The sequence below is a fragment of the Rhinolophus sinicus genome, chromosome 15 (genome assembly GCF_057876585.1).
Source record: "Rhinolophus sinicus isolate RSI-liver-muscle chromosome 15, RSI-T2T, whole genome shotgun sequence".
NCBI lineage: Eukaryota > Metazoa > Chordata > Mammalia > Chiroptera > Rhinolophidae > Rhinolophus > Rhinolophus sinicus.
This window is the reverse complement of record NC_142515.1, coordinates 26,994,376-27,135,654: the sequence shown is the minus strand read 5'-3', so window position 1 is coordinate 27,135,654 and position 141,279 is coordinate 26,994,376. Positions and strand designations below refer to the sequence as shown.

Genomic DNA, 141,279 nt, shown 5'->3' with positions numbered 1-141,279 from the left:
AGAAATGGGCATAGACCATTGTGTTGTTTGAGGGTAAGATACTGTTTGTTGATTTTCTCAAATATTTTTCTGATGATACTTTACATGTTGTTGGCTTTTCTGGCCACAGCAGAACACTCAACTGATTATCTCCAGAGAGCAGTCTATAATTCCTTTACCCCCTTCCTGGTTCTAACTGAAAGTACAGATTTCATTAGACATACTATAAATGTAGCTGGGATAATTTTAGTTATGTTACCTTACATTTGCCCACCCCAAAACTTGAACACTTTGCTATCCATTCACAGTTTCAAAATATCTTTCAATTACAGTTTTTCATCATTCATAACTCAGACACATTTAATACTGTTGGTACATTTGGAAGGATGGCATGCTTAATCACCTCCAGAATACTCCAAAATTTAATAAAGATATAACATTTTTCCAACTTTTGTTAAAATGAAAATATATATGAAACAGTGTTCCTATACTTTGGCCAGTTTGAAAAATAAAACCAGTTTGATTTCTTGTTAAAAAGTCTATATGCCAGTATTTCAATTTTTACTATACCTCTTCAAGGAACAAAATATACTCCACACTTGATGACAATCAATAAGTGAGCAGAAAACATAGGGAAAGAACTACTGTTTTATAACAGTACACTTCTGAATGCAAGAAATATTAGCTAATTAGTTTTGCACTATTGATATTAATTTTGTTATAAATTTAAGACAAAATATTATAAATTTAAGACAAACACAATTTTTTAAAAATGTTGTATCTGTAATATGAAATGATGATTTGTTTAATTCATTCAGCAAATAATTTACTGAGCATTTACTACATGCCAGGCATTGTTCTGGGTATTGGGATTCAGAGGTGAAAAAGACAGACATGGTGCCTACTTTTCCACTACCAAGAAGCTTGTTTTATTTTGAATAATTTACACTAAAAAATACATGAACCAACAATAAAAGGTTATAAAGTCACGTATGTCATAGAGTCAGGGTTGAAAGCTCAGAAATCACTTGCACATTATTTTACATTTTGACATCTCTGACATCAGCCACATCTTACAGTGAGGTCAGCCAGGCAGCTTTAGAGATGTGCATCAAAATTTATAGAAAGAGGAGCGGCCGGATGGATCAGTTGGTTAGAGCACAAGCTCTGAACAGGGTTGCTGGTTCGATTCCCACATGGGCCAGTGAGCTATGCCCTCCACAGCTAGATTGAAGGCAATGAGCTGCCGCTGAACTGCTGAAAGGGTGGCCAGATGGCTCAGTTGGTTAGAGTGTGAGCTCTCAATCTCAACAAGGTTGCCGGTTCAATTCCCGCATGGGATGGTGGGCTGTGCCCCTGCAACTAAGATTGAAAACAGTGACTGGACTTGGAGCTGAGCTGTGCCCTCCACAACTAGATTGAAGGACAACAACTTAGAACTGATGGGCCCTGGAGAAGCACACTGTTCCCCAATATTCCCCAATTAAAAAAACACACAAAAAACTTATAGAATGAGTGTTGGTGTTGGAAGACCATCTGGAAAACAATGGTGAAGGCCACCTTTTAAGGATTCTTGAGAGTCAAGACTCGATAAAAATATAGTAATTCAAAGTGTTCATTTCTCACAGGAGAGGAAAATGAAATTCAGAGAGGTTAAATAACTTGCCCTAATTCACAAAGTACGGTAGGTAGGCCTAGAGCCCAGGTCTGAGTTCCATGCTTATGTTTCTTCTACCAAAGTCTTCAGCACCTAGAAGGAAAGGCTCTAGAATGTGGCTCTAGTTTTGGGACCATGGGCTAGGAACTTAATCCATTTGCCACAGTTTTTCCATCTGTAAAACAGTGAGTTTAATAGATCTAACTCACGAGGTTACTGTAAGTATTGAGATAATGTATGTATAGGACTTAACACAGATTGACTTATGGTAAGTGTTCCATAAAAATTAACTTCAGGTCAAACTTTACATTTGGTAGGAAATAATTTAAAGTGATCACCAATTACCCCGCAAATATTGCTCACTACATGAAGCCTACATGTAGTTATTTGAGTAAAATACTGGAAAACTAAAAAGACTGGTCAAATGTTTGAACTGATTAATACAATTAAAATTTCCACCTTAACAATGTTTTATCCAGGTCCACATGGTATTGTGCTAAGAACCCAGTAGACCTACCTGCAAGAAAACATACAAAAAGTAAGAATCAAGGCTATCTATGACCATCAAATTACTATGTATTCCTATGTGTAAAAATGCATTTATAAGTGGAATCTCAAATAACACATCAAAAGAAAAAATATTTAAAATGTGTAAACAGATCATTTATTTTTGCTTTCTTTAAAATACTATTCCAACCTGTATATATTAATGCTAGTACAAGAACCACAAGTTTTGGAGGTTAAAATGTTATCAGAGGGAGACATGATTTGGCCAGAAGAGTAGTAAGTGTTCATGAGTAATACACTTATTACTTTATATATCGTAAAGCACTTTCTCATCCATTATCAACTCAGTGCTTTGCATAGTAGGTAATTGTATAAGCAAATTTCAGGTGTTTTCTAATTATTTTATTTTCTGTTTAAACAATGGAATGTGCTGTGAGGTGGTAAATGTCTACATTTTTTCTTTTTTTAATCCTTTCTAGGTCAGCTCTTCCAATTTTGAGAGTTTACGTGAAAATGCAAATTATAACGCACTATGTTATGTAGTCAAACTTGTTTTAAATATTAGTTCTGTATTTTTGTTTCTAGGAAAAAAAGTAACATCTGTATGTGTGTTTTTCATTATCATACTTAAAAATTAACTACTAGGAAATGTTAGTGAATCAACTCACATTTGTTCCTGTCTCACTCGATGACAAAACCTGTAGGACACCCTGCAATAAGAAAAACTGACTCAAATTAATATATTAATATCGACATCTAGAATTATTGTATTTTCAGAAGCTGCCAGCAAGCCTTATCATGAGGTACAACTCTGGTGTCTTCAAATTTTATTGTGAGGACTGCACAGTAGAAAAGTTCAACAATTTCCTCAGAATTTTAAATATTAGCTTATTTTCTCATACCAGTTATTTAAAAAGAATGCTTTTGGTAAAATCTCACCATTATCCAAATGTAAACCTTAAAAGAAAACCCACTGCATGACTCAAAAGCTGAGTTTTCCCAATTAATTCTGAAACTTAAAACTAACATTATCAGTTTGCAATTTTTTAAAAAACCCAATCTCATATACACTATACAAATCCTAGATATTTTCCAGGGTCAAAGTCTACTGTTGATTATGGTTGGGTCGGCTGGAACGAGCCCTATGGCCAACTCTGAGGCCCCACGGTGAGGGGCATCTCAGCGGAAATGACCAGGGACCAGGCTCGAGCCGCTCAGTGGGGAGTCCCGGGATCCTCCACCGCCCGGGAATCTCCAGCGCGCTCCACCTCTCTCTTGGTCCTGGCTGCCTGCCCCCCTTCCTTCCAGGTCGGCCATTCTACTGCACGACCAGCTCCAGGGATGGGAGGAGTGACGGTACAAAGACCTGGCACACAAAGAAGGTCCGGGTAGGAAGCGAGGCCCCACCCTGCCAAGAGGAACGACTCCTCTAGAAAAAACTTGGTGGCAAATTAACAGGAAGAGCGGAAGCGCAGTTCCTAGGACAGTTTGGGGACATCTTGCTGCCCAGCAATCTCATCGTTTAGTCCTTTGGACAGTCCCCCTTGAAGCCCCAAGCTCTGAGAGCTCTCCGGGTAACTCTTGACTCGGTCTCCATTGCGGTCCCTCACTGGTGGCAGCCATTATCATTGCATCCGGGTATTGGAGGAGCGGTGGCCGGATCCTTCCCGGAAGTGACGCGAGGGCACAGGGCTCTGCGATCGGCTGAGGGAGACTGAAGTGCAAAGATTCCCGGAAGCAGGGCCGGTAGGGACGCTGCCAGTGGCTGGGAAAGGTTCGGGACTTGATGACAATCAACTCGTTATAATACGTTTTTACGTATCAAGCATTGTGCTTAACACCAGCGTTGCCATGTCAGTTAATCCTTTTTTCACAACAACCCCAGGAGAGAGAGATTTCCATTTTATAAACGGAGAAACTTAGGCTAAGAGAGAGCCAGTGAGTGATTTGTCCAAGATCATAGAGTTAGTATTTGGTGGAGCTGGTCTAACTCTCAGTTTGGCTGCAGAACTTGTGCTTTCAACCTCCTCCGTGTGCTTCCATTTGGAAAAGTCCAAACCCCTGCTGCTTGGCATCCTGGTAAGCCACTTCTGCAAGGGCGGTTCACCTTCAGCTCAAAGTCCCGTTGCTCAGGGAGTGAGGCCAGGCCACAGCCCCTGTGCTCTGAACACAAGACCAAACTCTGCATGAGGCACCTTCCCTTAACACAGTGACCTGAAATTTCACTTGGTCTTCTGCCCCTTGACTCTGCAGGGTTCTTTCTTGCTGCCATCACAGCGCTGGTTAACTGGGGAAACTAGCATTGGCTGTCGTTGGGCTCTGGGAAACAGTTTTAAAGTCCTGTCAGACACTTGTAAAGAGAAATATTCAAACAACTGGGGGCCTGTCATTATCGTAAAATAAAGTCTTTGGCCTTAATGAAGAACTGACAACTATTATCTTGGACTTTTCTACCAAATCAGTTATGTTTCTTTTAGTTTCCATTTCTTTAGAATAACTGAGAACCAATCCTTTAATCCATGTCTACATTAACCAGTGTTCAAATAATGTGTGACTAGCTACTAAGGTTATAGTTTTGTAAAAACAAAAATTATGCATAGAAAAAAGTACTAACAAATACATCAGATTTAACAGTTATAATATTTAAAGAATGCCATTTAATCCTTTCATTTGTTTTCTTCTACTTTGTATTTTCCATATCTGCTATAGTATTTTAATATAGAAAATAAATTGACAATGATAAAACATTCTTAATTGCCTGCCATTATAATAAAGACAAAGGCATGGTGTCACATTTGACAAGTGACAATCCTTGATACAAATCACATAGAGGAATCCTGTTTGTTTGGAAAAGCATTGGGTTTTTTGTTGCTGTTATCAGAATAGAGTTTGGGATCAACAATCCTTACAGGAAAAATGAACAAGTGAGTAAAAATATTTTGGTGTTTAGCATACACTTTTGTATAAGAATATATGACAACCAAATGTTTTTCTAAGGAAAAACGGGGGAAGGGGATTTGAGGCACTTGAAATTCAGGATAACAAGTATAGAAAGATGTTTTTATTCTGCCTTCTTTGGGGTACAGCTATAAGCGATTTATTTTGAACAGCAAAATAAAAGTTACATTCTCTATTTTATCCCTATTCTATATGGCACTGCTTGTATTTATGATATTTGATGTTAAAAAAAAATTAGAAAGGATTGGTTACTCAGAAAAGGTGTCCTTATCCTTTTTTTAAAAAAAATTTTTATTGGGGAATATTGGGGAACGGTGTGTTTCTCCAGGACCCATCAGCTCCAAGTCGAGCTATTGTTTTCACTCTAGTTGTGGAGGGCACAGCTCACTGGCCCATGTGGGAATTGAACTGGTGATGTTGGTGCTACGAGCACTGTGTTCCAACCAACTGAGCCAACCGGCCGCCCTTCTATATCCTTTTTACAGATAATGAACCCAAGTAGTTGTAAGAACCCTTTGTGGCTTCTTTCACTTAGCATGAGATTCACTTAGCAAAAGGCCAGTACATCAAGAATGAAATGTAATCACTTCTTGGCCTTTTGGCTAAGATCAAATGTAAGAATAAAATGCTGTTTAAAAACAAAACGAAACAACAGAATTGGATGACTATGTCCGTAGAATTGGATGTTGGATCGTCATAAAATCCACTGAGCCCCTCCAGAAGGCAAAGCTGTTTTATAATTCCTTGAGGGCTTTAGTTATTGGAATAAGGTTCAACTGTGAACACACAGTAATAGCTCCAAAATAAAAGTTATTTAAATATGACATAAATTTATTTTTTTCTTTCAAGAAATCTGTATGAATTCAGTTTGGGGTTGGTATGGTGATTCGTGGGGTGAGGAATTCCAGACTCCTGCTATCTTGTTGTCCCACTATGTGTGGCTTCCATTTTCCAAAGTCACTTCATGGTCCAAGATGGCTACTAGACCTCTAGCCATTTCAATGAACAGGAAAGATGAAGGGATTCAAAGAATAGCACACCTCTTCCATTTAAGGACAATTCCAAAGGTTGTACACAAGTTTCTGCAAGAAAAGCTGGGAAAGGTAGTATATATCTTTTTCTAGTTCACCAGTACCCAGGTAAAACATTTGAGATTCTATTACTTTAGAACAGAGGTCAGACAACTATGGCCTATGGGCCAGCCACCTATTTTTATAAATAAAATTTTATTGGACAACTCTGTCCACTATGGCTACATATCTTTTAAAAAAACAGCTTTCTTGACATACACTTCACATGCCATACAATTTACTCATTTAGAGTATACAATTCAGTTGCTTTTAGTATATTCACAGAATCATACATCTAGCACCACAATCAATTTAGAATATTTTTATTGCCATGAAAAGAAACCCCATCTTCTTAGCTGTTGTCACCAAGTTCCTGATCTCCTCCCACACCCAAGACCTAGGCCATCACGAATCTACTTTCTATCTCTCGATTACCTATTCTAGACTTTTCATATAAATGGACTTATACAATATGTGGTCCTTTGTGGCTTCTTTCACTTAGCATAATATTTCCAAGGTTCATTTTAATTGTAGCATGTATTGGTACTTAATTTCTTTATATGGCTAAATAATATTCCATTGTATGGATATACTACATATTGTTTGTCCATTCACCAGCTGATGGACACTTGGATTTTTTCCCATCTTTTGGCTATTGTGAATAATGCTTCTATTAACATTCACCTACAAGCTTTTGTGTGGATGTATGTTTTCATTTCTCTTGGGTATTTACCTTGGAGCAAAATTGTTGGGTCATATGGTTACCCTATGTTTAACCATTTGAGAAACTGCTAGACTATTTTCCAAAGTGACTGCACCACTTTACATTCCCACAGCAGTGTATGAAGGTTCTGATAACTCCACATCCTCCTCAGCACTTGTTATTATCTATCTTTTGTATGATAGCCCTCCTGGTGATTGTGAAGTGATAACTCATTGAGGCTTTGGTTTGCATTTTTCTAATAACTGAAGTTACTAAGCATCTTCTCATGAGCTTATTGGCCATTTGTATATCTTCTTTGGAAAAATGTCTATACAGATTCTTTCCACATTTTTAAGTTCGGTTATTTGTCTTTTTATTATTGAATGGTAATAGCTCTTTTTATACATTGTAAGTGTAAGTACCTTATCAGAAATATAATTTGCAATTTCTTTTCTATTCTGTAGGGTGTTTTTTCCCCCCTTTTTTTTGGTACCCCTTTTTTTTTGGTACCCCTTGAATCACAAAACTTTGCAATTTTGATGATGACTATTTTTTCTTTTGTTGTTTGTGCTTTTGGTTTTGTGTATGGCTGCTTTTGTGCTACAGTAGCAGGGTTGAGTAGTTGTGACAGAGACCCACAGAGTCATATAACCATATGGCAAGCCTAAAATATTTATTATCTGGTCCTTTAAGAAAAGAAGTTGCTACCCCTGCTCCAGAGGTAGAAGAGAATGAATATATTGGAGAACTGCTAGCAGTCCGTGTTGTGAGGAACATATTTGTGTGAAAACCTTTTCTAAAGCATCTTATACAGTAATGTGCTAAATATTTCCAGTATGTCTTTTCACTTTCTAATAAAAAGCCCTATTTTTGCCTCATACTGTTGAAAGGGTGCCAACCACCTCAGAGATTCTAGATCTTCTATAGCTTCATTATTCTTCCAGAACTTTTAATCTTCTTTCATATTGATAGAATCATTTACTTTACCATGGTAACAGCAGAGAGAGAACTGGGACCCTCTTTATGGTGATGAACTGAAAAATTACTACCAGGGTAGCACATTATCATTTCTTCTCATCTCAATTCACATGGGCACAAGACCAAGCTCAAGGTTAAGAGGATCACACTAAATATTGGGAATGGCACCTGATTTATTATAGTCCATTTCTATCCTTTCTAGAACTAGAGCTGATTAGAGAGATGTTTGGATCTGAGCACATGTCTCCCAACACATGGACACAGTTTTAAAGATGGAAGCAATTACACACAGCAAAAAACGGAGACCAGCAACAAAGAGAGAGAACCCTACTGTTACTTTAATTATCTCCAAGATTGGCTCTATCCTTCCAGTATCTAAGGTTTGCTTATATGATTAAATAAATCCTTTTTATTTGACGTAGTTTGCCCTGGATTTCTGATATTTGCAATCAAAGGAGCATCAACTAATACAGAATGTGAGCCTGCTAAAACAGTTGTGCAGCCATTGTATTATTCATGCTAAAAGGAGGTGACTATTAGAAATAAGCATCTGAAAAGTACAATAAGCTGTTTATTATCAACTGTTACAGAAATTAATAGGAACTACTTATGTCCATTTTCTCCTATTCTAATTGGGCACATAGCTAGACTATATTTTCCAGCTCCCCTTGTTTCTAGGTGGAGTCACATGACTAGATGTCACCAACGTAAGAAATTATGTGTCATTTTCAGGTTGAGATAAAAAGTAGGTGTTGGGTTCTTTATTCTTTCTACTTTTCTTTTTATGAAGGCCAGATGTGGAGAATTCAGAGTACTCTGAGCCCCTCAAGGGAGGTAGAATCACTGGATTTAAGAAACCTCGGTCCTTGACAGACTGCGAAGAGCAGAAGAATCCCTTCACCCTGTTTGTTAATCCACGTTGGACTGGGACATGAGAAAGCAATAATCCTTTATTCTGTTAAGACAAGAAAGAAAACAAACTAGCAAGTAGCCTACTCTGACTAATACATCAACAGATTAAAACACTCCCTTACGGATTTTGATGAGACTGACTGATTTGAGCAAAAATATCAACCATCTAAAGAAATGTGATTAAGATTTAAAGAAGATTTATTGAGAAAAGACATAGTACTTCAGTTATTGACAGTCTCTGTTTAGTTACATGTCAGTTCCAAATGAAGTTTGTGGAAAGCTTCTCAACAGTGCTAAAAGATGAACTGTTACCTGAAGATTGTGTGAACATAAAGATATGGATGATCTAAAAGACAGCCGATTACCCTGATGACAACGTGAAAGTTTTCACTGTGTGTGTTTGCTGCTGGAATCTCTCATTATTCACATTATTCTAAATGTATTCTGTTGACGCAAGAAAACTCAGAGTATAGCAGTTTGAATGCCATATACGCGGTTCTTTACAAATCATTTCCCTTAGTACTTCCTCCCTCACGTAGGACAATCTACAGGTAAATGCACAGACTCTGGATGATTCTAAGAACCATCAATAAAGCTGCAGGGGACAACTTTCTCTAGTGTTTAGTCACCATCTCCAGCTCTAGATTTGGGTAGCAGAAACACAGCCGTGAGATACAGTGAAGCTGACATTCAAAGAGAGGCCAAGATAAGAGATTCATGGAAAGAGATCTGAAAATTTTGGTATCTCTCTTTCTGGGAGTTTCTGAGACCCAGTATCATTCCTGCCTTTTCAATAGTCATTCCTTTCCTTTCATTACAAAGGATACCATACCTTAGTAGTTTTCCAATATTTTTCAGACTAGTTTGTTTAAAACCAAAAGAAAGACTCAAGCATATATGATTGTTGCAAAAAAAAATTATTAAGCAAAAAGTAAGGAGTTTATTTGTCCACCTTAGTAATTCCCTTTATACTGAGTTAACTACTCTTAACAATTTACTTAATATCTTCCCATATTTTTTCTAGGCATATTACTCATATTAAATCATATCACTCTATAACTTACTTTTATTTACATTTTACTGTTTTACTCAGCAATATGTTGTGGAATTCTTTCTATATTAAGACATATAAAATGTACTTAATCTTTTTAATAGGTGCATAATATTCTTTTACATAGTTGTGCCCAATTTATTTAACTAATTTCCTATTAGTGGATATTTGAAAGATGTTCCCAATTGCATGGTATTACAAAACACAGATACAAAATTCTTTCATTCATTTATTAATTCAGCAAAACTTGTTGTGCCCATATTATGTGCCGAGCACTTTAATGGGCAAACTGATTCCTGCAGTTTCTGTTTGTGAGGAGGGCAAGAAAACACATAAATATGAACTAAATAATTTCACCTAGTGATAAGTTCTGTGAAGACAATAAACCATGGTGATTTGATCAAGAGTGAAAAATGTGGGTGTGGAAGAACTTCTTTAGATAGGTGGATCTGGGTCATTTCCACAGGTGACATTTGACCTAAATCCTGAGTGATACAAAGGAACAAGCCCCATGAGATCATGGCAGGAGGACCACCAAGAGCAAAGCTTCTAAGGTAATAACAACTTGGCAGTTTAGAGGAATAGAAAGGAGGCCAGTGTATCAATTTTAGTTCTCAGTTAAAATCAGTGGAAAACAGTGTAACAGTTTAAGGAGAAAAGGAATTACTGAAAAATACTTGGCAACTCAGAGAATCTCCTTGTGAAGACTGGCTTGCCCAGAAGCTCTCAAAATCCCACCACAGAACTGGTCTGGCGGGAACATCAGTGCTGTGACTGCTGGTTATAGACATTGTCACTTGCACCAACAACAACATTGGCACACTGGCTCTAAAATTCTAATGTATCACCATCCCTCCTATTCTTTTGCAACACCAGGTTCTATTTAAAGCCTGCAGAAATGCATTGTACAGATCCTCTCTATGTGTCTTTGCACATCTGTACTGATATTTCTATTGACTAAATTCCTAGAAGAACTGTTTGGTTTAAAGAGAAGCACATTTATATTTTTGACAGGTATTGCTAAATCATCCTCTCTAAAATGTAGTGATTTACACTCCCACAAACAGTATATGACTATGCCAATTTCCTCAAAGCCTTGTCAATTCTAGATTTGTGTTTTAGAGTAGTTTTGTAAAGCTGGAAACACATGGACTTGATTCTGGTTCCATGACTTAGTATTTGTGTGTTACTGAGTAAGTGAGTCCATTCTCTGGGTCTCATTTACCTTGTATATATGACATGGAAATGGCAACCATGTTGCTGACACTGATGGTTGTCCCTTAATATCCATTTCCCCCTTCTTCTATACTTATAAAATCCCAATTTTTAGTTAGATCCATAGCTGTCCAGAATCATTACTAAGTTATTGGTTTCTCTTAGTCATAGCTAGTATCAAAATGTGCAGACTGGGTGTCAGCTTTTGTAAGAAAAGCCTGGAGATAATAGTGAAGCACTTTTTACAGAAATGCTGCATCACATTGTTTATGCTACAGAGGATGACATTAGAAAAAATCATGTATTTATGCTTCTGAGTTAAAGTGACTGAGAATAGGACTCTGTGAAGAAAAAACATAAGTACCTTAAATGATTTATTTTGCTTACATGTTCCTTTATATATATATGCACAGAAGAGATATATAATTGAGTTTATGTCTAAATAAAAGGTTCTATTTCAATAAGTACACAATAAAAATCCTAAGTGATAAGAAAGCATTGTCACAATTTAATGGGAAGGTTTTTTTTTATATTCTTAGATTCAATTGAAAAATAAACAGTATTAGTCTCAGATACCCATTCCTGCCTTCTATAGTAATAGAACATTCACATTTAATGGGACACAGGGCTTCCAAAAATAAAGATTCAATCTCCCTTGCAGTTAGGTCATGCTACTTAGTTCTGGCCAATGAGACATGAGCAAAAGAGATGTGTGCAAATCCTAAATCGTCATGCCCTTAAAAGGAAAAGTTGTGCCTTTTCCTTTTCCTTCTCCCTTCCTTACTGACTGGAATCAAGATACAGTGGTATATCACTTTGGCCATAAACTAAGAGTAGCAAACTAGAAATGACTGATCAATGAATGGAAAGAATTTTGTTCCCTGACACTGTAAGTCTCCATACCAACCCTGCATTGCTTAAACCCAGTTTTGTTATATGAGAAAGGAGTAAATACCTATCAGCTATAGACCGCTGTATTTTTGGGTCTCTATAACAGTAGCTGAGCTTATATCCTAATGAATACAACCCAGTTCTATGAATTGAGATATGAAATGAGATAATGTATGTAAAGTACCTAGTAAAGGTGTGTAATAAATGTGTGGTGAAGTACCTTACCTTAAAGTCTCAAAACAAGCCATGGCAGATTTTGAAATTTAATTCAATTTTTCTCCTTTACGCATTCAATAAACACTTATTGAGCACCTACAATGTGCCAACTACGGTGCTGGACCCTAGGTACAGAATAGGGAACAGATATTAGGTTTGTGCAAAAGACATTGTGGTTTTTTCAATTTTTAACCTATTAAACAGCAATTACTTTTGCACCAACCTAATGCAAAAATATATAGTCATAAAATAGTCACAGTGAAAAGCCGGGTGCTACAGTACAGGTGTTTACTCTCCAGGAGCAGGTCTGGAGGTGGAGGAATATGTCTGATGTTACTGGGTAGCAGAGAGGAGCAGCCAGAAAATAAGCAATTCAGATACCCAGATTGGTAGCCTACCTTTGGCCCACTGCCCTCTGCGTGACACAGACCATACCCTGAGCAACTTGTTTTCATCTCTACCAAGAAGAAGGCTGCACTGAGGACTAGCAGGAAATCACAACCACAAAAATGAGTTCACATTCAATTATCATTAGCCATTTAAGGATTGTAAACTCTGAAAGAAAAAATAATAGTAAAACTCACATTCAATGAAATAACTAACAACTAATAAGTAAAATTAACATTCTCAGATAAGAGAGTATTTGATACAGAAAGCAAGAACAAATAATTTTTCAAAAAATCAAAGATTTTAGAAATGAAAAATATACTCATTGAAAATAAAACCTCAGAACATGGGCCAAAGAGAAGACATAGCTGAAGGATGATGTTGAAAATTGGTATGTTCAGCAGCAGAAAGGGAATAATAGGAAGAAAGATAAGAAGAATAGGTACTCTTATAGAGTGCTTACTATGTTCAAGGCATTGTTCTAAGCTCTTTATAGATCTAAAACTCATATCATTCTCATAACAAGCCTGTCAGGAATGTGCTATTATTATTCTTATTGTACTGATGAGAAATATAAGGCACAGAAAGGATTAATAACTCACTCAAGGTCACATATCTAGTAAATAGGAGAGTCAGGATTTGAACCCAGCATCTGATTCCAGAGTACATCTTTTAAACACTAGGCTATACTGGAATAATAGAATGTTTAAATGAAATATTGAAAGAGATAAAGGATCAATCCAAAAGCATTAGCATCCATGAAGAATTCCAGGAGGAAAGAATATAGAGATGGAGGAGAATAAATAACAAATGAAAGACATGAATTCTTAAATTGAAAGTATCCTTTCTAGTAGGAGAACTCTGACATATTAAATGTTTTACTGAAGCTTGGACAAAATGTAGTGAAATTTTAGAAAATCAAGGATGCAGAAACAATCCTAAGAGAGTACATAATAATTGTGCCCACCGATAAAAAAGTAACTAGTATGTGAGGCAATGGATATGTTAACTAGCTTCATTGTGGTAAACATTTCACAATGTATACATTTATCAAAACACCATGTTGTACACCTTAAATAGATACAATTTTTGTCAATTACACCTCAATAAAGCTTGGGAAAAAAGAGGCAATCCCAAAAGTTAGCCTACTAAAAGAGATAACCTACAAAAGAAATGAGAATCATTGAAGTCAGATTGTGATCAGCAATATTGGATGCAAGGAAAAAAAATGCAGCAATGTCTTCAAAATGTTTAAAAAAGAACTGTGAACCCAGAATTCTATTGTTAGTCAAAGCACCTTTTTTTCTTTTTATTAAATTTATTGGGAGTGACATTGGTTAGTAAAATTATATAGGTTTTTCAAGTGTACATTTCTATAAAACATCATCTATATATTGCATTGTGTGTTCACCACCCAGAGTCAGTTCTCCTTCCATCACCATATATTTGATTCCCTTTTTATTCTTCTACCACCCCCTCCCCCCTTACCCTCTGGTAACCACTAAACTGTTGTCTGTGTCTATGAGTTTTTGTTTGTTTGTTTTGTTCATTTGCTGCTTTCACTTATATCTCATATATGAGTGAAGTCATATGATTCTTGACTTTTTCTGTCTGACTTATTTTGCTTAGCATAATAATGTCAAGATTCACCCATGTTATGACAAATGGCAGTATTTTATCTTTTCTTATGGCCAAGTAGTATTCCATTGTGTATATATACATCTTCTTTATCCAATCATCTATCGAAGGATACTTTGGTTGTTTCCATGTCTTGGTCACCATAAATAGTGCTGCAGTGAACACCAGGGTACATATATCTTTACGGATAAATGTTTTTAGATTTTTTGGGTAGATACTCAGGAGAGGGATTGCTGGGTCATATGGTAAGTCTTAATTTTTTGAGGAACTTTCATACTGTTTTCCACAGTGGCTGTACCAATTTACATTCCCACCAACAGTGTTGCGGGTTCCTTTTTCTCCACAACCTCTCAATACCTGTTATTACTTGTCTTATTGATAATAGCCATTCTAACAGGTGTGAAGTGGGTGGAATCTCATTGTAGTTTGATTTGCATTTCCCTAATGGTGAAGTTGAGCATCTTTTCATATATCTGTTGGCTGTTTGTATGTCTTCTTGGGAGCAGTGTCTGTTCAGGTCCTCTGCTCATTTTTTAATTGGATTGTTTTTGTTGTTGTTATTGTTGTTGAGTACTTAAAGCCTAAAACCAAGATCAACAGTACTTCATTTTTGGGTGCTAATGTAAATAATATTATGTCTTTAGTTTCAAATTTCAATTGTTCATTGCTAGAATGTAGGGCAATTTAATTTTGTATATTAATGTGTACCCTGAAACTTTTCTATAACCACTTATTAGATAAAGGAGGGTTTTTTTGGTTAATTCTTTGGGATTTGCTACATAGACAATCATATCATCTGCAAACAAAGAAAGTTTTGTTACTTCCCTCCCAATCTGTATACTTTTATTTATTTGTATTTTTGTCTTATTGCATTAGCTAGAACTTCCGGAAGGATGGTGAATAGGAGTGGTGAGAGGGGTGATACCTGCCTCATTCCTGATGTTAGCAGAAAGCATCTAGTTTCTCAGCATTAAATATAATGTTAGTTACAGGTATTTTGTAGATGTTCTTTATCAGGTTTTAGGGAGTTTCCCACTATTCCTAGTTTGCTGAGAGTTTTTTAAAATTATGAATGGATATATTTTGTGAAATACTTTTTCTACATTCATTGATATGATCATATGATTTTTTTACCTTATTGATGTGATGGATAACAATTTTAGAATATTGAACTAGCATTGTATACTTGGCATAAATTGCACTTGATAATGGTGTATATTTCTGTTTTTTCTTCTTAATTCAAGTGGAAACTTGTTTATTTATTAAAGTTTATTGGGGTGACAATGGTTAGTAAAGTTACATAGGTTTCAAGTGTACGGTTCTGTAATACATCATCTATATATCACATTGTATGTTATATATTGTTTAATTCGATTTGCTAATATTTTCTTGAGGATTTTTGCATACATGTAGTGTTCTAGTCTTGTAATGTCTTTATCTAGTTTTGGTATTAAGGTACTTCTGGCCTTATAGGGTGAGTTGGGAAATGTTCCTTCTGCTCCTATTTTATGAAAGAGATTGTAGGGAATTGATATCATTGGTATCATTTCTCTCTTAATGTTTTGTAGAATTCACCAATGAAACCATCTTGATTGACTTTCTGTTTATTCATTATTGATTCAATTTCTTTAATATATATGGGCCTATTCAGATGATCTATTTCTACTTGTGTGAGTTTGGTAGATTGTACCTTTCAAGGATTGGCCATTCATTTAAGTTATCAAATTTGTAAGCATAGAGTTATTCATAATATTCCTTTATTTTTCTGAATCCCACAAATTTTAATGTTATGTTTTAACTTTCATGTAATTAAAAATATTTTAAAATTTCTCTTTAGACTTTTTCTTTGACCCATGTGTTATTTAGAAGTGTATTGTTTAATCTCCAAATATATTGGGGTTTTCCAGCTGTCTTTCTGTTATTGATTTCTAGTTCAATTCTGTTCTGATTTGAGAGCATACTTTGTATAATTTTTATTCTTTTAAGCTTATTCAGGTGTGTTTTATGATCCAGAATGTGGTCTATCTTGGTGAATGTTTCCTGTGAGCTTAAAAAGAAGAATATATATTCTGTTGCTGTTGGATTATGTTTTCTATAACTGTCAATTAAATCCAGTTGATGGATGGTGTTGTTCAATTCAATTCTATCTTTACTCATTCTTTGCTTGCTGGATCTGTCAGTTATTTATAAAGGTATGTTAAAGTCTTCAAGTGTAATAGTAGATTATCTGTTTCTCCCTCATGTCTGTGACACTCTGTTGTTAGTGTATACTAAGTGTTCCGTCTTCTTGGAGAATTGACCCCTTTATCTTTATGTACCACCTTATCACTGATAATTTTCCTTGCTTTGAAGTCTGATTTGGCTGATAATACTATAACTACTTCAGCTTTCTTTTTGATTTGTGTTAGCATGGTGTGTGTGTGTGTGTGTGTGTGTGTGTGTGTGTGTCTGTGTCTGTGTTCTAACATGTGTAAGTCTCAGAAGGGGAGGAGAAAATAGAATATTAGCAATGTTTGAGGACATATTGGCTGATATTTTTCCAAAACTGACATAAGCTATCAAATTTCAAAGGAGCAGTAATATGAGTGACTAATGACTTTAATGGAATCAAAGGAAGCCAGAAAGCGATAGATCAACATCTTTCAGTTGTTGAAAGAAACTATTCATAAATCTAGAATTCTATAACCAGCAAAAATGTCCTTCAAGAGTAAAGAAAATTTAAAAATTAAAGCGAATAAGGACATTTTCAGACAAAAAAGCTGAGAGAATGTATTTTCACCAGACTTTCAGTAAAACAAATAATAAAGGAAGTTGTTCAGAGAGTAGATGTACTTCCAGATGGAAATGTGAAAATGCAGCAAGGAATAAATACTTTTGTAGGTCCTTCCCACATTGAATATAGTTGGCCTCTGTAACCAAGAGGATATTGTGGAAATGAGGGAGTGTGACTTCTGAAACTATCTTATAAAAGACGATGTGGCTTACATCTTGTGTTCTGTTGGATTACTTGCTTTTGTGGAAGCCAGCTGCCCTGCCAGAGGGGCATGCAACCAATCCTATGGATAGGTCCATGTGACACTGCATTGAGTTCACCTGCTAATAATCAGCACTATTTGCTCATCAGGCTTGTGAGGAAGATACCCTGGAGGTATATCCTTAACTCTTGTCAAGCCTTCAAACAACTGCATTATTAGCAACCATGTTGACTGCTATCTTATGTGAAAACTTATGGCAGAAAAACATAGATAAGCTGCTCCTAGATCCTTACCACAAAAACTGTGTGAGATAATAAATGTTTATTAATTTCATCTGGTACGCTTTGGGGTAATTTTTTATACATCTATAAATAGCTAATGCATGAAAATTTTTCAACACTGAAGTTTTTTTGTTAAAAAAGGAAACCCACAAGCAGGATAAATACAAGAAAATTGTATTCAACACCTAAGAACCAAACTACTAAAGTCGAAGACAAAGGAAAAAATTTTAAAGCAAAATTGTCTTCTTACAAAGAATCTAAAAAGACTTAATACCTTCAATGGAACGATAAATTGGTAGATGGCTGTGACTTCTCAATAGAAACAGTGGAACCCAGAGATGACATAGAGATATCTTCAATGTGGTTCAAGAAAATAACTGCCAACCTAGAATCCCATATTAAACAAAAATATTCAGTAATGAAAGTAAAACAAACATATCTACAGTCAAACAAAAACTGAAAAAAATTGTATCAACAGCAAATCCACACTAAAGGACATAAAGGGTATTTCTTTTAGGTAGAAGAAAAAGGATCCCAGATGGAAGCTTGTAGTTGCAGGACATTAAGAAAACAAGCAAATCTGAATCAATTATGTCTGTATAAAACAGTAATTACAATGTCTTTTGGGGTTTAAAATATAAAGAGAATTAAAATTCATAAACAATAATAACACATAAATCAGGAGAGATGGGATTGAACTTAAAGTGTTTTTATTGTCCAGGAGAAGGATAAAATACTAATATATATTAGGCATTAAGAAATCAAAGGTGGATAAGGTAAACTATAGGTAAAGCACTTAAAGAAGAGGAACGAGCAGGTTCACTCCTAGGTATATAGCCAACTTTGATGGGTGTACATGTGTAACAAAAGACACATAATATGAACACTCATAGCAGCATTATTTATTATTACCACAGATTGGAAACTGTCCAACTGTCTATCAAAAATAGAAAGGATAAATACATCATGGTATAGTCATACAAGGTAACGGTTCACAGCAATTTAAACATAATTAATCTATTGCTACACAAGAAAATGATGATATAATATTGAATGAATAAATACACAAAAGCACACAATCATACTGTATGGTTTTGCTTATATAATGTAAAAAGAAAAAAGGCTGAACTAATTTATGGTGAATAGACATCAGGAAAGTGATTACCTCTGAGGAGGGGAGAGTGTGTAATGATTGGGAGGAGGCCTGAGGGTAGTTTCTGAGATGCTGGCAATTTTTTCACCTCTGTGGTGATTACATGGGTGAATTCACTGAGAAAATTCATTGCACGATACGTTTGTGATTTGTTCACTTCTCTATATGTTTTGTTGTATTATTTACTTAATAATTTAATTTATATTTTCTCATTTTTTGGAACTCATTACATGGATGTTAGATTTTAATTTTTTATATTTTTTAATTCTGATATTTTTCTATTTTGGGGAGACTTTTTTTACAATTTTATTTTCAAAACTGTTTATTGAATAATTTAGAGCATAGTTTTAATTTTCAAGAGCTTTTCTTGGCCTCAGGATATCCCCTTTTCATAGTACTTCTGGTCTTCTTTCATAGATGCAATATCTTTTCTTATCTATCTGGGGGTATTGTAGTTGTTTATTATAGCTTGCCTCATAAACTCTTTCTTCAGAGTTACTTTTCCTGTTTTTTTATTTTTTTTAATTTTTATTGGGGAATGTTGGGGAACAGCATATTTTTCCAGGACCCATTAGCTCCAAGTCAAGTTGTTGTTTTCAGTCTAGTTGCGGAGGGTGCAGCTCACTGGCCCATGTGGGAATCAAACCAGCGACCTTAGTGTTATGAGCACTGCACTCTAACCAACTGAGCCAATGGGCTGCCCCTTTGTTTTTTCTCACACAAAAAACTGTATTCTTACAGCCTTTTAAAAACATGTCTGGTTATCCTTGGGTCCCTAACGTTTATATTTAAGTAAGGCAATTCATTAAACATTTTTTGGGTTGGTTATTGACTTTATTGTGGCCTTTATTGTGGACTCTTAGAGTTTTATTGAAAGACCCCCTAAATGTTAATTTCTATGAGTGTTTTTATTAAGTTCTTCCATTTCACTCGAGATGGGGGAAAAGCAGTGGTGTAATTTCAGTCTACATGTGGGCATTTTTTCATTTACATCTATTGAATCTCTACCATTTGTCCTGAAGACCAGTTCCTTTTGCATATCCCTGGTTCCTTGTTTTTGAGAAACATTGACAACATTGGCAAAAATTAAAGTGAAGACCTGTGGTCTATAGATACAGGAGTATGTCTCATTCTCGGTTGATTTATTCAGCAAATGCAAAACTGATTCTCAGGATAATGCCTCCCTTTTCTTCTGTAGTCTGGCTGTTCCTCTAGGTTTCCTCTCCTGTTAGGAAATCAATGAAATAAAAAATGACTTTATGCAAACTTTGAAAAATATTTTACTATGGAACATGTAAAAATGTAAGGCATACATAAAAAGTAGACAGAATTTTATAGTGGTTTCTCTGTACCCATCTTCCAGGGTCAACAGTTATCAACTCAGGCCAATCTTACCTCATCTCTACCTTTATCTACACCTCTACCTCTTTACTTTGAAGTAAATCTGGGACTCACTATCAATTTCATCTATAAATCTTTCAGCATATATCTCTAAATGATAAACTTTTAAAACATAACAATATATTTATTTCACCTAAAAATTAAAAAGATAATTCTTAATATTATCAAATAGCCTCAGCCTTCCGATTTCCAACTGTCTCATATATGTGTATGTCATAAATGTGTTTTTGCCTGTTTGCTTGAATCAGGATCCAAGTAACTACCACATAAAGTGACTGAATGATGTGTACAAATATGTTAGGTCTCTTTTAATAAATTGGTTTCTCTTCTATCTCTTTTCAGTTTGGTTGAGAAAACAAATCATTTGTTTTGTGCAGTTTCCTAAAGCTCATTGCTGATTTTGTACCCATGGTGTAGTTTAATATGTTTCTCTGTATATTTCCTGTAAGATGCTAAGACTACTTTGTAGGCACCTTTTCTTCTTCCATGATGCCTGGTTCTCTCTCTCTTTTTGTGATATTAACAGATGCCAAACATCTTTACTTGCCAACTAAAAGTTATCTATCCTTCCTCCTTGCTAGTTATCTACTATTTTTTCTCAGGTGGCAGTTTGCTCAGTTCCAGGGTATAAATCATGGTTGGTTTAAGTCAATCACAACTATCCAGTGTTCCATTGCCATCTCCTTTGGTCTGGAAGAGAGTACATTACTCAGTTCTGGCCAACAAAATATAAGGAGAAGATTTTGGAACTGATAAAATTTCTACATCATTTCAATGATTTCTTGTTTTATATGCTATAATATCTTCCCTCCTCTTTTTAAGTGTATTTTGTATGTTTATTTTATTCTTTGATGTAATAATTCTTCTTTAGGTTGTATATGTGCTTTGGTTTGATATCTTTCGGTTGATTTTCCTTTGTGTGTCCTGGGAGCTTATGCTCTTCTTTCAGGTAATGTGTTATTTTGTTTTGTTTTGTTTTAATTAGCAGTACTGGTATTTATTTTTTAAGAATTTTTTTATTTTTCAATTACAGTTGGCATACAGTATTTGTTAGTTTCAGGTGTATAACATAGTGGTTGGATATTTATTTAACTTATGAAGTGATCACCCTGATAAGTCTAGAACCCATCTGACACCATGTATAGATATTACAGTATTATTGGCTATATTCCCTATGCTGTACTTTACATCCCCATGACTATGTTTTTTGTGTTTTTGATCAGATTGAAAACCAGGCCCTAGTTAATGTGTGTCCATTAGTATATGTTTCTTGGTGTGTGAGTTTAAGGAGAGAGGAATGAGACAACCCTAGAGCTAAGAGACTAGGTGTCCCAAAGCGACTGCTGATTACTGTTGCCAGTGCACTCAGCCCATCACATCAAGAGCAATTATTTCCTTTTAGCTGATTAGCTTCATGTTCACCATAATAATTATTGTTCCTGACTTTCTTTCTATTAAAGAAAGTTTAGTTTCTCTGAGCAAGAGCAAGACAGGTCAAACATTTCTGAGATTATTTGCTCTTAACAGGTAAGATTTCCAGTTTTCCTTTATCAGTACAGTGACCAAACAATTATTGTACGAACTGGGACACTTTTGACTCTGATAGAGTGAGAGCTAGGGAAAACAGGTATAAATCAGGGCTTTCGTGGGCAAACTAAATTGTATAGTCCTTCTACTTAACATTGATAAACTTTGTGTCTGAAAGTAAGGGCATGTAGTTGTATCATCTAGCACTTTCTAGTCATTCAGAAATGTTTATTGAATTCTGGGCCACTCTCGTAATTTATGTTGTGGTAGTATCATCATCTATCTCCTCCATCTGTCTGAATCTATTCTGCCTCTATTCTCATATGAATCCTAGATGTGTTTTTGTCTACCTTTATAGTCATCCATATGCTCTCCTCTGTTTTCAGCCTCCAATTGGATACCTCTCCATATATAGTATATTAATAAAGTTTTAGAATAGAGCTTTTCCATCTTTTTTTGCATTCTTTCCTCTTGAACAAGTTATGCTCTTCCCATTGATGTACAAGTAGTATACTCTTAAATCCTGTTCTGTCCTAGCTCTTCAGGGTTGTCTCACTGCCTTGAAGTTTCCTAATGTTAACAGGACCAAGGCATATAAAACTAAATGAAATGAGTTATTTGTTCTTTTTCATTTCATAATTGTTTTTCATTTATTCTGTCAGGCATTCTACAAGGATCTATCTCCCCCAACCCCTCCCACTTCCCCAACAAACAACAAAACAAAGCAAAACATTAACATTAACACAACTTCAAGATTTCTGATACATCATATATAGCAGTATTAAGGCATATGCTTATTCAAAACAAGAAAGTAATCTGGGTTTAGGTTTTTTTTTTAAGAAAAGAGAGAAATTTCCAGGTGGCTATAACTTGGAAATTTTAGAGTAATGAGCCATAATAGTCTTCTCTTACAAGTTCTTAACTGTAATTTATTGATATAACATGGTCCAGTGTCATTGGTCTCACAGAAATTAATTTATTCTTAAAAAATTTCCCCCAAATAATCAAATTAATTTAGTATTTGGTAATATTTAATCTCCATCACCACCACCACCACCACCAGCACCACCACCAACACACACACACACACACACACACACACACACACACACACGAGGGAAAAAAAGGCAAAAGAGAAGCAAAAGCCCTGTATTTAAAAAAAATTTTTTTTCCGGATGTATGTACATCTTTATTTAGTAGTTTTTAAAAATAGTGTCATTCAAATTTTTACCTTTGTTAAGCAAGTTAAAATCTCGTAGTATGATTGTATGCTTTTTAATTTCCCTTTGTAGGTTTACAAATGTTTGCTGTATATATTTTTCCTAGTTTTCTTACCTTTATTAAATTTATTGGGGTGATGTTGGTTAGTAAAATTATATAGGTTTCAAGTGTACATTTCTATAATACATCATCTATATGTTGCATTGTGTATTCACCAACCAGAGTCAGTTCTCCTTCCATCACCATATATTTGACCCCCTTTACCCTCTTCTACCACTCCTTCTCCCCTTACTCTCTGTTAATTACTAAATTGTTTCTGAGTCTATGATTTTTTGTTTGTTTATTGCTTTCAATTTTATATGCCACATATGAGTGAAGTCATGTGGTTCTCGCCTTTTTCTGACTTATTTTGCTTAGGATGATAATCTCAAGAACCATCCATCTTGCCACAAATGGCAAGATTCCATTTTTTTTCTTTATGGCCGAGCAATATTCCATTGTATTTATGTACATATCTTCTCTATTTAATCATCTATTGAAGGACACTTTGGTTGTTTCCATTCTTGGCCACTATGAATAATACTGCAATGAACGTAGGGGTACATATATCTTTACGGATAAATGCTTTCAGATTTTTGGGGTAGATATCCAGAAGAGGGATTGCTGGGTCATATGGTAATTCTATTCTTAAATTTTTAAAAAGATTTTATTGGGGAAGGGGAACAGGACTTTATTGGGGAACAATGTGTACTTCTGGACGTTTTCCAAGTCAAGTTGTTGTCCTTTCAATATTAGTTGTGGAAGGCGCAGCTCAGCTCCAGGTCCAGTTGCCGTTGTTAGTTGCAGAGGGCACAGCCCACCATTCTTTGCGGCAGGGAGTCCAACTGGCAACCTTGTGGTTGAGAGGACTCCGACCAACCAACTGCGCCATCTGGCCACCCGGGAGCTGAGCGGCAGCTCATTGACTTTATTTTAGTTGCGGAGAGCGCATGTGGGAATTGAACCGGCAGCCCTGTTGTCCAGGGCTTGCGCTGTAACCAACTGAGCCACATGTCCGCCCTATTCTTAATTTTTTGAGGAACCTTCATACTGTTTTCCATAGTGGCTATACCAATTTACATTCCCACTAGCAGTGGATGAGGGTTCCTTTTTCTCCACAACCCCTCAAATACTTGTTTTTACTTGTCTTGTTGATAATAGCCATTATAACAGGTGTAAGGTAGATAGCATCTCATTGTGGTTTTGATTTGCATTGCCCTAATAGCTAGTGAAGTTGAGCATCTTCGCATATATCTCTTGGCTGTTTGTATGTCTTCTTGGGAGAAGTGTCTGTTCAGGTCCTCTACCCATTTTTTAATTGGATTGTTTGTTTTTGTTGTTGTTGAGTTGTACGAGTTCTTTATGTATTTGGATATTAGCCCCTTATCAGAGGTGTTGTTTGCAAATATCTTCTCCCATTTGGTTGGTTCCCTCTTTGTTTTTTTGATGATGTCTTTTGCTGTGCAGAAGCTTTTTAGTTTGATATGGTCCCACTCATTTATTTTTGCTTTTACTTCCCTTGCCTTTGAGGTCTAATTCATTAAACCCTCTCTGAACCCAAGGCCCATAAGTTTAGTACCTATGCTTTTTTCTATGTAATTTATTGTTTCAGGTCTTATGTTTAGGTCTTTGATCTATTTTGAGTTCATTTGGGTATATGGTGACAGATAGAAGTCTAATTTCATTCTTTTCACGTGGCTTTCCAATTTGCCCAGCACCATTTATTCAAGAGCCTTTTTTCTCCATTGTATGTTTTTGGCTCCTTTAAGCTGATCTAAAAATTGTTTAAGTTTTAAATAAAGAAATGTACTATACATATAAAAGAGTATACAAATGGGTATATATATGTGTACCAGCTTTGTTCTTAAAAGAAATATAATTAATATAAGCATTCAATTTCCTCTTTTTATTTTTCTAGGGACTTGAATTATCTGTGCCATTTGTTCTTTTGCCCTTAGGGTACAGAGATCTTTGGAAGAATTTGATGTGATTGGGGACAGGAAGTGGTACCCTAAAATATTTAGGTTAAGGCCAATATTGTTTATGTACTTTAATGTTCTTTACAATTGGATATAATATCCATTGAAAGAGCTAAGAGGGACTATATATTTGATTTAAAAAGCAGCATATCCAAAGTCTTGGTCATCTAGAAAGTGTGAGTTGAGGGGAAACCGACAGGGATGCCTACCTTAAAAAATTATTTTTCGTGACCTGTCATGTCTGAAATCCCAGCTGTGGTATTGCTCTCTTGAATCATTAAATTTTTTAGCTATTTAAGAATCTCCCATTGAATTGGTGACTCCTTGAGAGATCATGCCTTATTTATTATAGCACAGTTTCTGACACATAATAGGTGTTCAAGAAAGAGTGTGCTGAATAAATATTGCATGAAAATGTCGCAAAGGACATTGGTAAGGATAGTACTTGAAGTTCATGTTCAACTAATACTTGTTTGATAGACTGTAGGGAGTAATAAACCTATAATATTCCTGACCAAGGAGTGTGCCAATTTAAGCTAGATCATCCAAACTCTTGGTATTTCTATTTTTCCAATGCTGGTTGCAGTTGATTACATGTTGGAGATAGGGAGTCTGGACTTGAGTTGAGAGATCAGCAAAAAGGAGAGAGCCATTTTTACAAGACTCTTGCTCTTCAGATTAATATAATTTAATTTTTTAATTATGAGTGTAACAGTTACCATTTATATAATGCTTGTAATATACCAAGCCATAGTTAAAAGCATGCTTACATTTTCTTTTTTTTGTAAATGTATATATGTTTGTTGTAACTTTATTATGGTATGATGTTATCTATGATTCAGAGGTGTGAATCCCTAGAGTGAAATGTAATTTCCACTAATATACCGTGTTACCCCCAAAATAAGACCTAACCGGAAAATAAGCCTGAGCATGATTTTTCAGGATGACATGACATCCCCTGAACATAAGCCCTCATAACGTCTTTTGGAGCAAAAATTAAGGTAAGACCTGGTCTCATTTTCGGGGAAACACGGTATTATATTTTAGGAAAAAATTTCACTGTCTTGTAGTGATCTGCTTTAGGACACAGTGTCCATGAATTATATATTGAAAAGCAGAAAACAGTTTGTAATCAAGATGAAATCTTTGTGACTATCATCATCATCATTACTTCTACCATTTGCACTGTGGGTACAATGGAGTTGATTACTCTCTTCAATCTATCAACTGTGTTATTTATGTATTGCATAACTCTGTGAATCTCAAAGCTTAAATGCCCTCAGCTAGTAAATAGTAGAGTCAGGTCTTTGGTGGAATCAACTATTTCAAGCATCAATTTAGCTGCCTTATCCCCATTAACTATCTTTCTCAAGTACAAAATATCCCAGAATCCTTTCTTAAGCTATAATTTAACTTTCTTCCCTTTGTATTCTTCCTCTCTCTTAATTATCTTATTTCCTTTCTTTCTGTTTTACTCCCTTTATCTGTGCTAACATCAATGTTCAAAATCTAAAAAGAGGGCAAAAGAGTGGGTGGAGGTTGTGTGATGCAGATGGAGGAAGGAGAGGGGAAAGATAAGGCTGGGGCCCAATAACTTTATTTACTTAAAAAATACACGCATTCCAATTCTTCCATAGCATATACACAGTTTGCAAGGTTTTGTAGGTGAATACATAGTATATGTGAATACTACAGAGGAGAGGGGTACAATGTCTTAATCTGAAAAACAAGAATCACATTGAAACACAAAACAACTCTGTCCACGTTTCCAAATATCACTTTTTGCTATTAGAAAGAATTCATATCCTCTGTGGTGTGTATGCATGTCAGACTTGTGTGGAAATAAAGACCAGAGAGAGGGGAATGATGTTTAATGAAAAATGAAATCCATTTGTAAACGTTTTTCATTCCATAATGGCATCCCTTTTGATATTTACGGAATATTTCTCCTGGTGTGTTTTATAGAAGCGTAGGAGCACAAGATACATGAAGCACCTCTAATGTGGATTACCTCTCAATTGCCTTTTCCAGGAGGACTCATAGACCAACAATGATCTAAGAACGCTTCCTAAGGACAAAGTGAGGATACGTCAGTGTACTTTTATTAAAGCAGAGAGAAAATCTTGTGTATGGCTATAGGTCAACATTTTCAAAAGCAGACTTTAAGACAGTGAAAAAATGCTTATGATAAACTTAAAATTTTCTTCGATTGTAAACCCCATGTGTACTTACTAAAAAAAAAATGGGGCATAAAAAACAAAAATTCTAATTTAGTTTCACTTTTAATATTTTGGTGTATCCCTCCGCCCCAGTCTTCTTTTTTTTCCCCTTTGTTTTCCTCCACATAGTAAGTAAAATAATTTGTGTAAAAAGTGAGGTGAATTAATAAGCTGGATTTCAGAAATGCTCCGAAGAAGACAGAAGGAGCTATACTGGCCTTTGGGGGAAACCCACTCATAATATTAATTGACCTCTTCGTTCAGGCCTGTCGTGTGATGGAGTCCTTTGATGCGGAGGGATCCTTTGGTGGGGATGGGACCCCACCTTTTAACGGTAGTTTTCACATGAATTATTAATATATATGTTTGGAGTTCACTATGTCTTCCAGAGCCGCTTGTGGCAGCTCCCTTCATTCAGATGGGCTGCAAAGGCTGCAAAAACCTGTGTGTCAAAAACAAGGGGTGGGGGGACGCCATTTGCAAAGCCGGAAATGACTGAAATCCCAGGATTAAGACCATTCCCAGTCAGCAAGGGCTTGCCCAGACCACAGTTCCTGCTTATGGTGTCTACTCTGAAGAGCATAGAATGGATCATTCCATTGGCAGTAGAATCTTTCCAGCTATTGGTGAGCAAAGGGGGAGAGTGAATCCATCACTGGCGCGGGAGGCACCAGGGGAAGTGCGTTAATTTGAGAGGTCAGCAGCGAACTCAGTTCAATGGCCTACCCTCGCCAGGCTGAGGCGAGGACCCTGCCGGCCTCCGTCCTCTTCCGCTTTGCCCAGGTGCAGTGCGGATCCATCCGCCCCAGCGAGAGCTCCCGGTAGCGCGGCGATCGGCTTTCCGGCAATACCCGGATGGAAATGTAATGGCCGCCATCAGGGACTCGCAGGCAATGGGGACCACGACAGGTATTCCCTGTGAGCGGGACCGCCCAGATCTGTTAGGATGAAGGGACTTCTAGAGGGTTTGCCAGGGGGCAAAGGGCGAGCTTGTGGGCCGTCAGGGTCCCCCCCAACCGGTTCAGGGATCCGCCTCTTGTGCTAGGAAGCCGCCTGTTAAATAGTCCCGGCCATTCAGCGCTTTCGCCTAACTTCCCGCAAACTTTTTCTAGGAAAGTCGGCTCTTTTACTCCGTGTTGTTGCACGCTGCTAGAGCTAACCTTCCGCCTCTTAGCCTGTGCTTGCTTTACGTCGGGGCTTTTTCAACTCTCCACTGTCCCACAGCCTAGGAGGTGCGACGGAAGCAAGGCGACCGTGTGCCTCCGCGCGCCCGAAGGGCAGTCGAACCCCGGAGGAAAGGGCGGATCGGGTGCGGTGTTTGGTACGGAGCTGGGTGCGCGGTGTTGGAAGTACCCACTCGGGCGCTGGAAGCACCCGCTCGGCTCATTCCGGGGCTAGTGAAGACAACATGGGCAACGCTCAGACCGCACCCCTCGAGCTATAGGTTCGCATTCCTACTGCAGCCCGACTCGACGGCGTCCCTATTGTGGGTCCAGTCTATGGCCTTTGGAGGTCTTTTCTTGCAGATACGCTCAGTTCTCTGACGCGCGCTCCTTTTTGCAGAGTTGGCCAAAGGCGCTCTTCCCTGCAAAACTCAACCACACCCAGTGCCAGATGGATTTCTTTGTAACTGGCTTTCTCACTAGTAGGGTCCATTTTGAGTCTCTTAACATGGTGTCCTCATTGCCAAGTATAGTCTCTTCCTAGATGGCTATGATGACAAAGTATGTAGGGTGAATGTATATAAGGTAGAATGTTATAACTCTTAAGTAGACCAACGAAACAGATGTGGTAGCTTTAAGGTGAAAAATGTAAAAGTTAAGGTTCAGTTTTCTTAGATTTAAATTTGGGGGCGTTTAATGTTTGTGAGCTATTTTAGCGAAAACATTCGTGGGGTATGTTTGGTTATCAAAAGTTTACAAATCCCTAGAAAAATAAAGTTCAGTGTTTAAGGAATTCATATGAATGTTAAAAACTTTGTACAGTTGTCACAATGATGAAACATGAAGACACCAAACTTCATCAGGGTCGGAATTTCATCAACTTGAGCAGTTGCGTCTTAGACCTAGTTTACTGATACTGCGAATTGTTTTTTTATGCAGCAAGGGATCTGTTTTGAGTGCACTCTGAAGTTAATACCCTTTAGTTAAATAGGTAGAAACCATTTAAGTTGATTCAGTGAAATACCCTGACATTTTTCAGAGTTCAATTGCCAGTCAATAGAAATGGATTCATTATCTTTGAGCAAAACTATTCTGAAATTCATTAAGACATTGCATTATTTTAACATTTTTAGGATGTTAGCATTTCATAGGGAAGGGCAGCATGTAGATCATGTTAATTTCTGTTAAAATTCTCGTAAATAATATGAGCCCCTTACCTAGAAAATTGTTAACAAAAGGGGAGGGAGGGATAAAAATATAGGTGTGTAACAACCTGTTTTGCACATTCAGATTTTTCCTTATTGTTGCCATGAAAGTAAGTGTAAATATCAATTCAAAGCATTTTATATTTGGTTTTATGAAAGGGTAAAAGGACAGCAACCACCATAAATACCTACTGTGCCCATTGATAATGTATGAGCTTTTAAATGCTTGAGAATTTTATCACCATCACACTTCGAATCCTATCCTATCCTCTCTGGAAATAGTATACTGTGATCCCAAAAGTTTTTATATCTTGAAACATTCCAGAGGGGATATATTTTAGTATAAATGTACAGCTTGACTTTAAAATATACTTTAAACATGCCCTTTTAATGTACTTTTATTGTTTACTTTTCGGCTTGGCATTGTTCTTATTGAAGAAGCATTTTGTGCTTTAGATTACTTAATACAACATTTTTTTTTTCTTTTTTAAATGATAAAAATCTTGAATCTTGTCCAATTTCCTTCAGGTACTCTACTAAGTTTTTTGGCAAAGAACTATATGCAGAAGAAAAAAGTTAAAGTTGAATTTTTTATTAATTGTCTGATCCAGGTATGTAGGCAGTGAGTATTTCAGTTCTATATGGCAGATTGGTTTCACATGGTGAGCAATTTTCATGGGATGGTAGGTATAAGAAGTGAGTATTAAGAGGTAGCGTTGTGGTGGTAGAATAGCTGGGTTGGACTCAAATCCAGATTTTAGTTCTAGGTTTGTGACTTTGGGCAAGACTCATTTTTCCTGTCATGTAATAACTGAAGATATTGAATTAGGTCACTTCTAATCTCCGAGTTTTGTGACTTTTGTAAATTCATGATCTTATCACTGCGTTTTAATAAGTTTTTTGCCTAAGTGCAAAGAGGTTTATTTTTCTAAATTTAAACACATAATTTGAATATAAAGCATAACTGAAATGAGGGTATAAAAACATTTTACTAACAGTTTTTGCAGTCAAAGTTTAAAAATTTTGATCTTCATTTCCAGGTATCATCTCTTTTGATCACTGTTCCTGATTGTGGCTTTGTCCAAGCATTAAATTGTGTGCCTTTTGTTCCTCGAAGAAAGAGGTATGGTAAAATTCGAGTACTACATTATATAGTCTATTAAGTACTAAGTTAATTATGTTTTAATCTTGGACAAAATAAAACAGTTAATGTGTATGAGTTTTCTTAAGTTACAATTTTATTTTTGGTATTAATAAAATACAACACACATGATGGGTTTTAATTTTAATGTAAGCAGCAAAGTAGTTTTTGGTTTCACTGTTTATTATTTAACATTTCATTAGCAATCTTAAAATGGTTTTAATTATTATCCTTCTAAATATAAAGGTGGCATAAAGGGCTTTTAAGTAATAAATGATGGAGATAAATATGGTAGGAAGACGTTTTGAAGCTATATAGATGGTCAGAAGAATGTTTGTGTTTTGCTCTAGTAAGCACAAAGTAATGCACCTAAAGAAAATTATTTATATTATGATTAATGGCATCTACATTCTAGGTCAAAAAAGGGACTTAATAATCACTATAGAGTTATGACTGGTTTTGTGGAGACAATCATTTAAATATCTTAGTGTGTACAGAAAGAAGGAAAATATCTGCCAAGAAATCCATGGTATTATAAGAAAAACTTTGTAAACTCAGTGGAAAATATTGTACCTTTGGGAAAAAACACCCTGAAACACAAGTGTCTTGAAGCACAAGAGTCTCTTGCTGTTTGTGCTGGACAGGACCTGGGATGCCACAGTACATTATGATTTCCCTCCTCAAATGCACTAAGTATACCCATAAGTGTAATCCTCAATTAGGAATAAGAATGTCTGTGTAACTACTAAAATAGCCAAAGTAGATAATACCAACTTAAATTATTACTTTAGTTCCATGAACTTTACCAGCAGATGGCTTTCTTTTCAGATCCATTTGTCACAAATGCATGATTTTTAATTCTATTAGACGTTAATGTCTAACAACTACCATGAGTTAGAGAGCAACAAAGCTGAATCAAGAGACCAGGTTATCATTTATGTTTGTTTACCTGTATAATTTCTTCCTGTATAACATTTGTTTGACTTCTTTCCACATGAGATTTACATGGGTATTGTGTTATTCTGGAATTGAGAAAGTAAATGCTGAGTGCTAAGAATTTTCTTTACTGTGTTTGATCCAAACTACTCAGAAAAAGTAATATGATGAAGAGTGAAAGCTTCAAATATAATGAAGTAAACAAGAGGCTGCTATATGATGACTGGCCAAAATGATTTGGATTATTCCATCTTGAAAAACTGTGAGCAAAGTCTGACTAAAAAGATAAAATTGTGATTGGTATGACTGCATGAAACAAGTGTCAGAATGTTAGAATGAAGGTGCATGACTTGAAGCTTAAGAAGATTAAGTGAGCTTCATACGGGTCTCATTTCAAGAAGTGATAGTAACAGCTGAAAACAAATGTTGGCTTTATAGAAAGTGAGATAATTTCAAAATGTGGTGAAATCAATTAAAATTGGGTTGTTGGAGGTTGTGGCTAGTAGAAGATACACACACACACGCACAGGTTTTGTCAACTCAGTATCTCTACATTTGGGGAACCATCTCTTCCCTATTGTGAATGGTTGGTGGGCTATTAGTCAGTCTTACAGTCTTATAACCCAAGCTTAGTCATCTCTATCGCAGTAGTGATTGCCTATTACTCAAGCAGACCCAATCAGAATCCTTTGAAAGTGATGTATGAATTCTAGGAAAAGGATGCTCCCTTCTCTCTAAAGTTGTTAATTAGAGAGGGTGCAAGTGACATTCTTTCTCACATGTATGAGAACCCATCTGTAGTAGGAGGAAGTAAAGCCACAAAGAAATGGGAGATGGATGGCGATAGATTGCCAGTTTCAGTTAGGGACTATGGTGTGATATATGAGTGTTTTTCTTTTGATTCTACCAGCTATCCTGGTATACCTTGGGCCAGGGTATAAATTAGTTTGAATTGGATGGCTGCAGAAAGGGTTTAAGATCTGTAACTTCAGGTTGATCGTTCACATCCATCTACAATTTGCCCTTTTTCTCTATCTTATAAAAGATCCCCTTTATTCATCATTCATGCATGAATGCAGTCCTTCTTTCATTCAACCTAACATTTATTAAGTGTTATTTATGTACAAGTATGTATACTAGGCTGAGTAGATGGTGGACTTTCTCTAATGTAGTACATTTTTGTATACGTAGGTTACACATACCAACAAGCATGTGTTGAGAATAATCAGTGCTGTGCTTAGGATTTTAGTAAAATGTAAGAATAAGCGAGTTGTTTACCTTCCAAGTGCTTCCAGTTAAAGCATCCAGATTACGTGAAACACAACATAAAGAGCCAAAACAGATAAATGAGAGCACTGTTGTATGGTATGGATGTTAAGTCTGAGTTCTGATAGGAAGGAAGTTAGTGAGAGCCAGCCTAGTCTAGGAAGATTTCCTGAAGGAACTATAATTTCAAATGCGTTTTGACTTCTAAGTAGCGTTTTGATAGACATGGAGAATAAATAAAGGACAGAGTTAAAAATGATTAAATCCAGTGGTCAATTTTCAGTCCTGATATAACTCTGCCTGATCTTGGAAGCACTTCCTTCATTTTACTTTCAGGATACCGCTCTCCTGATTTACCTTCAGTCTCACTGGTCATTCTTTCATTCTCGCGAGCTGGTTCTTTCTCATCTTTTTCCTCTAAATGTTATTGTATCGCAAGTCTCAAGCCTTGGACGTTTCTGTTTACTTACCCATTGGTGATTCATTTAGTTTTATATACATAAATACATATACACAGAAAGGTACACACCGATAACTCCCAACATTTTGTCTTACACCTAGACCTCTATTATACCCGTATATTTAACTACACATTCCACATTTTTACTTAGATGTCAACTAGATACCAAATTATGCATGGCTGAACTCAACTCTTTTTTTTAAATATTTCAAATGTTCATTTTTAAAATTAAATTTATTGGGCTGACATTGGTTAATAAAATTATATAGGTTTCAAGTGTATAATTCTATAATACATCATGTGTATATTTCATTTTGTGTTAACCACCCAAAGTCAGATCTTCTTCCATCACCATATAATTTCACCCCCTTTTCCTTCTTGTATCTCCCCACTCTCCCTTTGGTAACCATTAAACTGTTGTCTATGAGTTTTTGCTTATTTGTTTGTCTTGTTCATTTGTTGCTTTCAGTTTTATATACCACATGAGTGAAGTCATGTGGTTCTCGACTTTTTCTGACTTATTTCGCTTATGATGATAATCTCAAGATCCATCCATGTTGCAAATGGCAGTATTTCATTTTTTCTTAAGGCCGAGTAATATTCCATTGTATATATGTACCACATCTTTATCCAGTCATCTATTGAAGGACACTTCAGTTTCCATGTCTTGGCCACCATGAATAATGCTGCAGTGAACATAGGAGTACTTACATCTTCACGGATAAATGTTTTCAAATTTTTTTGGCAGATACTCAGAAGAGGGATTGCTGGATCTAATGGTAATTGTATTCTTAATTTTTTGAGGCATCTCCCTGCCGTTTTCCATAGTGGCTGTACCAATTTACATTCCCACCAGCAGTGTATGAGGGTCCGTTTTTCTCCACAGCCTCTCCACTGCTTGTTATGACTTGTCTTGTTGATGACAGTCATTCTAACAAGTGTGAGGTGATATCTCATTGTGGTTTGATTTGCATTTCCCCAATGGTGAAGTTGAGCATCTTTTCATATATTTATTGGCCATTTGTATGTTTTCTTGAGGGAAGTATCTGTTCAGGTCCTCTGCCTATTTTTTAATTGAACTTTTTGTTGTTGTAAACTCAGCTGTTGATGTACTTGCCATACCTACTACTCCCACATAGACTTTTCTATCTTAATAGTAAATAGCAACTCATTTCTTTCAGTTGTTGAGGTCAGAACTTTTAGAGTTATCCTTGACATGTTTCTTTCTCTCATAGGCCAAATTCAGTCTGTCAGAAAATCCGATGGGCTCTTTATTCAAAATGTATACAGAATCTGACCATGCCCCATTGTCTCCATCAAGACACTACCATCTCTTACCTAGGTAATTGTAGTGTAATAATCTCCAAACTGGTCTCCATCCTTCCGTTCCTCCCTCCCTCCCAAATACTCTGTTCTCAACTAGCAGCCAAAGTGATCTCTTTAAAAAAATAATACTGCCCATGTTAATTCTCTACCCAGAATGCTCTAGTAGCTTCCCATCTCCTTCATAGTAAAACCAAAGTCCTTACAGTGTCCATCAAACCTTGTTTAAGTCTCCTTGTTACTTCTTTGACCTTATCTCTTATTCCTTTCCCTATGGTGCTTTCTGCTTCAGTCATGCTGACATTCTTCTTGCTATTCTCCAAACATTTTAGGCACACTCTGCACTCAGGGTGTTAGCACTTAACTATTTCTTTTTTTGGAATGATGTGTGCTCCAGTCCTTCAGATCTTGGCTCAAATAAGACCTTTTCAAGTGGGGTCTCCCTGACTTCATATTTTAAATGGCAACTTTCTGGTTCTGCCTATTCTTCCCTGCTTTATTTTTTTCCACAGCACTTGTCATCTTTTACTATATTATATCATTTACTTTATTATCTAAATAACCAGTAAAATGTTAGCTCCATGAGGGGAGGGATTTTTGTCTGTTTTGCTCATTGCTGTATTCCCAATGCTTAGAACAAAGAGTGGCACAGATTTGGTACTAGCTACGAGCTCAGCTGTATGCCAGGTGCTGGTGATACAGCAAAGAAATGACAGATGTCCTGTGCTTATGCAGCTTTTGTTCCAGTGGTAAAGACAGAAAATAAATTGTCAAATAAATGCAATAATGCAGGAGAAAAAGTATTACAAAAAGAAATGCAAGGGGCTAAAATAGAGAACGATTTTTTTGTGTTTGAGGAGAGGATGGTGTATAGGTTGGAGAAGGCCTTTCTGAGGTGGTGACATCTGAGCTGAGACCTAAAAGAGAGAAGGATTAGCTTTAATGAAGAATGGGAGAAAGAATACTTCAAGCAGGGAACAGCAGGTGCAAAAGCCTGAGATAGGAACGATAGAACAGAGAGACTCTGGTAGCTTGCTGCAGTATATTTTCAGATGGGAGAATGGTGTGAGATGAAATTGAAAAGTCCAGGACTAGATGTCACTGTTACAGGCTTTAACAAAGAGATTAAATTTTATTTCAAGTGCTTCAGGAAGCCATTAAGGAGTTTTTAGCAGGGTAACTGTGATCTGCTTGTATTAAGATCATTTTTCTCCTGTGTGGAGAATGGATTCAGAAGAGGATGGTGGGCAAGAGGGAAGCATAGAATGCCAGTTAGCAAGACTGTTATTTTAATCCAAGATAGAGATGACAGTGGTCTAAGATGACAGTGGAGATGGAGAGAAGTCAAAATGAATTATGGAGATAGAATTGCAAGGACTTGCTTATGGATTCATGTGGGGAAGTAAGGGAAAGAGAAATCAAGAATAATTGCTTGATTTCTGGGTTTAGTAACTGAATGGATTGTGGTGCCATATATAAGATGCAAAAACCTGGGGAGTGGGATTTGTTTTCTCTCTATAGAGACAGGTGTTTTATAAAGCCAGAGAAAAATTGAACAGTTTATACTATTTTGGAAAGCTGAGAGGAAATTTATTACATGTTGATACATGTTCTCCCAGTCAAGTAGCAGTAAATCTTTTGATTCTTCCCCTCCCCTATGTGTTCCAAAATCTTAAGTAAAATCTCCCTGTTCTCCTAAATCACTGCCACAGCAAAATGACAAATGGAAGAAGAAGGAAATGAAATGAAGATAATCATTTTACGTTCAGTGGTCTTTATTTAACTTTGGACAGATTACTTCAGATTTCTGTCCTAAATCCTACAAATTAAAAATGTGATTTCTGACTCTGTGTGTGTGTGTGTGTGTGTGTGTGTGTGTGTGTGTGTGTGTTTTAAATTTCATTGCAACAAGAAAAGTTTACATGACTTGTATAGCATTTGCTGTAAAGTGATTTAATCTGAAATCACAGGAAGTCAGATATTTGAGTTGAAAATAAAGGAATAAATGAATTAAGAATGTGTTAGCAGACAATAGTTTAGTGGTTACCAGAGGGTAAGGGGGGTGGGAGGTGGGAGATGAGGGTAAGGGGGATGAAATATATGGTGATGGAAGGAGAACTGACTCTGGGTGGTGAACACACAATGGGATTTATAGATGATGTAATACAGAATTGTACACCTGAAATCTATGTAATTTTACTAACAATTGTCACCCCAATAAATTAAAAAAATAAATTAAAAAAAAAAAAAAAGAATGTGTTAGGTCCCTGAGTATCCATCCAGTCTTGGTTTTTGTGAGGGGTAAATGAGAAATATGACATAGAACTTGTCTTTAAGAAACTTATAAATTATCTTGGGAGGTAAAACAAGAAGTGAAATGATGTAATTATAAAGCAGTTTGTAATAAAGTGGTGCTCAGTGGCTATCCTTTAAATGGAAATTCAGAAGAAGGGAGAGATTAGTGTATATTACAGAAGGTTTCATATTCCTACAGGAGGTAGAGTTAGAAAGGAAGTTTGACCAGTATTGAATTAAGATAAAAGAGGATGACAAACCTGGTGAAAGGAAATGATGAACAAAGTTAAATAAAGGTGTATGAGTGCGGGGAGCAGAAAGCATCTTACATATTGGGGTGGTGGTGTGGTGGTGTGGTGTGTGTGTGTGTGTGTGTGTGTGGGGGGGGGGTAAGTAGTCAAAGTCTGAGAGAGTAATAAGACATAAGATTCACCTGAACCAGGAAGTGCTGTATTTTAATTTTCCTTAGTAATTCATACTCTTTTTGTAATTCAGCTCCTTCATAATTTTATACCAGTGTCACCTGCCTACCTGGGTGGTGTGTGGTTCATATGTACACTAGCATTTTGAACATTTCTAGATCTCTAATTAATTACATTTGCATACTTAACTTCCTTTCTTTTTTCTGTGTTTAAGGTGCTCATTATGCCACAATGGCTTTCATTGTATATATGTAAGTTCTACAAAATTTATTTTTTTTACTTGTTTAAGATAGGCATTAGCTCCCTAGGTAAACTTTTTAAAAACTTAAAACAGCTGAAAAAAAAAAATCTAAAATGTTTGTTCCAAGTCATGAAAAGATAATAGTTATTTTAAGGGCAGTAAAATAGGTTCTGCTTTGAAAATGAGAGTTTTAGGGGTTTTTTTTGGTGTGTTCTAGACTCCTTTTAGGCAGAACCTTTTATTTTTCAGTAAGCTTTTCCTGCCACATTCTGCTTTTGTTCCATATCCATTTATATATTCATGACCATTTTCCATTGAATTATCTCTGTAGAAAAAACTTGATGACTAGAAATATAATAGGTATAAAAGTAATGACTAATTACATTAGCTTTCCTAGCTCTGTATTGTGACCAGTTAAGTTACACAGCTATATGCTCAGTCACAAACAAAGAGGGGTAAGCTAAAATCAGAGTTTTTCAGTTCTTTGTTTAATGTTTAAACAACTAGAATGTAGTGAGTGGCACATAGATTCTTCCTTTTTATACCATTTCACTGAAGCTAAAGACTGTAGAACGTCTTTGCTTTTAAATCTGTTAATACTCATAGAAAGCAAACAAAATTCTAGGAATGGTACTTTTTCATGTTCTGTATTCCAGTCTTCCAATCCTTGGCATTTTACTTCGGGAATCGTCTTTTTAAAATTTCCCTGTACCTTCTGTGGGATTCCTAACCTATGTTTACAGTGCAGCTTCTCCGGATCCTCACTTTTTCTTTGGATTACCAATTAGTCCTCTAATTTTCTCACTATTATATTTCTAGTTTTTACTCTCTCTCTATCGTATCTTGCTTTCTAGTACCATTCTAATAATATTTCCAAGATATAATTCTAAAATAGGGCTTTTATAACTTCTCTCTGCTTGTGAAGTAACAGTGGTTCCTGGTTACCTTTCATTTCAAGGTTCAGGTCTGTCCTCTGCAGTCTGTTCTTTGCTTAACCTCCTCGTTATACAGTCTCTTTTTGATATAGATCCTGCAGTGCCGTAAAAGAAAAATGCTTTTCTTCCAACATTTCTTTATTCTGTTTTTCTGGTCTAGATAACCTTTGCTCCTTGTTACATGTTTAAGTCCCCCTGCTCTTTAAAGAATCATGTACTTTTCTGTGAAGTAAACACAGTCAACATTGATTTAGCTTTTGGTTACAAGTAATAGAACTAGCTTAAGCTAGTTTAAGCTGAAAAGGGAGACTTATTTTAAGGATACAGGATTTCCTAGAATTCAGGGGCAGGAATATACAGGCCTCAGTAAAGACTTGTAGTGACATTGCCCTGTTGGTTTCAATCAGGGTACCTAGACGAGCCGATGATTCTCTCCCTATTGTTTTAATTGTTTTGTTGCTATCCCATGATGTCATTCCTTTAAAAAAAATTAACCTGTTTTCAGTAGTTTGGAGGATATCTTTCTATGATTTGTCTATGTTTGTATAAACATATAGGATCTTTCCTCTGATATAAAAATAAGGATCTTTCCTCTTAATTTAAAAAGTATTGTCTTAATCTTCACTTCCTTTTTTTGAAGACAAAAAAATTCACAATATCTTTCTAAATCAATTCAATACGTATACCTCTTCATAGTTTTCATGTGGATAATTCTATAATTTACTTAGCCTTTTTCCATGGACATTTAAGTGATACTGCTGTGCACTTATTTTTAGGATAGATTGTGAAAAGTGATTGAAAGTATACTTAGAAAATGTGAAGGAAATTGATTATTTTGAAGGTAAATACAAATTGCCAAAAGTGACTCAAGCAAACCCGAAGAGCCCAGAAACCATAGAAGAACTTGCAAAGTTGTAAGGCCTAAAATCTAAAGAGCTACTGCCCCCTATGGTGGTGTTGGTGAAGTCTTACGTAATTTTAAGGAATAGGTAATTCTCATGTGTAGTCAAATATTCTAGAGCAAATGAAATGGTAGAAAGTACTCTGATTCTTTTTACAAAGTCTCCACAGTACCAATAGCAGAACTGCTAAAGATAACATCAAAAAAGTAAATTCTAAATAAAATTTTGTCAGATCAAAACCAGACTTTATTAAAGACTGATGTGCTTTAATTCAAAAATAGTTCAGCATCATGCTTGCTATTCATTTCTTTGTATAGTATATAGAAAAAAAGATTGATGTTATAATTTTTACTATTTCTTTTTCTTTTAACAATGTACCAAGATCATGAAGCATATTATTAATTGAATATCATTTGTTTTCTGCTATTCTGGTGGCACCCATTCCTTTTACTTACTTTTTAGGTAACATCATGGCTCATAAATTGTTAAGTAAATAAAAAATCACTTTTCTTGTATCATGAATTTATAAAGCATGAGTGATACCTAATAGCCTAATTCTTCATTCTCTGAGTGTTACACGTTTGCCATTAGCTTTGTGGCCATTGTTACAAGCTTTTCTGCAGTGGTGTAGTTGGATACCTACCTGTGTGTTGATTATGAGGAGTACATCGTTAAAAAACCTCTTTTATTTTGAATTCTTCTCCACCATAAATTTTGTACTGGCTCAGGTTTACTATTTTAAGTCTCTCCAGGAAAAACTCAGTTGGTTTACCACAAAAGTCACTTGCTTCTGTTTGAAAATTTCAAAATTTTCTTGGCTTCATGCCATTTTTGATAAAGTTTCATAATAGAGGCAAAGAGATTGTCATTCTCCTTACATCCAAATGTAGCTATTTGCTTGTACTATGATAAGGAAGTACAGTATGCCATTGTGGAAGCCATACATTGCTGTCCAAGGACAACATTTTAAAAAACACTGACCTAAGAATAACCAGTAATCACTATAAACACTTTTATGTGTGTACGCTGGATTGACTATTTACTGTGAGTTTTTTGGGTCCATATGTCTGTTTATCCATCCGTTCTCTATCCATCTATCAATAGTTGAATAAATTGAAACGTAATATATCTACTGTCTGTTTTCTGTTTTTTCACTTAATGCATCTTGGATATCTTATAAATGTGTGTTTATAATGCATTGTTTTAAAAAGTGAATAATATTCCATTGAATGAAAATACCATAATTTATTTTTTGGTGGACATTTATTTTTTTTTTTTAATTTTTAAAAATTTTTTATTTTAAGTGTGTTTTTCCAGGACCCATCAGCTCCAAGTCAAGTAGTTGTTTCAATCTAGTTGGGGAGGGCACAGCTCACAGTGGCCCATGTGGGGACTGAACCGGCCACCTTGTTAAGGGCACCGTGCTCTAACCAACTGAGCCAACCAGCCGCCCCACATTTAGTAAATTATTTTTAATTTTGTGATTTTGTAAAAAATGCTGCAGTGAACATCTCTGACTGTTACCTTTAGGATATATTTCTAGAAGTGAATTAGAAGTCAATGTACTTTCTCCCCAGGTACTTTAATATTTATATGTGTATACACACACACACACACACACACACACACACACACACACACATATTATTATTGTTATATTTATTTTATATATATGTGTATATATGACTTCTTTATAAAGGTTATGGCAGCTTATGTTCCCATCATTAGTATATCATAGTGCCTCTATTACTGGAAAATTAAATTTTAAAAATGAAGGCATATAAAAGAAGTCCAAATTTTTATCGTTAGATTCAATAGACATAAACTTAACTCTATAGAATTGCTGTAATAGTTTCTACATGCTTACTCTCACTGAATTTCTGTACATATATTGTTACAGATTAGTGATGACAAACAATTCATGGACCATCAATAGGCCGTATTTTTTTAAACTTTTTAAATTTTTTATTGGAGCATATTGGGGAACAGTGTTTTTCCAGGGCCCATTAGCTCCAAGTTGCTGTCCTTCATTCTAGTTGTGGAGGGTGCAGCTCACTGGCCCATGTGGGAATGGAACCGGCAACCCTTCCGCTCAGAGCTTGCGCTCTAACTAACTGAGTCATCCGGCCACCCCAATAGACCGTATTTTTAGTAGCACTGTTTTAGCCTAGGAAACAACCTAGGAGAAAAAGGGGGTTGGGGATGAGGTTTGGGTCTCATAGGTATATGGTTATGTAATACTCTTGCTTGTTGTATGGTACCCACTCTCTCAGGTGTCTGGTATCACCTATTTCAGAGACTGCTTTACTTTCTGCAAAGAATAAACCTACAGACTTTTGCTGTGGTGGTGGAATAGCAGTTACATAGTATGGAGTAGGGAAGGGAATCTTAGCATCTAACCAAAACTCAAGCACCTTTCTCCACATTTCTCTTTATTTTAGTTTCCTCCCCCTCTCCCATTTCTGTTATGTGTTGCTGCTAATTCCTAATCCTATTGAAGATTCAGAGTGTAAAATGAGTTAGTTCTTAGTTTTACCCACTGTCTGCCTGGGATTGTTTTCTGACCTGCTTTCCAGCATCTAGAATTTTGTTGCTATTGTCACCTCTCATGTTTCCCATTGTTAATTTTTCTTTAATGGCTTCTTATATATTTATTATATTGCAAATGTTCCCCTTCTCCCGTCTTTTCTCCTTTCTTAACTGTATTAACAAAATATTTACATTTATTTCTATTTTGTAGATTTTATTGTTGACAGATATTTCTTTTATCTCACATTATTTCTTTTTTCAGTTATTTTCTTCCAATTGAAATTTTATTTTGCTGAAGTATTTACTTAAAACTTTTCCCCAGAAAGAATACGTATGTAGTATATTCTCTGAATCTTTGCCTATTTAAGATTGTATTTTTCCCTCACATTTAAGAATTTTCCTGGGTACAGAGTTAATTCTTGCGTTAATGTTTTCCCCTCAGAACTCTATAAATATTATTTCATTGTCTCTAACATATAGAATTGTGAGTAAAATATCTGATTAATATTGCTGTCTGCTTAAAGTTGGCATTGCTGATGGAAATCCAAATACCTTTTTAGGTAACTCTCCTTTTCCACCTTTTTCTTTGTTGTTGTTGCATTTCATTTTTATCTTATAAACTCAAAAAAATTTCACTGGGATAAATTATAGATACTGAGTTTTATACTGAGTTTTCCCATACTAATAATCTTGCCAGGCATTTGGGGAGCCTTTGATTTTGAAAATTCAGGTCTTAAAAAACAAAATAGAAACTTGATGTAATTTTTTTCTCGTTTTCAAAATCAGTATTTCTCCTTCATCAACTTTGTTCTCTCTTTCATGGCAGTATGTCCTTTGGTGTTTTTTTTGTTTGTTTGTTTTCAGTCTGTTATCTCAGGTCTTAAGGAGATTGCCAATTATTGATTGATTTTTTTTTTTTTAAAGCTTTCTCCTTTTTCCTATAGTAAAACCTTCATTGTAGTTACTGTTTTTCACTGATGGGCCGGAGAATAGAAAAGAGGTTTCTTTGAGTGTTCCAAGTATTTGCCCTTTTTTGAGCAACTGCATCCAATGATGTTTCTGCCTACTTATGTTTCTTGATGGCATTGGCAGTTGAGATAAATTCTTAGAAAATAAACCAAGATTTTCTGTTTTTTACTTAGATGGAAGGAAGGGGAAGATAATGTAATGATTTTCTAGCAGCTTGGAGATAATAATTTACATATGTGAACAAGAAGGACAGAACTCTTAAGAAGAAGAAGATAGGGATATAGAAAGATTTTTCTTTGTTCAGAAATAATTGCCTCTTCACATCTCTCCTGACAGCTGGTGCTAGCAACTCCCAATTCTGGTGGCCCTCTGGACCCAGATCAAAGCTCTGGATTCATCGTCTCCCCCCCCCCCCCCCCCCAATACCTCAGCTAGAGCCTTCTGTCACCCCAGAGGGCTCCACGCAATCTTAACGCTGAAGCCCTCACTTCCTCTCCCAAGGTATGTTTAGGGGAGGGAGTAGGCTTTGGAATTATGTTACTCATTGCCTTACTGTGGGCAAAATAGATAGCTACTGATTAAATGTTGGTTGAATGAATGTCCCCTAGTAGTCCTCCTCTTTTAAAGTGGTGCTTGGCAGTTGGTCAACACTTGTTTTCACTCTTCTCTCTGGACCATTTCCTACCAAATACCTTGCAGTATGTGTATGGAATGTTTTTCTAGTTTCAAGACAATTTTGTAGGATTTTCTTTCTTTTTGGTTTGTGTTTCAATAGGCATTTGGGAGGGGAAGGAAATCAAATGGCTTAATTTTCCATCTTGATGCAGGAATCTTTCCAGGTTACTTTAAAGGGCCAGTCATACCTTATACAAACAGTATTATTTCAAGACTTGATGAGATGTTGGTCAAGTTTTATAAGGAAATAATACATATACAGGAGGCAGTAGTTTAAATAGGAGATTTAAAATCAATAATCCTTATTGATGGGGTAGAGATTAGACTATAGTGAGAAAAGTATTGGCTAATAAGTTGGAAGGTTAAAATTTAATAATATTTCTCTTTGCTTACGTTATCTGAGATGTTCACAACATACAATACATTTTGCCCCAAAGGTGGCAGTCCTGGTATAATTTGTTACCAGGTATCATCTTTAATTGCTTACACATACTACACAGGTTGAACATAGTTGAAGACAAAATAGATTCTCCAGATTTAAAATGTGAAAGCAAATAAACCCAAAACGGCCTAAAATACACGAACTCGCTTCATGCTGTGTTGTATATGCCATACATTAAATGTAAAAAATATTGACCTTCAACATTAATTACTTAGCAGTTATCAAACTTAAGTAATAGCTAAGTGGATATCTTAATAAGCAGATCCTTTTTATCAGCTTTGCTTTGCCTATGAGGAAAGGCCATGCACTTTAATGCATTAACTTTGTGGCATTTGGTTTGGCTGCCATGCATCCTACTTAATTATTTCATATTCTTTATGTACTGGAAGGGTGAGGTTCCTGGATGATCACCTCTGAATAAGCAATGTATTAATGTATGTGTCCTGCCTCCTTTTTTAAATTGTAAGCTGCAGTAGGGTAAGGACCATGTTTTTGAAACTCCACAGCTCCCATCAAAATGCTTCACATTCATAGTAGGTATTTATTAGTGTTAGTTGATTGAGTTATTTAAAATCATTTTTTTATATTAGTTGTCAGACTTTGGGATGTGTTTTTTCTTACATGAAAAAATTTTAGTTGTGTAGATATTTCAAAATGGAATGAATGGTATTTAGAACTATCAAAATCTGTAATTTTGTAGCATTATACATGCATATTTTTTGGAGACATATAATATATAGCAATTTGCCTTTTATAATGAAACTCATGATATAGTCTCCCTTAATTATATATAATAATAAAAAAGCTTGGTATGGGATAATCCAAGATGACCACAATATGGCATTCTGGCAAATGGGGAAAAACCATTATGGGTGTGCTTAAAAAGTTTCACATGTTTAAGTGAGAAAATTAATGCTACATATGTGTAATGGGAACTGAAGTTTTTGGGCTCTATTGTTAAGATTTTTTTAAGTCCTGTTCAAGAAGCTAGCATCAACTTAAGATAAAAATCTTGGAGCTTAAGGACACTTATCCAATTGTGATTTTCTTTAGATGAGGAAACTGAGGTGCAGAGAAGTTGAAGCTTGCCCGGTGCCACAGAGCAGAGCTGGAAGTAATGCTTGTATTCCCTGACTTCCAGTTTAGCATTATTTCTACTTCAAACTATTGCTTCTTGGTAAGCTGTTCTTAAAATACTTAACAGGTCTTTTTATTTATGTGTTTGAGCAACATTCCTACATTGTGTCAAAATGAACTTAAAAATATTAAATTTACTGATACTTTTGTGATGAAAATTTCAATTCTTTGTTTGGTTTTAGGTGAGTTAATGTGGGAAAAATCCTGGTATTTTGAAGATGTCTCGGCACAGTATTGTTTCCTGTTTAAATTACAAGTAATTTCAAGAGTTTTCAGAAAAAAAAGAAATTGGGATTTTTATTTATTTGTTTTTTTTGTTAAATCATGCCATCTGAACAGAAACAGTTATTTTTTGATAAAAAACAAGCTACTTTAAAAAAAGATTGTGATGTGAAAAATGAGATTGTTGATACTATCAGATCGGTACATAAACCAAAAATTTCAGAAAGTAGTTTTCATTATAAACTGAAAAATGCAAAAATTGATTTGCCGAAGATCAATATTCCAAATGAAGTCTTACTGAAGAATGAAGTTGACAAATACAGAAAATTATTTCAGTGTAAACCACAGACTGCAAGAAAATCTGTCAGTATAAAGACTGTAAGCTGTGTAGAGGAATGTATGTTGCTCCATAAGTCTGAGAAAGTTGAAGAAGAGGGTATAAAAATGTCTGCAAAAATACTCAATTTCAACTGTTTAAAATGCCGAGATAGCACTCTGTATAGCCCAAATGATTTACAGAAACATTTTCAAATGTGGCACCAAGGTGAATTACCTTCATATCCTTGTGAAATGTGCAGTTTTTCAGCAAATGACTTCCAGGTGTTTAAACAACACAGACGAACCCATAGAAGCACTTTAGTAAAATGTGACATTTGTAACAATGAGAGTGTATATACTTTATTAGACCTAACAAAACATTTTGTATCCACACATTGTGTAAATGGCAGTTTTCAATGTGAAAAGTGCAAATTCTCCACCCTGGATGTTGGCACATTTGTTCAGCACATTCATAGACACAATGAAATCCATTATAAATGTGGTAAATGCCATCATATATGTTTTACCAAAGGAGAGCTTCAGAAGCACCTTCATGTTCATTCTGGTACATTTCCCTTCACTTGTCAATATTGTAGCTATGGCACCACAAGGAGAGAGAACCTTGTAAGACATGTTATAACTTTACACAAAGAACATTTATATGCGAAAGAAAAACTGGAAAAAGACAAATATGAAAAAAGGATGGCAAAGACTTCAGTAGGACTTAAGCTAATACTGAAAAGATACAAAATAGGTACATCTAGGAAGACATTCTGGAAACGTAAGAAAATCAACAATGGAAGTGACCGAAGTATAGAAGAAAACACTGAAGTGCTTAAAAAGGTGACTAAAACACGGGCTAAGGCTGGAGACCGGAGCCATCTGATTCAAGAACGTTTAAATGAAGAAAAGGATGAACGACTACACTGTGAGAATAATGATAAACCTGCTGAGTCAGAGTCAGAAAAGCCAACTCTTCTGTCCACTGGGCATTGTAATAAAGCTGAAGAGGGATCCAGTTCTACTTCAGGTTTCTTGAAGACTGCTGTACAAGGACCTACAGTGTTAATGGTGAAAAATAATAGAATAACAATTCCAGCTAACTATAGTGCTAAGTTTATGGGCTTCAAGATGGTGGATGGAAAACAACATATTGTAATAAAATTGTTGCCTACCAATAAACAGAATTTATATTCACCAGGCTCACAGTCAGATGCTGCAAAGGACAGTACTACTAATTTGCAGTCCCAGACTTTGGACACCACTGGATTTTTAACAAGAGTAACAACTGTGTTAAGTGACACAGTTTACATGAAAGCAACTACTCCATTTTCATGTTCATCTCCTATACTTGCAGGGAAAGTAACTTCAGAAAAAGAAATGGCTTTGCTCTCTCCAACGAGTAGTACACTTCAAACAGTGGATAATGAAAAAAGTGTATCTTCTTTGCCAACATCATCAGAATTAGTTACAACATCAGTGAATTTGACCACAAAACTTGAAACAAGAGATAATGTTGACTTATGGGGAAGTCATATTACTCAGAGTCACCCTGAAGTTTCAGGTACTGCCATTAAAAGTCCAGATAAAGTCAACTGTGCTACCAAACCAAATGCATACAACAGTGAAGAGATGCATAACTATTGCATTAATTATGTCAACGCTGAGTTACCTATTGAATCTTCCAACCAAGGATCATTACCTTTTCATAATTACTCAAAAGTGACTAATTCTAATAAACGTCGTAGGTTCTCAGGAACAACGTGTGAAAGCCCTCAAAAAGAATCTTCATCAAGCAAGACAGTTGTTCAACAGCCAATAAGTGAATCAGTTTTATCACTCGTGAAGAAGGAGAGCTCAAACCCAGATAGCCTATTAGCATCTATTAGCCTTTTAAATACTAAAGATGAAACTTTAAAAATTCAAGCTGAAACTGAAGACCAGTGTATTTTAGAAAAAGGACAAAACATTGATGAACAGACCCTATACACGAATGAAAATCATTTAGAGAGCATGACTGAAACATCTAAATGGGATGACATTTCCAGTGTTGAGTCACCTATGATGCCTCGAATCACATCTGTATTCTCTCTCCAGAGTGAACAGGCTTCAGAATTTTTGCCACCTGAAATAAATCAGTTACTTCAAGACATATTAAAAATAAAACCTGATGTAAAACAAGACTCTGGTAACACTCCCGATAAAAGCCTGCCGCTTCATTGTGATCAGTCATTTCAGAAACAGGAGGGAGACGGCGGAATTGTTGAATCTTCAAAAGACTTCAAAATACAAGACATCTTCTCACTTCCATCTGGCAGTATGGGGATTAATGTGCCTACAAATGATCTGAATTTCAAATGTAGTGGCAAAGATGCACAAATGCTGTCAGTGTCACAAGACGTCAGAGATTCAGAGAAGACTCCTAGAATTTCAGGTATTGGCACACTACTTAAGACTCAGTCAGATGCAATAATAACACAGCAGCTCGTAAAAGACAAACTCCGAGCCACTACACAAAATTTAGGTTCTTTCTACATGCAGAGTCCACTTGTAAATTTAGAACCAAAAAAAGCTCTATTTGTTCAGACTCCAAAAGGCTTTTTTGTACCGTTGCACCTTGCTAACAGGCCTGGATTACATGTTGTTTCAGGACAACCACTGGTTAATACTCAAGGTGTACCTGCTTGTCTTCTTTTAAACAAGAAGCCTGGGATGATTTTAGCCTTTAATAATGGGAAATTTGAAGGTGTTAACACTGTCAAAACTGAGAGTGCTACAGCTTGTGGAACTACAACTAAAGAGACTTGCAAAACACCTTTTTTAAAGGTAGAACCAAGCAATAATTGTCTGACACCTGCACTTTGTTCCAGCATTGGCAGTTGTTTGAGCACGAAAAGTAACTCAGAAAATACTTTGCCATTAAAAAGCCCTTACATTATTAAAACATCAGCAAGTTCTTCCGTGAAAGCTGTTCCTACTCCTACTACAATATCTGAGCATCAGGGCACTAAGTCGAATATCTTGGATTCAGCAAAACAGCAGAATGAGATTTTTCCAAAACCACCTCTTTATACCTTCTTGCCTGATGGCAAACAAGCGGTTTTTTTAAAGTGTGTGATGCCAAATAAAACGGAGCTGCTTAAGCCTAAATTAGTCCAAAATAGTACTTATTATCAAAATGTACAGCCAAAGAAACCTGAAGGAACACCACAGAAAATATTGCTGAAAATTTTAAACCCTGTTTTAAATGTGACTGCCGCTAATCTGTCAGTAAGCAACTTTGCATCCTCATTGCAGAAGGACAATGTGCCATCTAATCAGACTGCAGGAGCAGAGCGGAAAGAGCCAGAATCTTCTAGAGATGCCTTACCCTTCTTACTAGATGATATGATGCCAGCAAATGAAATTGTGATAACTTCTACTGCAACATGCCCAGATTCTTCTGAGGAACCAATACGTATTGCTGATGGTTCAGAGGCTAGGGTATTGAGGTGTAAGACAAATTGTACAATTGAGAGAAGCTTTAATAAAAAAAAGACTTCCAAAAAAAATTTTACAAGAATGAAAACTCATGTAAGAAGTAAAGATTCTGAAACTGCCTTTGTATCTAGAAACAGAAGCTGTAAACGAAAGTGTAGGGATGGTTACCAGGAACCTCCAAGAAAAAAAGCAACATTACATAGAAAGTGTAAAGAAAAGGCTAAGCCTGAAGATGTCAATGAATCATTTGGATTTAGCAGACCTAGGCTTTCAAAAGATTCAGTTAGAACTTTGCGACTTTTCCCGTTTAGTTCCAAACAGCTTGTGAAATGTCCCCGGAGAAACCAACCAGTTGTGGTGTTGAATCACCCTGATGCAGATGCACCCGAAGTAGTAAATGTAATGAAAACTATTTCTAAATTTAACGGACGTGTACTTAAGGTTTCATTGTCAAAAAGAACTATCGATGCTTTACTGACACCCGTTTGTTGTAACCCTCTTAAAATAACTTACGGTGACTTTTCCAAGAGGCACAAAACATTTAAACCTGTGAGTTCTGTAAAAGAAAGATTTGTGCTAAAATTAACACTCAAAAAGACAAGCAAAAACAATTACCAGATAGTGAAAACTACCTCTGAAAATGTTCTGAAGGCTAAATTTAACTGCTGGTTTTGTGGTCGAGTATTTGACAATCAGGATGCTTGGGCTGGTCATGGGCAGAGACATTTAATGGAGGCTACTCGTGATTGGAATACATTTGAATAATTTACTGTAACTCCCAAGGAAAAGAAAAGTAAAATATTAGAAGAAAAGAGCGGATTGGATTACCTACATCAGACATTTTCTATTTCAGTATAGTACCTGAAATGAAACATTTAAAAGTTGGTTATATTTCCATAGGAGAGAAAAAGTTTGTGTGATATTTGAAAATACTGTCACTGCACACATAACTTTTGAAAGAAATTCATCACAGCACAGATGTACCTTGATTTAATTTTTTAAAATGTGTTCTTGGGAAGTTAGGGCTAAAGAAAATTTTGATAAAACAGTTTTCCAATTTAGTACTTTAGTGACAGTAGAGGGATAGCCCCATTCCTTCTCTTCTTCCACCAGCCTTGTGTGTATCTGGTAAGTATAGCTCCTCAGAAGATGGAGAGCTCTTTCACCATGGAACTGAAGGAGTTTCTCATCATTTGTGAAGATATACTAAGAGCTTAGGTGAAGAACTTACTCTACGTCTGCTAAATACAATTCTTTTGAAGGGTATAGATTCCTTTGAGAATATACTTAATTCACTACAGTTACACCTCATGATGCTTGAAAAGAGTTTTTGACCCATAAATCTTGTTTTTCCTCATAAGCTGTGTCCCATGTCAGAGATTGAGATACCCTCCCAAGGTAATTGTCTTTTTCTGAATGGCTGTGGCAAGGATTGCAGTAGATGGGTATCCTTCAAAGAAGAATTAAACTCTCTTGGTTTAGATTGAAGTCCAATTAAAGAACTTCAACATTTCTGAATTTGTGTTCTCCAGTGATCCCCTTGCATAGAACTAGGCTTATTTGATTTAAATTGTCCCCCGTAAACCAAATGGCCCATTTTTCTTGGTTGCCATCCCTTTAAAAAGAGTGGAATATAGAAGCACTTCCAAGAGAATGGCTTTTCTCGAAAAATAAAAATTATTCTACAGAAACAATATTTTGAAGCAAGATTAGCAAAGCACATCATTTTCACCTGTTTTAATTATTATAGTGTCGGAACATGTCCACATTGGGACAAACTGTTTTTGTTAGCAACTTTTTGGTATGACTGACAACCCAAAGCAGATTATTTACTGATTGTTGGAAATAAAGAAGCATTAATAGTGGACTCAGTGGTAGTGCATAAAACTTCAGGATAGATTCCTAAGGGACGTGCCCGACAGAGGAATAGTTTTAAAATGGATGTTTTCATGACAAGAGAATCATTAAACTTTTCACCTTTAAGTTTGGATCAAATTTTGTTGGATCATTGGATAATACAGTTCTTGTTGTATTGCAAAATTACATACTATATAATTTTTTTGTTACATGTTACTACAAGTGTTAATGACATTTTCATTGAAAACTTCAGGGCTTCTTTTCTGTATATAACAAAGAATTTAAACCTGTACATATTTTTGTACCTTTCAGTTTGTTATGTAAATTTTGCACAGAAAGTTTTTGACAAAAAGTTTATTTTTTTTTTTCAATTTAGTTCTGTGCATGCACTAATAAAACTGGTTGTTTAATTTAAAAGGACTATGTAAGACTTTACCCATGTTATTTTCTTGGTTTTTATTTCAGAAGTAGAATTTTTTTGGGGGGGTAAATTCATTTTTCAGGGATTGAACACTATTGTTAGCAAAGTGCCTAAAAGATGTGAAACAGTTTACATATGTCAACTGTAACAGTAGGTCCCAAATGGGCCCATTCCCCCAATAGTTTTATTTTAAAGAAAGCCATACATAGATGCTTCAAGCTATCTTGCTATGCATATTATACATGTACTGTGCAGTTTTGTGCAGTTTGTCTACTTTCTTAGTGAAGTATTTTTTTGTATAAAACCTGTTACAATTGTGTTTCTAAAATTGAGCCTAAGAATGGAGTTGATTGGAAGTATACAGTATATATTAATAATGTATATGGTGTTTAAAGAATGGCAAGCATTGTTAATTTCTGTAATGAATGTTTTCAATTAAATCTATCTTAAGTTTTGTGTTTACACAATATTTTTTTTACTGTGCTAAAATTGAATGGGAATTTTATTCTAATGGGAATTACTTAAGATTTCAAAGGTTTTTTTTTAATTTTTTAAAAAATTCTTAGTGAACTATGCAAAATAAAGTGGAAATTTTTTCCCCCAAAAAATCACAGGTGAAATTTTGTTTGAGAAGGGTAACATTTACCATAATTTAACTATGGTTGTGCTGGCAAGGAAACCATAAAGAGGCTTATGCTCTTCAGTACCCTAACAGCAATAAAATTGAAATACTCTGTTATTGATAGATCTATTATGATGCATCGTCATCTGTGAATAGAGAAGAGAGAAGGAACTTATCTTGCCAATCAATGTTTGCAACACTATAAAAATACGTTTCAGAATAGCCATTCCAGAACAAAATAATGTTGACATACATACTTTTTGCCTTAAAGTTTTAAAAGCCATTTAAAAATTACTTCATGCCCCAGATAACTCTAGTTAGTACTTTTTCTGACTTTGTTAACTTAGGTTATTCTGAAGGAGGCAAACCTGCTTGGGGCTGTTTTATTGCCAGAGCAGAAAATCTGAAAACAAAACCCTTTATCCTTTCTTTTCTATCAGCTGAAACTGAGCTAAAGATGACTTTCCAAAATACGTTTCTCAGTAGTTTGAGGTGCTTTTTACAACTGGAAGAGTTAGTTTTATTTCTGCAATCCAATTTCTAGGTTAGGAATTTGTTTCATTTTTCCCTATTTGTCTATCTCCATTGAAATAGGCTTCACTATTTGGCAGTCACTTACAAATTAGTTTAATTTTTAAAGAGTTTACCTTTTTATCTTACTAAACAATAAAAGATCGAAACGTAATGGTATTTTATGAAAATTTTTGGTTTTAAAGGGTCAGTGAGGTTATTCGGTAAAGGATCAGATAGTCAATAATAGGTTTCGTAGTCCATTTAAGTCTGTCATAACTAATGTCTGTCATAATGCAAAATAGCCATAAATAATTCATTAATGAATGAGTGTGCCTATGTTTTTTTTAACAAATTCATTTTTAAAAGTAGGCAGTGGGCCAAATTTAGCCCACTAGTTTATTGACCTTTGCTGTCTTAAAATTCTCTTAAAGTGGGATTTTTATTAAAAACACGTTTGAGTCTTGTGATGTACAGCAGCTATGTAAAAGTTACAAAGTTTAAAAACTGAAATGTATGTGTATAAAGTTACTGTGGGGACAGAGCCCCAGAGAGCAGTTTTCAGGCTCTCGGCCTCACGTGGAAAGGTGCTGGCTCGGGTAGTAGACGGCCATTAGCTGTGACCTGTTAGCCATTAGCCACTGATATAACTGCCTTGGCTAAGCTAGCAAGGGGGGATTGTGGGTTGTGGATTGCAGAGAGGCAGATTTCAAGTTAGCACGGCGGATTGCAGTTAGCAATTGAGGTTGGTTGGCAGAGAAGCAGAGGGCAGGTTGCGGGTCGTATGGCTCCTGTTTCCTGTTTCTCCAACCCAGCCGCCAGCGAGAATATAGTGGTGTGACTCCCCTAGCTATGGTTCCGTGAGTGTTCCTTTTTTGCCTCACCATATCCTGTGTTCTTATGTGGAGAGTGGGACCAGAGACCCCGCGTGATACCCTGGATGACAGTTACCAACTTAGATGTGTTTTTTCTTGAAAGTGAAGAAAGTGTAAGTATAATAAAAATGATGACTGGGTGAAGTAGATAGGTCATTTGTGTGCTAAGGGTGATGCAACTTATGGAGGGATTAAAGGTGAAACAGATTACTGTGAGAATTTATGATCAGGTTACATGAGAAGTAGATACTAGTTTTAGTGATTTGAATAGCTCTTAAGAAAATGCATAGGAATTCTTGGGATGGGGAGAATGGAAGTAAGCTGAAAGCAGAATATTGTATTAGTTCCATACCGCTAATTCCTGATTTATTATTATTGTTATTATTACTATTATTACGATAGTAATCACTTACTAAGGTAAGTGATTCTTTTCACCACTGAAATCTGCTTACTTAGGATATGTCCCATTTTTGCTGGGGTATTGGCTCTGTTCCTTGCCATAGCAATTTGTTAGGATCCTTGTTTTCAGCAAAGCTCTTGAGTTTATTGAGGATCTCATCTAGTGAAACTTGCTGGGGGAAATTTTAGGGCATTGTTTGTTGCTAGTTAAGAGTGTGGCATTGATTAGCAGAAAACGTTCCCTATAATGGAAAGTTGAAATAGAATCAGCTTGGTTGATTTTAGTGTTCATTGATTCAAGTATGCTTCCCTTAATAACTGGACAATTGAGAAGTAGTCAGTATCTTGGGAAAAGTGTTTGACAAAGTCTTATTTGAATTATTGTGTGACTAGTTCTCTAATAGGTCTTCTATTAATAAATACCCAGAATTTAAGAATCTTCTTTCTTTACAAAATGAACGTCATTACGACTGTAAACTTTGGCGTAAATAATGTTGGAAAAATGTTAACATAATGTTCATCAATTTTAAAAATCATGATTTTAGTCAATCCCAAGAATGTACTTACAAAAAAATACTCATTCCTGGTAAAGACAATTATAATATATTAAAAAGAATTCTTCCTCAGTACTTTAGAGCCCTTCAAAATGGAGGTTATGTTTAGGTTGAAACTCAAATTGCTGCTTTCAATTAAGGAATGAAACATAGGTACCTGCTATCATCTGTTATTTCATGCTAATATAAAAGGACAGGATAGCAAAATGAAAAACTTGGGGAGACCAATGTACTATTTGCAGATGATTTTATTTCAATATTTTGAAAATCCAAAGGAGTATGCTGAAAATTAGCTTTCCTGAATACTTAACAATAATCATTTGGGAAACAATAAAAAGACCCATTTATAAGAGTCACAAAATAATAAAAGTGAAGCTGCCAAAAGAAAAACCACAAAACCTAACTGGGAGATAGATAACACAGTATTTGGGTGTTAGGTTAAATATACCCATTTGGTAGATCTCATTTTCCACACCTGTGTCCCATAGCAAGCTTATATGGAATGGGTGGTGGCAGCTGGTTAGTAGTGGCTATTACTGTACTCCCAACTCCTGCAATATAGAGAATCAAGGCAGGACAGCTAGTGAATGGTACAGTCCCCCTTTCCCACACAGCTCTGTTGCAAGAGACCTGCCTGGGTGGGTTTGGCAGCCAAGTGGCAGCTTACATCTCCCAGCTTTCCTGGACAGAAGTGTTATTCCATATATATTTAGCAGCTGGTGTAATTGGCAGATTGCATCCTCCCTGGTTCTGGGCTATACTGGGAGGTGGCAGCAGATTCTCCCTTGTGCCCTCCCCCAACCTCCAACACATCTGTGCTGCAGGGAGGATCTGAGGTCACATTCAGTGAAGAGCCCAACGTTTTTCCCAACGTTCCATACCCCCACTCCCATCGCTGCAACCTGCTGCACAGCACAAAGGCATAGAGATTCTGTTCAGGGGAGGGGTGGAGTGAGTTTCAAAGACTTGACAGTACTCTGCCTACTACAAGGGGCCTAACTGGAACAGACTGGAACAATTTGTACCCCAGTGTATTTTGAAAACAATAGAGCAATTAGCTAGCAAATCGTGGAGGCTAACAGTTGCTGGTGATACCATGTTTCCCTGAAAATAAGACTTAACCGGACCATCAGCATGCGTTTTTTTTTGGAGCAAAAATTAATATTAGATCCGGTTATAGTAAAAAAAGACGAGGTCTTAATTTTTGCTCCAAAAGACGCATTAGAGCTGATGGTCTGGCTAGGTCTTATTTTCGGGGAACACGGTACCAATAAATATCAGCCAGAAGCTTAAAGACGAGATCAGGGAGAGACAAAGAATGGATAAAACCACAGACATTCCTTGTGATCAGAAAGAATGTGTGTATGCTCAATGCTGCAACCACATAGGAGCAACGGGAGAGGGAACTTCTGAGCTACATGTCCCTGGCTGATTGTAGGGCAAAACTTGTAAACCCTAGGCAGTGAAAGCAGTCTCCAAGCCATATACATATCCAATGATAAAGGGTGTAAATCTCTGATTCAGGGGGCTTAACCTATGATCAATCAGTGGCTGATCACTAAATGGTGCTGATTCAGAAGCAACCCCTAGGAAGTCAGGCTTAAACATAAAAATGAAGGGGGAAAAAGTTGAACGGTAACATCAGAGGCTGCATACTGTGAGGAGAAATGGACTTGGTAGATTAATCCAACTAAATCACTAAATAAAAACAAGTCCAGAGTTAGGGAGGAGGACCAGTATGCAGAGACCCTACAATATGTTACCTAAAATGTTCAGTTTTCAACACAAAATTATGAGAGATTAAAAACAAAACAGGAAGGTGTGACACAGGAAAAAGGTAGTAGAAACTTCATTTAAGGGGTTCCAGATATAGTATAGTCGTAAATATTAAGCAGCTATTATATGTCTGTTGAAAGACCTGAAGGAAACCAGATTGAAAGAAAAGAAAGCATGCTGACAATGTATCATCAAATAGAAAATATAAATAAAATTATTTTAAAAAGAACCAAATGAAAATCCTGAAGTTGAAAAGTAGACTAACCAAAGTGAAAATTTTACTAGAGAAAAAGACTCAACAGATTTGAACTGGTAGAGCAATCAGCAAACCTGAAGATAGATTGGTAGAGAATATGAAATCTGAAGCACAGACAGAAAAAAGAATAGAGAAAAGCAATCTTCCTCACACTACACAAAAATTAACTCAAAATGAATCATAAACCAAAATGTTAGCAAAAACTATAAAATTTGTAGGAGAAAATATACAGGTAAATAGTTGTGACTTTTTTTAGGCAAAGCCTTCTTAGATGTGACACCAAAATCACAAATGAAAAAATTAAAAATAGACAAAGAAAATACAGAATTTTTATTAGAAGAGGTCATAGAGCTGATCTATTTCATCTAGTTTGGATTAATATCAATTTCAATAATAAAATTTTTGCCCTATACAGCTTCTTTCTCCCCCCCTCCACACACACTTTATTGTCACAAATTATATCTATAAATTGTGTGCCTGTCAGCACAAATTTATAATTATTGCTTGATGTATTTGTCTTTTAAATTAGAAGGGGAAGGGAGTTACAAATAAAAAATACATTTCCTGTGTCTTTTATAGTTACCTATGCTGGTGTTTATATTGACCTTTATTCTGTATTTCTTTGTGTGGGTTTGAGTCATTATCTAGTGTCCTTTCATCCTGAAGCACTCCCTGTATCGTGTGTGTGTGTGTGTGTGTGTGTGTGTGTAGGACAGGTCTGCTGGGAATTACCTGGGAATGTCTTAATTTTTCCTTTGTTTTTGAAGGATAGTTTTTCTGAACAGAGAAGTCTTGGTTGGCACTTTTTTTTCCCATTCAGCACTTTGGCTGTGTCAGCTCACTGCCTTCTGGACTCCATGGTTTCTGATGAGAAATCAGCTGTTAATCTTATTGAGGTCCTTTGGTATGTGGTGAGTCACTTCTCTCTGGCTGCTTTCAGGATTCTCTCTTTGTCTTTTCAACAATTTTATTATAATATGTCAGGTGTGCATATCTTTGATTTTATGTTACTTGGAGTTTCTAGAGCTTTGTGGATTGGTAGATGAATGTTTTTCATGAAATTTGGGAAGTTTTTGGTTATTATTTCTTCAAATATTCTTTCTGATACTTTTTCTTCTCTCCATCTAAGACTCGCATTATATTTATGGTGTTATGATTGATGGTGTCCCACAGGTCTCTGAGGTTCTGTTTATTTCTCTTCATTTTTTTTTCTTTCTGTTCTTCAAACTGGACAATGTCAACTGACCTATCTTTAAGTTCATGGTTTTTCTTCTGCCTGATCAAATATGTTGCTGAGCCCCTCTAGTGATTTTTATTTTATTTCAGTTATTGTACTTTTCAACTCTATAATAGAAAGTTCTAGAATTAAAATTCTTTTCATAACTTCTATTTATTTAAATTCTGTAATTGGTTGAGACATCATTCTCTTACTTTCCCACTGTTCTTTAAACTTGGTTTCCTTTAGCTCTTTGACCATATTTAAAATAGCTAAATTAAAATCTTTGTTTAGAAAATCCAATACTGGGACTTTCTCAGGATTTCTATTGATTCCTCCCCCGCCACCCCCCCCACCCCCCCACCCCCCGTGTATGGGCAGTACTTTCCTCTTTCTTTGCATGCCTTGTAATTTTTTTGTTGAAAAGAGGACATTTCAAATATGATAATGTGGCAACTCTGAAAATCAGATTATCTACCTCTCCCCCTACTCCCTGACCCAGAGTTTGTTGTTGCTGCTTGTTGTAGTTGTTGTTTGTTTGTTAGTAACCTTTCTGAGTTAGTTTTTTTCAGTCTCTATTCTTTGTCATGTGTGGCCACAGAAGTCGATTATTTAGCTTAATGGTTAGCTAGTAACTGGACAGGGATTTCCTTAAACACCATAAATGAAAAGAATCTCCTAGTCTTTGCCAAGGGACTCTGTGTGTGTTTTTCTGGTGCACATTCAACACTCAGCCAGGTAGTTTACAACTCTGCCTTAGCCTTCACTTCCTACTTTGGCAGAGCCTCCAGGTCGGAGGAGATGAGAGCTTATGGCCTTCTCGAGTCTTTCCTTAGCACACACGCAGCCCTGGCATGCATGTGGCCTTCTAGATTCCCAGGAATGTGTTGGAGCTTTGCAAAGCCCTTTTGGACAACTCATCCCCCAGACTTTCCTCCCTAGCTTTTAGGTTAGTCTGTTGCTTGCCTTAAATGTTATCTATCATCTCAGGCAGCAGCGACTAAAATACTTGTCTGTTAATGTTTTCAGCATTGAGCCTAGGTAGCAGCTTTAGCTCTGGGCCAGCTTCAAGTCTGGCAAAAGCCTGTCTACTAGAAAGTTACCAGACTGGTCAAAACAAATAATTACAATTCTTTGTCAGTGAGGTGTGTTCTGTTACCAGGAATGGGGACTTTTATTTTCAGTGGTGTGGCCAACATCAAACTTAAAGGTGAAAGACTGAAAACTTTTTCTTTAAGATCAGTAATAAGAAAGGATGTTCACTTTTGTTGCTTCTATTAAATATTGTACAGGTCTAGTCATGGCAATTAGACAAGAGAAACAAAAGGCATTCAGGTGGGAAAGGAAGAATTTAAAATATCTCTATTTTTAGATGACATCTTGTATGTAGAAAATCCTAAGGAATCCACTAAAAAAAGCTCTTATAACTAAAATGAAATCAGCAAGAATGCAGAATACAAGATCAATAGAAAAATCAATTCTACTATACATTAGCAATGAACAACCCCAAAAATGAAATTAAAAAAAAAAAATCCATTTACAATGTATCTAAAGGAATAAAATACTTAGGAATAAATTTGACAAAAGAAATGCAAGACTTTTACACAGAAACTACAAATCATTGTTGAAAGAAATTAAAGAAAACCTAAATAAATGTAGAGACATTCCATGTTCATGGATCAGTAAACAATGTTGTCAAGATGGCCATACTACCCAAATTGATCCACAGAGTCAAAGCAATTTCTGTCAAAATTCTGGCTACTGTTTTTTTTCCTTCAGAAATTGACAAGCTGAGTCTAAATTTTGTATGGAAAAACAAGGGATCCAGAAAAGCCAAAACAATTTTGAAAAGAAGAATAAAATTGAAAAACTCATACTTTCCCATTTCAAAACTTACCACAAATCTATGGTAATCAAAACAGTGTGGTACTGACATAGAATAGACATATAGAGAATCCAGAAATAAATCCATCCATTTATGATCAGTTAATTTTTGACCATAATGCCAAATTCAATGTGGAAACTATAGTCTTTTAACAAATACTGCTGGGTCAACTGAATATTCGTGTGCAAAAGAATACATTTGGACACCTACCTCACAACATTCATAAGATTAACTTAAAATGGATCAAAAACCTAAATGTTAGAGACAAAACTATAAAAATATTAGAAAGAAACAGGTGTATACTTTTGTGACCTTGAATTAGAGAACAATTCATTAAGACCCCAAGAGCACAAGCAAAGAAACAGTAAATGCATTGGAATTTATTAACATGAAAAAACTTGTGTTTTAAAGAACTCAAGAAAGTGAAAAAAAACAACCACAGAATGGGAGAAAATACCTTCAAATAATATATTTGATATAGGAATTGTATCCAGAATATATAAAAATTATTACAACTCAAAAAGACAACTCAATTAAAAATGTTCAAAGTATTTGAATGCACATTTCTCCAAAGAAGATATACAAATAGGTAATAACCACATGAAAAGATGCTTACTATCTTTAGCCATTAGGGAAATGCAAATGAAAACGACAATGAGATACTACTTCATATCCTTTAGGATGGGTATAATAAAAACAGACAATCACAAGTGCTGGTAAGTATGTAGAGACACTGGAACTTTGAATATATTGTAGGTCAGACTGTAAAATGGTGCAGTCACTTTGGGAAACAGTTGGGCATCCCTCAAACTGTTAAACATTGTTACCATTTGAAAGTAATTTCACTTGTAGATATATACCCCAAAGAAATGAAAAACATTTCCACTCAAAAATTTGTACACAAGTGTTGACAGCACACTAGCCAAAAAGTGGAAACGAATGTTCATCAACAGATGGATAGACAAAATAAGGTATATCTGTATAATGTATTATTCAGCAATAAGAAGAAATGGAGTACTGATACATGCTATATCATGGGTGAACCTTGAAAATATGCTAAGTGAAAGAAGCCAGTCACAAAGGACCACATATTGTATAATTTCATTCATATGAAATGTCAAGAGTATGCAAATCTATAGAGACAAGTAGATTAGTGGTTGACTATGATGGAAGATGGAGAATGGAGAGTGTCTGGTTATGGATATGCAATTTGTTTTTGTGGTGAGAATGTTACAAACATTGTGGTGATGACTGCACAATTCTGAATGTAGTAAAACCCACTGAATTACATAGCTGTAAGTGGTGAATTTTACAGTACGTGAATTATATCGATAATGCCATTAAAATTGTCAACCAGTAAAAGTTGGTTAACTACTAGAAGGGGAAAATTAGATGCTAAGGAATCACAGGAATGGCAAATGCAGGAATCAGCTACTATTTCCAGGATTGAGAGAGAATAAACAAGGAAGAAGCTAAACACTTAGGTGAGGGCTCCCTACCCCCTAGTCTGAGACTCAGGCCATACTGAAGAAGTTGTAATTGCCACAGGGACACTCCGCCTGCTGATAGTGAAGAATTTTGCCAGAGAGTACAGACCTGACCTGGTCATTAGGAGGAGTCAGTTCAGTGGCTGTGAAACTCATTGGAGGGTCTGGTCAGCTAAAGCTGCTCTGCCTTAAAGAGCCTGCTGAGTGTAAGAGAAACACACTGGGAGCTGTGGGCAGCCTTGAGCTGGTCCACAAGAAGTTGCCCCACTGAGTGGCAGAGAAACTCACTGGAGGGTGTGGCCAAGCTGGAGCCTACAGGGTGGCTGAGAGAAATTCACTAGCATCAGTTAGCAGAAACTGTCCTGGAGGGTGGCAGAAAAGCTCAGGGAGGATGCTACAGCCAGAACTGGTCTGCAAAAAGCGACCTCCTAGGTGGCTGAGAAACACTGGATAGTGATTCTGGGCTTCCCTAATCCACTGATGCGGGAAAAAAAACACACTGGAACCAGGAGGAGACACACACACACACACACACACACACACACACACACACACACACACACACATATCTTATCGGCTGCCTCCGTGGTTGCCATCGTCTATTAACCTTATCCTCAACCGTGTGAGTCCAGTCCCCTGGACTGCACCCAGATTTTCCCAGTTGGTATGATAATTGAGACCCCTGGCTTTTGAGCATTTGCCCTCCCTACTATTAGCCCCGGCCAGCAGAGCAGGACCACCAGTGAACTTAGTGGTGCTTGTTCCCCTCTTCCTAGTGCATTTCTGAGGGCCTTGGTGAACACACTTGTCCTCTGGAACATAATTCTCTGTGGATCTTCTGCCTTTTCATAATAGATCCACTCCAGCATGCTGGTTTCCCTGAATTTTTAAATTCTTTCCTTCACTATCTGCCATAGCAATTCAGACATTTCAGCCTCAGTCAGTGAAGGTCACCACTCTCGAGTCTTCCAGGAGCCCCCCAATGAGTTTGTACCATCTCCTAGGGTACTTTTTGGGTATAATCCTGTAATCCTTAAGTTAATAAATGCTTCCTCTTTATCCAGTCTTATATTCTGTTTCCTTGGCTCAAGCATTCTCAAAATCTGGTCCCATGGTACTCACTCCTTCAGCCCCTGCCAGTACATGTGCCTAATTCTTCAACCTCCTTCAGGATTTATTCTCTTCCCCTCCCAACAAGCCTAGTACATCCATAGCTAGTTCATGCTGCAATTTAACTTCAGGCAGCCAGGACAGGAGGTGGGGGCATATCCTGAGGGAGGTTCCTGTTGCCTTCCAGGGGAGAGGGCTCTGCAGTATCTTTCCACACAAACAGAATGCTAGTTCTTAATGAGAGGGGGCATCTCTGCAGACTCCGAGGGTTCAGAGGAGTCTGGGAAGCCAAATAATTGGTGGCATCCACCACCAATGATGGATGCACCACCATTCATCACCAGAGATACCCATCCCATCCGTCAGGGTCCCAGGTTTTGTGAACTAGGACTCTGACCTTGACATAACAGATCTGTCGTGGGTTAGCATGAAATTATCTTTGCAGCTTAGCAACTCTATTAAATCCTGAGTTTGGTCTTCAGCTTTTTCTTCTCTCCCACTGCAGGAGATTAGCAGTTGGGTCGCCACTTTGTACCAGGGACAGTCCATGCCTCAAACACCCTCAGGACTGGGTCCTCATTGACAGCTGGGTGGTGAGTAATCTGGTCCAAAGACCTCATCTTACTGCCTGCTTTCTGGGACAACTCCTGGTACTAACTTTGTCAGTTGACGTGCAGTTTGGAGTGCAAGAGGTTTTTTGGGCAGTAATGTCTGAGAAAGATTAAAGGGGAGGGAGAGCAAGACGGAATAAGAAAAGTCTTCAGACCATAATGCAGCTCTGATACTGGTGAAAAGACAGGGTTGGTAAGTGAAAACTGGTTTGGGTATAGATAGCCTCAGGCTGCCATGCCTCTTTGATGAAGTCAGCCAACCCCATGGGTGCTTCAGTTCAAAGACTGTCCATTAGAAGTGTTCCATGTTGGGCAGAAACGGCCAGAGGGCTGCCTAGGAAGAATACAGACTTGGTTCAACCCAAGGTAGATTCTGAAGGCACTAACAGCTAAAGGCTGTTGCTAATTGCACTCCTTGCAGCTGAATGCCAGGTTTTTTCTTGATGGGAGATGTGGGGCAATATCAAATTGTGTGACATTCGTATAACTAGAGCCCAGAAGGGGAGGAGAAAAAGGAGGGACAAAAAATATTTGAAGGGATAATGACTAAATTTTTTTCTAAATTTGATGAAAGTTATAAATCCAAAGATCCAAGAAGCAACATGAAACTCAAGTAGGCACTTCCGTTCTTCCAGTTATCCAGGCTGGAAACAGTGGAGTCAGAATGAACTTATGTTTCTTCTCTATCCCCAATATGCAGTCAGTTAACTTTCCTGTGTTAATCTTAAGACGTTTCCCTTTTCTCCGTTTCTTTATAGGCCCTGGTCACTACCATAGTTTAGGCCCATATCTTCTCAGGACAGATTTACAGCGATAATCTTCAAATTGTGTTATTTGCTCTAGACTTACAAGTGGAGTATTTGAAGTTTCAGCTATGGTGTTACCATTTGTTGAGACCTATTATGTTCTAGGTATTTGTATATATTATTCTCATAAAAAGTCTGCAAGGTAAATGAGAAAACAAGTTCATTAAGTACTTTGTCCAAGGTTATATAGCAAGTAAGGGACAGAGCCAGCATGATTAAAATCTAGGCTTAATGGGCCCATTTATAAGTAAGAAAAGGATAACAGGTAAGACAAAAAAGTTCTGCATTTTTCTAGGGAAAAGAAAAGAGTGAGACACTGCACTTGAGATAACAGGTAAGTGTTTTTTGAGTAGAGACTTTTATTCTACTTGCATTTCTTCTTTTCTTCAAGGGGTATTCTAATTGTAGGCCATTATTTCAAGTATAATAATCATCCTGGATAAAAGTTCTGTTTGATATTTTTATAAAATGATAACTCTGATTCTAAAAGCTGTTTGAGAAGCTATTTGGATACCTTCCAGGACTTGAGATGATTTATGCATTTCATCTGCCTGACATACCTACCGACAGACATACCACAAGCTCAGTAAATGTTGGCTGGTTGAATGAAAGAATAATAATTAACACTTTGAAATTTTACCATACTTAGTGCACTCACTGAACAACCCTATAAGGTAGGTTGTATTAACACAAATAACTTACCCAAGTTCATACAACTAGTTATTGGTGGACCTTGGATAAGAAGCAGAAATTGAGGCAATTCATTCTCAAGCCCTTGCAGTAAACCATAGTAGTATCCTGCTTCTTGGTTAATGGAGGAGTTACTTTGAGGGTCATTCAGGTCTTTAGTAGAATAGTATGTTCATTTTGATGCTTCAAAGTTTAAGAAGGTGTAGGATAAGTGTCCTTAGCCTTGGATCTCTGAACTTGTGGTCCATGGTTAGGCCCATGTATGTCACGAAATTTAGTAAGAATTTGTGTGTGCGAGTATGCATAAATGCATTTTTCTCGGGGCAAAGGCCCATAACTCTCAAAGAAGTTTGTGATAACTATAAGATTAACAGCCATGAATGTAGAGAAATATTGGGTGTTTTTCTGAGACACAATTAAAATTATTAAATGTTCAAAAATACTTATAGGTAGGTTTACTTGAAGAATTGTCCACAGACTGCTTTTTGTCTCTGCAAAGGAGATTTTGGTTAGGGGTCCTAGGAGTTAATGTTTATTAGGCACAACTGAATGCCAGGCAGCTAACATATTCTAGCTTATCTTTTGTATCATTGCCAGAATACAAATGTAGAAACTGAGGCTTAGAGTGGTAAGAAACATGCCTGATATACTGATAAATGGAAGCTCTAGGGTACCCAGAACTAACTGAAGCCAGTACTGACTGCCTCACCTTGTGGTTAAACATAGCCGCTAAGTGCCAAGGACGTGCAGTGTAACTAACCTTGCTGGGAAGCAGGGTTTTTTAGTGGTTTCTGTGCAACCCTGCCTAGAAATAGTGGCTGAGTTATAGTGCATCTTAAGGCCTTTTTGAAGGACAGAAATTCAGTCTTGCTTTAAGATGATGTCTCATGTGGTGCTGGCTTTGCTTCACATCTCTACATTCTGTTCTCTGGGACGCTGTTTTAGGCAAGACTGTCACAGCTGCAGTAAGAGTGGGTTAGGGCTCAGAGAGCAGGGTCTCCGAACCATTGCCCTGACTAACTCAATTACAGGCTTCTGATGGCCACACGACTAGTCTTCCCATTTCTGTTGTGCATTTGAACAAACTTGAACAGCCTTCCTACTACTGCAGCTGCAATCTAGTTTGCAACATCCTTGAAAGAGAAAACAGGAACTGGAGTGGTTTGTTTCCTTCAGCTGCTATGCAAAGTACTTCTTGACTAGAACGGCTGTTCTACCACCTGGCTTGCCTGGAAAATCTTCCTATGCAAAACCACCTGTTTGTCAAGCACTGAAAATCACAGACAGGGTCTTCGAGATCTCTTAAAAGCTTTTCTAGCCTCCTGGAGAATCCTATACCACCTGTAGAGGAGAGTTTTAGAGAAGTAGGGAGGTAGGGATGCCCGCCAGTGGATTTCCTATATGAAGTTGGTGGGGGGCGGTTACTGTCTTGGATTGGGTGTTTCTCCATTTTGGGGAGGAGTGCATCCCTCCGCAGAGATTAGCTTCATCTCCCAGAAGTTTTCCCAACCTCTGTTCCAAGAAATCCACCCCAGCAGTGCCGAATATCAACCGAGTGTGGATTAGTATACTAATCTCATGGCTATGCAACTCCACCTACCTGGAATAGGCACTTGGGGGAGGAGAGTGGGGATGGGTGGAAGAGGTTGTTATGGAGCCAGAATTACTGCAGTAGCAAAAGGAATTATTGAGGATTTACTTAATTAGAAAATAATTTTACATAACACTGAGGAAAACTGATAAACTAGAAAGCTCATACGCCACACTACAAACGAGTGCTTTGCTTTACAAAAGATAGACCCAGTTTTCTGTAAATTGTAAATTATCTCTTCTAGTACATTCTAAATGATTGCATTGTTTTCCTAAAAGGAAAGGACAAAACCAAAAAACTTTCCAAACAACATTTCCAAAACCCATTTATATCTGTTTTCATTGTCAAAATTTATATGGATTATATGCACATATTAGTTTCCTAGTGTTACCATAACAAAGTACTACAAAAGGGGTGACTAATAAAACAGAAATGTGTTATCTCCCAGTGCTAGAGGCTACAGATCTGAAATCATGGTGTCAGCAGGGCCACATTTCCTCTGAAACCTACAGGGGACTCCTTCCTTGCCTCTTCCTGGTTTCGGGGAATATTGGCATCTTCAGCACTCTTAGGCTCGTACATACATCACTCCACGTGGCATTCTTCATGGGCATCTCTTCACTTAGTCTTCCCTCTGTGTATGTCTGTGTCTATGTCCAAATTCCCCGTTTGTATAAGGACATCAGTCATACTGAATTAGAGCGCACCCTAACAACCTCATCTTAACTGGACGATACCTGTAAAAACCCCATAAGGTCACATTCTGATGTATTAGGGGTCAGGACTTCAACATATCCTTTTTTGGAGAACATAATTCAACTCATCACATAGCTAGTAATCATGACAGTATATGACATTTAAAAATACAGTTATCTTTACAAGTGAGTCTGTAAGTTACTCTGAAATCATTACCTTCTAGCTTTTCAAAATCCTTTCACAGATTGCTGTCTTATTCAGTGGTCAAGTACATTCCTCATTTAATTATTAGATTTATCTTAATTAGCTGCTTTATCATTTCAATGCTGTCTAAAATACAAGTAGAATAAAAAGCTTTGATATGACAAAGTATAATACATCTCTGGGATGAGCTAAGACCTTGGATATGGCTGCTCATAACACTCTTTTATTCCTTAGGGTTCATCAGTGTCTACTTTCCTGACCTTGTTCTGTGGGAAGTTTCCCTAGGCTTTTAGTCTAGTTTTGCTCTTATCCTACTTTGAACTTTATATCAAGTTTAGGGTCCATTTACTAGACACGCAGATCAAAGAGGGCATAATTATTTTTAGTAAGCAAAGCTAACAACATAATCATGGATAAGAACATCTAGAAAGGTCATATCTATATACATTTCCCACAGTTGGGAGCACTCACAAAAAGGAACCATTATATCCCCCTTATCTGTTCTTACAACTATCATACTTTATCTATATTTTATTTTCTACAAATAAAAATTTTAACCAAGACATAATTGTCAAGCATTGTCAGTAGATATCCTAGTTACGTTAGTGCACCAATGACCATTGTGGTGGTCTCAATTTCCAGCAGCTTTGTTTTATCCAAGATTATTATGTTCTTATTTTGAAAATAGAACGTTGTTTTCTTACATGACTGAAAATACTTTACACCTGTTTCTTTTAAATAAAGACATTTATTTGGAGAATATTAATAGCATGATAACTCAACCTCACCAGATATTAACAGTTCATCCGGTCATGTGAGCTTCTTATCAAGAAGTGGATAACCACCCCAATAGCTGCCTCCATCTTCTATTTTATTACAGGATGATTCATAATCCAAAATATGAAGCTTGGGGACTTCTTCTTAAAAGTAGAAATAGAAAAAATGTCTGAAGCAGCGATGTTGACCACCTTTTTTTTTTTAATTTATGAAACTTTAACTGCATATTTCAGTCTTGTAGAATCTTTTGTGTTATTTTGACTGTCGATAAGAACCAGAGGACTATGTTGATGATTCTTGATAATTTCAGCAACACTTCCAAAGTACTAGAGCAAGAAAACAGAGATGAATTATACACTGGCATTTATGTTAACTTTAAGCTCCACTCCTCCCATCTTCTTTCGCTTTCTCAAGTTAGTCAAAGTTATTAGGTCCCCGCTGACATTCTACCAAAAAATGTCTAACAAAGACTGTACATAACCTTCGAGGTGGCAGACCTTGGCCTTTCCTATATTCATTAAAACTAAAAAGAACTCACAGGTTTAATCAGTATAACTGCTTAGAGAAATTACTTCATTGAGTTATAATGTAATATTTTAATTTTTTAAATTTAGTTTCAAGTGTATAACTGTCATACATTGAATTTCTCTACATTATTTATGTTAGGTTGAACAGTTTTGATACAAGGACTGATGTAGAATTTAGTATCAGGAAAGAATTATTTCCCAGATTAATTCATGTTTTTGTTTATGTTTTCTTTTTTGTATAAATAAGGAAAACTTTATAAACCCTCATATTTCCATTTTTGCTTTAGCTTAGAACTAAATTTTAGCTTAGAGCTAAATTAATGCCCAATTAATAATGGAATTCCATGCTAGGCACTTAGCATACATATTTATCTTTTCATATATTAAATTAATATTCTCTGTAGATTTTTTTATTAGCAAAGTAATAGTTAGACATTTACACTCCTCACCAAGTGATAATCCCCCAGTTACTATCCCAGTGACATTGTATATAGCTGTTACAATTGCAGATTTTAATTTAAGGTTATCATATCTTTTTTTCTGAAAAATGATCCGTTTTGAATGAAAGATAAAATAAATGTAACATGAAATCAAATGCATTGAATATACAAAAGTGCTACAAGCTTACAATCATCAAATAAATGCATTTAGAGACATTTTTTAAAAAGTGGTAATTGTTTTGCAACAGTGCCATAAATTTAGCCATTTTCACCAATTGATTTTGTTGTCTTTTAATTTTTTATATAAAGACAAACATCTGGAATAAAATTTTTAAATGCCTTTATTGATTATTTGGGTAGCTTCTAAATATCTATATTTTGAATACTGTGTAGTATTCAGAATACCGGTCAACTTTTTCAAATGAAATACCAGTTGTCTTTTAGATAATTGGCTATCTGTCCGGGAGGAGAGGTGAGAGACAGGCACCTATGAGTCTTTGTTTCTTACTTTCTCTTCATTCAGCTCTCTTGCAATTGCCAATGAAATTCTTTTATGATATTCATGAAGACATTCATTCTGTTTGTTTGGCATAGCATATTGTTAAACGGATGCAGTTGGAAGTTAAATTTATGAACTGAAGAACCAGGAAATGAAATAGTACAACCCCTTAAAAGTGGATTCCAAGGGAAAAGTGTGTTCTGAACCCAGGAAGCATATAAAGAGTTGCTATACTTACACAAATAAACATCTCATTCTGTCCTTCTAGTCCCTAAATATTTTTAAGTATTGCTTTATTGTAGTGTTTGGGGATTTAATGTTTGAAGGAGGGAGTTGAGTTGAAATGTTTCAAGTAGGGGGTGGTGTTGAGGCATATTTTTTATTTAACTGCATGAAGAATTGAGCATAATTTAGTTGCATTTCCCCTCAGTGCTCTTTTTTTACTATCTAGACTAATTCAGTGTATTCAAGATATTCATACATGGACAGAAAAACAACTTGTTTGATAACTCAAAATCTCATGGTTAATAAAATAAAGCAAACAGATATCAAAACTAGAAAATGACTCAATACTGTATACAATACTAAAACAGCTGTATAAAAAAGTTAAACAGTTAATCAATTGGTTACTTTTTCTATCCATATACACCCAAACACAAATACAGACAAACAAACTTTTCAAAATATCTACATGGTTGACATCATGTAACTAAAGTTTTCATTTTCCATTCAGATTTTCAGTATATGGGAGAGATCATCTTCTTATAGATAATTGAAGTAAGAGTTTTAATGGACTCTCAGTACTTCCAGATGCCATTATAATAGTATACTATTTACTTTGGTATACATAGGCTGGATATGTGGGGAGTGAGGTAAAGCTCTGATCTGTTCATCCTGAGGCAGGGATGAAGATTCTTTAGTCCAAGAGGAATCCTTGTTTATACCAGAGTTTGCTAGCAAGACAAGGAAGTCAGAGCCTCTCTTCGAGTTCCCTATTTATATGAGAGAATTTCGAGTTCCCTATTTATATGAGAGAATTTCAGGACCTCTAAATGGGACAGCTCCTCACTCACCGTTAAACCTCATACAGAAGTTCTGGAGCCCTGGGTAGGTTTTACAATGAAACCACCCATTCAAAGTCACTCTGTCTTACTAAGATCACCACTATTTCTTACCACTGATTACTAACTACTATTAGGAGCATTGATTTAGAAAGATTTGTCAGATAAATGCTGTAATGAGAATGAAGGTTTTGTAAGCAAAAAGTTCTGTTAAAGTTTAACTGGTGTTACATGATAATTCAATCTATATTTTAAAATCCAAGTTTCAACTTGATAGGTGTTTGTTTTAAGATTCAAGAGTTTTACATTTTCTAACTATCTCTGAGACTTTATTAAAAGTAAAATAAAACCCCAAACTATAAAACTCTTAGAAGAAAACGGGAAAATCTTTATGAGATTGGATTTGGCAGTGAATTCTTGGATATGACACCAAAAGCAAAGGCAACAAAAACAAAAATAAACACATAGGACTACATCAAACTTAAAAACTTTTTGTTCATCAAATGTGACAATCAACAGAGTAAAAGGTAACCTATGGAATGGGAGAAAATATTTGCAAATCATATATCTGATAAGGTGTTAATATTCAGAATAATAAAGAACTCCTACAACTCAACAACAAAAGATCAAATAAACTGATTTAATTACAAATGGGCAAAGGACTTGAATAGACATTTCTTCAAAGATGATATACAAATGGCCAACAAACATATGAAAAGGTGCTCAATATCACTAATCATCAGAGAAATGCAAATTGAAACCACAGTGCGATATCACCTTGTACCCATTAGGATAGCTACAATTTTAAAACTCCAGAAAATAACAAGTGTTGGCAGGTATGTGGAAAAGTTGGATCCCTTGTGCACTGTTGGTAGGATTGTAAAATGATGCGGTTATGATGGAAAACAACATGGAGTTTCCTCAAAGAAGTAAAAATAGAACTACTATATGATCCAGTAATCTCACTTCTGGAAATATCCAGGAGACTTGAAAGCAGAATCTCAAAGAGATATCTGCACACCCATGTGTAAATAGCAGCACTATTTACAATAGTCAAGAGGTAGAAGCAACCTAAATGTCCATCAACAGGTGAATGGATAAACAGAATATGGTATATAATAAATACAATGGAATAGTGTGTAACATCAAGAAGGAAAGAAATCCTGTCACATGCTACAACATGGATGAACTTTGATGATATTATGCTACGTGAAATAAGCCAGTCACAAAAGGACCAACATAGTATGATCCCACTTATATGAGGCATCTAAAGTAGTCAGATTCATAGAAATAGAAAGTAAAATGGTGGTTGCCAGGGACTATAGGGAGTGGGAAAAGGGGAATTGTTGTACAATGAGTACAGCGTTTAAGATATGCCTGATAAGAAAGTTCTAGAGATCTGCTTCACAACATTGTAAATATTCTTAACACTACTAAACTGTGTACTTAAAAATGGTCAATATGGTAAATTTAATGATATTTTTTTACCACAGTTTTTTTTTAAAAAAAAACACAACAGAGAGCACTCATTTTGCTCTCTAATGACACAAGACATTACCAGTTTGTTTTACAAGTGCTATTCTCCTGCCTGTAATCACTCAATCAATAAATTCATTCATTCATTCAATAAGTACTTATCAAGCCTCCACTGAAGCCAGCCATTGTGCTATGGTTCTGGAAATATAGAATGAACAACACATAGTCTAGCCCCTGACTTCATCTGTTAGAGAAAACAGACACTTCAGCAATATGACACTTTCTAACAATTCACTTTCTAACAAGTGCTGGGCTTGGAATGGGTGTAGTTCTTTCTGAAGGAGTATTGAAAAATAAATATTTCTTAACTTGAAGTTTTAAAATGCCATTTCTTTGCTTAGATTGTTCTTTCTACTTTTCTCCTCATCCCCTCCAACTTTCATTCTACCTATTCAAATTCAACCCATCATTCAAGACCAGAACAAGTGTCACTCCCTTTCTGACCATTCATAGATTACTCCAGCCGATATTTCAGGGCTTACTTATAGGAATAAGCTAGCTAAACAGAGATGTGGTAAGCATTGAGCTTGGTCCAGATTAAAAAGGAGTTGAAATTCGTGTTTGGTTAATTTTGAATACCCATTGTAATGTGTTTTTTTTTTCTTTCTTGCTGCAGGCCTGAAATCTCATTCTGGTCCAAGGGTGTAGTCTAATGTTTCAACTCAGGTTTCTGCATCTCATTTGATCCTTCCCTGGTCATCTACCTTGGTATTTGAGTTGAGATCCTAGTTCTTGACTTAGTAGCTTTGGCCACTGACCTTGATTTTTATACCACTAATTCTATTTGACATTTCAATCTTGATTTTTATGTCCTCCTGGACTAAAATACTAAATCAGACTGACCCCACTATGTAACAGGATAAAAGGACTAAGATGCAGCCTTTATAGCATATCAGTTTTTCCTCTTTTCTCTCATAGTATATACTGCCCAAACATAGTACTTTTTCTATTTATGACATGTATGTAAGCCTTGGACCAATAACACTTATATTTTTTCTCCTCATCTCTAGCATCTAATACAGTATGATGCCATTGTATTCAATACAAAATTAGACTTGGATTAAAAGAGAAATTACTGACCTCTTCACCATTTTTCTTTCTGCCCAAAGCATACTGTTTTGTTGCTTCAATAAATCGCACAGGGATATTATATACTCGCTTATTAAAAAATACAACTAATGTGTATGGCTGTTTGGAATCATGGCCAGAACTTTTCCGAATAAGAAATGATCCATCCTGTTTATTAAAAGAAAAACATAATTCTGGTTAGTATTACTTACATTTCTACAGGTTAGAAATCAGTTTATGAAAAATCATATATTACATTCAAAATATAGTTACTTAGTTATATGATTTTTATTATCAATAAGTTTGTTTTATTATTTTCCAAGAAAATATTTCAGTAAACTGTATACTTATAGACAACATAAACTTGTATTTTATAATTACGTATGTTTATATATACTTATCTCTATAAGTATAAAACATATACTTATAGAAAATCCTGAGTGAGATTAATGCACTTTTTGATGCACTAAATAAGGTATTATGTTTATAGGATTTAGAAATGCATGAGGGGACAAGTTAAGATCAAACCTAGAGTGCACTCTTGAACTAGGAACCATGTCCACAAGTTGCCTATGAATTAAAAAAAAATCAAACAAATTTCAAAGTACTATAAGAAGAAGGTAGAAAAAGCTGCTCCTCCAGCCCTCACTTTGAAGCCAGACAACTCAGTTCCTCCCCGTATGTCCCTGGTGCCTCTCAAGCTGCTGCCCCAGTGCTGGAGCTCAAAACCAGTGAGTCCATCAGCAACATTATTCACAGTGGCCAAGACATGGAAACAACTGAAGTATCCTTTGATAGGTGATTCGATAAAAAACATGTGGTACATAAATACAATGGAATATTACTTGACCGTAAGAAAAGATGAAATACTGCCATTTGTGACAACATGGATGGACCTTGAGATTATCATGCTAAGCAAAATAAAGAAAAAGTTGAGAAATTTTCAGCTGATGAAAATTCTCTCTTCCATAGCTTATATTGAAGTAGATAAAAAACTGTAACACAACATTCCAAATTTAAATATTTTATAAAATATTCTAGAATCATATATTCAAAAATTATGAACAGAAAAGCAGAAAGAAGAAATGCAACAAAACTTGATCAAACTCAGGGAATAAAGTAAAGAGAAAGATAAACCTGTCTCAGAAATGGAGAAGAAATTACAAGATGCCCAAGGGACAACAGCCTGAAATAAAGATTTAATAAATATCCGAAGGAAGGTCTGTAATCTACCAAGACAGAGAGAGGGAGAGAAGGAAAGAGAGAGAAAGGGAGAGGGAGGGAGGGAGGGAGGAGGAGAGAGAGAGAGAAAGAGAGAGAGAGAGACATTTAATAAAATAATATGATAGAGCCAGAATGGTTGGAATGAAAATGAAAGGAAGACAAAAAAAAGTCCAAAATACATGTAACTTTAGTCCTTAAAGAGGAAAAACAAAACAATGAAACAGAATTATTCTTTAAGACTATAATTTAAGAAAACATATTGGAAATAAGAGAAAACTTAAATCAATAAGAAATAAGAGAAAACAAGTTGAAAGGGCTTCATCTACCTGAAAAAAATTGACCTGGAAATAAACTCAGAGACATAGTCTGGTAAAACTGTTAGACTTTTAAAAACATAAAGTCTGCAGAGTGTTCAGACTAAATATCAAATACATATGAGGGCAAATAAATAAATAACATTAGCATCATGTAGAACAAAACAATCCAGTGGCGCCACACTTTTAAAACACTCAAGCAAAGGATTTTATATCCAGCCAAGATTTCCTCCAGGTTTCAGGCTATGAAAAGCAGTTTTGAATGTGCAAGAACTTCCGGAATAATGTAAACACTGTTCTTCTTGAGAATCTACTAAAAACTGAGCTTCATCAAACAAAAAGAGATAATTGGGGAAGCCACCAAAGGGACTAATGGAAAGCACGTAACATATTTAATTGTTAGAGCTAGGACTAAAACGAGGGTGGCAAAAAACAGTATGTAATACATTCTGACGAAGTAGGGTACAAGTGAAAAAATGGGAGGACGAAAAAGAGTGAAAGGGGAACGTGGCACTTTAATCTTAGATTGTCCAAACTGTCCCTAGTGTTCCTACATGATGGGGCTTGGATTCCTTAAAAATCTCTTTCCAGGTACTTTTTGCCATCTTGACCTCAATCTTTTAACCCATGCATTGATCCAACATAGCCTGCTATTTCGGACTCCTGGATGGATCTCATGTAGCACCAAACCTTTCAGAGATCTCCCGCTGGAACTTTCTTCTTGTCCACTGTTTGGAGAGCAGTGGAGCCTGTGGATCCTTGTAGAGATTAAAGGACAAGTAGAAATGAGACGGAGGAACAAAAACGGGATGCTTGAAAGAGGAGGAGATGGTAATTCCTCTTAAAAAAAAAGATCCCTGCATCTATAATTGTTGCAATGATTTAATTAGCATATTATCAGGATGACAACTGTGTCTATTATAGGCTGAGGGCAAAATATGAGATTTAGAAATGGGCAAACCTTATTTGATCTGTATAATGCCTCTTCGGCAGACTTTCGATCGCAGGCACCAGCGTACCACGGCTTACAATGAACGTCAGCTTCCTGTGAGACAGAAGGTATCATTAAGCATGAAATAGTCCTTCATTGGCACCATATCTTTTGTGCATTAAAAACAGTCCCGTTGTGCATTACCAAGACAGGCCTAACTACATGTGGACCAGTAATTTGAAAATGAGTTTTATGCTTCCTTTGATCAATCACAGGATTATATAATTGACTTTTTTTCTCATTTGGCCTTGGCTGCCAACCCTAGTAATTAAATATACGACCTAAATCCTGCTAGATTCCTGAACCATTTATTCCTTTCTCCTAAGTAAGTCATAATCTCCCTTTCCATTGTGATCTTATTGTTGTCACTTTGTGGAGTGCTTTATAATTTCCAAAGTATTTTTACAAATATTATCTTGTTTGATTCTTGTGACTACTTGGAACACAAGAAGTATAGTGCTATCATCCCTATTTTATATTTGACAAAGCTTAAAGAGACTTGCCCAAGGCTTTCTCTTTTTATAAACTGTGCTGCTTCATGTGTTTTAATATCATATGCCTCCACAGGTCTATTCTGTGAAAATTATGTAGTTTTAATAGAATCTATGTGAGAGAAAGAACAATAGAAACAATACACTGCTAGCTTTAAAGAAACACAAATTATTATTTAGGGCATCTAGAATACAAATTGGAATAAATGGAGCAAGGTCTTAATAACTGAAAAAAAATTTTCTGTACCCATCAGCAAATCACAACTCATAAGCTGGCTTAAAATATATTCTGTTTCACTCCAAACTCTCGCTTTTAGGAAGACATACCCTTTCCTGCAGTTTACTGGTACAATAAGTGTTCATTTCATACCTGTTCTGACAAATTGGAATTAGATGAAAAGCTGGGTAACGGACCATCTACAGCAGGGCTTCCCCCTTCTGGAAATCCTGAAAGGGATTTGAAAAATCAGTGGATCTTCTTTATATCTTAAACAGTTACTATGCCTATACCTCAACACTTTGCTAGGGAACTCACACACTGAAAAATCACACACAGCAAAAAATTCTTAAGAGCAGTGGTTCTCAAACCATGGATTGAGAGTGCTGGGATCCCCAAGAGCCTTTCAAAGGGGTTGTGAGGTCTTTTCCAAATACATATCACTGTGAAGCCCAATTTTCTTTATATACTTCAACCAGAAAAATGTATTGCAACAGGGGCCAGCCCAGTGGCTCAGGTGGTTAGAGCTCCATGCTCCTAACTCCGAAGGCAACCTTGTGGTTGAGAGCCCACTGGCCCATGTGGGAATCGAACCGGCAGTTCGATTCCCACATGGGCCAGTGGGCTCTCAACCACAAGGTTGCCGGTTCAACTCCTCGAGTCCCACAAGGATGGTGGGCTCCGCCCCCTGCAACTAAGATTGAACACAGCACCTTGAGCTGAGCTGCCTCCCGGATGGCTCAGTCGGTTGGAGCACGTCCTCTCAACCACAAGATTGCCGGTTCGACTCCCGCAAGGGATGGTGGGCTGTGCCCCCTGCAACTAGCAATGGCAACTGGACCTGGAGCTGAGCTGCACCCTCCACAATTAAGACTGAAAGGACAACAACTTGAAGCTGAACGGCACCCTCCACAACTAAGATTGAAAGGACAACAACTTGACTTGGAAGAAAGGCCTGGGTATACACTGTTCCCCAATAAAGTCCTGTTCCCCTTCCCCAATAAATCTTTTTTAAAAAATGTAAAAATGTATTGCAACAGATGGAATATAGAAGCAGATATGAGAATCCAGTTGTTGATGTTACTCTGGGCATTAAAGAGATTTCAAAAATGTAAATGCCGTTCTTCCCACTAATTGTTTGGAAAATATAGTTATTTTTCATAAAAATATGTTAACATGTAATAAGTTTAATATTTTTTAAATGGATCAATAAATATGTTTTAAATGTTTGTTTGAATTAACACATTAAATATCAATAGACAGAAACATTTAAACCAAAGTTCTTTGGGTCTGCAATGATTTTAAGAGTGTTAAAATGGTCCCAAGACCAAAGCATTTGATAATTGCTGCCTTAAAGGTGTAAACTCAGTCTAAATGTGAAGACATGTGAAATAGAGAAAATACTTCACTGCATTCGTTCATTCACTCATTTATTCATTCACTGATTCATTCATTGTGTGCCTGCCATGGATCAAGGCATTGGGGATCTGTAGCAGTGAACAAAACAGCAGAATGCCCTGCCCTCCTAGAGCTTAAATTTTAATGGAGTGAGCTAGGCAATAAAGACATAATATATATGCAATATTACAGTCCTAAACACTATAGAGAAAAATAAGCAGGGATGGGGGTTGGGGATAGGCTCGGACAAGTAGTATGTTTAAATAGGCTGGTCAGGGAAGGCCTTACTGAGGTGACACTTGAGTGGAGTGAGGAGGCATGAGGCCATCTCAGGAAGGAACCTTCCAGGTAGAGGAACAGTGAATGTAAGACCTGGCATATTTGAGGAACAGAGAGGGGGCCACTGTGCCTGGAGTGCCGTGAGGAAAGGAGAGAGAAACAAGGGATGAGGTCACACTGGAGGTAATGAAGGGGCCAGGTCTGTAGGACTTGGTGGACCGCTTGACATGACTTGAGCTGTAACAAGCGAGGTATGGGAAGCTTTGGGAGGGTTTTGGACAGAGTAGTAATGTGATCTACCTGTCTTTTAACAAGATCACTCTGGCTACAGGGCTGTAAGGAGATAGAACCGGGGGGGGGGGGGGGGGGGGGGGGAAGAGTAGACAAAGGAGGCCAAATCAGTGTTCCTGCTTGCCCAGGCGGGAGATGATGGTAGCTTAGAACAAATGGCGTCAATGGGAGTAGTGAGTTGCTGGATTCTGGATATGTTTTGAAGAAACAGTCGGAAGGTGTCTGAAGAAAGCAAATGAGGAGGTCAAGGGCGACTCTAAGGTTTTGACCAGAGCAACCAGAATTGTCCTTTATTAAAAGGGGAAGTCTGCAGGAGACGTGGGTTTAGATGAACTAAATACTTCAAATGCAAGTGCCCTGGATGTTCCCAGACAGCATGACGTTCGCAGTAACAGGAAGGAGCAAGCAGGGCAACAGGGAGGGCGTGGCAGGCCCAGCAAGGCTGGGTCTGGAGGACGGGCGTGCTCTAAAGGTGCGGGGATGGGCCTCCCAGGTAGAAGCAGCAAAAGCAAGTGGGTAGTCAGGCTCTCCCAGGGCACACAGTGCAAAGTTGTAGGTGCTTTCTGCAGTTTGGGCAGCCAGGGGAGTTCAAAGCTGACTTTCTGAGCTATGAATATGTGCCAGGCCTTGTCTGTTTTCCACACTTTAGCTCACTTTGTCCTCACATCTGCCCTTTGTGGGAGGAGCTGCCCACAAGACCCCTTTTTACAGACAGGCTTTCCCTGACCTCCTCACCTGAAACAGTCACTTCACTGCCTCCATTCCTCTCTGACCCCATCCTCTGCCACCTTGTTTTGTTTCTCTTTATAGCACTTTAGGATTTACTTGATATTATATGATTTATCTAGTTGTATATTTTTCCTGTCTGTCTGTTCCAGTAGAATATAAGTTCCACAAGGGCAAGGACTCTATTTGTTTTTTTCACTGCTGTTATTCTTGTCTAGAACAGCACCTGGTACATGGCAGATGGTCAGTAAATATTAATTGCAAGAATGACTGGGTTGAAAAACAATACAAGGCATAATAAAGCTTTACATAGTGAAAAACAAAATTTCTATAGCCAAACCATCTTCACTGTGTTCAGAATTTTTTTTTAATTGTAGTTATTATATATTTAATTTATCTAAGGTGAATGAAAAATCTAATTAAAACCTAAAAAAATTTATTCAGTATAAAAGCACGTAATTTTTGTATATAACAATTTTTCTCTGTATTTAAATTTGTTGAATCTTGATTATTTTGGAATATTTTCCAAATTACCAATGTAAGGTCAAGTTTGTTTTATTTTTTCATTTTTTCCTACATTAAGTAGAAAGCAAATCAAGGTTTGGGCAGTTATGTTCTGCAAGACTGATTTTTGTGATGCATATATTTTTAGGGTTATGTAATATTTGTCTTAGTAAAATTATCCAGATATTTGCCAAATCTTTTCAGGGTACCTTTTGCAGATCTATTTTATAATCATTAAAATATATTTTAGATTTAATTTAAACAGCTATCATTTATTGGGAACTTCTATATACCACGCACTATACCAGGTATTTACTATATGTTGTTTTACTTAATATTATTTTGAAATAATAAGTTCTATTGTTTTTGTAAAAAATGAAATAAAATATAACCAGTATGACTAGTAAAATATTCAATCAATACTAAAAAAAAAAAAGTAAAAATTATCTCAAATCTCTCTACTTTTCAAAACAACTTTATGAGAAATATTGTTGGCCCCATTTTACAGATGAAACAAGCTAGAGAGGACACTGAGCTCCTCCAGCTGGAAGGGGCAGTGTTGGGTTAGAACCCAAGCAGCTCAGCCATGAAGATCCATCCAACCTTAACCACTACCAGATATTACCCTTCAGGACTTCATATTACTTACTTGGCAGAGGTACGGGTTTTTGATGGCCTTGCCTAAAAAAAAAGAATTTCAGATGAGTTAAAGGGCGAAGCACAAGTTGAATAAGCTTGACTTTTTGTTTACAGTGAAGTCTCTCTGAATGTGGGCATCACAAAGGAAATCAACGTGACTAGCTGAGGAAACTTATCTAAAGATGGGAGAGGCACTTACACCTTCAAGATAAGAAAAATTGCTCCCTTTCCTTTTGAAAAAGGAGGAGCCTTGACTAAGGTGTTACATTTTGGTTAAGTCCAATAGTTAACCCAAATATTAGGTCTTTGAGATTCTAAGCAGCTCTTTTAAAGTTGTTACCTCTTAAAAATGTAACACCTTTTAAAATTTAATTACAAAGCAATGACATCAGATCTTTACCCAGCACAACCAGCCAATGTCACTGTGCAGTGTAACAAGGCACGCATTAATGCCTGCAGCAACAGGAGGAAACTTAGTTTTAGAGGAAAGGATTCTTACTTGTGGGCAGGAGGTAACACTGGTGACTGCACACTTTCTTGTCTGTGACTAGACCCTCGGTGGCGCTCAGCAGGTATAGGTTTTTCTGCATTAAGAAAATTCTCATATTAGGATTAGAATGAAATGTCTGTCCCCAGGCCAAAACCCAGCAACATCAACTGAGAAGCCCTGGATTTGGTCCAGGTGTCTTTCCGTGATGGTATCTTTCACCAGCATGTCATCTGTTTGCGCATCTGTCCGTGGGGTGATGTGTTTGTGCTATTAGGACCAGGACTCCCACCCACAGTGTTATAGGTACGTCTTTCCACCTCTGCCTTCATCCCTTAGCAATGTACATGGGGACTGAAGCTGTGGGATCCGGGCCTTTAAGTGTATGAGTGCAGGTGGGAGACAGAAGATGAGCAAGTTTTAGCCCTACCCCCCCCTCCCCTTTCTGTGTGGCTTCTATACAGGTGTTACCTCACCCTGGGTGTGTCTTCATTAGTCATAAGATGTGGTGTCAGTCATTCCTTACTGATAGGTGGTAAAATACGAAATTTGGTGAATGATTTACTCTTTTTCAAAGCTTAATTGAGCACATTTAAGGTTATCTCTATAACAATCTCCCTTGCCCGGTGTTTTCCTGAGGGAGAGGGGGAGTGGAGGAGTTATAACTAATAGTACACAGGGAAATGGGCATAACCTGAAATGTAAGAAATTTGTGTTGAAATCCATAGTAAATTGATTGCTGAACCGTTAATAGGTGTGATTATAAATTATTTTAGTGCTTTATTCTCCCTCAAATTTGGTTTAGGTTTAGTTAAACTGTGGGTATGCCCATGCTATGCATGGGATGAAGGTTGAGAATTATTGATATCCTGTTATAGGAACCCAAAAGGAATAAAAGTGTAGTAATAAGAACTCAAAGATTCAAATAAACGGTAAGATAGACTTCAGGGATTTTTGTGGTGCGCCAAAATTCGGAAACTTTGAACCTCTGAAGATCATGTTTCAAGTTTGTGGCAAGTTACTTTGAGCTGCCGTGTGAGATGTTTGATTCACAACTTTACAACGTGGTAGTTTCAGAAGGAGAAACAGTGAACACATTAGGTCCCCACAGCCAATGAGCTTTGACCACACCTGTTTGGCCCCGCCCTCCTGGAGGCTTCCTTCCTAGGCGAGAAGGGGTGAAGGGGTTGCTCTCCACTTTGGATTTGGATGGTCATTGCCTCTGCTCTTGAAATAAGTCACAAAGGAGATGGCATGCCAAGCTCCAACACTGGGAGCCCTTTGGGAAAGAGGACACCTGAGCCAGTTGGAACATGTCATGACCCGCTTCTCTGCTGGTTTTCGGAGGCTCCTAAAGCCATGAAATCTGTATAGGGTTGTACTTACTTCCTGCAGAGGCCCACCCTATGGCTGCACTGTAACTCCAAGTTCCCTGCTCAACAGGCATGGGAGACTGTAAGGAATGGAAGGACAGCAAGGTAAAAGCATCAAAGGAAAGGCAGATGAAAGCAAGACAGAAAGGAAGTGATACTCAGAAATAGCCTGGTGGGGAAAAGATGCGGGAACCGATGTAAAAACCTATTGAAGCAATTAATTATTGGAGCAATTAAAGCAGACAGGTGAGTTGTAATGGACATTCAGAAAATGTCCACCGTCCGTTGCCAGAGAAACCAGAACACTTCATGTAGATCTGCCCCTATTAACTCAGGAAATGGTGAGAAGAACACTCACTAAGCTTTTAACATGAAATACCTTCAAGTGTGGAATCAGATGGGTGCAGAAATTTAACTTCAATATAGTATTTTAAGTGTTGAGATTATGCATCATTCTTCTTTCTGTCCCCCCCCCCAGTATTTTTCAAATACAAATATTTTTTTAAATGGGGAAGCTCTAATAAACATATATGTAAGGCTTTAGGGTTATGATAAAACAAAGGAAGGAAAGCATTTGAAGATGTACAAAGACAGACATTTGAACTCTGAAAACATTGTTTTGAAAACTTAGCAAAAGAACTGGTTCAAATACACAGATTTTTCAGGTGTCATTACCTGAACTAAACTATTAGTTCTAAGATATATGAATGGCTCTGCATCAGTCTTCGCGCCAATGTAAGGCCGTGGCACTGTGTCTGGCAGGGCATAGCTCTCTGCAAACAGACAGGTTTTTGGCAGGGAGACTGGAACCTACCCCAGGTGCTGCTCAGCGAGCTCAGGGCCTGACCAGCTTTGCTACTCTCCACTCATTGCAAAGGGAAGGCCACTTAGTTTAGAAAACTGACTTTCATACTTACAATTACCTTACAAACAATGAAAGAATTTAGAAAGACATTTATATACAAGTCCTTAATAAAAATACCTTTTAGAGGACGTGCTCAACCTTTAAAATAATATAGATTTACCTTCACATACACTTGAGGCGTTCTGTTGAGAGGCAGATGGAGTCTATTTAAAAAAAGGCAAGGATATTCAATACAGTTGAATGTGGACATAAAAGGCAAAGCAATATTATTAAAATAAATATTTGGGGAGAACATGTCTTTCATGCATAGCTATTCTTTCTATCACACAAACAATGAAAACCATGCAGTCCCCACTCCAGCTTTTTGCATTCAGTGACAGCCAACTGGAAGTGTCACTTGGTTTGAAGGAACAGTGTCGTGGTGGTTTGGGGACCTTGCTGCTCTGGCAGTAGGGCCGATGGCTACCATGAGCCCCAGCAGATCCTGGCAGTAGCGCTTGCACAGTGGGCATCTGGCACCTGACTTTGGTCTCAGGGCGCCACTCTCTCAGTGTTTGCTGGGTGATTGTAAATGTCAGGCTACAGAGTAGGTACCAGGTCAAGGAGGGCTTCCCGGAATGGTGGGCTGGTCCAGGTTCCCTTCATTCTGGCCAGAGTCTGAGTTTAATCAGGCCTGTGTGTGCATGATATGTAATTGTCAGCCGTTAGTCCCCCAGCCAGAGGATTGAGACATGGACACAGTGACTCCCCATGGGGAAGACAGATGTCATGGGAGGCAGAGAGCCTGGCCGCTGCCTCTGATCTACTTCTGACATTCCGTGGAGCACCAGGGTCAAATGCAGATGAACTCCTCCCGGGAAGCACCTTCCCAGGCTAGCTGAGGATTCCAAGGTTCTCTTGGACTGCCCAGGCAGCAGCTTGAGCTGCCAAGATTGCTGTGTTCACCGTAGCTGGAAGCATTGTCAGCTTTAAAGAAATGGGTAAGGATAAACACTGGGGGAAATACGAAGCGTATTTAAATGCAGAATTAACTTACTGTCTTCAGTGATGTAGCTGGCTTTTTCCTGGGGGATGAAAAAAGATGAGCTTTTGTTAAAACACCAAAAAGATAAAGCAGAGCTGTCTACTTATCATTTTTACTCTCAAATTTAAACTGGAATCATGAAAGTGATACGTGTGTGTAGGAAGACTCTTCATGAAGGGCACAAAGAGATGGAAGCAGGAGTCAGTCGTGATCCCCAAACCTCGGATAGGGTCCACTGACAGATGGCAAAAGGGTTAGTTAGGGGTAAATGGGCACCAGTTGCCAGGGAGTCGGCATAACTGAGCTCTCATTCCAGTTCTGCTGCTAATTCGTCTGTCACCTCCAGCCTCTTTGGGCTGTTATACTAGTTGGAGCTTTAGTTTCCTCAACTGTAAAATGAGAACCAGAATCAGTGTTTTTAAAGGTTGCAATTGACGCCTCCTCATGACGACTTCTGCCCTGCCTCTAGGTGACTGTTCCCTGCCAGATACCTGCCTAGGATTTCATTCCGAACAGAGAAACCCGAGATTAACACAAGTTAGAAAACCACTGTGATTTGTGGTCCCAAAGGTGCTTGCCTAAGCTAACATTCTGATTTTGTTTTTTCAATTTCCAGTAGAGATTGGAATCTAATATTGCTAAGGTTTAATGCTTCTTTTCTGGGTTTATTTTAAATACCGTCTATCTGTCTCTTTATTGCTTTGCTTTTGACTGAGAGCTGGAAGTGTGGGGGAAGAATACTAACAATTCCCAAGTGCTTGTAAGATGCTTGGCACTGGGTTAGGCTCTTCACATGTTTTTAAAACATCACAGTAACCTTTAAAAATGGATATTACCACATGTTAGAGATTAGTACACTGAGGCTCAAAGAGACTCAGTCACTTGCCCAAGGTGACAAAGCTGAGCCAAGAGAGAAGAAGTGTGCAGTGCTTTGGTTAAAACCCCCTGAAATTAAGAATTTCTTTGCTTTACACAAAGGCAGAATTAAGATTATAACCATGCAGGCAAGCTGAGACCCATTTATTTAAATGTGCTTTTGCAGTAACCCATTGAGTCAATATAAAATTGTGGGGTCACTGTAATATTAGCACATTACAATCCTCACCTGACAGTTTACAAAAAGCCCCATATGAAAGAGTGATTCTCTCATCTCACTTTTGGAAGGAACCTCGGCAGTGTTACTTTGATTAAACACTCCAGGGTTAGGCTGTGTGAAGTACACATTTGTTCAGAGAGAAAGCATTAACTGCTTGAAAGAGAAAACAAGGAGTAGAAACTAATGGTAACACTTGCTAGCGGAACTCAAAATTATTCAGGTGCTGAAACTACTGTCTTGTGGAACATTGCAGGTCAGTGGACTCAAGAGGTAGCTACAAGTGTCTCGGAGGAAAGACTACTAGCTTTCGATTTCCACAGAAGCACCCCTAGTCCACCTTGAAGCGTGCCATGAGGGTGGGGGACAAGAACAGGGCAGTAGGGTTTCATTTCCACAATCCTCAAGAACACACCTATTGTGCTGTGGGGTGTACCTGTATCTGAGCTGGGACAGGTGTGCCCTTCTGGATGGAAACAGCAGAAAAGCATCCTCCTCCCCCCACAGACAGGACTCCTTTGTGGATTCCAGGTAGGTCCTGCTCACAGCAGTGGTGGAGACCATCTACTCAAATCTCAGAGCTGCTTCTCTGCAACAGGTACTCACCCGGCCCTGGGCAGCGGGGACGGCACAGCAGGTAAAGATGACTTAGAGTCCCAGGCCCCACTGTTTCGACCTGCACAAACATATACCACAGGTCAGCCTCCAAGTCCTGCTCTGGGGCTGATGGTCCCAGTGAGGCAGGCCTTTTTGGCAGGCTCAGACACACATGCACATTTTTTATTATTTTCAATTAAGCATATATAGGTGGTTACTTTCAAACTATTGGGGAAAACCTGCAGGCAAAGGTGATGAAACATTTAAAAACAAAATGTCTGTTTATCAGCCGAGAGCTAGGGTGTGAGTTAGGGATTCCATCTGAACATTTCTAAGCGTCCTTCTCCTTTACCTCATGGGACAAGCCCAGAGCCCCTGATTCTGTGGGCTCAGTGAGAGCCCCACAAGGGTCCCTGTAGGAGGGAGCCCAGAGCTCAGAGTGGCACATATGTGCATATCAGAGGTGCCCAGAGATGGAGGCATAGACTCACCACTCCCGATACACACCTATAGACATTTCTCATTCATAACCACACTTCAACACCATACCTACACCTAATTTCACATTCGGAGGGTACTCATTCATTCATCCCTGAGTTCTCAGGGCCTTTGCCCATTGCACAGACCGACAAATTGAGACAAGTGGCAAGCTACCGCCCAGATCTCATCTTCTGGAGTCAGAGAAGGAACCCAAAGGGCCTTGTCCACTGCACCCAATTTCCCCTCCCCCTACCTGAAGATAGAAGCCAGGCAATCATCATGAGGGAGAAAGATGAGAGACAGGCAGAGCTTCACCACTGGGATACAGAGCAGGCCTGGGGGGGGCGGGGGGGGCGGGGGAGGCCAGAATCTAAGCCAGCTCCCCTCAACATATGCTGGCTGCTTCCTCTGAGGCTGATGCTCTCCTGCCTGGACGTTACTGCTCAGTGAGACAAAGCCTAGTCATTGAATTCAATGGAATGGAATAGTTTATTAAGAACCTACTACATTTATAAGTCCACAATTCCTAATGGACTTAAGGGCGATACTCTGTAAATATAGGTTGGACTTGCCCTCAGTATATATTATGTTAGTTTGTGAGATAAAGCACACACAGGTAAACATTGAAGTAATAATCAATTACCAAGAATTACTGAGAACCCGGTATGCGTAAAGCTCATGAAGGCATTATGTTAGGGGTTGTGGAAGAGGTGAAGAAGTAGAGACAGGCCTCTGCCCTCTCCGAATTAATAACAGGAGAAGACATGTATCCTATGCCACTTCATCTGACAGGACCACCTATTGCAAACACAGAAAAGAAAAGAAGGCCTCAAAAGGTATTAAAAATAGAGATCTGAAAGTTCACTGTCGTGCACTTGACTAGAGAGAGGCCTTCAGACTGTCCCTCCGAGCCCGTCTGCTCTGTTTCTACACACAGTTCTCACGCAGGGCTAGTTTCTGTAAGCACTCGTGAAAGAGGCAGCGGCACAGGTGGGTAGCACTGACTCCATGTGCAGCCTTCCCCAGCACCCCAGAAAGGAACTCCTACTTCCCATGGAACTCCTACTTCCTGTCACCTGACCTAGATGTGATTTTAGAGACTACATTTGGAATTTGTCGCGTGTGTTGTGACAGGAAACTGAAATGTCATCTGAATCTGTAGTATGACTCTCACTCTATTTCGTTAGCTATTGTACCAAATTGATACTGTTCTTCAAATTCTTAATACTTGAGATTGACCTTTAAAATACACTTGGCTACTCATAGATTTTGATGGAAGATTTCAGGGAAGGGGAAAAAAAACACCTTGTCTGAAAAATAAGGAAGTAGAAAGAGGGTCTCAGTCAGAATTTCCTCCCAGGGGTTTTCCTTTTTCTTAAATGCCAAGGGCTGGCCTGGCCTGCATTCATTATCATTGTCACATCTACTGCCTGGCTTTTCTGCAAAGCTTCCCTTTCCTTCATATCTCCAAACAATCTGCCAACGTCTTCCTTCCCCTGCCCTCCTTATAAATAACTTCTGCCATCAGATCAGAGGGCATGCCTGTTCTCTGGTGGTGGGGCAGAGTAAGTGCTGGTGGAAAACCTATAGTCTTGCATCAGGAAGACAGCATTCTAGTTATTTCTCTGCCAGTAAACTGGCTGTCTGACCTCTTACAAGCCACCGTGCCTCAGTTCCCTCCTCTGTGAAATGGGGACACCACTACCTATCGTAACTTTAAAAATGGAAAGAATTAGACAAATGTAAAGTAATCGTGCTGGAAAGGGATTAAAAGCATTGGAGGTTCAAAAACATGCTAAGTGAAAGGAGCCAGATGGAAAAGACTTCATACTGTATGACACCATGTATATGAAATGTTCAGAAAAGGCTAATCTATAGCAACGGAAATCAGATAGGTGGTTGCCTGGGTCTGGGCGTGGGAACAGCACTGACCATAAATCGACATAAGGGATCTTTTGGAGTTGGGGTGGGCAAGGAAATTTTCTAAAACTGGATTGCAGTGATGCTTACCAAACTCTGTAAATATAATGATGTACAAAGATCATTGAATTGTACATGCATCATGAGTGAGAAATTATAGCTCATAAAGGATCTCAGTAAATATGGTTATGGCTGTTTTTGTTTTACAACTTGTTACCAACTGCTGCAGTATCTCGAGGTGCTCAGCACTGTGTCAGGTACTTTAAATGTGTCTCTCTAGGCCTCACCTAACGTCAGTGGAACAAACGGAGGAGACTCAGAGAAGTTAAGTGGTGGGGCAGGGCTTGAAAACTAAGGCCATTTGCTTCTGAGGCCCAGACGGCACTTTCCTCCGCAGCCAACACCTCAGACTGTTACATCGGGGCGTGATTTGGCATGTCAACTTCACTTGCTGCTTCTCCCTTATGTGGGGAAAGATAGTGAAACAGAGGGGTGCTTTTGTGGATGCTCACAGGAGGATGGAGCGTGACTTCTATTTCACAAGCCAGTCACCCCGTCTGCTGCTCTGGGCGTGAACTGAGACCTAGAGCCATGGCTGGGTAGGACAACCTGGTCCCCTCCTCACTGCCAGATCCTTGTGTTCTGACAAAGTCGGGTTCTTGGTCGGAGTACTCCAAGGGAGACATTGGGAATGCGATAGAGGAAGATGTGTCCAAAAGCATAATAATAAAAGAGAAAAGGCAGTTTCGTTTCAATTGCATCGAGCAAAAAAATTATACTAATGTTGGATGTAACAGTGCAGACCTTACCAAAGTTTCTCAACTAGGACAACGATTTACCCTTAGTTTTTCCTTCTGCTGCATATTATTTTATGCACCGTCCTCTTTTCAGTTTTACATACAAGGTTGGTAAGGTTCCTTAATCTTAACAATCCCTAAATTCTAAGCGCTTGGGATTTATTGGTCTTTTAGTTTGTTTAGACCAGTGGTTCTTAACTGGGAATGATTTTGCCTCCTCAGGGACGTTTGGCAATGTCTGGAGACATCTTTGCTTATTACCACTGGGGAAAGGGGGCTACTGGTGCTCTAGTGGCCCGAGGCCAGGGGTGCTGCTAAACACTGGACAATGCACAGCACAGCCCCCAGAAAAAAGAATTCCCTAGCCCCAAATACCAGTAGTGCTGAAGTTGAAAAACCCTGATTTAAAGTAAAACTTTGTATGAAAAGGAAGAAACACAATTGTTCCCTGAGATGTGCACAGGATGCTGGATGCCCTGCCAGGCTGTTCGTGAATCTGGGCAGGTTAAACTAGGGATTCTGAATAATAGCAATAATAAATAACAGCTATCATTTTATGAGTGTGATTCAAGTGTATTTACTCATTTAATTCTCACAATACCTCTAGGCATAGGTGCCCTTTCCCCCTCCATTTTTCAGAGGAGGAAACTTAAGAAATGGAGAGATGACTTAGCTTGTTAGAAATCCAGCACCTGGCACCTATCAGACCTGAACCCTCTGGCTTTGGTGTCTGTGCTAAGTCCTGCTACAGGGCTTCTCAGTCTGGAACATAAAGGAGAGGGAGCGCCAGCCACGGCACCTGATCCTTGGCAAGCACCTGATTAGCTATCAAAGAGCCAAACGCAACATTAACCAGAGGCAAGTGACGTGGTGTGGTCCTTTGGCAGAAACAGCCACCTGAAACCTTAGCACTTTCAAGATGCCTGCCCGGGCACCATCTGAAGTTTTGAAGGTTAACAATAGATGGTTGGTTATTCAAAGACAACCAAAGGCAAGTAGTCTAATCATTGAAATGATCTCACTTCCTGCCTCCCCCTGTACTTCCTCCTGTCTGCATCCAACAATCATATAATCAGGACATTACTTTCTTGATCAGGTTCGGTTTCTTCATCTGATGCCTCTGTAATAAACATGTAACTGTACTCAATTAATAGAAAATGAATGAATAATAAATACAACGGGCTGATGCCTTCATGATGGTACCACGTGATTCTTTAAATGCAGCCAGTGCTGGGGCCTCAGTCACTCTCTCAACCAACTGACCCATCCACCATCTCAGTACCTACTCTGGGTCAGGTCCTGCCTAGGCCATGGATACACAGCTGTGAGCAAGACATGGCGCTGAGAGTCTTACAAGAGAGACAAAACTCAGGAGGGACCTGGGGATACAGGAGGAGTGCAGGGGGCTATGGGAGTGCACTCCAAGGGGATCTAGCCCATGTAGGGTCGGGAAAGGCCTTCTGAATAAGCGACATTTAAGGCAATGTCTTCAATGAGCTTGCAATGTAGTTAGAAAGATTAAAGTGAGGTACCAAGTAATCAGGGAGCAGGTAGGGGCAAAGTGTAAGTAGGATGAGATTTATAGCAAAGGAAAGCTCTCTGAGGTTGCAGAAACCATAGGAGGCTTCCTGGAGCAGGAGACCTCAATCTGGGCCTTGAAGAATGGGTAGAATTTGGTGTCATAAAAGACAACAAAATGACCAAAAGGCAGGACCCATGAAATATAGAATTATTGGAGTATTGGGTATGTTCTAGGCAGAAGTCCTTGTTAGGTAAGAAGAGCATTTTAAGATGCAAACACCAGAGATTATTAAACTATTCTTCTAAAGGAGGGGTTTTAGACCTTCATTTATCTGTTTCAATGAAAGACTTTCTGTTCCGGTAGTAATAGCCCTTCTTTCTGAGTTATGAGTCAGGACTCTCCATTTCAGCTGGGACCAATGCAACCCTGACGTATTCGGTTGGTATACAGACATTTGTTCCCAGAAATTAAGATGAGCTGTATAAGATGGCTCTGACCTCTACTCCTGAAACATAAAGAGCCTGTGGGTTCCGAGGGAGAGGATAAATAAGACCAGAACTTGTGAAGACAGTCAACAATTGCACAAGAAATGAGTTTACGAAAAGATAAAAACAAAACAAAATTCTTTCATATTCTCCCAGGGATCCTTTCTCTGGAAGCAGAGCTCAGTCTCCCAATCTGTTGTGTTCAGACTTCCCCTCTGGGAGAAAGAAAGACTGACTGAGGGAGCTGAATGGAGGGGAGGGAGGAAGGAGCGAAGGCCGGAAGGAGCCTCCTGTACCTCTTTGTGCTGTAACAGGGTGGGAGTGAGGGCACCCCTCTGCATTGTGGTCCTCAGTTTTAGGGTTGACAAACCCTACCGGAGACAACTAGGAACCACTGGGAGTTCATGGTTTGGGTAGCGGTGACATGGTAAACACTAGCTTTGTAATGGGATGAGACTGGCAACATCTGAAGGCCTTCCGAAGTTCAGCCTAGTGACTGAAGAGAGCACCTAGAAGCAGGGGTGTGGCTAGTGGACTGTCACCGACAGAAAGTGTAAAGTTGATAAAGTAAAGAAAGCCTAGACTAGGATGGTGGCAATTAAAATAAAATACCAAATTCAGGAAAAAGAAATAGCAGACTTGGAAAGAAAACAGGTGCTGAGACATGTAGACTGAGGCTGACATGCAAAGAGGAACAGGGATGCCTAAAGTGTAGGGAGGCGATGGAAGCATTGTGCTTGAGACAATGGGAACGTGGAGGCATTCAGAAGGAACTTCCGGTCAGGGTTGGACACTAGACAGTTACCAGCTTAGACAGAAGTGAAGCCAGAAGAATGGATGAACCCTAAGGAGTGAAAAATAATACTCTTTACCAAGCACCTACCATATGCCAGACACTGCATTAAGAGTTTCCCATTCACAGTTTCAGTATGCTCCTGTCACAGTGCATTATCCCCATTTGCAGATGGGAAAACCTGCTGCTTGGAAAGGTGAACCACAGGGCCAAAGGGGTACAGCTGGTAACTGAGGGCACTGGGTTTCCAACCCAGTTCTGTCTGGCTCAAAATCCAAGCTCTCAACCTCTACACACGATTCTGAAAGAAGAGCAAAGGGCTGAGGGCTGAAGGATGCAGACATCCTCAGTCAGGGAGAAGACAAGGAGAAGAAGCCAGCAAAGTGCCCAGTGAGGTAGGATGAAAACTAGGATTTGTGTAATAGAGGTCCAGGGGAATGGGGGGCAGGGTCCTTTTAACACTCATGCCACCAGACAGGAAATGAGGTTGAGAATAAGATTTACCATTTATTAAGAAATTTGAAAATACAGGTGACTAATATTTGATCTCAGTTGTTTATCTTATTTGGAATAGATTAAAAACCAACCCCCCAAATGTCATCATTTCACAATTTAAAAAAGCCCACTAAAATCATGCATATACTTTACCTGAAGCTGTCACTGGAGGAGGGGCTGGCTTGGAGTAGTTGTTTGGCTTGGTTGATCTGTTTACCAGGGGAGCTTAAACACACAAATATATACATAATGTTATGGATACAGTCTACTGAAGGAGATTCACACTTATGAGAAAATGCATTGTGGAAACGGCAGTTCAGACCAGAGAATTTGCAAAGAATGGGAAACATACTCATTAAGCCCATAAGCTGTTAAAAGAAGCCTTCTCAGAAGAAACACCTTTAGAATGAATATATTAATGATAAAAGAAATAACCAAATTATTTTATGATAGGGATTTTGTTGAAGTGTATAGTGGCTTGGAATTTCATTTGCCAAACTGGAGGTCTAGGAGATGAAAGAGGTTTGTTTGTTTGTTTGTTTAATCAGGAGAAGTATATTGAATCTAACCGTGGAGGTGCCAAATTAATAGCCGGACCTCCTCTGCCACATGCTACACATAGGGTTTCTTTTGGAATTCGAGGGGTTTTTTTGGGTGGGGATGTTTAATGTGTATTTGTTGTTTCATGGTGATGGGTGGCTCAGGAATTCAGGTGGGTCTTGAAACTGTTGGTGACATTTAGGGACTGTAGGAAAGGGTTGTGACAGAATGGCAGAGGAAAATCTGACTACTGCTACGTCAGAGTCAAGTTTATTAGATGAGTAATGTTACTTGAAGAGGCATCACTTACACAGGATTGTATTCTTCACAGTGACTATATCCAGAGGAGACAGGCACTGTTCCCCTGAGGGGATGTGGCACTGGCTTTTTAATGTAATTTGTAATTGCATTTGTTATTCTGTGACGGTTTTAACAACAACATATTTCTCATGGGCCTGAATAGCACTAAATTTAAAGGATCAGAACACAGAGCACATTTCACTCTTTCATCTTTGCCGTCCTCTGCAGACATTGTTCCTGGTGCCATATTTGTAAGGCCCACATGGTGGCTTGCGACTTTGTGAGTTGTATGAGAAAGCCATTCTAAGTGAGGACAGCTAATGATAAGCACCGAGGTGCTTTCATAATTAAATAGGACTATTAATCAAGGAAGAGGGTAAAGGCTTCTTTAACACAGACATGGGCTAGGAGACTCACTGGGGCCTCTGGTCAACCTGCCCAAGAAGCCGGATGCTGTGGCCACGAGGAAAGAGGCCTGGGCACCATCATTTCTGAGCCCCAAGGTGCTTGCTCCCAAGCAGTCCTGTACAACCCCACCAACTGCTACAAGTATGCAGGTGCTTATAACTACAAGTGCTTGCCTTTTTCAGATGGGAATGAACTGCCTTCTGTGGGATGAATGTAGTTTTCATCTTCATCTTCCACAGGGACCACGTAATCAGCCTAAACGAAATGCAGATACGAATGAAAAGACCGCGGTACAGTCATAGTTTACTATATGGGGAGGGATGATTTTTAAAATATCTTTATTGAGATATAATTCATATATCATTAATTTCCCCTAATGTGAAGTGTATAATTTGGTGGGTTTTTGTATAGTCACAGAGTGTGCAACCATTACTGCAATCTAATTTTACAACATTTTCATCACCCCGAAAGGAACCCTGTGCCCATTAGTCACTCCCCATTCACCCCTTCCCCTGACCTGGTCAACCACTATTCTACTCTCTGCCTTTAACATTTGCCCATTCTGGACATTGTGGATAAATGGGACCCTACAGGATGTAGTCTTTTGTGACTCCTTTCACTTAGCATAATAATTTCAAGGTTCAGCCATATTGTAATATGTATCACTACTTCCTTTCCTTGTTAAATAATATGCCATTGTATGGCTATACCACGTTTTGTTTATCCATTCATCACGTGATGGACATTTGAGTTGTTTTCACTTTTTGACTATCACGAATAATGTTGCCATGAACATTCATGTACCAGTTTTTTATAGTTTTTTATAGCTTCCTCTTGGGAATATGCCTAGTGGTAGAATTGCTGGGTCGTATCATAGCTCTATGTTTAACAGTTTGAAGAGCTGCCAAACTGTTTCCCAAAGTGACTGTACCATTTTTCATTCCCACCAGCAATGCCTGAGGGTTCCAATTTCTCCATATACTCACCAATACTTGATATTGTCTGTCTTTTTGATTAACTTTTCTAAAGGGTGCGAAGTGGTACCTAATTATGGTGTGTTTTTTTTAAAGTTTATTGGGGTGACAATTGTTAGTAAAATTACATAGATTTCAGGTGTATAATTCTGTATTACATCATCTATAAATCCCATTGTTTGTTCACCACCCAGAGTCAGTTCTCATTCCATAATTATGGTTTTGATATGCATTTCCCTGATGGTTAAAGATGTTGAGGGTCTTTTCATGTGCTTATTGGTCATTTGTGTATCTTCTTGAGAGAAAAGACTGTTCAACTCCTTTGCCCCTTTTTAATTGGGTTAATTGTCTTTTTATTATTGAGTTATATGAGTTCTTTAAATGTTCTAAATACGTCTTGCCACATGTATCATTTGAAAAATTTTTTTCTCATTCTATAGGTTGTCTTTTTATTTTCTTGGCGGTGTAATTTACAGCAGAAAATTTTAAAATTTTGAAGTCCATTTTATCTATTTTTCTTTTGTTGTTTGTGCTTTTGATGTTGTATCTAAGAAACCACTGCCTAACCTAAGGTGATAGAGATTTATACCTGTGTTTTCTTCTAAGAGTTTTATAGTTTTAGCTATTACATTTAGGTCTATGATCCATTTTTAGTTAATTTTTGCCTATGGTGTGAGAAAGGGGTCCACTTTCATTCTTTACAGTTATCCTAGCACAATTTGTTTAAAAAACTATTCCTTCCCCATTGATTGTCTTGGCATCTTTGTCAATAATAATTGACCATAAAAATAGAGAGGGAGTGATTTTATATTGATATGAGAGAAATGAGTTAATCAGATCTCAAAAGGGGTTTTACAACCTGCCTTGGTGAGTAGCCAAGATGGGTACTGGGAGAAACAAAAAACAAACAATTATTGAGCACTTATTGCCAGGTGTTCATCTGAGTACTTTTTACGTGTTATCTCACTTAATCCTTATAACAACTCAGTAAGCTAGATACTACTATCAGCTCTTCCTATAGACGAGGGGTCTCCTTCACATGCCCCACTGTACCCCTTTGTATCTTAGAGGAGTACCTTGGAGGAGCAGAGAGAAAAGACGGTGGAGGAGAGGAAGTGATGTGGGACAGGGCAGAGAAGCAAAGGAGAATAAAGATAGGGAACTATCTTATAGAGGAAAGAGAAGATTCACAGGAAATTAAGGGAAGAGAGAGAAGGGATAATAAGAGGGGCACAGATCCAGTACTGATTTTATACCATACGTCTCTAGTGAATGAAAATGTTTACAATAAAGTCATATACGCCATTTTTAGAGAGAGAAAAAACATCCTGTCAGCACAACATTGGAGAGTTAGCGTGGGGCAGGGGTGGTCAGTGCCGGCTGGAGAGCGGCGGTGGAGGACGGAAGACGTGCGTGAGTCCAGACAATCCTGGCGCCTCCCCCCTCCCCTGCAGCCTTCCTTCCAGGTGGTTTGGAAAGCCTTCCAGACAGATGTACTTTACCTCATCCTCAAGATCTTTGGGTTTGGGTGGGACTTGAGGTTTTGGCAGAGAAGTCAGGGCCGGCATCGTGGAGGCCAGTCTCGCTTTAGCTGAAGGCCAGCTCGGCTTACTGGGCAAGGTCTTGGTGAGGGGCGGAGACTGCCTCTGGCTGGATCGATTGTCTTGAAAGGAACAACAAAGAATAAGATGAAAGGGGCTCTGGATCATTCCCTCCATAGAAAATATGAAACCTCTGGCATCTCTTTAGCCACAAATGATTAGTGGGGAAGTCCTTAAAAGAGTAAAATGACATGTCAGGCAAAAAATTTCAAGTACCTGTTGACTTACATTATAACAACCAAAAGAATGTCCTCCTCAAAAACATCCTCCCTGGGGAGAGGTGGAGACCCATGAACTCAGGAGAGCTGACAGCCCAGGACTCTACCAAACAGAGTGGATGATGACCTTGGCAGTGTGGGGGTCTAAGGGGGTGCTCTTCCATGGTTCACTTGCTCTATGAACCCTTAAGGGCAATAATTCTCAATCCCACTTGCACATAAAAACCACCTGGGAGCTTTAAAAAATGCCAAGGCCCAGGCTCCCTCCCAGACATAACTGGTTTGAACTTGTAGGGAGGGACCTGGCATTTTGGATTTTAAAAGGTCCCCAAGTTATTCTACAGTGCATTCAGGGTTGCCACTACTCATCTGAGTGAAACTACACATTCTCCCCCTTCACGATTTCCCTCAAATCAGGGAGCTTCCTCAAAAGCTACCAGGGAAGGAGTCCAGGCTCTGAAGCCAAGGGGCCCTCAGTTCAGTCCCCAGATCTGCCACCCACTGGCTGTGTTCTTTCGGGCTAGTTATTCGTTGCTCAACCTCTCTGGGACTCACATTCCTCATTTTTAAAATGAGGGTCATCATACCCCCCTCAGAGAGTTATTGTAGGGATCAGGAGGAAAGCAGTGAAAGCAGGATGAGCAGTGTCTCGCAGAGGCGACACCTAACAGATCTGATACTACCCGGGTAATGTGGTAGAGGGTGTAGGCAACATGGCGTCTACCCAGTCGATTCTGTGAGCACGGATTTGGACTGGAGGAAAACCTTAGCACAGGAATAACTGGTGTGCTCCCCGCCCTGGGAACAGCATGGGCGCTTACACTGGCTTCCTGCTGCTTCCTCCTGCCACAGACTGTCCGCAGCTTGATGCAGCTGCCTCTGCCTGTCATGCCCCCAACTCTGCTCTCCTCCTGGTGCCCGCTCCGGCCCTTCGCCCAGACCTCGCCTAGTAGAAGGTGTGTGCTTAACTGCACATTCAATGCCTCCATGGAAGCCTCTTTCCAGGTGGTACAGCCATAAGGGCATCTACTTTGCTGTGCCTGTAACTGTCAGTTTTTGTAGTTTTATTGGCAGCTCTTGGAGTTTACCTAGATTTCTTAAGATGTAAGCCCACCAGAAGTAGCACAACACAGAAGACAGGCTTTGAAGAGTGTGCCCTTGAATGAACCACTCAACCATCCTGAATTGTGGTTTCCTGGTCTGTAAATGGGCCTAGTGCAGCCCCTTCCTTCCCAGGGTTGTTGAGATCATTGAACAAGGTCACTTAAAAGTATGGTTGGTGGGTGGTGTGTGGAGCAGAGCAGGGAAGAGCATGCACTTTGGAGGCTGAGCTGACTGGCTCGCATCCCAGCTCCACCACTCACGAACCCCTGGACCATTAGTTCACTCCTCTGAGCCTCACTTTGCTCCTTTCAGGGGGAGGTGGAATACTTCTCTCATAAGATTATTTAGAGACCCAGTAGGCCAGGACTGGAAAGCACTAAGTTGTAAACTATAGAAAGTCTGGGAGTATGTCTGTCTTCCTTGTTGCTGAATGGTCAGTGCTAGTGTAGCTCTGGCACGTAGTAGGTGCTCAGTACATTAATTGTGGCATGAAGCAGCAGTGCCTGGTGGTGGTGAGGACGCAGTTAACGGCGGTGATAGTGGATGCAGAGCCCTTGACAGGCAGGGGTGCGCTGTACAAATGAGAGCATCGCTGGTGATTATCCCCGACACGCGCCTCTCCTAGGAGTGAACACAGACTTCTTGTGAGACCTTAAAAGCCACACTCAGGCTTGGGGGCCAGACCTGAACTGTGTCCATTTAACCTATGAGGCTAATTTTAGGCTTAGTTCCTCACCCCCACCTCACCGCCCCCCGTAAAAAGTCCAGTCTAGACTCAGTGTGTCCAGTCAGTCAGTGTGGGGCAGCCGTGGAGGAAGGAGGGGTGTTAGCAGACACTGGGATCCTGGACCGTTGTCCTTGTTCTGTACAGATGTCTCAAGAGAAATTCCAGAACCTTGTGCACAGGAAGTTGGAAGAGAAATGGGGACTATCAATCAATCTCGGAGTTGATTTCTCAAGGGACTGTCGGGAGTTAGGAGCAACCATCAGGGTATGCTCGCTCATTTAGCTTTTGCCCATTTTCAATACTCCTGATTTAGGAAGGACACCTTTCCCCTCAAATGGGCAAGCTTGCCAGTTGGGGCTCCGTTACCTGTGAGTGACCAGATGACCCACTTGGAGGTGGTGAGTGGGAGGTGCCCACACCCACCTCCCCGCTGCCCGGAAGGCTGAGCACCCAAGGTCTGGGGCGGTGGGCGGTCTCACCTACATACTCGCCCCTAGCAAAGGGCAGGGCTGGGTGAACTGTCCTCGTCTCCTGCTCCACGGGTGGTGGCTCGTAACTGTCGTCCCCTGTCTCCTCGGCGGGCAGCACGTACATCTCTGAGTCCGAGTGCTCGTCTGGGTTTTCATAGTCACTGTCCTGCAATACAGACACCTTGCTCAGTGCCCATCTGGGCTTAGTCGTCAGGACAGCTCCTGCTTTAGGGGGCCAGAGCGGCTGCCCCAGTGTCAGAATGAGGAAACAAGACTGGCTCACCAAGGTTAGGCAGCCAGTAGAGGCAAAGCTGGGGTGCAAGCCCTGCCTTTCTGCCTGCGGAATTTATCACGTTGACCACTGTCCTGGGGAACAGGTGGACCATTTAACCCACAGGGTAGCTGAAACTGTATGTGGCCAAAGGACAGTCGGAGAGAAAATGTATTTTAAGAAGACAGAAAAAGGGCTCAATAAAACAGAATAACCAACAGGTTTATTTATCATGAAAGCTGACAGTTGAGGAAAAAGTAAGTTTAATAAGGAGAGGGTAAGGAGCTACACAGAAATACGTAGATATTTTTGAGGAGATGAGGTTTAAGAGTTTGTTTGCTTTTTTTAAACATTGCTGGTAAGCCACAGGGGCAAACTGACTCAACTGTCCACTCTCTTTTTTTTTAACGTAAATTTTATGTAAGTTAATACTGAAAACTACATTAACATGGTCTGAAGTTCAAACGGTTCAGAAGGATGTAGTGAAGTCTTTATCCCAGCCACTCAGTTCCCGTCCCCAGAGGCAGTTACAAGCTTCTTGTGCATTTTGTTCATCGACAGTTTACGTATACAGCACGCATATGTATATTCACGTGGAGGAAATATGTGGTTCAGGACTTAAGAGGCCCGCTGACCTCAGTGTCTACTCCCCCACAGACTACCTGACACATGCATGATTCTTACATGATTTTCCAGTGAATGGATGGCTGATGCACCCGCCCTTTGGCCTGTCTCCTTTACTTGCGATTGTATAACACTGATGCAGGGATACGTGATGCAGGTGTAGTGTTTCCTTCACTGCTGTATCCTCAGGACCTGTAACAGGGCCGGCACATGATAGGAGCTCAGTATGTTTGGGATGAATGGGTGAGTGAGTGAGTGAATGAATGAATGAATGAATGAGGGCCGTGCTTTCCTCCTCTGTCTGTAGGGAAATGGGGAGAGGAGGGGAGTAGGGCGAAGAGCAGGATAAGGAATGAGAAAGGAGGCTGAAAAGAGAGTGTTTTCCGAGGTGGTTGGAGGAGTGTCAGGAGAGAGAATAAAAGGAGGAAGGAGCCCAAGGAGGATACTTGTCCTTGTCCTGGAGTGGGAGAGCTGGAAGGGACAGGAAGGGGTGAGGTAAGAAAATTCCTTAGGGGGCAGTTTTCCGAACACTTATCTCAGTAATAGCAGATGGAGTTGGCAGGGGGGACTCAAAACTCTTTCCTGAACATGAATCTGAAATAAGGCTGAGTAGAATCATGATAATGATAATAATTAATAATAATAATTATTAAAACAACATTTCTATGTACTGCATACCTCATTTACTCCTCACCACAATCATGAGATAGTTTTTTTAAAAAATCCCATTTTATAGTTGAGGAAACTGAGGCATGGAGTTGAGTCATTTGAGTCTGCTCTGTGTGTTCTGGAGAAAGCAATCACTATTCTCAGGTGGGGGCCTAGCAAGTGGAGTGGGAGTGAAAGGGCGGCCCAAGGGGAGGATTAACAGGGCCAGAGCCTGGCTTGCCAAAGCTAATCTAGTCCAGTATGAGGTGGTGAGGACCCTCCTCATCCAGGCCAAGGACCTGGTCGCTGCTCTGGCGGCCTCCCAGGGAGACATCAGTGCAAGTGCTGAGAAGCAGTAGTTTTAATAAACATCTGGAAAGTGAAGGAATCAGTGGGCACCCAGACACAAGTGTCTGAATGAGAGACGTTTGGGTGCCCCACTTTGTTTCCATTTTCATGGTGCAGAAATGGGGCTTCTGAGACGTAATTCCCTGGAGGCTGAGGAGCAGTATGCAGACTGGGGAGGTCACTGGGGTCCTCGCCGTCCCTCAGGCAGAGCAGCCTGACTGAGAGGACCACAGTGGCAGAGGTAGCAGAGAGGTAGAGGAAGAGAGACTCCATGGTAGCTGTGCCTGGCAGCTCTTCCTCTGACACTGGGCTGCCCCCATGAGGGCAGGACAGAACCTGTGTATCCAGGACCCAGCACAGGTCCTGCTACAGGGTAGGTGCCCATAAACAGCTGTGGGATGAATGAATGAATGAATAGAGCTGCTGCCCTGGGCTCTGAAGGAACTGAGGAGGAGGAAATGGGTGCTCAGGAGTGCAGGGCTGGTCCTTCATTTGGAAAATCTTTTCTGCGAGAGACGTACCATGAGCCCCTCCTCCTTCAAACACGGTGGAATGCATTGAATGCCTTTTTTATCACGAGAATAAAAAAGGAATATGTTCAAACTTCTGGAATACTTCTTAAAAACCTCCTTCCCTCGAATTATTTTCAATTCTGCGAACAAAATTCATTTATTCATTCAGTACTTGAGCAAGTGCTATACGTCGGATAATCTGATGGAAACTTTAAAGAAGGGAATGTGTAATCAGACAAAATTTCAAATTGTCCATTCATTCATTTAATTAATTAACATTTATTGAGTACCTAATATGTGCCAGGCATTGTGCTTAACTCTGAGCATAATCCCTGCCCTCACAGAACTTATATTCTAGCAGGGGAAACCAGCGACAAACAAATAGTGAATAATAAATAATAAGTAGATCACTAAACTGCTAAAGTAGCTGTCAGTAGTGACAGACGCACTGAAGGAAATAACCAGGGTCCTGAGGCAGAGAGCAATGGGAGGAGCAATTCTACCTTGGATGGCGGTACCTAAAAGGCCTTCCCAGGAGGGAGACATTTAAACCAAGCCTGAAGAATCAGAGGGAGCTGACCAAGTGAGAAAGAATGGGAACGCTCTTTGGTTTTTTTCTCATTTTCCCTTCTTCCTTCTCCTGCCCAAGGACCATGAGTCTGAAATCATTGAGGTGGACCGGCCCTTGCACTGTTGTAGGCACTGAGGGTAGGCCTGTGCTCCTGGGCTGTGACGAGCAAGGGCCTGAAGGGGGGGTGCAGGGAAGGCTGGACAGGTCCACAGGGGCCAGATTTCATAAGGCCTAGAGATCTTAGCAACAAGCCTGGATGTCATTTTATGTGCAATGGGAATCCAATAATGTAAAAATAATTGTCAAAGAATGTTGACTCAGTCCTTATTATAGCTAGTACCTTGATTTTGGCTGTTTGCCTTGGAGACAAATAATTCCCTCCACTCCAGGCTGATTTTATTTTGTGTTTTCTAAGTTCCCACTGTGTGCTCTTTTTATCGAACCAGCAAACTCAATTTTCTTGGCTTCCCTTACTCAGCATGAGGACCAGCTTCTTAACTTTGATTCAGATGTGGCTCGGCGAGTGCTACCAGCAGGGGGCGCAGCTGCAGTGCTGCTGGGAAATAACTCCATGCCCAACGGACTCATACATAGGCCATCTCGTTCCCTCTTTTAAAAAAATCTTTTCTCTGCAGTTGAAAAGGAAGGAATTCCTGTCTCCTAATCCTCTGAATAAACTCCAGGTAGTGTACACAACATGGAGCTGGGCTGTGGCTCAATTCTCGGTACTGGACAGGAATCCTGGGTTCTCATTCTGGGCCACTGAGTGAGTGACGGTGGGCAAGTCATTTGCATTCTCTTGGCCTTAGTTTCCTTATATGGTGTGTTGTTGTGTGGAGACCCTCTTGGATCCCTTTTAGACAATAAAATTTACAGATTGGAGCAGGCTAATATTCTGCATGAGTGATATGTGAGGAACAGTTGTGAAGAAAAGTATTTAGGATGTCCCTGTAAGACTCAGCCTAAGAGAGAGGTGCCTGCTGGGGCCCTGTGGGTTGCAGAGCCACCTTGAAGAGGTTGACAGTGAATTCTGACACCCCACCCCCAACGTCATCAAAGGCAGGCCCCTCACTCTTACTCTGTGGCCCCTGATGCTCTAATGTCCGCTCAGTCACAGCAAGCACCTTGGAGTTTAAAAGCCTGCGTCTGAGATCAGAGGGCCTGGGTTTGAATTTTGAAACTGCAAGTTACTTACACTCTCCATGCCTTTAGTTTCTTTACCTGTAAAATGGGCAGGGCTGATATTCAAAATGTTTACCAACTAATCCAGCCCAGGTCCTGACCGTGGCCCCTTGATGTGCCAGGCATTGACAGGCACATCAGTTGTTCACTTGTTTAGGCTCCTGGGCAGGGGCCAGGTGGTGATGGGCACTGAGGAATTCGGGGCACGGGCATTTGCCAACTGACACGGAAATATTTCAACATTTTACCATCTGTTGAGGCCATGCGGATGGGTACTCTGAATACCAGCAGAAAGTGGGGAGTAGGATGCGTACTCAGGGCTGTGCTGACGAGTAGATGAGGCAATGTGCGTAACTCTCTTAGCCTGGCACACGGTGCTAGCTGAAGTCAGCCCCTATGAGGTTACTGCTGCCTTGCCTGTAGGTGGCCCTTCCAGCCCGGCCATCTCCCTGTGACGGGCAGCTGACCACCAGCATGTAATTCGGAAACAAGCCCTTAAAAAGGCCACCCACAGCCCTGGTGGAAACGGTACCCTCCTATTCCCAGGAGCACATACTTACAAAGTCATCTGACCACTGTTCCTCTTCATCAGCAGGGGTCTCTAAAATGGCACGAGGAAAGCAGAATTATGCATAAACATAAATCTCAGCTGGCCAGCTCCACCCTGTCCACGGCACCCACACCTGCCTTCCCTGCCCTTGGGCTTCCTGGTCCCCTTTACTTGGCCTTGAGTGGTTAGTATTACAGTCATCTCATGTTCATTCCCTTTGAATCCTTTTTTTTTTTTTTAAAGTCAATTCTTAAAGCATTAAGAGAAGTCCCCCAGTGGCAGAGAAGTGGTGCATCAGACCTATGTCTGTTTTCGTCCAGAGACATTTTGGGAACCTTAGAGTAACCCAGTAGGAACCTGCAATCCGTATTGTGTTGCTCACCAGGGTTTCTTTGATTTAACATGCGGATGGTGTGGGAGGAAGAGCACTGCGCATGAAATCAGACAGACCTAAATTCTCATCTAGGCTCTGTTCCTAACTAGTTGGAGGTGAGCCACAACTAATATCTCTGAGCCTCAGTTTCCAGGTCTATAAAATGAAGGGATAACTTCTAAGATTCTCTCTGGCTCCAACTTTGACTTTTTCATTAAGAAAATTTTTATCCAGCGCTTTATTTAGTACATGCCAGGCAATATTACCAGAGCCTGCCCTCATTTATCTCTCTCAAAAACTTTATGAGGACACTGAGGCCTAGAGAAAATCAGCCCACGGTCATTTGCCACGGTCAGGTAGTAAATGGTGGAGCCAGGAGTTGGACCCGCAGGTTGCCTTCCAAGTGCGTGCTCTGGACCCCGATGCTATGATGCCCTGCTGTTTTTGAGCTCCAGGGGGCAGGAGCCATCCTTGACTCTGCAGGGGGTATAACAATGGGTATGACAGGACTTAAGTAGCTTATGATCTTGAAGAATAAAATAGGTCTGAATTATGAGAGCTAAGGAGAACATTTGACCCCCTTTTCTCCAAAATACATTTAGAGTATGAGAAGCTTAGCATCTATCCCATCACATAAACTGACCTTAGAGGTTAAATACCTCTGTGTAGGAGACCAACCAGACACAGGTCCAGATGGCAGAGTGGCTCCAACGACTGCACTATAGGGTCCCAGCTCTCCTCCCGCCTCACTGAGCAGCCACTGCTAGAAGGCCCGGAGTATGGTTCTTCCAGAACTTCAATGGAACCTTTCCTTGCCATTGCTACCCTCTGCCATGGCAGACCACTGACTCCAGTTCTAGATGGGCTCCACAGAGGCACAAGGAGAGGAATTGCATAGGTGAAAAGGAGGCAGGAAGGAAGTCTTTGCATCAGAGTGGCCAGATTTTAAACAATGGTGCCCTCTCTTGGGAAAAACATGATAGGTGCTAAGAAGGAGCGTCATTCTACAAGCCAAACAATGGGTCTAATTTGGATGTAGAAAGAAAAATAATTTTTATTAAATTATTCTTTGGGTTGAATTATACCAAACTGTAGTATATTTCAACCATTGAGTTTTTCCGTGAAACTCTAGAAGAATAGGTGAATAAGTCCTCTTCCTGTTATGCCAGTACCTGGCGTATCTTAAGTTTGGGGATAATTGGAAATCAACCCTTAAGGAAACAAGATGTTTTTGTTTCAATCTTTAAAATAAAAACCTTTATAAAATGACTTTATAAAACACACTGCCCTGCCTTGGTCAACTGCATTTCCTGAACCTCTTCTCAGTGAGTCAGGGTACAGTTTATGCTCAGTTACTGGTGAAAATAGTTGCAGCAGCCATCTAACTAATTTTCCTGTCTTCATTATCTTTCCTCCCCAATCGTCCTTCCTACTGTTTCTAGTTATTAAAGTTTGGATCATGCTGCTCCTGTCCTCAAGAATCATCAGGGGCTGCCTATGGAATAGAGTCAAGGCTCTGTGTCAACAGATTCAAATGCCTCCATCTCCTGTCGCTCCACTGACCTCTTGCTGTAGTCTTCCATGTTCACTTACCCAATAGCTTGTTCCTCCCATCCAGCACTTTTGATAGTTCTCTGCTCTGCCCATGCTGTTCCCCTATCCCATCTTCCTTCTTCCATAGAAATCCCTGTCATACTTCCTCCATAAAGTCTTCCCCAGTCCCTCTGGTCATAACCCATTACTCCTTCCTCGGGGCGCTCTTAGATGCTGCTGGCACCTCGATGTCACATGTATTTCATTCTGCCCTGTGTTGCAATCAATTTATTTGTGTCACTCTGTACTGAAAGGCAAGGCCAGTTTATTCTCTCTTTGTATCTGGATCATTTTGCATTGGGAATCCATGCACTAACAAAAGTATGAACCAACAAATGAGTTGAATGAATGAAAATTAGGATGATAATAATAATAATAATAATAATAATAATAGGTGCTGTTTATTGAACACTTCTTATGTGCTGGGTGCTAGGTTAAGTGTTGTAAATGTATTTCTTCATTTATCTTCAAAATAGAAGTCTGTGGTAGGTGCCATTATTATTTCTGTTTTATGGTCGAGGAAACCAGGGCTAAGAGAAGTTGCAACACCTGTCTGAGGCCACATGGCTAGCTAGTGTAGGGGCTGCATTGGAGGCCTGGCTATCTGTTGGCTCCTGCAGCTGAAATCTCACGTGAACCCCCTGGCCCTCCACTGAGCATTCAGATAGAACCCAAGAGAAACAAGAATGGCCCAATCCAGGCATCATGGCATACTGAGAAAGAAAAGAGACAAAAGCATCATGTGGTAGAGGTTATTTGATGGTTCCCCACCGTCTCCTAGCTATACACATCTTCTGGTCCCACAGGCAACTCACTGCATCATCCTCATAAAGTCACAACCTTGCAGGCCATTGCCCGGACTGAAAAGCATGAGAATCCAAAGTACTAAATCCACAGTAGTGGGTGGTTTTTCAGCTTCTCACGGAGCCTCTGAAAGTGTGCAGGTGGTAGTTTTAGAACCAGGCTCCCTGGGTTCTAATCCTGGCTCTGCTCTTTGCTACCTGCTTGGAAATGGACCAGTGCTTTAATTGTTTAAAGCTTAATTTCCTCTCCTATAAAACAAGGATATGAATAGTGCTTGCCTCGTGTTTTTATGAGAATCAAGCAATATAATACCTGTGAAGTACTTTGCAAAGCTTGGCACACAGCACATGCTGTATTAATGTTACTTGTTGTTGTCTTGGGTATTGAAAATTCTTAATAAACCCTCAAAACAATACCAATTCTATTTCATTCTAATGGCAACCATGCAGTATGGCTACCACAAAGAAATAGATCCAAGAAAGCTTCTAGTGTAGTGGGTAAAATTTTTCAGGAGGGTAAGTTCAAGTGTAATGTGGGCCAGGGGGGTTAATTTGGGGTATGGGATTGCATGCCCCTGCCAGGAAGCTGAGATACTGGTTGGGCCTCCTTGTCCGGGAAAACCTTTCCTACTGTGTCATGTACCTTGTTTGGGGCTTATGCTCCACTGACTGTCATAATCGCATGCCACACAACACAGGGACTCCTCCCCTTGCTTGGCTGAGGCCTTCTGGTTCACGGGGCCCTCCCAAGCCTGTGAGCACAGCACCTGGCACTAAAAAGACACCTGAGAATGGCCACGATGGCCCCCATCTCAGCATCTGCTCCAGGCCAAGACACACAGGGTTTTGAGCTTGGGATCTGGGGTCAGCTGCCTTGCTGAAAATCTTGATTCTGCCATTTGCTAGCAGTGTGACCTTAGGCAAATTGCTTAACTTGGGGCCTCAGTTTTCTCATCACTAAAATGGACATTAGTAGTAGTACCTGTATCATAGAGTTTTGAGAGCATGAAAATGAAATAACACATGGAAAGAGCTTAGAAGAGTAACTGACACAGAGTAAGGGCTCAGTGAATGACAGTTACTGCTGTTAATTTACTTTCTGTTTAATTTGCATCATAACCTAAAGGATAGGCACTCTTATCTCCAGATCAGGAATCTGAGGCTTGGGGAAGTTACTACATTTATCTAGGTTCACACAGTGCTGAAAGGGCAAAACCAGGATTCCACTCCAGGCCCAAAGGACCACAAAGTTCAAGGTCTTCTCACCAAGCCGCCCTGTACAACAGTAATAAAAGACCTAGAATGCAGGAGAACACTCATGTATCAGACTGAGGACAAACCAGGGCAGGGTAACATTTCCTCGTAAACGTCCCAGCACCTGGAATCATGGCCAGGTGCTGGGAAAGGTCGAGAAGGATGCACTCAGTGAGGGCTGAGAGGTTGCATGAGGCTGCGTGTCAAGGGTGGGATTGAGCTGGGCCTTGAAGGAAGAGCAAGACTTGGGTGAGAGGATGAAGAGGAAGGAGGGTGTCTGCCTTCCATATACTCAGACAGGAGCTTGTGTGTCAGTCCCATAAGCAGGGTTTGGCTGAGGGATGGATGGCGCATCCATAAGGCACAGATATATACAGAATGAATGAGCTGCACTGGAGAGTCATAGGAGAAAATGCCAAGAGGGGAAACAAAGCTAGATTCATTGCCAGCCAAGGGGATGCTTCAGCCACAGTGGACATTTTGGTTCTAGTGACAAGCTGGAGATATAAGGCTGACAAGGACAGTGTTTGAAGAGATGAAGCCTTGAAGAGATGAAGGCTGAACCAAACTGGAGGTCTTGGGAAGGAGAGAGATTGGCTAGAAGGACAGTAAAGGGCTCTGTGGTGAGAGCTTGAGTGAAGAGGTGAAGGAGAGGGTGTGAATTCAACCTCTCAGTTCTGGGTCATCGGATCTGGGTCACCAAACACGGCGGGGGTGAGGGGGGGCAGTGCTGCTGGCATCCCAGCCACGGGCCCTGAGGAGTGCATGCCACAGCTGCATGCCTGATACACAGCTTTGGTTGTGGCCCTGATGCCACTCTGGCTGTGCTCTGGGCCACCAGGCCCTCGCATTTCTCCTCTTACAGAGCTGGGGGTGGGATGCAGGAACCAGTGAGAAGACTGCAGTGGGACACAGGAAGGAAAGAAAACAGGAAGGTGGGCTAGCGGCAGTGGTGGGGCTGACGCAGGGAAGGAACAGAAAGCAGAAGTCCAGGGACTGCGGGGGATGTGGTGAGTGGACAGTCCCACTGGGTACACCCTGAGAGGAGAGAAGGATGTGACAGTGTGGGGAGCTGAGGCCACGGCCCAGATCCAGGCTGGCCGGGAGACATGAGTCTAAACACTTCTTAGAAACTCCCTTTGTTGGTATGTTTATTCATCCCTTCCAAGGGCCCTATTAGTGGGGGTTGGGCGTGGATGTGTAGAAGTGGGGAACATAGTCCTGGCTTAGCCATCACCTGGTTGTCTGAGCCGAGGCTGTCACTTTGCCTCTCTGGTTTCCATTGATCCCTAACATGAGAAACTTGGACTGGGCGACATTTCAGGACTTCCTAGGCTTTAAAATACCTTTGAGTCCAAATTTCATTCCTCCATTCTTAGTTCCATGAGGCAGGACTGACGTGCAATCAGCTCTCCCCATATCAGCTTTACTGGTACCACCAGTTAAGTGTATAAATGAAGAGAGAGGAAACCAAGTGAATGCTGGCTTCATCAAGGACACCTGGGCAGGGGCCAAAAGCAGTGTTATATCAACTCCTTTGATGGACAAAGGGTTGTTACGTGTATCCTATGCTTCTGTATAGACAGTTACCCAAGAATCCTTGTCCAAGTAACTTCCTCTGTCCCCACCTCTCTCCGCCCCACCACCATCATTGCTCTGGTTTCCTCCTACAGGACATCAGTGGTGGGAGGACAAAATAGACCTCCTGGGGACATCACAATAGGCCCTGGATATCAGAGCCCAAGTGGACAAGGAGAGACAACTTACTTAATTCTGACCTGTCAGGGGTTTGTGGAGTGACAAGCAGAGCTTCTGCAATGACCCCACCAGATTTTGGAGACACTACGACGGTTCTCCCCTTCCATCTCTCTCGAGCCAGGCCTCAGACCTCAAAGATACAGGGGGCTGTTGGACTGTGAAAGCACACAAGCTGAGAAGCAGGCTCTGCTGTTCCTGTCAGAGGCTCTGGGCCTTCAGAGTAATAAGAAATGCCCCAGAAAAGTGTAACCTTCTCAGCTTGGGCCAAAGGAAGGAACCAGAAATGGAATCTGGGGTGGGATTCCTTTAGTGGCTGCAGTAACCTTGGACAGGTTACTTAATGTTCTTGAGATGCCTTTTCCTCATCTGGGAAACCGAGATAGTCATTTCTATATAATGGTGCTAATGGGAGAGTAAATGAGCTAATGTCTGTAAAGAGCTTAGATTAACAACTCCCAGAACAGAGTAAATACAACATGTTTTGGATAGCTTCCCTTCCGGAATGCTAGCTGCTTGGGTGTAATCTATTCTGCTCAGTGGACCGTGAGTCCCTGCAGGCAATGGTCCCTCCTCAGAGATAAAGCAGGGTTGCTGGTCTGAACTGCAAGCAGCAGGCTCCACCCTGGCCTGATCTGCATGTGTAGGAGGTCCACGCTTCCGTTCTTTGTGTAATTCAAGCCTGTCCTACACTCTCACTAGAGGCACTGTGGTGATTCTTCTGCTGACCTCTGGGGGGCGCTGGCCCTGTCCATTCTTTGTTGTCAAGATCAGCGGCACCAAGGTCAACTCGCTCTGCTGCTTTAGAGGATTGGGGAAACCATTTGCTTCTGGGACTGTAAAAAGGACATAATTCCAGCATCCGGGGGAGACACATGGGGCTGTTTCAGGAGACTTGGGTGGACCAAGTCTGCACAGGCCTCAAGGGAGCACTTGACAGGCCTCTTGGGGCTCCAGATGTCTGGTGGGTTAAGGTCTCCAAACACTGCGACCTCTGAGCTCCTTGAAGATGCCCTGGGTTCAAGAGGAGCTGTCAGGGCTGTTTTCTGAAGCCCTGGGCTTTTAACTGCTCAGGGTCCCCAAGGCTCAGGGGAAGCAGCTGGAAATGCTCCTGGGACATGAGATGGGGGTGGGGAGGGGAATGGCAAGGGAAGTACTAACTGCCGGTGGTGATGGTGGTTTTGCCAAAAGGACCTTTTCCGTGGGGACTGAGTGTAAGAGCAGAGAGGAGACTAGGCAAGGCCCTATTGGTTTGGTGAAGCAATAGGATGAATTCTGAGATCCTGGAATTTCAGTGGATTTATCTTGCAGTTCAGGAGAAGTAAGGACAGAGTTGGTGGTTTGTAACAGGTTTTTCAAATTTAATATACATTCACATCCCCTGGAGCTCTTGTTAAAAAGCAATATTCTGATTCTGTAGCTATTTGGAGGAGCAGATATTCTGCCTTTCTACCAAGCTCCCAGGTAATGCTGATGCTGCAGGCTAGGGATGGCACTTCAAGTAGTAGCAGAGGCCTAGAGGACACAGCTGAGACCCAAGAGAGATTAAGGACAAATTGGAAGATGCAGCTTCCTAACACCAGGGAAGGTTGGGAGAAGCTCACTGGGCCCTGGGCTCCAAAGATTTCCCTTTGTGGGAGGTTAGAGTATTAGCATTGGTGAGAACCTGACAGAACTTCTAGTTCAATCCCTGCATGATACAGATAAGGAGAGCAGAGTGAGTGGTCCAAGGTTACACAACCAATTAAAGGCTAGACATTGAAGGACCTTGTGTGCAGACTCAGCGACTTGCAATTCCTCTTGTTGATGATGTAGAGCCATGAGAATATTTAAGCAAAGGTATTTCAGAACAGCTCTCTGGTGGAGGTTGAGAGGACCACGTGGGATTAGGAATTAAGGAGATGACTTAGAGGCTTCTGTACTAGGACAAGCAACAGATGACGAAGGTGAGCTGTAGCTATGTGAATTGTGAGGGACAACATATTTGAGAGACACTTAAAAGCTAGAATTAATAGGATTTCGAGATTAATATTTTTGTGGAGGGGGAAGGAAGAGGAGGACTCAAGGATGATTCCCTGGTGTGAGAGGCTTAGGCAAAAAGATGAATAAATGATGAATGCTACCTGTCTTTTGTCCAAATGAAAAATACGGGGAAAGGAGGGGGCTGGGAGAGGGGCTGAGCAAGAAGAAAGCTGAGTCGTTGAGTAGGAGAGGATCATCAGGAGATGTCCATCCTGAAATCAGATGTATCTGTCTACTTAGGTTTCCTAGGATTGCCTCTGAGCTACTAACATTTGTGTCCAGTATCTACAAAGTGACAAATCATCCTGCTCAGACGCCAGGACTTGAATTAAATGTCACCTCCATAGACCTTCCCTGACTACCTAAGCTGTTCCCCCACCCCATAGTGATGTCCTGTCACTCCACCTGCCATTTTCTTTCATAGGCAGTTACCATGTTTGGTAATTTATATTTACCTGTTGGCATTTTTGTTTATTATCTGATGCCCCACTAGTCATTGAGCACCTCAAGGTCAGGGATTATATTTTGTTCTCCACTTCACATCTAGCACAGTGAGTATCACACAGGACACCCTCGTGTAATATTTGTTCAGTGAATCATAGTAAGTGTGGAACAGCTGAAGCACCTGGAAATGTTTATTCTAGGGAAGAAACCATTCAAATGACCCTAACTTCTAACTCTATCCTTGAAGTTGCACAGAACAATTCATTTTCCACTGTCTTTAATATTTAAAGACTTATAGTGTGTGGCCATAGGGCAAACTTTGGAAGCCACGAGGAAATGAATCACATTTATATCTTGCCAGGGCTGTCTGTCCTTGACTGGACCAGACAGACTTGGCCCTTGTTTGTGGTACATAGCAATGGGCTAGGTGTAAGCACTGGATTGGATGTTAGATTATATCACCTCTGGGGCTCCTCTTAAAACTGAGACTCCATGATTCCATAATTTCCGCATCAAACCCTTGGGTATTTAACAGGTATAGTCTGCTTTGTTTTCATTTTTAGAACTTGAAGAGAAGAATGTATTTGTTTTTTCACTAAGGACTGTATAGATTTGTCCATGTCCAGGAAATCTTTACACGAAGTCAGTAGAGAGAGATTTTTAGACCTATCCTGTTCTAGAAAAGGAAAGTGTATTGGATAATTTACTTTGCTCACCACTGCCATAAACACTACAAATGTCAAGACTAACTGCTCTCCCCTGACAAAGCTGATCTTAGTTGTAGTGAGGTCGCAGGGCTAAACTCAAAGGGAATTGAGTAACTATGTGCTGTCAATAATTTATTCCCATGCCCCCCTCTCAAGTATCCATTTTTACAGTTCTTTATCCAGGAAACCTTCCCTTCCCCATCTGCTCCACCTCTGCTTAGATGAGAGCTTGCTGCTGTGTGCTTCCACAGACCTTTGTGTGTCAGATCACACTGAACTGTCATTGCTTCAAACATCATCTATGTTCCCTTCTAGACAACACATTCTGTGAGTGTGGAGTTATATCTGCTTTGTTTAGCACTGTATTTCTACCTAAGACTTTGTATGTGCCTGGCACATGGAAGACGCTTAATAAATAGCTGATAAATAGATGAGTGAATGGATGGATGAATGGGTAGGTGGGTGGATGGATGATGGGATACTACGTCCCCACTATAGTCAAATACCTAATAGACTGGTCATTCTTAAAATTAGGATGGGCACCTTTTGTTTTCATATGAATAGAACATAGTTCCCTTTTCAAGAAGTAAATATAAACATTAAATTAACCAATAGTCCAAGTATTTTAGAAATTCTCTTACCGGAGGCATAGTCCCTTCGAGGAACACTTGGAGGTGCTTTGACTTTCAGCCTGTAATTAACAACCATTAGACAAGTGGTCAGTGCGTGGGACACCTGTTGCCAAGAACCATAATATAAGCAGATGTAGAGATAATAGATAAACTACTAATAGAATAATGGCTTGTTTTGGATCCATCACATTGAAAGGCTAGATATATTGAACATGTAGCAAAGCCATTAATCAGAAATTTCCCACCTCTCCCCATCTCATCAATGCACAGAATGACTGTGACTTGGCAAAGGTGAAATACAATGGACAAAGGGCTCCAAAAGGTCAGAATACCAGTAAGCACTGAGGTCAGAGGTTCAAGGAAGATAATTGTTAATTGGTTGACAGGAAGGTAAGAGAAGATGAACTCTATTTTAATAAATCACAAAAAATGCTTTAAATAACAGGAAAAATTAGCTATAATTTTAATTGTAGGTTAGACTGAAATTATTTTTTGCACTATTTAAAAAAGTGCCAGGTAAGTGAGCAGTGAATGTCTGTAGGTTGGGGATTGTGATATTTAGCTTATTTAGAAGTTGCACTGTTTCAAGCACTTTCAACACTACTTTAGTATCTTTATACACATATAAAATGTCCTGAATATTCACAATCCTTCCTCACTCATTAAAAGAATAAAATTAAAATTACACTTTAAAAATGTATCCCAAATTCAGGCTTTTTATAAGTATTGACAACACCTCCACTTCCATTATTTGAAATGGATAAGGTTTGTAGTAAATTATTATTTTTAATAAGTTACCCATTTTATTTAAGAATGATTTACTTAATTAAAAATTACAATCTATAAATAAAGCCTATATCCAATAGCTTTTATTAACGAAAACATCACATCCATTACAAGCAGTGTATAATTACATACAAAATATATTTCATTTCTTAGGAAAAAAGCAGTTCAGAAATTCATGTTTGATTTAAAAAAACAGGACTTATACACCAGAATCATAATGTTGCAAAAATAATAATATTTATATTTGCATAGAAATTCTGCTTTTTGTTTTCCCAAAGGCTCTCCTATCTATTATTTCATTATTTCATTCAATTATTACAGCAAGGCAGCAAGGTGTTCAGGGAAGATATTATCATCAGAGCTATGATTAGGTCCAGAGAGAGATGACCAAAGGTTTAGGGAAGAAAAACAAAAAACAAAACTGGGTCTGGTCCAGGTCTGTTGATGTACCAGTAAAATTTCAAAAAGCACAGACCAACTATTGGTCACTGAGCACCAACCAGGAGTAAAAGTTGTGGTTTGGGCCTCACTAGGAGCCGGCAGCTGTACGCTGGCCCCCAACACTTGAACATTTTCTCATTTGGCCATGGACCAGTGACGACTCTGTCACGGTCTTGTGTTAGGAAACCAGTGTGTTCAACTGTGCTTCCTCCTTTCAAAGTGGCACCTGTTGCCTGACTACGAGTGAGCGCTAAGAACTGCATGTCACTCAGAACCAAAGGGCCACTGACTTCACCCGGGGTAATGACTATTTGGCAGCCGTGTTTTCCAAGCTGAGAAGAAACATAGTTTGTCAAGTAAAAATACTTTTGGGGACAATAGGTATAATGAAATAGAAACTGCCTGGAAGCATTTGAGTTCCATGGCTGCTGTAAGTATGACTGCCCATGGAATAGACATTTTATAGAGAGGCTTCATAATATTGAGAAAATGTGTGTATTGTAAAACTGGAGACTGGGAGGGTAATTCATCTAGACTTGCAAGTGATTTAAACAACGACCAGCAGGACATTTCAATGAGATTCTATATGTATCATAAATAATAATGAAAGTAATTACACACCTCTCCCAGTCAGAAGACAGAACATGAAGACAAATTCTCCTCCTCTATGAGATGACCATCGTCCCACAAGCAGAAGACTATTTTAACTATTTTATGATGATCACTTATATATATTGAGACTCATTTACATTTTAAACTCTAAAAACACCATAAAAAGTGATTTCTTTTATGTTTAGCAAAGATCAAAAAGAATGAAGATACTCTGTTCTGAAGGCACAGGGAAACGAACTTTCATACACTATTGGTGGCATAAAAGATTTGGAAAGCAATTTGCGAATATCAATAAAGATTTCAAGGGCATAAATCCTTCCACCCAAAAACTTCATTTCAGGAATTTAGTTTTTTCGTATGCTCAAAATCTGCAAAAGATATTTATTGACATACTGTGTAAAAAAAAATATTGTGTGTGACAGTTAAGCTGAAAGAAATGGCCACAAATTTTGATTGATATTATCAAATTGCCTTCCAAAAATGTGCCAGTTTAAACTCTCTCCCTCCTTTTAAAAAATGTCCAACAATATATAGCTGGTTGAATGAATAATAATACATTTATAGTAGACTATTAATCAACTATTCAAAAAGGAATATGGTTTATTTTTACATACCAACAAAAATGTCCATGATATAGCATTAAGTAAAACCACCAAACAAAGCAAGTTTGTAGAATGGTTTATGTAGTATGATTCCATTCATGATGAAATGTATGTGTGTATAGGTATTTATTATATCTCTATCAGTACATGTATGTGTACGTGTGTAAACACATACATATAGATTTATATGCCAAACTCACTAATGACAATGTTCCTTTCTGGACAGTGGGTTAAAGTGGAAATATAAGGAAGTGGGAGATTTTGACTTTATACAATTCTGAACTCTTTGATTTTTTTTCCTAGTGAATCTGTATTATTTTCTTAAAAAAAAAACAAAAAAACTTAAAACTAACAGAATAACATTTCCCCTTTTCTCTTGATTTAGATTTTGAGTGTCAAATGCAGGTATATACAATTTCTATTCTCTTTAAAAAAATCTTAAGAGTTTTTGGTGTGCAGGAAGATTTAGAATTCTAGCTTTCCCTCTCCAAGTGCTGCCAGTTGAAAACACCATATACGGCAATAATTGAAAAAGCAGAAATCAAAATATGGAGAACAGTATAGCATCCTGAGGAAATTAGGGGCTGTGTTCTTGTAACTTCTCCTTTGGATGTCTCCAACCGTGTCCTAGTGGCCCTTAGCTAAATGGTTTCGGAAGCTGATTTTCCTGCTTCTACAAATGTTGTTTTTGATGCTTGTTAGTCTCCTTGAATGCATAGCTCACCCTTCCTTCAGTGAGAAGGAAAAGCTAAGTGCCCTGAGTATCACCCAGTCACTCACCATGTTTCCTGAATGCAGATCTGACCACCATGAGCTCTAGCCACGACTAAGAAATGGTTACATGCTAAAGAGGTTGCAACTCCTCACTCGGGTAACAGAGAATTTTGTTTTCTTTCACTTAGCACGGGCTGACATAGATGTTATTCATATAAATAAGTGATCATATGGTACAATGTAGTCTAACTTACTTTTTGATTTTGTTCATTATTCCGCCTTCATTGTTCTTAATATCATGGACCATCTTTTGAAGCTGCCTGTAAGAACAAAATTAAACAGAAAATATTAATAACTAGGTTGATTTAAAAAAAGGGGAAGGGGGATCCTACAATAAAACCCCAAACAGCATGGATTATATTGTATTTAATTTAGTTGACATCTGCTATGTGAGTAAAGGGAAAGTGTGACTGATTTTACAAGTAATGTGGCCATTGCGCCATGTCCCCATCCATTGGATGTCTGGGCCACTCTCAGACTGTGAATAGGAATTGTGATTCCCAGGCCTGTCTGTTCTGGGGAGACAGGTAAGGCCAAAGCCCTGTGATCCTGTCATAAGCTTCTCTGTTCTTTGAGCATCCACATTGCGGGGGGGGGGGGGGGGGGGGGCTACCTTGAAGCACACAGTACAGGCTGATACCAGGCCCAAGACTCTTTTTGTTAACCTTACTAGGTAGAATCTGGAAAAATTGTCATTTAAAAGTTGCACATACAGAAAATGATTATTGAATGTGACTGCATAGATATTTGAAACTTTTGTAGAACAAAAATTAATATGCACAAAATCAAAAGATAAACGGCATGCTGGAATAAATATCTGCAAATAATAATAATAATAATAATAATAATAACTACATGTTTGGATTTACAAAGCAATTTTACAACTCAGTAAAAAAAAAGATTATGAATAATTCGGTAGGAAAATGAGCAAAGGATGTGAACACATAGCTAACACATAGAAAGAAGTACGAGTGGCCAACAGACCAATGAAAATATGTTTAAACATCACTTATATTTAAAGAAATATAAATTGAAACAACAATGAAATATGTTCTGCTTATTAGACTGTCAAAACTTAATATGTGTGATAATATCCAGGGTTAATGAGGACACGAGAGTATCCTAGGTATTAGCACGCGTATGAGGGTACAGCTATTCTTGGGAATGCAAATTGTTACAATCAATATCTGTCAAAATTTGAAACCTCCATGCCTTTTGACCCAGAAATTCCACAGCTAGGAATTTGCCCAATGAACATTGTTATAAAACTACACCATTATATAGATATCCGCATTATATACATATAAACATTATATGTAATAACCCTAATCCTTCTTGCATCCCCCCTAAAAAAAACCTGGAAACAACCTAAACACCCATCAATCACTAAAAGCGAACTAGTTAAATAAACTTTGATAAAGTTACACAGTGGAATACCAGAGATCCTGTAAAAAGAAAAAAAGAAACATACATCTGTATTGCTTGTATATCAAAATCCCCAAGAGATGTTAAGATATTATTAAGTTAAACAAAAATGGAAAAAGAGGAGAAAGAAAAGAAAGAAGAACAGTTCAGAATAGTGTGTAGCAGCATGTAAGTATTTTTGTGTGTGGAAAAAGAAGATATATACATACATATGTGATGGTATATGCATACCTTTTTAGAAGGATATGCAAGAAGTCATTAAAAGGTGGTTTTCCAAGCCAATTGAATACCTTCACACAAATTAGAAGAACGTACCCCTTTTGTTCTGGGTGGACACTGCCCGTGGCAGGGTACATAGCTAGGTAAACAGATACGGATGGAATCCAGCTCCCATTAGTCCTTACAGCTGGACACCATTGTGCAGGGTGCAGACCAATCAACTATAGAGTGAGGAGCTGGTGGCTCAGGGTGGCGGTAGGGGCTTCTACTTTATAAAAAGGAGACCTTTACTTCATAATGAAGATGTTTCTATATTATTTGAATCTTCATAGCATCTTCATGGTATATCACTTTTATTTACATTCATATATAGAGAAAAATGTTAACCGAATTGGAGTATAGGGCCATGTTTTGCTTTCTTCATAATAACTTTTTGACTTAAAAAAAAAAAAAAAAAAAAAAAAAAAAATATATATATATATATATATATATATATATATATATACATATATGTATGTGTACACACACATACACACACACACACATAATTTCACATGGTTTTGCTCTGAAAGAGTAGGATATTTGAATTCACCTTTCATGCAAACCTTTCCTTTCTTCTGAGGAAACTATTTGATTGGGCCCTTTAGTTAACAAAATGTAAAGCTTGTACACGACCATTGTTGTTGGAGAAAATTGTGGTTTCCCATAAACCTGAATGCAGATATCTCTGATTCTGCAAGCTAGACCTTCTGTTAGGTAGTATGAATAGTGGTACACAATTCAGCTCAGCACAGGTCTGTGAAATCCTGTTCATTGGGGGGAAACTGGGAGAAATATTCTCTGGCTCTGTAAGGATTTAGAATGCACATGCTGCAAAACTTTTCATTGTGGATGGAGCAGTTTAGAGGATGAGAGTCCAGTTTGTCAGAGAAACTCTGTCTGGCCTGGGCTGTTGGCATCCTCCATAAGTGTTAACTTAAGGCCAAATGACTCACCAATGCTGATGTTCTGCTGCAGTTGTTTATTAAGGGCCATCGGGCACCAAGGGGGTGGGGTGGGTTTACTGGGTAGGAGATACACATTCCTACTCTTCACCATCTTGGGAAAAGGTAGATTCTCAAACAAGGAATGGGAACTGTGACTGGGATTTTAGGGAGCTCTTTCTCCTTCTAGGTAAAATGACTGTTAAGAGCTAGAGTTCTGAAGAGCATAGACAAACCTGAGGGATATTCAGTGATGGGGAGATGGGGAGGGGTAGAGGGGTGGCGTGGTAGCCCTGAACCGGAGGCTGGGTCTGGGCCTCAGCTCTGAGAAGAACCATACCCAGCGCCAGCGCCAGCCATTTTTAATGAGATAATTCCTCTTCACTGTCTCTGAATCATCAGCAGTATCCAGTCAGTAGTCACGGTCCCCCTGAGCAGGGCTGTGAGGAAGGGTGTGTTCCATTGGCATGGAGGAGTGGAGGGCAGAGAAAGCACAGGCTGGAGGGCAAGTAGGAGGGTAAGGGAAACTTCTTTCAGGACATCCCCAAGGCTGCATCTTGGGGAATTATCTACATAACTGCGGGATCCACAGAGGGGCCCAATTTCAGATGTAGGGAGGGGTCGGTGCCAAGTCATAATTTGAATAACAAAAGAAATGAGACCACATTTTATGTCTCCAGTCAGGGAGGCTGGGCATACTGATTCCCTACCTTTGAACTCAGCAAAGTGCCAGGCTCAGCAGCAGAGAAAAGGAGGGATGAGAGAGCAGGGGGACCACCTGGCCCAACGGAGACACACACAGTGTCCCTTAAGCTGGACCCTTGAGTTGCCTCAGAACCCTGCAGCATTCTAGAATTTGTTCACATATATCCTGCATCAAACTCCTTTCTACTTTTCCTGAGGAACTTAGAGAGAATCTTTGATATAGAGGAATGAGGGAAAATAAAAGATAAGAGATCTGGCAGTGGAGAGAAAGAGAGATTGAAAGACATAGGTTGAAATGAATTAATTGAGAAGAAATTTAATAATTTCAAATGGAGAGCAGAGGGCAACTGTGGTTCTAAGCTGACTGTAACTGAATGGCTTGTCTTTAGCCTAAATTGATGCTTCACCGGGTTGAAGGGCAGAATGAGCCAGTAAAGGATCCTATCAGAAGTTCATCAAGAGGAGACACAAGCAGACTAATAGGGATCCAGGGGCTGATTTGTATAAGCGACTTAGCTGTAGGTATAAACAGATGTAAATTGTTGTAGCAGAGTTGATGTAATTTTGTCATTTGCTCAACTTGGTATTTGATGCTTCTTTGCATTTCCTAATTACTTTTTTATTATATTATTAAGTTTATTATAATATATACATTATAGTAAATGTTGAACTGTTTCATAACCTATATGTTTTGCAGTTAAATTTTTTCTTCTCTGTCTGCATCTCATTCACACAAATCCTGAGGTCCACAGACTGCTCAGTTACAGCTGCCAAACTTATTACCTGGTAAAACACAGCGTTCCTCAAGCCGTGATGGGGTGATGCTGTCAGCTGCTTTGATCAGCTATTCATACACAAAGCTGTGTGATACACAACGTTGCTGCTCTCTAGTATCGTCTGCTCCATTTTGGAGTCCTTTTTTCTCGACGACTACTTATACTATTAATACATGCAATAGCAAAGGAATGTGCAACTGGACTGTTCCAGGAGAGGTTGCTTTCAACTTAAACATCAGTTGTTTTACTGAGGTAAGTCATGTGTGGTGAAAATACGTAAGGCACAAAACACCTTCACTTTGATTAGCCTGAACTTTCAGAGTTATCCTCCCATGGTTGGGAGAAGGATAATAGGGTGACCGTGTTCTAATTTTTTAAAGTCGTAAAGAGACAACCGTGTTCATGTAACAAAATAAAATGGAGAACAAATCTTACCTAATGTCTTTTAAACCAATATTAATACGCAATTTTTAAGCAGGATAGCATTTTGGGATTTAAAAATGGTAAGCATGCCATATAAGTGATTGTAATTATTATTACTTGGATAAACTATATCAAATTTTATATTCTCTCACTGGCTGTTGTTTTTAAAATTTTTTCAAGCTTTTGAATTAATGTCAACAAACTTAGTTAATTTAACAACATACTGTAGTAGTGCGACCCTGGCTGAGCCTGGATCTCAACAAATTTAGGTTCCAGGATGTACAAGGACGAAAAATCATCATTTGAAAGTTACCAGCAGTTTTTTGCCTTCAAAGAGGGGGCTTACTTTAAAATCAGATAGACCAATTGTTCTCACACTAAACTGTGTTCGAATCACCTCGAGGGCTATTGAAACAGAGAGTTTCAAAACACCCCCAGAGTTTCTAATTGGGTAGATGTGTGGTGGAGTCAAAGAATTTGCATTTCTGGTAAGTTTCCAGGTGATGTGAGAGCCAGTGTGGGGCTGTGGGATATGTAAGCAGCACCGGGACTCCCAGAATCCCAGGGGCAAAAGATGTGTAACAGTGGGATGGGGTACTGTAATTTGAATGGCAAAAGATGACGTGACCCTTTTTCTTTTCTTTTTTTTCTTTTTCAAGTCACAGGTAAGTAAGTAGTGGCTGATGGCATAAGTTGTACAGTTTCGTATTTTATAACTTTATTTTTGATTAAAAATGTAATTTCAGCTACATGAAAGAACCCAGTTTGAAAAGGCTATGTACTGTATGAGTCCAACTGGAATCTGGAAAAGGCAAAACTATAGAGAAAGTAAAAAGATCAGCGGGTGTCATGAGTTTGGGAGGAGGAAGGAAAGGATGGATAGGTAAGACGGGATTTTTAAGGCAGTGAAACTGTTTTGTATGATACTGCCATGGTGGCTACACGTAACAGATGTCCACTGTATCAAAATTTGGAAATAATCATTAAAGTGTCAGTTTTAATTCTAACCTGCACTATTAACAGCCTTCCATTTTTTTTACGACACATGGATAATATGTATAGACTTCACACATTAAGATTAAGATCATACTTGACATTTCATAGTCTGCATTTCCCACTTCTATCTTGAACATTTTCATAAGTGAGCACCACGCTTAGGCTTAGCCAGCTAGTCTTTTGTTTTTTCCACTTTGAAAGGCCTTTTATTTTTAGGTTAACAGGGGGAAGAATTAAAAAAATTTTTTTTCTTTATGTTTCAATTGCAGTTGACATACAATATTGTATTAATTTCAGGTGTACATAGTGATTAGACATTTATACACCTTACGAATTGATCACCCCGGTAAGTTTAGTACCCATCTGGTACCCTATTATTATTACAGTGTTACAGCCAGCTGGTCTTTGTCTACTACACCTTTCCTCCCCCTTGCAAACTGAAGGGCCTTTAAGTCACTGAAACTCTGATCCAGGTGGGTGTGACAAAGTGGTGAAATATCAGGACCCTGTGCTTGAGGGAAGGGAGAGACCAGGCCAGACTTGGGGAGACCAAATGCTGTTGAGAATAAGGGCTGAAGGTCTTGCTTCTGGGAGCCTTGGATGGGGGTGCGGTCTCAGGGACAGGAGACAGCAGACAATCTCAGGTTCCTTCCTGTGCCTTCAAAACTAGACCACCCTCTAAAACAATGTTTTCTAAAGTATGGTCTGAAGACGACCTAACTTTAGTATCTGTAAAATGAAGATAGTAAAGTCTACCTTTTAGGGTTGGTGTGAAATACAGATAAGGGATGTAAAATGCCTGCCCTCACTGGCATTCATTTTCAGTTCAGGGTAATGGCTTTTCTAAGACCCTGGGGACTGGATTTGACCAGGAATGAAATTAGTGCCTCCTGCTAGAGACATGAAGGGGGAACATTTCCACTTGGGTAGATTTCATCCAGGTCAGAAGGTGTTCCAGAATTGGGTTTGGTTGTGGTTTTGCTGTTGTTGTTACTGGGTTTTTTCGGGGGTGGCAGCAGGGAGAGTTGGCTGAGACAATCCCCAACCTGGCATAGCTGATTGGAACCAACCTGTGGGAATGGTCTGATGACCTCAGTTCTGCATAAAACTATGGGTATTTATATACCCTGACATGGAGAGACATTCTGATCTCTGACCTACAGTTATACCATTTGCAAATAGATGAATTATTTCAGTGCACTAAGAATAAGTACTAACAAATGCTTCTGTATAGCCATCTGTATCCAAGTGTAAGAAAAGAGCATTTTAATCAACACTAAGTTTAGGCAAGTAAAAATTATGCGCTTGCCAAAAAATAAAATGAAAGCGAAAAACAAAACAAAAAATCAGATTGTTGGGCCCTAAGCCATACCAATGGAATAAAAATCCCAGGTGGGGCCCAGCAATCTGCATTTTAACAAATTTCCTGGGACTGGTGACTCTTATGCACATGGAAAGCTAAGAACTTTTTTTAAAGGACCAGGGCAAGTTTATCTCCTTCTAGGCCAGGCTTAATTGCAAAGAGCAGAAGATAAGGCTTGCCAATCTCCAGAGTGTCTTCCTACCTGCCCTCTACTGCCTGAAATATCTTCAGTGGCAAATCTGACTCTTTACTCCGTAATTGGATGCCAAAGGCATACCCAGACACTCTTCCCCAGGAAAGGAATATACTGGCAAAAGGAGTTTTAGCCAGTGTTGTGATGTCTGCTTTCAACGGGGGAAAAGAGCAGAATCAGTTGTGGGTGCCGACCAGCTTTTACCTTCACCTGTGCTCGGATCAGTACAAGTCGGGCGCATAGTCTGCCTGTCCACCATCTGTTCCCAGTCCTGGCACCAAGCAGGGACTTGGACCCCAGGAGCCCAGCCTTCTTCAGTGAGTATTTTCTGAGTTAAAGATGAGAGCTTACATCGATGGGCAATCTCTGTACATCTCCGTCTTGGAAGAAAAAGTCAGGCTAGAAAAGTGGTCGTGACTTTGGCTACACATTAGCATCACTTAGGGAGGGTTCTAAATCCTCACATCCTCCCTGCAGCTCATTGGCTTCCAGGTGATTCCAGTGTTTGGCCGAGGTTGAGAACCACTGGCAGCGTGATCAGAATAGACCTTTGCAGATCCCCCAGGGAAGATCCACTGGCTTAGAGTGCACAAGTTGGGGAGGGATCCATAGATGCTGCCTGCCCTTCAGAAAGGGGTTTGCAAGCTGAGAGTCGCCCAGGTATGTGGAAGGACAGACCATCACTAGGTCGGCCGATTCTTTGGCTGACTGCCTCCTTTTTCAAGTGTTCAAACAATCTCACGTTAATTGACTCCAGAGTTCTTTCTAAGATGCTGCTCATCATTTTCATAGTCTCGTTTATTTTTGTTATTGGTGGGATGCAGAGCTCCACCAGGGCCGAGGGGGTACGTGGAAGGCAGCTGCTCATGATCTTTCAGCCTGATTACCACGGCAGTCCAAGAAAATACGTAGTATTTTATAAAATACCTTTTCCATCATTTTTATTACGTACAGAAGATGATTCAAAAGATAGTATCATCTGCAAGAGGTATAGTTTTTAAGGTTTATTAGAAAAAAAAAGAATCCGAAAACATCTTGCTTTTCTTGAAGCTCCATAGGGCATTCACAGAACACTGTGAAAAAGCAGGTTAATTTAGGGTTTTTTTTTTGTTTCGTTTGTGTGTGTTTTTTTCACTCTGTCTTTCCAGAAAAGGTGGAATGCAAAGTAATGTTAATCAGAGAAACTCCTGGTTTAATCTGGATTTAGGAATGGATTAAAGAGGGTCTCACATTAAAGCGAATCTTTGCAAACAAAAAGAGCAGGCACATCCTTCCTCCTTTTGCACCCCTACATCTTAACCTCAGGTCCAGTCTGGAGCATCATCCTTCCAGTATCCTGGGCTGGCCCCCCTCTCGCAGCCAAGATCCAAACCTGCACATTCCCCTTCACACCAGGAAAATGCTGTCTGGCAGCGTGCCAGTCCAGTCCGTGCTCTCAAGGTTTGGCAGGGCCCTACTCAGCTAAGGCTTCTAAAACCCAGCTTTCAGCAGGCCGCTTCTTCAAGAGCCTGCAGCAGCTCCCCACTGTCTGCTGAGTCAAGCCTGACGCTTTGTCTTGGCAGGAGTTATTCAGTGTCACCCTGAGCTCCTTGGACTGCATGGCGACTGCCTGAGAATTGTCTGCATCTACTTGGTTGGAGCATCTCCTGGTGCTCTTCTCGCAGCTAGCCGCGTGTCTCCAACTTCTGTGTTTCTATGATCAGTTTGGAGTAGAAACCTCTCTAATATTTTCTTTGGTATATATATATATAGGCAAAGAAAACATCCAATCTCTTAACGATGTTGTTCTGTGAGTGCATTTTTTTTTTCAGTATATGAGTCTTGCACTTCTTTAAAACTCAAATTTAGTGCTAAGTAGTTTTACGAGTGCATTGTTAAAAATGGAGTGATCGTCACCCGGTCTGCTGATTCTTTCTTTGCCTGACTTCCTCCTTTTTCAAATGTTTAAATGATCTCACATCAGTGACTCTAGAGTTTTGTTTAAGATGCTGCTGAACATTTTTCTAGTATGCTTCGTTTTTGTTATTAAATTTTAGAAAATTTAAAGCTTCTGATAAGTACAAGAAGAAATGGAGCTTGTAATCTGGTTCTTGGATCTTCAGGCTTGAGACGTCTGAGCTTTCTTTGACCCTGTCTCTCTCTTTGACACTTCAACTCCCATCACCAGTTATGTCGATTCTTCATCTTGTGACAAATCTTCCCTGTTTCTGTCCCCTCCCATCCCTTCCTTCAGCACAGCGCTTGTGATCTCATGAACCACAGACAATGCTGGTGGCCTCCTATCTTAGCTCCCTACCATCAGTCTCTCTCCTTCCCCAAATTTAGTTTCTTAAATTGCCCCTTTCATCATGTCAGTCTGCTCAGGAATAGTCTTTAATGTCTCCCTGTTTCTTAGAGGATAAAGTACAAACTCATTAGCTTGGCGTTCAAAGGTCTTCACAATCTGGACCCACCCAAACATTTGAGGCATAATTAATCATTCTATCTCTCCAGCCCAAGGCTAAGCTCAGGCCATTCCTTCCCCCTTCCAGATCATTTCTTGGGCACAGGAAGGGAGTCCACTTAGGGAACGAGCACGGCAATGATGGTACAGAGATTGTCCTCTACTCCTTCCTGCTTCCTGGCTGTGCAAATCTGAGCACTGCTCATCATTGCTCAATGCTTCATTTTTTTTCCCCATGAAATGAGAAGATTGGGTTACACGGACACTCAGGATTTTTGCAGCTGTAAATTTTACTTTTATAAATCCTGAATTTATACTTACCGGTTATTTAATCTCCAGTACTAATAGCAGTTTTTGAACTATTACTCGGTTCTTGTGACATCTTTTGCATCTTATCTCCTCAATTGGTTTTTTTTGGTCCTAAACTGAACATAGTGTTGTTTCTTCATTTTATGAAAGTCATAGAAGCTAATTTTTAAAAATGCATATGATACAGAGAAGTGACGAGTGAAAACTACACATCATTCTCTGCCAGAAACAGGGAAGATCAGAGGGCAGTGAGGACCCTAAAAAGGAGGTGAATGACTTAAAGGTTTCAAGATGAAGAGACCTGGGAGCTGGATCCTCATGGGAAAACAGAAATTCATAAGACAAAAGAGTGAGGAACATAGCCCAGTAGTGGAACAGAACGTGCAAAGGCTCAGAGGTGAAATTGTCTGAATGTTGGAGGTCTAGTGAGTAGCTGAGAATGGCAAAAATTGGGGGTATTGGAGGGAAGGGAATAGTCAAAGATGAAGCTGGGAGTGCGACCACGAGTCAAGGTCTGTGTTAATTAGGCCAAGGAGACGGGGTTTATAGGCTTTGGGAGCCCTTAGAGGACTTGCCTCAGAGGGTGTCCTGATCAGTGGGGAAGAATGGAGGAGGGCCTGGGCCTGGGGACACTGCTGGCTGGGAGGCCAGTATGAAGGCAACTCTCCTGGGCCCCAGCCCAAGCCCTCTGGGATAGTGTTAGGAATGTCCGTTAGGGCCTCAGCTGGACAGAAGGAAGAACCGATGGCTGCAAGGCCAGCAGCTGTCATGGAGGACTTTGCTGGGACACAGTGCCATGCCCACCATATTGAGGCCTGTGGCCAAATAAATCAGCAGTACTGGTCCTAGCTTCATTTCAAATGTCAATATTTTGTTCATCTCATGAATTTCTTTTGCATTAATTTTGATTTAAAAAATATTATTTATCTTGATTTACTGATTTTGGAGGGCTCCCCCATAAAGTTTAATGTTATTATTTGTTTTATACAAGACATGTATTTGTTGTATTTATTCCCCCAATATTCCGTGAATGCATACTGAGCAAGGCCCATGCAGGACACAGAGCTACCTCAACACAAATCTTGCCCTCTGGCAATGCAGGAAAGAGGTCCCTTCCTCCACCTTATGGCAAGACAAAAACCTGACCTTTGTGAAACCAGAGGACAGATATAGACAGAGACTGGGTGACTTATACAAAATAGCTTCCTTTTGTATAATTTCTGTCTCAAAGCTGAAATCTCTGCGTACCAACTGTCGTTTTGAGACAGAGACCACTTTTTAGTGACTCTTCTGTTACTTGCATGTTGCAGAGCTCGTCCTATCACCAGCTTCCTTCCTCTGCCCTTTCCATAGCCTTCTAGTCCTGCCTCAGCTTCCTCATGCCCACTTCCTCCAGCCTGGTCTTCCTGTGGCGTTATTGGTGTTATATTTAGGTTGACAAGTTTAGCAGCTCAGGCTGCTTCCTTCCAGAGACTGGCACCCTGGAGCCGGCACAGAAGATTTGACAGTGCCTTCCATGCTGTGATAACCTAAGAAAGCATCCCAGAGCTGAATTAGCACCCCCACCCTACTTACAGATGCAGGTACTGAGGCTCAGAGAGCGCCTGATGCTTGTCTCAGACCACACAGCTTTGAAATCCTGACTCCTAATTTTGCCTGTCGTTAAGGTAGCCACAGAAATTTGGCAGTGCGACGGGCTTGAATTTCCTGGGCCAACCTCCTCTTGTAAGGGAGGAAGCTACCTACGAAGTCTGCAAATTAAATTCCCAAACTTGTTGCAATGATGTTGCTAACCTTTTTTGCTATCAGAGGGATTATTCATTATGAATTTGTACCACCTGGACAAACAGTTAACCAAGTTTACTATTTGGAAGTGCTAAAAAGGCTGCATGAAAAAGTTAGACGACCTTAACTTTTCACCAACAATTCATGGCTCTTGCATCACGACAATGCACCAGCTCACACGGCACTGTCTGTGAGGGAGTTTTTAGCCAGTAAACAAATAACTGTATTGGAACACCCTCCCTACTCACCTGATCTGGCCCCAATGACTTCTTTCTTTACCTGAAGATAAAGGAAATATTGAAAGGACATTTTGATGACATTCAGGACATCAAGGGTAATACGACGGCAGCTCTGATGGCCATTCCAGAAAAAAAGTTCCAAAATTGCTTTGAAGGGTGGACTAGACATTGGCATCGGTGCATAGCTTCCCAAGGGGAGTACTTTGAAGGTGACCATAGTGATATTCAGTAATGAGGTAGGTAGCACTTTTTCTAGGATGAGTCTGCGAACTTAATTGTCCGACCTTGTACATTCCAGGGAAATGTTGCCATTGCCCCCAGATGAATTAGCTGAGGATTCCCCCAGCTCTTTCCATCATACCCTGTTTTTCCTCTTTCCATACATGACCCGAGTCTCCAACTGGAGGCTCATCAGCTTTTCCATGGCAGGGACTGTGTCTTCCACCTTCTTATGTCACAGCCCAGAGCCACAGTTCTAGTCGCAGCACAATAAGCCACGCCAGTGGTCTGACTCAGATAACCAATGGCAACAACAGTGAATGTCAGCGCTTACTGAGCATGTTATTATGTCCCAGGTACTTCACAGGCATTATTTCATTTAACCCTCACAACTCTGAGGTCAGTCCTATTGTTATCCCCATTTTTTAAATTGTGATTAAAAAATAACCACCTAACATAAGATTCACCATCTTAGCTCTTTTTATGTGTAGAGTCCAATAGTGTATTTACATACACATTATACACTCACACATTATTGTGATTATCCCAATTTTATAGATGAGAAAACTTTGCTCAGGGACATTAAGTAACTTGCCCCAGGTCCTACACCCAGTAAATGACAGAGATGGGATTTGAAATCGGGCTGTCTAACTCCAGAACCCAGGCTCTCAACCACCCCTGGGTGACACCTGCCCACTTAGATCAGCTTGGCCCCTCACCAGGGCAGGTGACCAACTTCACTGTATTCCTCTTTGAGCACCTGTCTCTCTGTCCCTGGAAAAGGCATCCAGTCCCTCTACCAGCCAAGTAGTTTTTACTGGGGACACATGTAACCCCACCACTACTGCCTTGCTACTCGTCTGCAAGGTCAGACACGTTGCTAGAGGGAAGCCCAGGATCTTAGAGGCCTGTTGCAATCTTTAGGGATTGGCAGAGAACAAAGAAGAAGGGAGAGATGATAGGAGGAGGGGGAAAGAAAGAGGGTAGTGCATGCAGGTGGCCAGAGAGAATGTGGCAGGGGCTTTCTGGGGTCTGGAACATGCTCAGAAATAGAGTGACTGAGCTCAGCTGGAAGGAGGCCTGAGCACCATATCTTCATGTGCGCTTTCTCAACATACTGGTCAGAAAAAAACAACTTAAGAGTCCTGGGATGGAGGGAATGGGTGCACTTTACACATGAGCATCTCGCAGCCTGGGTTGTCTTACTAACCACCTATTAACCAGAGAATGTAATTTGCAAGTGTCTCCAGACACTCTACATTTTTTTATTTTTTTCCTACTGAGATCTGCAAATATTTTGTGGTAGTCTTTGGCATATCTGAGCTGCTGATCTGGGTTATAAGCAGACAGAAACTGGGAGGATTTGGCACAACCAGGGGTAGGGATTATCCTACAGAAACCCTAAACCCTTTAAAAAAAAATCCTGGCGCGCTTTACCCTGTCAGAGGCAGTTGGGCATGGGACACACCACGCTGACACTGATGAGATGACAAGGAAACTAGGCTATATGAGCTTTGAGAAGTTCTTAGATTTGCCATTTAATGTGACAGCAGAAATTGTCATGGCTCTCCCCCTCTCTCATTTTAGGGGCAGGAGCCCTTGGGGCCTGAAGGGCTGCAGCACTTTCTTTCCTTTTGGCAGTGAGTAAACCTTTCTTGCTTCTTCCTCTCACCCACCATACAGCAGGGAGGAGCTTGGGGAAAGGGAAGACATTATCCTGTTAAACTGATCATTCTCAAATTTGCAATACCAAATGACAAATGATTCTAATCATGTTTCAGATAATTCCAAAAACGCAATCCTATGTACTTCTAGAAAATGAATGTGTTTTAAGAATTTGAGCGTGTTCTTTTAAAAAATTAACCATAAGAGGAAAAAAATTAGTCTTAGCAGTGTCTACAGGGTACACTGTAATATTGTCCCCACTTGTCCGGGCATCCATTTGCACAGTTAAAATATTTTCAGGGAGTAAAGAGTGGTTTTGAGGAATGGTATTTCCCATCTGCTGAAAAAATTGGACTCAGTTAAGCTCATTTCACTGGGGTCTGAGTAAAAGGATATTGGGAAACGTCATGTGTAAGGATTGAAGTGGAGGGAAGCATTGTAATTCTTAAAACCCATCCAGAAATGTTTATCAATAATACATTTTAAAAACTTTGAAACAATATCTAATTGGTCAAACAAAAATATGACCATGGGTCCCCCAAATGTACTATTTTATGATAAGTATGAAAAATAATTTCATTATCAAATTTTGCATTGTGGTAAAATACACATAAGGTAAAATTCACCATTTCGACCATTTCAAAGTATACAACTCAGCAGCATTTAGGAAACTCACAATGCTGTGCAACCACTACAACTATCTAGAACATTTTCATCACCCCAAAAGGAAACCTCATACCCTTAAAACACTCATTAGCAATTCTGAAGCTGATATTTTTTCAATTGACTTTTTAAAAAAATTATTATTTTTTTATCAGTTCACTTTTGAGGTATTTGCATGAATATCTTTTTTTTTTTTTTTAATCATGTTAAAAGATTGTCTTCGTCAGGTATATTAGGCCCAATCATCCAGGATTGGTTTGGCAACAGTGATGATCTTTGAATGTGGAGATGATATGAAATCAATAGTCTTTCCATTGTAAAAAGAGGAGTTTGACCCTGAACAGGCTGCGAAGACCATTTGAAAGGCAAAACAGCCACATATGTGTAGAGGGTCCAGTTTCCCAGTGATTTAGTATTACATTTTCCTTCTTTCTTGGAAGTTTGTATTTGCTTCTCTGGTAATGATTTGCACTAAAATAAGAAGACTGTTTTCCTTCCGGTCCAGTATTGAATATGGACATTACTATGCTTTAAGTGCTTAAAAGATTATTCTTCCTCCTACAGATTTTTATACTTGTGACCAAGGAAAGTTATGAAGTCAACAACAACAAGTTAAATGGGGATGACATTTCCTTGTCCCTGTGCCGCACCTCTTTAATCCTCCAGTCTAAGCACCCTTAGTCACAGCCTCCTGCTGGGAATTCCCTCACTTAGGTGTGGCCCAATGCCCCTGACCTTTCCCTTTTCTTTATCACCACTTTCCTGAACAATGTCCCATTCTTTCAGCTAACAACTGTTGACTGAGCTACCTCTGTGTGTGAGAGAGAAGAGCACAGCTCTCTGCCTGCTCCATCTGACCTGGCTGTCCGATAAAGGATTTCCGCCTGGGTATTAGTGACAGGTACTGACTTAATGTCTGAACCTATTATACTTAGAGGTGTTTGATTGTGAACCAGGGCTAGGAGACACTGCCTTATTCCACGTGGGTGCCTCTCTAATGACACAATTTGGGGCCTTGGATAAGCCCAGGCCAGGAATTTTGGGGGAGGGGGACACTCACTAAGCTCTTCCTCTCTAGTCAACATACTTACTGTTACAACATCTCTATTATGTTATATATTATTATTCCCATTTTCCAGTTGATAAAGTTGAAGCAGAAAAAGATTAAGTGACCTCCTCAAAGACCATGAGCTAGTAAATGCAGAGCAACTGTTGAAACCTAGGTCTGCCCAATTCCAAAGTTCGTATTTTTTCCAGTACAGCAAAAACAGCTTTCTGGGCACTTCTTAAATTATACCACATTGATCCCATATGCTCAGTCGACACGTGAGACCAATTGTGCTTTTTATAATTATAACTCACTCTCAGATGACATGAACTATTGTGGGAGCATTCTTTGAAAAATACATGTCAGTAGGATACCAAACACCTGAGTCAGCGTGGAATTCAAGTGTGGACTTGGAAACGTGTACTAGCCAGAAATACTGACAGCATGATTCTGTAGGGCTTCTTTACTGGGGTGTCTGACTAGTAAATTAGTTTCCTTTTTGCTTAAAAAAATACATATATAGGTCTAGGAAAAATTGAGAACACAGACTAAGCTAGAATGTTTTATTGGCCAGTAAATGACAGGGTGGGATAAAGGAGGGTGTGGCCTACTCTTCTTCCTGGCAGGCACACATGGAGGTGTCGTTCTAGAATGTGCTCTGCTAGTGTGAGCTGGAATAGGTAACTTCACCTCCCTGGGCCTCAGCTTTCTTACCTGAGCGATAAATAGGGCCGAGGAGATGGCGTCTTAGGCCCTTGCCAGGTAACCCTCTGTGATCGGGGTGAGGACACTGGTGTCCAGGTCCCTACACGTTGCAGGGGAAGCAGACTCTGCCTCGTGGCTCATGGAACCTGTGGCCAGCACTGGCTACTGAATTTCTGGGGTCCAATGTAAAATGAAAACACAAGGCCTCTTGTTGAACATTATTCCGAATTTCAAGACGGCAGTAGCAGAGCATTACAGCAAGCACTGGGGCCTTAGAGCCCGGGCCTTGTGTGAGTGCATGGCCAGACTCCCAGGAAGCTGGCCTCTGCAGCGTGTTCCCTACACTGTGGGAAGGGATGAAATCTGGAGTAGGTCTGGGGCCCCAGCTAGCCTGGGGGAGGCAGGGACTCCTCTGGGGTAATGATTTCCTTTCTCAGGAAAATGGCCAGTGCAGAAGCATGACTCATCAAGGAGACACAACATGTCCCTTAAAGTGGCTTCCTTGCCTTGCTTTGGAAACAGCCATGCTGGACTGAGGGAAAATGGCATGTTTGGGGGCGTAGACCAGAATGCTGTAAAAAGGTTCTGAAAACATCTGACTGAAAAATAAGCCTGCAGGTGTAGCTTCCTGAGAAGGGACAGGTAGGAGAAGGTGGGCCAGACCAGGAGGAGGAGGCACCTGCGAGGGGAACTCTTTGGGAACAGACAGCCCTCAGCTGTCTGGTTAAGTGGACTTAACAGGTTTCTTGGCAAGGCCATTTCTATAGTTGGCAAGAACACTGCAGCCCCTTAAGCTTGGAGGCAGAATCTAGGCTCACCAATGAGACTTGAGCATCTGACATTACAATAGACAGAAGTGCCATGCCAGCCTGGATCCTTCACATATACTGGGGGTGCCAAAAAAATGTACACAAGTGGACTCTTTGGTCAGCGCAATTCAAGCAGTAGTTCGCTATAATCAGAAGTGTCTGGATGCTGATGATAACCACTTTGAGCACCTCTTGTAATTGTGGAAGTCAAAAGTGACTTGTATGCATCTTTTGTTATCAGTATATATTGAGTATTACAATTTTAATACAGTTTTCTTAAAATGTGTATACATTTTTTTTGGCACCCTCTGTGTGTCCTCTCACCATTCCTAGTAGCATAAGAGAATCAGGCAAACTGTTTCCTGACATCTGGATAAGATCAACACCAATTTAAAAAGTCATGAGGTTGGGGTGGGGGGAGATAAAGAATTGTTTTATAATAGCGCTGGAGTAAACATTAAAAAGAAGTTGCACCTTCAAAACCCATCTATCAGTTTCATAAAATATGCATCAGTGGCCACAGGGAGACCAGGCAAGAGAGGGTGAATACTGCAGCAGACACTACCCCAGGTGATGGGAGAGTCATTCCAAATCTGCGCCTCACCTGGACCTCAGGGCAACACCAGCTGCTCCAAGACAGGAACAGCATGTCCCCTTCCGTGCAGCACTTAGCCATTGAGTCAGAGCCATAAGCCCTTGGACATCTTAATATCTATGTTATCACTTAATTTGCTTTTTATCCCAATCTAAGGGTTTCCACTCAATATTTGCCCAGTCTACTCACAGAGGTAGAAACAGAGACTATTCTAAGATGACCTTATGTCTGGAAATCTTTTTTTGCTCTGTTCTCTACCCAGGAGAGAACAATGTATACTTCAATGGTGCATGTTGTTCATAGAATCTAGTTTTGTTGGACACTAAAAATTAAAAACAAAAACAAAAAAACAACTCATTGCAATACAGGCCTAAGCACCTCTAGCCCTTCCCCTTGGCAACTCCTCACCCAAACCAATCCAGGCAGAGGAAGATCCGTCCAGTGAGCAGAAGTCACATCAGTTACTAAGATATATGTTATGTGTTCTAAACTTCACATACATACTGTCACTATGAAAACATACAAATGAATATGTGCTTCTTGGTTTAGACAGAATTTGTTCTGCTTGGTCTAAATTAGAGTTTCTCAACAGTAGCACTATTGATATTTTGGGCCAGATAATTTTTTTGCTGTGAGGACTGCTCTGTACAATGTAGGATATTTAGTAGCACCCTAGGCATCTAAAGTGCCAGTAGTTCCCCCACCCAATTGTGACAATCAAATGTCCCTTGGAGAGCAAAATTGTCCCCGGTGGAGAACCATTGATCTAAATGATGCAGCTATGACTCGGAGGGTGGCAGGGGAAGGATATTTCTGTGGGGTTTATTTAAAAGCCAAAGAAAGCCATCTGGTGTTTCATTTTCTCTGTAACAAGCTGCCACTTAATTTATCTTTTTTTCTCAGTCATATTCTTCAGCAAGCCTAGATTCCTTGATGTCATTGCATGAGGGCAATAGTAAGGTCCTCTTTGAAAATGAACCAAACTAGTAAACTGTACACAGAACAGACGAGGTTAGTCATCTGGATGAGACCTGTGCCTAACACGTTTGGTACTAGCCCAGTGTCCCCAGTCCAGTGCTGTAGGAGGCAGGGCTACAATGTAATTGTGGTTCAGTTCTTGGAAACCTAATTAATTGTATCATAACCCATGTGGAGACTGGTTGCTTGGAGAGAAAGGATGTGCTCAAATGTTGCAAACAGGCAATCATTAAATCTAGGAGAGAGTGTGCCTTGGATGTGTGGCCTCTGGTTTAGGGTTTTCCTGGCACAGCCATGCCCAAAGTGGATGAGAAAGAGTGCCTTGAATTTTCTTGGCTGGTGATCCCGAAATCCATACATACTAAGCAAATTTCTAATAACGTGGCTCCAGTGTAGCTTGTCCACAAGGAGAAAGAGGCTTTGTCTGAGTATTTTACCAACAGATGTGACACAATACAGGCCAGTTGAGTGGATTCTCAGACGACATAACACAGGTTAGCAGTGTGAAGAGAATGGGAAACCATACTTCCTGGAAAGTTTATCTTATTTCTACCGTTAGATGCTATGCCTCCTTTTTGCCCTCCCACATCAGTGCTGGCCTGTGACCTAAGCTTATAAAGAATGAGAACAGAGATGCCCCTACACACATGAGTTGCTCTATCGACCGTGAGCCCCTTGGGCAGCTTCCTGCTCTGCTTGCCATTCCAATTAAAGGGGACTTGGTCTATTACCATGAGTAGGAAGAGAGACAGGAAATGGTCACTCGTGATGGGTGGGTTGAAGTACAAGTTGTTGTGTCTACTTTTTATTACTTGTTATACTGACCATGTGACAGATATCATTCTGGAACGTTCTGCCGATGTTATCTTACTTGTTCTTCACTACAAGCCTCACAACAAGTGAGGAAGGCATCTCTAGTTTTATTTGACTGTTGAGGAAACTGAGGCTTAGAGAAATTGAATGAGACCCATAGCTAGTAACTGGCAGTTGGAGCCCAGCCCTTTGGGGCTCCAGTCGCATTGTTCTTCTAAATACATCATAGCTATCTTCTAGATAATCTTATCTGGATGCTGTCTAGATTCATTCTCTGACCCCAATGTTCAAAGTTGGGCAGCTTTCAAAGCAATAAGAAAAGAATTGGAAGATATTTTGCAAACGGGTTGTCTCACATAAGTTGATGATTCAATCAGGAAATATTTCCTGAGAGTCATAAGATAAAATACTAGCCTTAGAGGATGTGTAACATATGTCAAGCATTGTCTCCATTCCTAAAGGGTCACACAGCATCAGAGTAGAGAGGGACTTTGGTAATCGTCTGGTCCAAAGTCCTCATTTTGTAGATGGGGGACACAGGGGAAATGAGATCCTATTCAGGATGGTGCGGCAGTAAAGGAAAGAAAGGGACATATATGGAAGCATCATAAAAGAAAGACTACAGGGTGTGGTTGGTGAGTGGAGGTCCAGAGAGGAGGATGCATCAGACTCTGGGCTGATGATGATACCATTAACAGAAACAGGGAGGACCGGAGAGGGAGCTAGTGGAGGAAAGGTGAAAAGAAGGTGAATTTGTTTCTGAGGAATTGAAAAGTCAGCTAACTGGAAATTCCAAGTGAGGATTCCAAGACCTGAGCAGTCATGTCCCAGAATCTGTTAAATAAGATCATAAAATGATTTAGGTTCTATTGCCTTTCTTTCTTTAAATTCTCCACTAGCTGTGAGATTCAGACACCCATGCCAGAGCTCTGTCATGCTCAACAGTTTTATTAGCCACTTAAATTAAGGCAGAGAAGGGATATTTGTCACAACTACAATCCATGCAAAGCTAAATGCCGCAGGTGTCAGTATCAACAGGTAAAATAGCCAAAATAGCCAGAAAGAACTGAAACTAACATGAAATTTATCAAGGATCAATGTAAAGTCCTATGTTTATGTTCAGAAAATCAATTGCACACCTATAGAATTAATAAGAATAACAATATTGATATTAAGAACTACCATTTTTAAATTCAGTGATTAATGTATGCCAGAATCACTACGGGTCAACGCTTCATAGAATGATTGATTTAATCCTTACAACAGCCCTATCAGATCAGATCCTATTATAATCTCCTTCTTACCAGCTGAAGAAACTGAGACCAAGGAGATTAAGTAAACTTTCCTAAAATTACACATATGTTAATTGGACTGAAAAATACCACTTTAACCAATAAGGATTGGGGTGATTTGGTTTCACCACACTCAAAGAGCCTTCGCATGTATAAAAGTGAGTGTGTTTATAGGTGCTACAAAGAAAAAGACGTGAGCACAGATGATGAGTCAATTGAGAGGTTATTAAAAACATAAAAATATAAAATTTCCTTTTCAAAGTTTCACTCACTTGAAAAGAATATAGTCAGTGTGATTCAGGATTGTAAATTTTGAAATATTTACCTAGAAGCATAAACTTTTTAGGATCCTAGGAATGTTTGCTGTGAAAGGATTGAGAAACCAGGTTTTAGCTGGGTTTCTGATGATAATGTTATCTTACAAAATCCAGGGAAAAACCATGGTTAAGAATTAACTAAAAGATCTTGAGAGTTTATGGATTCCTTCATGTGGTGCTTCAATGGTTAAAAAAAAAAAAGAAAAGAAAAACGAGAATCTGTGCTCACACATTTCTGTGGTCACATGCAACTTAGCCACCTCGCCTTTCTCAATTCTTCCACAGCAGAAACTCTCAGGGCAAATTCTTATCCCCAGCTGTGTCCATCTGGGAACCTTCTTTTACTCCTTCATTTTGAGAATCCCTTGTTTCCTTCCAATCCTGCCTGTTCCCCTTTCCTTGGTTGATTCTCCCTTTCCTGCACTCCTGGTCACTCCTTCTGCCTCTAGTTTCTTTTCAGCCCTGGAAATATATCGCCTAGATCAGGGTCATCCCTTTTAGACTCCCTTGATGGACACTTACTATCGCTCTATTTTTGTGACTAAGAATTTAAGCAAATTCTCACATAAACTTTGATAAACCTAAGCATATAAACACAGCTCTTCATTTATATTGTCATGTGGTGCCAAATAATTGCAGTTAGGCAACATTTTGAATTGGTGTTACTAGTCAGGACAGAGGATATAAACCACAAGGATCAAGTATTTTATTTATCTGTTTCTCACTATCCCATCTAATTACAGAAAAGATTTAAGATGGTGCTTCAAGTCCATCGTGTTTACAATTTCATTTCTTTGAAAATGTCCACGTTGACAGTGTACGTTTTACCAAAACAGGCCAATTCTGTACAGACAACTGAATAACCAAGTGGGGGAAAAAAGTTATTTCTGCCTAAGCAGATGAGTGGAGTGTATGATTATCCACAATATAATTTTGGTTTTCTACCCTGTAATCCATGGTTGTGTATTGTCTATCAACTGTTACATGATCAAGCTGGACTTTGTCCGAAAGGGAGGGATCATAAAGTGATTTAGGTTCTATTGCCTTTTTTCAAATTCTCATGTAGAGTTTCCGAAAGAGGTTATAAGCCTCAGGATAGCTCCAGGTTACGGAATCTCTCTTTCAAAACCCTCCTGCTCATATGAGAGAAGCCCTGATATCTATTCCTTGGTAGTTTCTTTGGCACGTCTTTCCTGCCTCTCCGTCCCTTTCCCCTCTCACTGCTGTGCCCCAAGTCCAGACCTGCAACACTAGATGCTTGGGTTACTTAACTGTCCCCCTCCTACTGGGTTTCCTTGCTTCCAGTCTCCCTCCCCCTCCAGCCCACCCTGCCAACCTCCCATAAGCGTGTTGGCAGGACATCTCCAACAATGTAAACCATTTTCCAGCTCTCTGTGGTGAGACCCCCCCTGTCCTCTGTAATTGGGCCCCACCCTACACATCCAACCTTGTCAGGACCGCCTGGTCCCACATGCCCTACTCTCCTGTCTCCATTGGACAGGAAACTCTCTTCCTCATCCCTCACATGGACCGTCCAAATGTCAGCTCCAAGTGTCAGCTTTGCATTTCCTCCCTCCCAGCACATAATACTTCCCTTCCACTCCTACAACTCCTTTCATGTCCCCGGCCTCCCAAATCCTAGCTCTTGAAGCATCTTCTCCCTGAAACCTTCTCCAGCTCCTCCAATTCCTAGCTTACACTCATTTAGTCTCTTACTGCTTCTCTTGTTTTACCTCACCCCCTCCTATGAGGTGCAGCAACTTGAGACCAAAGGCAAGACTGCGGTACCTTCTCGTCGGTGCCGGTGCAGATCACACAGCAGCTGCTGAGAGTGTGGCCTCAAAATGGCTGCCTGTGTCCTGTGCTGCGTGCCCATCCCAGGTCAGCAGTTCATGTCACCATTTACCAAGCCCCTACCAGGGGTAAGACCCATAGTCTCACTGTGAATGGCTGTGTCTCTGCCAATTCCAGACTACTTGCTCTTAAATTTTGTCTCAAAAGCTCGAATTCTCTGGCTCCTTAATATCTGTGGTAACTTGCTACATGTGTCACATCACCCCATGAAGAATTGAAGTTCAAACAGTAGTTGAAATACAAGCCAGTCATTGAACATTAAAAAATTCCAGTTTCCAAAAACCATGAAACACAAAGAAGAATTTCAAAATCAAAATTTTGGAACTCTTCGTTTCTACAGATCAAAGAAGTTTCTTGATTCTTGCCCGCACTGGGGTCATTTCTGGTTTATTCTTTCTAAGTGGAGTTTTATAGATAATTATTACACTGACATGAGGACATGGGAAAAAAACAGATCTAATCTCCCCCAAAAACACTTGATATATACCCACAAAATAAATAGGAGACAGTAAAACTATAATGAATATACCTGATTATAACAATCTTTCACATTACAAAGCAATCCACAATGAAATGGTTGAGGACTCAGATTAGGCAAACCCTTCCTTAAGAAAGGTTGTTGTATTCAGACTCTGAAAGCTGACCTTTGGCCTCTCTTTTTTATTCTCCCTCCAGAGCTTTACACTTTGTCACTGGCAAAAGCCTGCTAAAATAAGCCTACTTGTTCCTACATACTTCTTTAAAAATGCGATCTACTTCCCCATAGTCATTGCCACCCACTGCCTTAGAACCAGTAAAGCATTCCAGGATTTCAGTATTTCTGAGATGCAGTAAGAGCACTGGAAAAAGCAGAAGAAGAAGTATTGGATGGGGACAATCTTACCTCAACTTCTGACTGGCAGGAACAGTTAGTTTATTAAGCTTGTCCATTCTTTTTGGTAACAATGAGCCACAGATAACCGTCCAGTGGTAATGTCAGCAGTGCCGGGCCCTGCTAGGGGGTAGCATGGTAAGCCTTTGATCTCAAGGATCCCCAGTCACTGGAGTCTGATCTCCGAGAGTGCAGGCTGCTGGCAAACACCCTGGCACCAGGGAGAAGTAAAACTTGCTCGAGCACATAGTCAAGTTTCATGTTTCTACATAATCATGTGACCTGGGTAGCCAGCCAGCTTGGCTGATTACTCCACATTGTGTAAACTCTAATAGTGAAACCTATTGGACATGCAAATTTCTTTCCAGCTGCTTTCTTTTATAACCAGATTTTTAACCAGGTCAGGGCAAGCTCTGACTGGTCACTACTTCCTGTTGTCTCAACACATATCGTTGTGTTTTCAGCAGGTGTCATGCTGTCCCCAGCAGCTTCCTGGGCTCAAGGAAAAGCAAAATAGTCATTTCCCTCAGAAGGTTTCTTTGCAACTTTATGCTCATTTGCATCACGTCATGGATAAACTTTTCCACTTGAAGAACCATGATATGAAACTGGCATTTTTCTATTGTTCTGTTCATCCCTTCCACACCCCCCCCCCCCACCCAAATGTTTTTAAATAAATATCAGGTGGCAGTGACACAGCAGTAATGGTCTACTCAGAGAATTAGTTTTCTTTTCCTGACAATCTATCTAAAATGGGATGGACAGTTCTCTAGGCAAGGTAGAGACAGATGAGTGATCTGAAAAAGAGGAGCGGTCTGTATCATAAGATGTGTGCTATGTGTGATCCTTGTCAGGTCAGTGGACTCAGGAGTAATGCTGAGAGCCAGATGTTTGCAGACAAAACCAGGAGGTACCCAAAAGTCAGCTGAGAACAAATCTGACAATCTCCCAACAATGCAATTCTGACATCAGGCCATTTGGAAGTCCCTTGAAAAGCAGGATGCCACTCTCCTCACTGCCTTTGTCCCCACCTGCCCCCATCCGCTGCTCACTTTCATCTCCTCCCAGGACTGACGCAGTTACATGCAGCCCTGGGGGCAGCAAGGGCATCTCAAGTACTGCAGGTCAGGCGAGCAGCAGGGAGGAGGGAAGCACACCTGTAGGGCTGATCCATTCAGAGCGGCCCACTTCCCTCCTGGAAGACTTGACTGCTCCCTTGACCTATTCTGAACATCTCCCATTTGTCTGTCATTTAGAGGTCAGAAGGCAGTTTAGAGTCAGAGAAGAAGGAAATAAGAGGGACCGTTCCTTCTATGCCTGGATACACTTCCCTGTAGCCAGCAAGAATGCTCTGTTCACCTTTGTGAAATTGGGGTACTGTTCTACGTTATTCCAGGTGACCAGTCCTCTCCAGGGTCTGAAGAATATATAGAAAGGACAAAGTGGAAGGCTCCCAGGTACCTCTCCTGTTACAGACCCGAAGTCTGGCTGAAGATAGAAGCGGAAGAGGGAGAAGAGCTAAAGAAAGAGGAGGAAGAGGAGGAGGAGGGAGGAGAGAGGCAGCAATGGCAGAGGTGGAAGCAGTAAACGGATTTCAACCCTCCTGTGTGGCTCCTTTGTACAAACAGAGGTTCTGTACTTCTCCAGGTAAATCTTGACTGTTCACATTCATGTACTGCCTCTGAATTTCTAACTCGACCAGACGTTCAGGAGCAGAATCCTCAGAGCTACTGAAGGGTGGCCAGGCCAATAAGAGAGCAGATAATTTTCATGAGAAAAATGCAAGTGCTTGCCTCCTCCAATAGTTTATTTTCCCCAAGCAAGCCGCTCACTTTTCTTGCATTGTACCCCGGAGGAACTCTAGACCTCGGCCCATCCCCTTCCCATAATTTTTAACTGAAACTAGTATTCCAGGATGATGAAGGCACATGTAATGTCATCAAGAATCAGGACAGTCAGGCTTCACTGAATGGGATGATGATAACCAGCTCATTCCTTCTTAATTATTGTAAAGTACACCCCCTCGGCCACTTGACTTTTCTCTCAACCAACAACTTGGCTCAGCACCTGGGCTGGCAACTTCTTATTCCCCAGAGAAATAGACCAGGGGCAAGAGTTACACTTCTGCTTTTTCTTTTTACAGCCACCTGTATTTCTTCTTTTTACTGTATTTAGTCTGACATGATAAAAATGAGAGTCTGCTTGTCCACACTGGGCATTTTGCCCCATGTGGTCTGTAGCATGACAA

General features: G+C 39.5%; 2 protein-coding genes and 1 long non-coding RNA gene across 13 annotated transcripts; 2 read left to right on the top strand and 1 right to left on the bottom strand.

The window, feature by feature from the left end:
* Positions 1 to 1,852: 1,852 nt before the first annotated feature.
* LOC109444136 (uncharacterized) lies at positions 1,853 to 16,188 on the top strand. The gene is made up of 3 exons (XR_012498476.2): positions 1,853 to 4,222; positions 8,055 to 8,232; positions 8,643 to 16,188. It is a non-coding gene; the product is annotated as an uncharacterized LOC109444136 (long non-coding RNA).
* An 11,293-nt stretch (positions 16,189 to 27,481) lies between these two features.
* On the top strand, positions 27,482 to 79,594 carry ZNF518A (zinc finger protein 518A). Of its 11 annotated transcripts, XM_019724770.3 has the most exons (6): positions 27,727 to 27,866; positions 30,366 to 30,448; positions 31,557 to 31,664; positions 43,081 to 43,245; positions 44,915 to 45,038; positions 45,181 to 51,763. In XM_019724770.3, the coding sequence occupies exon 6, from the start codon at positions 45,323 to 45,325 to the stop codon at positions 49,781 to 49,783; it is 4,461 nt and encodes a 1,486-aa protein (XP_019580329.2). In that variant the 5' UTR covers positions 27,727 to 27,866; positions 30,366 to 30,448; positions 31,557 to 31,664; positions 43,081 to 43,245; positions 44,915 to 45,038; positions 45,181 to 45,322; the 3' UTR covers positions 49,784 to 51,763. The 11 variants fall into 11 exon arrangements, 10 of the variants coding, with proteins under 10 accessions (XP_074195403.2, XP_074195402.2, XP_088648040.1 ...); XM_074339302.2 differs by lacking the exons at positions 27,727 to 27,866; positions 31,557 to 31,664; positions 43,081 to 43,245; positions 44,915 to 45,038; positions 45,181 to 51,763 and adding exons at positions 27,482 to 27,583; positions 62,492 to 62,579; positions 63,699 to 63,737; positions 79,436 to 79,594; XM_074339301.2 differs by lacking the exons at positions 27,727 to 27,866; positions 31,557 to 31,664; positions 43,081 to 43,245; positions 44,915 to 45,038; positions 45,181 to 51,763 and adding exons at positions 27,482 to 27,583; positions 62,492 to 62,579; positions 63,699 to 63,737; positions 72,041 to 72,574.
* On the bottom strand, positions 67,313 to 139,318 carry BLNK (B cell linker). Its single transcript, XM_019724775.3, has 17 exons — positions 139,044 to 139,318; positions 115,538 to 115,603; positions 112,138 to 112,187; positions 102,556 to 102,596; positions 97,849 to 98,005; positions 95,222 to 95,382; positions 92,919 to 93,000; positions 91,651 to 91,722; positions 85,015 to 85,084; positions 83,328 to 83,355; positions 82,452 to 82,494; positions 80,066 to 80,150; positions 79,577 to 79,608; positions 75,883 to 75,959; positions 74,992 to 75,075; positions 72,505 to 72,660; positions 67,313 to 67,687 (listed from the first exon to the last, which is right to left on the bottom strand). Exons 1-17 carry the CDS (start codon positions 139,088 to 139,090, stop codon positions 67,568 to 67,570), a joined length of 1,371 nt encoding a protein of 456 aa, XP_019580334.3. The 5' UTR covers positions 139,091 to 139,318; the 3' UTR covers positions 67,313 to 67,567.
* Positions 139,319 to 141,279: the final 1,961 nt, after the last annotated feature.

Bases quoted from the DNA above. Each gene is read 5' to 3' on its own strand.
- ZNF518A (XM_074339299.2), top strand. From the start codon at position 45,323: ATGCCATCTGAACAGAAACAGTTATTTTTTGATAAAAAACAAGCTACT.
- BLNK (XM_019724775.3), bottom strand. From the start codon at position 139,090: ATGGACAAGCTTAATAAACTAACTGTTCCTGCCAGTCAGAAGTTGAG. The intron at 98,006-102,555 runs GTAAGTATGTGC...TCTGTATTGCAG, and splicing joins AACAGTGGTCAGATGACTTT to GACAGTGACTATGAAAACCC. The intron at 75,076-75,882 runs GTATGAAATGAA...TCTGTCTCACAG, and splicing joins ATTCCAATTTGTCAGAACAG to GAAGCTGACGTTCATTGTAA.